Source organism: Sinohyriopsis cumingii, chromosome 7 (assembly GCF_028554795.1).
Source record: "Sinohyriopsis cumingii isolate HCF-2022 chromosome 7, ASM2855479v2, whole genome shotgun sequence".
Lineage (NCBI taxonomy): Eukaryota > Metazoa > Mollusca > Bivalvia > Unionida > Unionidae > Sinohyriopsis > Sinohyriopsis cumingii.
Genome location: NC_142967.1, coordinates 91530391 through 91671256, shown reverse-complemented (window position 1 = coordinate 91671256; position 140866 = coordinate 91530391). Strand labels below are relative to the sequence as shown.

Sequence of the window (140866 nt, the reverse complement as noted above, 5' to 3'; positions counted from 1 at the left end):
ATGATCATCAGACACTTCTTCGTAATAATCAACAAAATCTTTTAACCAATCATGCGGAGATGCGCCGACAAACGGAGGTGGTTGACCGTGATCGGCGCATATAATCACTGCAGTATTTTTCGTTAGCAGCCAATCAAGAAATGTTTTTAACGTTTCCAGCGGCACCGTACATATCTCATCCGAAATTATTTCCCCAGGAATATATTTTGTTCCCATTCGATCTGACGTCCACACACCGCCGCTGTATATGAAAAAGCTGTGATAAGTACAAGAATTGACTCCTCGCTGTTTCATCTCCCTGGCAAGCCTGTGTGTAGGTGTTAGCACAATCATATCCGATTTTCCAAATAATTCAATCGCTCGAGTTGTTTTACCAGACCCACCCGGCCCGTTCAAATAAACGGTTTTGTGTCTAGTGATTGGATCATACACAGATGGTGCGTTCGACATGACATTTCTGATTTACAATAATCATCCTTAATTGCAACATCAGCGGATTCACAATATTCGTGTAACATCTCCGCTTTTATTCTCCACGAACTCCATGATTCGTCGTTGCTTGTAAAACGAGCCAGTGATTCTGAATATTTTTTATTGATATAAAATGAATCAGGTTGCAACTCTAACTGCGGTGTCAGGAAATCGATTTATCATTGATAGTAAATTTATAGAAACATAACCCAGCATTGAAGATCTTAAATGTGTGTACTGAGGAGATTCTCCGTCGATATAACTTACAATTGTGCCCAACTTTCTTCCGTCGGACAAGAACACATCCTCTCGATTACAAAATATATTTCTCGCAACAGCGTCAGCAATTATAAAATCCAATTCAGCATCATCGATAATCAGTCGCGAGTGATGCATTTTATGATCAAATGCTGCACCCTGAGTAAATTTACCGATTATTCTTCGTCCAAGATCTTTGCTGCTTTTTCACTATTGCTATGTTTTATCTTGAGAACTTTAGGAGCCTCACTGATAATGACATCCATCGGGGTATTTGGACTCTCTCGTGCATACTCGCTAATAACTTCATCTACACTGACACGCTCCGGTGTTGGGAACCAAACTGAGGTCTGCGGTTGATATGATATGATTGCTTCACTGACAGTCAACGATACCAGTATTCGGCTGTCAAGCATATATCGCAATAACACTATTGGTACCCAGCGCTTTTCACTGAAGTGTCTCCCAAACCAAACATAGCAGCACGGATGAAGTCCCAGGGAGAATTCAAACGAAGTCACACGAGCAAATCCTGTCAAATCAAAATCGGGTAAAACGCCGTTTATAGCAACTCGTGTCATCGAGTTTGTGGGATGTCCAAATCGCTTAAAGTATTCGCTGCACTCGCCGTTCCCGAGAAAGCTTCCTGGGTAGCAAGCAATCATATCCACGGAAATCATATCCCGGTAGTCATACCGGGTATTCCACAGCCCGCCATGCCCATACTCGACACAACTTAATTGTATATCCGAAAGAAACTGACTTCGGGTTGGTCTCCACGAATTTCTTTCTCTGGCGGCGTGAGCGGCAACACTTGGAACTGTAAAACAATTAACCAATAACTGCTCAATGTCTTCAGAAACACTTTGTGTTTCCACGCTTGCGTTTCTCACATATTTCTCTGCGAGTTTTTTCATTTGTTGTTGCAACGATTTCGTCCGGTATAATTCCCCGTTGGGTTTTACAAATTGATCATACTCGGAATCTTCGGAACTCTTAAATAACCATACTGACACAGGGTCGGTTTTACTCAGCGTGTAAATAGCATCAAATATATTTCCGGAATAAAGTTTGACAACACGATCTCGTGGAAATATTGTAACTGCATCAGTCCAGGCATGAGAGTTATGATCAATAATTTCAATCGGTGATCCTGACTTTTTATAATGCTTCGAACTATATAAAATTTCCCCGGTTAGTGTTTTTACTGTTATTGAAAATTTTAATTTACTTGATAGCACAGCAACATCATTTATTGTTGCCCCAGTATCCTTGACTTGCTCAGCCCTTGCTGTTATTTTTTCACGTCGCAGATCGGTTAAACCGTTTCCTCGTTTTGCGTTTTTAAAATGTTCCATTACTCGCTCGGCTACACAATTCAGCGTAGAAACGCTTGCGTTTCCAGAAAATCCTTCGGATTTTGATGACGTCTTCATCGGGGTGAGTTTATCAATTTTTGGTTTCTTTACCAGATAGATTCCATAAACGACTGCGGTTACAGGATACGCTCGAGCGTAATATGGTTTATCAGTTCCGGTCAGCATTCCTGGTTTGGAATCTCTACTTAACAGAATGGTCTTTCCGTTAGCAAGAACAGGGTCGAGTTTGTCACGGATAATCCATTCATCGGAATCTGTTTGCACAATAAATTTTATTCTGAAAAAATATTTCTTACTGTGTTCATCGCTTTGATGAATATCAAATAGATAATCAATAATTGTTTTTGCTCGGGCATCAGTCATTGTAGCATCGATGACTTCGTCAACATCGATGCTATCATCGATGATTTCGTCAATGTCGCGGATAATTTTAAATGACGACCATACATGTGAAGCGCCGTGGTCGCGGAATTCTTTTTTACCCTCCCTGATAATATTAAATAGATCAGTTAGATTCCGCCGTCGTGAGTCTCTGTTTAGCCTGTCAAGATCGAATCTCCCAGCGCCAAATAAACCCTTCATATTATATTTAAGACAAATATTTAAATAAGAAATGTTATATATATATATATATATATATATACAATGAATAACTGCAAGTGGTTAAAAGTTGGATCCGTAACAGTCTGTAATAAGCCCTGCAGGAAGGAATTCTGCGGTGAACACATACAAAGCATCAAACGAGGAAGAACAGGACCTATCCCATGCCTGCGATGTGGCATTGGCGTCAGGGGTAAAACACAATTATGTGCGGGATGCGGGGGGAAACGATACCGTGAACTCAAGCGATATTACAATAAAAAAAATAATGGAGATGCGCTGAAATCTGAGAGTGATTATATAACTAAGTTCTCAGACAAATTATAAATTAGGCAAATATATTATTATATAAATGAATCAAGAATTTGTCCCACATCCTATCATTAAGAATTATGAAGCATCACGTGAGGGAATAGTGAGACATTGTAGGTCGAGAAAACCAGTTGGTGTTGTTAGTGATGCTGGTTATCTAAGATTTACTGCTGGAGGTAAAAAATATCATAATCACAGGTTTGTGTTTGAGGTATTTAACGGAGAGATCAAAGACGGTCTTGTAATTGATCACAAAGATAATAATAAACTTAATAACTCTCTTCAAAATTTGCAAGCCATCACACGGAGCGAGAATTCTGCACGAGGTGACACTGGTAAATTTGCAAAAATTCCCAGAGCTGTCAGATCTTTCAACAAAAATACAAATGAAGAAATAATATTTCATTCGATGAATGCAGCCAGTAAGTATTTTGGTATTTGTGCACCCTCAGTACAAAAAGTCGCAGAAAAAATATACAAATCCGCGTTGTCAAAAACATAATAAGCAGAAGATTATATTTTCTTATGTAGATAACTCTGCAGTGACTGTGTGAAAATCCGAAGGATTTTTGAAGTCAATGATACAATTATTTCCCCCTTGTCACCTTGACAGCGTCAAGGATGACAGCGCGCTATAACACTTCCGCATTCACAGGTAACACAACGAGCAGACGATTTTCTGCACAAGGAAGTAAATAACCTACCTGTATAAATTTCACAACAGCTAGATCAGTATATAATAATTTTTAAATCCTATATTATCAGATTAGACAGTGGCACAGTGGTAACGCGTTTGACTTTCGTCCCGAGGCTATCAAATGCCACGTTCGAATCCTTGTTACGGACATATTGTCGACGGGCCCATTTGGGTTTTTTTTATAATAGATGGGGGCTCCAGCAGGGGCCTTGTGTGCATATCTCCTCCACGTCGAATCGTGGGGGTACGTTTTACCCCAGGGATTCGATTTGGGGGGTATGCACACAGACAGTTTCACTTTCGCTTGGAGCCCCCAAAAATAAACAGTAGTCATTGGATGCATAAGCTCTACGGTCAAAAACAAAATGGCTAAAAGAACCGATCACGAGGATGCCGAGAAGCTATAATAAAAGCTCTGTAAGACTGAGATAAAAAAAAATCTGAAAAATAAAAAAGTCACCTAAAACACAAAGTGTTTCAATGACAAAATCTAGTCTGAAAGGACGTCGTGGAGACCCATAAGCCAGTATAAGACTAACCGCTCATCAATGACTGCTGTTTATTTTTTTATTTTAAATATATAAAAATATATATATAAATATGAATCACGAAAATATCAATAATGTGATTGATGCTATTAAAAAATTAGAAAAACAAGGATTTAATTTATCACTAAATCCTGAAACAATTCTGTCTGACTTTGAATCATTATATGAATCTAAATGTGCAGGGCGTTATATTCTTCCTGCTCAATATCGATTCATAAAGATGATTCAAAATAATTTGTATAAATCACTGTCCAGCGTAGAAGAAGCACAAATAAATGAATTTGTTCCACTGTCTCGTGCAATCGAAAAGATCAGGCTGGCACTGGCAGCCGAGTATGAAACTAAAAAGATAATAAATAATCGCGTCCGAAAATTGAAACATTGTATGTCCGCTGACGAAGTCATCGCTGACTTTGTCACTGACGAGGAAGTAAATACCTCACCTTGATTTCGTCATTGACGAAGTCAAATACCTTGATTTACTTGGAAGTGAAATCGAAAGTAAAAAAAAATATTACTTTTTTTTACTGTCCAAATTATGCAATTGTCCGATTTCGTTGGTTGCTACTAGCAAATACCCTATCAGGATTAGCAACGTGGTACATTTTCGTTGGTTTTTACTAGCAAATGCCCTGTCAGGATCAGCAACTTGGACAATTTCGTTGGTTTTTACTAGCAACTGCCCTGTCAAAACCAGTGAAATGGACAATTTCGTTGGTTTTTACTAGCAAATGCCCTATCAAAACCGGTGAAATGGTCAGTGGTATAAAAATCATATATAATAAAATCAGCAACTTGGACATTTTCGTTGGTTTTTACTAGCAAATGCCCTGTCAGGATCAGCAACTTGGACAATTTCGTTGGTTTTTACTAGCAAATACCCTATCAAAATTAGCAACTTGGACAGTTTCACTGGTTTTTACTAGCAAATACCCATCAAAATCAGTGAAATTGTCATTTTCTCTGGTTGCTACTAGCAAATACCCTATCAAAATCAGCGAAATTGTCAGTGAAAAATCTTCGATTTTCAAAAAAATATATATAATATTTGAAAATTCTAAAGAATTTCTGGAAATGTCTTTGACATTTCTAACGCTAGATTTAAAAGTGCTTGCACTTTCACTGCAGTATCTTATCAAGATGATCCCGTGAAATACACGAGTGAGCATAATTCATGATTTGGTCTGGAAAACATGTGATCGCTATGATATGATTCTCTTGTAGTTGTTTCAACTGCGATTCTGTCAGTAAAAAATTATCATTGCCGTATTTATCAATAGCTATTTTAACTTCACCTAATTTCATCATTGATGAAATCGACGACGATCCGCTGAATAATTTTTTGATATATTCTTCAAGTGTTTGTTTGTCGTATATGAAACATTTCACGTGCTGATACATGCTATATTTTTTTATCATTTAATATAATTTATTGTGACAGTGCTGTTATTGATGGTGATGTCACCAACAGTGCCATCATCATCGTCACTGTCACTAACAATAAAATCACTGTCAGAGACATCTTCATCACTAACAATAAAATCACTGTCAGAGACATCTTCACCACTAACAATAAAAAATCACTGTCAGAGACATCTTCATCACTAACAATAAAATCACTGTCAGAGAGATTTTTATCATCATCATCATACTTCTGGTAATTCTTCGAATTTCTCGGAAACGCTTTGCATTTCTTGTAAGTCGAAGATTTTTGGGACATTATTATGATATGATATTATTAATTGAAAATCGTTTCACGATTTGAAAGTCCTTAGGACTTTACCAGCAAATTAATGCTAATAGTTTCTCAGGTCCAAAAGTCTACCCTGCTGGTCAGTGACTTTAAAATTCATCTTTGTCAGCATTGGATTTAAACACTGCAGAAATACTGGATTGATTGGCGCTTGTACAATCAAAAACCTAGGTGGTTCTTTAGGAGTAAATGAATATAGTACAAACCCTTGCTGGGCTTGATTTGATACTGTTGTGTCTATGTTGTAACTGCCATCGATTGCGTCACACACAAGATTGACCGCGACGACATCAGTGATATTTACGATTCCCGGAGAAATATGTCTGCCATCGCTCGCTGTGGAATTGTCATATCTGAGGATAGTTGGCGATGGCAATATTCGCTTGTGGTGTTCAAGTATGTCATCGAAGTATTCATTGATGATATCAGTGACGTATTTTCTCAAAATGACCGGGGAAACGTATCCTGGTAATTTAAAATTCGGTAGTTCAGCTTCTTTCAGCGAGAACTTATTTAGAAATCTTTGTTTATCACCGGGTTTACTGTCTGTTACTGTTTGAATTGCTCGCTGGTTAATATATTCCATATCTGCGGCAAGCTGATTTAATATCTCAATTTGTTTAATAATTTCGCTGCGTGAACTTATATCGGAAGTGTATACATTTCCAAGATGTTCTTGAAAGCGTTGCCGTAGATGCGCTAGTTGTGTTTTATGTAATTGATTAATAATTTTAAAATATTCAGTAATTTCGCTCAGGCGAATATTAAATCCTTCATCTGCTGTATGAACAAAAACCCACACAATATCGCTGCCATCTTCATAGAAGTTAATCAAGTTACCCAACGTTGCACTTTTTATATTGTCAAGATGTTGTTTGTATGACGGTGTAATTTCATGATATGACTTATTATCGGTGATATAATCAGACTTTTTAGGTTCAGGTGGTATCGGTGGTGTCGGTGGTGGATTTTTAGGCCATCCTAATACTGTTCTGATTGAACTGTTATAAATGCCTACGTGGTAACCCGCTGAAGCGACTTCGATGATCATTGACAACGTTGGCTCGTAGGCGGTTATTGATATTTTTGCTTCTTTTCCGGTGATACGCTTCATTTGACGCTGTATTTCTTTGTTGATTTCTTCTATCTGATAAGACCCTGTTGGTAAATGAATGACGTTCCAATCTGGTGTGCCGTCGGGGTTATTCTGATACGAAAATACAAATGAATTATCTGGCAACTGTCCGTGAAATGATGTCGACCTGATGTTGGGCCAAATGTGATATACTCGTAATTGTGCCAACGCGATTTCTTTTACTGGAATTGCAGTTGGAAAATTAATATTAAACTCTGGTTGCGTCGAAGATATTGTTATCATTGATGTTTTTACCGGAGCTGTATCTGCGGCTATCTCTTGAAGTATCTCCGTCATTATTTATCTTCATCGTTTTCAAATTAAAATTCTTTGTGTTTTCGTAATCGTTGTATGCGCTGGACATCAATGTGAATTCGGAATCGGATATAACTGTATCGTCAAGGCTGGATGATATCAACGAGGACAATTTCGAGTAGGTGCTTGTGGCCGCGCTGTTTAACTTTTCATATTCGTGTAATTTTGTTAGCGCACACGAGGATATTTTTTTCGCAATTATATTAGCAACTCCTGCAATTGTCGTTGATGTTGAAACTGTAATTGTAATCGCTATTGCAGTTGTCACTGGTGTCAGCGCTGATAATAGGACACCCGTGGATGCAACTACCGCGGATACCGAATACACTATTGTGTCTAATACAGTTACACGCCGTTTGTATCTTTTTATCTTTGTTGCGCATTTGTCAATAGTGTTTTTTAACTCTGACTGCCATTCGCGTACCTGATCATATCTATATTGCTGAGCATCTAATGTTGTCGTTGATGCTGATTTCATTTTATTATTTTACGCGGTAACCAATTGAGGCGTTTCAGCTACAAATTCCAAACACCACCAGTAAGATGTTGCGGTTAATTTCTTGTCTGCGGCTTCCAGTGTAAATGTTTCTTCGGTTTCCTTGTTTAGTATGATAGTCACAACCCCGGAATATTTATCGGTGGAATGTCTCCAGGGATATGTTGTGAAGATCTCAAACTTAGCGGCACTGAATACAGACAGTCTATACACACCAGTGGCTGTTGCTGTATATTTGATAGTATTATTTTGTCGGGACCATGTTGCGAATCCCGATGATACCGTGTATACGATGTTGGTGATATGCCCGGGAGTAACTCCAGTGGGGACTTTAATCAAACTGGTTTTGTTAACGATCTCAGTAATACCCGATACGATATCCTGCTGTGTTTGTTTGATCGTGTTAATGTTATTTTCTATTATCTGGATTTGATCTGAAAAACTTCTATCTGTTCTGACCACACCTAACCGGGTATCAATCTTGTTGATATCGTTGGCGTTATTAGTAAGATTTGGTATGATTTCAGAAAGTTTCATGTCGATGACTGGAGGAGTCCCAAAGAACTTATCCACGGCCTCATCAGTTTTTGAGAAGTTTCTTCGAAGTCTTGTAAACGCGCCCACGTGAACATCATACTCAGCCCGCAACGTGGCTAGTTTACCGTCAACGGTGTCTACATACTGTTTGTTTGCGGCATCTTCCGGGAATGTTGGATCTCTTAAAACGGTTATTTTGTTACCGTTCATGCTGAGTTCACCTGTCATTGTATCACCGGTCTTCGCTAAACGGGCTAGTGCAAGTTTTTGCATATCATCTCGGAGAGCTGCAATTGATATTGACGAATCTCTGATTCTGCCGCTGTCAGTGAATACAACGATGTTGTCCGTGGTAGCTCCAATAACCCTGCGAATTATGTCATTCCACCTAATGTTACTGGTTCTTAGCTTGCCATGTCGATCTTGAAAAATTACAACCTCATCTGGGTCTATCGCGGTCAGATTTAAAAGATCATCAATTTCATCTTTGGTCGCATACTTTGATAAATCGATATCTTTTTTTTCCTTTTTTCTGCTTGATCTTCCGTAAATATCAACCATTATTAGTTATGTGGTTGTTTAAATTTGGAAATCACAACGTGTATTCATGCACGACTTTGTGAGGAGAATTCGCTGATTTCGAGATCGCATCAAGAACATTTAATACTTCACGGCCACATATCGGAGGATCGGTTAATGTTTGTGTTGGTAACGTTGAATACCAAACCTTACCTGTCAGGGGGATGTTTTTTGTATATCGAAGAAACTCAACTGGCGGTGCTAGCCCGTAGGAATCGAAATATATAATTCCACGTGGATCGATTGCGTAAGCAACCCAGTGAGTTCCTGGACCATCGCTGTTATCAAGATTAATAATTCCGGTTTCTGGATTATTCGGTCGTGCTGGTAATTGATCTCGCATAAAGACGCCTCTGAAGTTCTTTATAAGCAATTGTTTAACAGCATCAAGCAAATCAAAATTTGACATCGGTGTGAAAACGCTAGCGTTTTTTAAAACACTTTGTGTTTTTAAAACCTTTTTGGGTACCATGATGGCGGAGTTCCTGGGAGTCTTAGCCCTGATCCGCGAGTCCCCTTTTTTTGTATCCTTTTCCTGTTGCTTTCTTTAGTGCCATTCCAGCAGCTGTTCCAACAGCCCCTAACGCGGCTGCTTTTGCGACTGCGGGAGCAGCAGCAGCTATCAGTGCTGATATCGCGGCGAGAAGAGGAAATATACCACCGGTTTTAACCATATCTTTGACAGCTGCAGGAGAGAAATCAAGTTGAGTTCCAGTCGTTGCTTGCTTTGCTTTATTGAAATGTTTTAGTTGGGTTTTAGTTAATGACAGTTTGTTTGGACCGCCCATTAGCTGATCGTGTTTTAGTGTTATTTTTGTCCCACATGTGCTCGCGTTCTTCGATTGTAATTTCTTCACCTGACCAGGAGTCAGAGTGACATTAACATGACTGTATGACATTTTATTTAACATGAGATTGATCTAATTGTTACATATCTTCGGAAAATGTTACATATTTTCTACTGGTGCATCAACGAGTATCATTCGGCCGCCAGCACCTTCAAGCAACATTGCTTTATCGGAAAGTATGACCGCGATTGCTCTGTAATTAGCTATAACTCCTGCGTCTCTATTCACGGTAGCCCGAAAGTGAATATCAACGACAGACTGTCTGGTTAAATCAAGATGCTCCAGCGAGAAGTAATAGATTGGATAATGAGAGATAAAATCCAACTGTGATATTTGCAAACCAGTGTCGATGTTTAGATCGCGCGCTAGATATTTCGTCAATCGTTGATATGCACGTGCAACATGGTTGTTAGCAAAATTTAGCATTATGTTCTCGGATGGTTCTTGATGTCCGTTTATTCTCAGAGAAACTTCAGTGATACCAAGTTGATCAAATATCATATGCGAATGTGTTTGTGAGTTTACTCGTGCAGTATTTTGAAGAGCAATAAAAATATGTCGCGGCGCGGAAACCCCCTGCTATGATGCTATATGCCATGTAAATAAACCATTGATGTTACTTTGAATACTATCTGTGGTTGTTGTAAGCCACGATAACAACACTTTACCACCTTGATCCATAAAAGAAAGCAGTCGTTGTTCTTCAGTAATTGCAGGAGTCATTACCGGCATCCACAGTGATAGTTTTGTTATTAATACTTTACCAGCATCACCAGCTTCTCGCCATAGCGCATCATTATCGTCATTTTTTCTAATAAGCACGACTGTATGTTTTGCTCTGAAAATTACCTTTCTGACATCTCGGCAAAATCCAAAGATATGCGACAGCGGAATCGCACAAGAAAATTTTCTACTATCTCCGCTCAACATTAATTTACGCGTATGAAAACCTAAATTGTAATTTGCATTAGCACCATGAACCACCGGATTTACATCAGCGTCGGCGTTCTTGGCAAAGTTTCTTGGTCGTCTAATATTGTACTGATCACTGTCAGGATGATTAGAATTGTCCTTGGCAAACATCATTGATGGACCAGCTGATCTTGTATAATCATCAGAATATCTTGCTAGACCAATTATTGTTGTAGCAACATCAACATCATTCTAAATCGATTCGATATTTTTTCCATCAATCATATATATGGCGCTACTAAACAAGGCCATAATTCCATTATTGACTAAACCGATTTTAAACGCACCCCCGTAGTCTGTGTTATCTAATTTTTTAATTTCACCTTCTACTTCAATAAATGCTTCAGCGGGCAGGAAATATCTACTTGTATCCTGAACCTGAAGTTCAATTCGTCCTCGTTTATTTGGTTCTCGTGCGTCATAAGAGTAATACTGATAATCACGCACTGATTCATTTTTAAGAACCGGTTCGTCTATGTCGAATGCTGGGTCGGATTCCCGTTTAAACATTTTATTATAGAAGTTATCGTCTAAAACGAAGACCACTTCCCGCAATCAAACTTGTGTTTATTTGTTCAGGATTTATCAGCGCTGCTAGTTTTTGGTTTGCGGCTTCATTTATTACTTTACTAACATTATTACTTTACTAACATTTGCTGGCATGTCTGCGGTGGCTGGTAATTTTACCGGCGGAGGTTTTCTACGTATCAGTCGTGCTAGTCTGTCCTTGATTGCCAGAAATGCTTTACTGGCAGCGCTACCAACAGCGCCAGTAGCTTTATCTTTAATAACATCAATGGCTTTCATCGATAATTGTTTTGCGATCGGTATTGCTTTAGGTGCCATCCTCGCGAATAAACCCCGAACAACATCGCCTAATCCGTTTCCATAAGTCATCCTGTATACGGGTACTCGTGAATTTACCACCCTGACCATGACTGGTCTACGATGAGAATTGTGTACGATCATTTTATTTAATTGTTATTTCTCTAATCGTCGATGAGCTCATCAATAAGTTCTCGATAGATGTGAGTATCCATGATGCCGCCCTGAAATAATCGCTGACAGATATCAGCCGCTTCATTAATTATTTCTGGTGAGTTATTTCCGGCACGCCTTCCTCCTAAGAGAACTTCTAGCCGTGATACATCATTGATGATATTATCAGGACAGGGAATAAAATCACCCCCCAAACCTTTGCCAGATGTTTTTTTAGTTGGTTGTGTTTTTGATGATGTTGAACTTTTAGGAGGTTGAATAAGCTTAAGATCCACGAGAATATCTTGCTCTTTCTGTTGTCGTTGTTGAACAGGTCTCAGGAGAAAATTGTTTATATCCTTGTTAAAATTGATCCATCTAGGATCGTCTTTTCTAGCCTGAGGAGCACCATGATACCAACGAAATATACCCTTATACCATTCTTCACGACCCATTTTCTTCACATGCTCGGGTTTTAAAAATCTATCTCGCTTATCAAAAAGTGTAAAAGCCGCTGGACCTAACTGATCTTCGGTCAATCCTTTTATACCAACAATATTATCCTTGATAAATTTATCCACCAAATCAACCTTAGCCTTAACTGAAGCTGTTTCTGGTACTACTTCTGGAGCTTCTTCTTCTTCTTCTTCTTTGGGCGGTATTGCCGCAGGTATATCAGTTGGAAGCTCTCGTAAAATCGTTTTTGTTTGTTTAGTTCTCCTAGCAATCTTTTCAGTCTGCTCAGCGGTTTGTTTTAGCACTGGAAGAATACCCGGTTTTGTTATATCACCTGGATCTCCCAGTAAAGCTTTTTCAGTGACCGCCGCAGCTTTCTCAGTAGCTGTTGTAACGGGTTTAAATAATTCTTCTGCACCTGTTGCAAATTCAACTTGTGCTTGCTGCCGTGCTTGTAATTTTTGTCTTACACTATCTCGCACAGGAAGAAATTTTTTTATTGCTTCTAGTCGCTCTCAAGCTAGTCTAGCAGAATGTGCTTCTCGATATTTGCCATTATTATTGATTTTATAATTTTTTAATTCACAGAAATCCTAGGATTTTTAGAATACTTTGTATTTTGAGCAGCAGAGAGACTAGGCCACCAAGTGTTTTGTCTAGTAGACCCCGGAGTCAAGAAGTATTTCTATAGTTAGTTATTTTTCATGAAATAACTCTTCTAGTCAGCAGAGAAGGCTTATTTATCATGGTTTTCTGAATAGAGGGTTTATTTTGTGAAATAAGACCCTCTATCAAGAGTGTTCTCGATAGAGGGTTCTGTTGGACGGAATAGTTGGTGGGCTCAGTCTCTCTGCTGCTAAACTTCCATTTATACATTTTCTTTACTAATATGTGTTTTAATTCTTGCAGCTATAGTTAAAGAATTAAAATTGGAAGACTGTACCCTCGTATCTTCTGCATTCCATCGATAATTGAAAATACTATGCAGACGTAAACCATCTGTACTCTCCATCAAAGATTCTATGAAAATACTTTGAGTGAAACGGAACGATTTGATTTTACCTTTCTTTTTCTTGAAGAATTATATTTTTCCAGCAATACTGACTTCTGTGCAATTTTTGAACAAAAAAATGTTTATTTCGAAAACTTTCAGAGCGAATGTGTTATTTCTTTAAATCAGCAAAATAGTACCATTGACGGTAGCCATCTTTTGATGCGTCTGACGGAACGGCTTGCAAAAGCCATTTTGTTCTTAACTAAATAAATGTTCTTCCAATGATGCATGGAAAATATTTTTTTTTTAAATTCATTCTTCTATTATTAAGCACCTTTACAGTATATTTATGTTGGGATAAACATAACAATGGCATTACAAGCATAAAATCTTCATTACGCAACTTTACACAAATCCCGAAATGTCCTGACACTACATGTATGCGGAGTTTTTATTTTGAACAAATACTCAGCTAACTATTAGACATTCTTTATTTTAAATTCGCCATGGATAGCATATGCTTAAAAATATTGTAATCCTTGAAGGTCAGAACATCAAGAAATAGTTCTTAAATATGAATAACAAAATTTATGTAAAGAGCCCAACACGGCAATGTAATTGCTATGACACGTCTTCTTTTGAATTTTGGCATCTCATCCATTATAATGTTATTGTGTTATTTATATTAACAGCAATTCTATCTGTAATAGTAATGAATACAGAATGGTGTTATCTTGTATGTCATATCACGTAAAAATGGAAAATGATATTTATATGCTTATTTTATCAGCCTTACCGAAGATTTGGCGATGTCCGTATGTCCGTCCGTCCGTAGATATGGTGGTTTCCGCAACATAAGTTAACGGTAGTTTGCTGTTATCTTGTTTTGTAGACATCATGAGTAAAAACAGAAACCTGTTAATCTTGTAACTGGTTGGTTGAAGACAAAGTACCTAAGACTGAAAATGTGATTTTTCCTTTCTGGATGAAAATTAAATTTTCCTAAGCCTAATTTTATCAAGTTGAATAGATAACTACACGTGAGCAGGGACAGTTTCATATTACTTCTGGGACTCTAGAGTTAAAAGATCAAGGTCACTGGAGCCAACATTGTATTTTTTGTTTGTTTCCGGTTGATAAGTTCAGTTTTTTATTACCTAATTTTCGTCAAACTTTGTAGGTAGTCTACACTTGGGAAGGGCATCTTCCTGTCCATGCTTGAGCACAGAAGTCAACGGAAATGACAACTTGACCTAAAATGTAGTTTTAGACTTCCATATAATATGTAAATGTTCCTCAAGTATCACGCACCCAATATCAGTCAACTTCAAAGGCTGCATCATATTTGAGGAAAGGCAGCTTGAGTTTGCATTAGGCAGAATAAAGAAAGGTCACTAGATACGAAAGTGCAAAATTATGTATATTTTATATTTGTAATTCCTACGGTAGATTTGAAGATTGGGTGGTTGAATAAGTCGTCTGATGACTGTTTCCTTTATCATACCTGAACTGCATATCGTCTTGATACGTTTTTAGCCATGATAATGTAAAGACAAGAGAAGGAGAGGCAACAAAGAAAACTGCATTAAGGCATATTTTTAGGCGCATTATGCCACGGTATATTTTGGTCTGTATAGTCTGCAGCTGGACTGAACTTATAAGCGAGTATAGATGGTATTTAGTAATGCGACAAAAATAAAGGTCAGATACAAAGGTTGGTATAACAGGGAGATAAATATATTGGTCATCATAAGAATAAGACACTGGCCACATTAGTTTTCGTTGAAAACATGCACAAAAGTACATGCTTTCTTACTGATGATTCGTGTGAAAGAATAAGTTTGATATGGCGTAAGGATACGTCGACACCATTAATCTGAGAGGTTTTCATTGTCTAAAGCCAAAGGGTTATTTCCCCGATTTGTAACTAAACCTGAATACTGTTTTATATTTATTACATACCCCCCCCCTTTTTTATGCTTTTGAAATGTTTATGCTTAACTCTGAATGAAATTCAAAATATATTGTGATTTATAAAAGCTAAATAAAAAAAATATCGACATAAATTGTTGCAATATTAAAGTTGGTACGGAAATACGGGTTGAACAGCTGTATCGAACACCAGATGAAGCATGTAAGATTGAATTGGTAAGGAATACTTGTATATCTTTGTAAAATACCAGTTTAGATTTGTTGTATTTTTAATTTTTAAAAAATCAAAGATCCAACAAGTAATTTGATTAAATTATGTGTTTCTAAAAATAATCTGAATCTGATTAAAATTCCTCCAACTTTCAGAATACCATCTAAACGTATTGTAAGCTAAAACTTGCAATTTTTTATGCAATGTAGTTTGAGTGAAATATTACTGAATTCCAACTTTGCATGAATTTATCAGTTTGTTTTTGTGTACAAATACATAATAAACCATTGTTACCCTAGCTCTTTCATTCGACCAAACATTAAAAAGAGAGGTGGCAGTAAGTCAGTCTTATGTCAGTTGTTTAGGCTCAGGTAAACAGTAACACAAGAAAGAGTGAAAACAACAAGCTTTGAAAAAATTTAACAAATAGTTTATTTCCCTGGAAAAATACAGCAAAAACGAAAAATAAGAACGTACGGTTTTAAGAATCAAATCCAAAAATAATCAAAGAATAATCCGCGAATAAAATTTCAGAAATCCTAATAATGAAATGTTCTAATGAATTCAAGTTCGAGTTCCGACGAAGAATCCAAGATGGAAGGCGATGACGTATGCTGTATCTTGTACAGTGTCTACAGTTCCTTGTAGAAGCACAAGAAATAACATTCCGGTGTTGGAAATGCGAATAAACATTTTAAGAAATGTCTTTGTTCAAGAATTCTGTATGAGCACTCAAATATTTCCAGAGAAACAAATTAATTTTTTAGAATCCAAATAATCGGAAGAAAAATTAACATATAGCTCAAAAACTGGCTACAACACAAGGAAACGACTTGACATCAAGTGTTTTAAGCCCAAACTGAGATTATTTCTCTAAAACAATGGTTATACACTAATTTTGAGACGCAGACTAGGTACCCGTATGAGGGTCACGTGATCATGTTTACATCACGTACTCTCAACATGGCCCTAACAAAAAACATTCATTTTACTCTAAGAATAAAATTTTAAAAAGTTGTTTACTTCACTAAAACTATTTACAAGCCTAGGGTCACGTATCCACTACAGCCTCGATCTCACCCTTATTATTGCCACAAGAAAAATAAATTTAAAAGAGAACTAATTTTGAATTAAGGTCGGGAACTAGGCCAGTTTTAAGTGTTTACAAATAAACAGTCAAGGTCAAGTTATTATTTGGAAAGTATCGATTTCCTAGTACAAAATACTACATTATTTTGACATATAATGAAATTAAAAATAAAAAAGATTTTTAAACTTGCATACAATTAAATCAGATATAAATTAAATCAAATATACATAAAACTTCCCACATAAAGATAAAGAAAGATTTATATGATAAAGCCTTATTTTTTTACCACAGACTAATTATACATGAGGTTAAAACGAACTGGTATAAATTACACACAGTGTACATGAAATAATACATTTCTACACACGGGAAAACGCATCTGCTATTAAATTATCTTTTCCCTTGACGTCCCTGATGTCAAGATTATATTCCTGTAACAACAAACTCCACCGTAGTAGTCTTTGATTTTTATTTTTCATCTGCCGATGAAAGTAAGGGGGTTGTTGTCACTAAACATAATAATCAAAGAAGGAGCTGAACTAAGGTAAACTTCAAAATGTTGTAATGCCAATATCAAAGCCAAACATTCCTTATCGATTGTTGAATAATTTCTTTGATGCTTATTTAGTTTCTTAGAAAAATAGCACACTGGATGATCAATACCATTTTCATCTTCTTGAATCAAAACTGCTCTAACCCCAACATCACTTGCATCAAACGATAATTTAAAAGATTGCATTAAATTTGGAGCTGTAAGAACTGGCACGCTTTTGAGTATGGCTTTTAACTTGTCAAAAGCCTCCTGACATTTTTCAGTCCAAAGACTTGTTTTTCTTACTCAATAAATTTTTCAGAGGTTCAGCAATTATAGACAAATCGGAACAAAATTTCCGATAGTTTCCAGCCATAGCTAAAATCGCATCAGTTGCTTTTTATTAACAGGCACAGCAAATTCATAGATAGTGTTGATCTTAGCATATATTGCTTTAATTTGTCCATGTCCTACGATATGTCCTAGAAAAGGTACACCAGCACGGCAGAACTCACTTTTAGATAAATTATTTGTCAAACGTGCATCATTGAGTCTGTCAAAGAATTTCCGAATTGTTGCTAAATGTTCTTTCCAGGTGTCTTGTAAATGATGACATCGTCGATGTAAGTAACACAATTGTCTAGATCAGAGGTAATTATATTCATGAGACGTTGAAAAGTACTTGGCGACCCTTTCATCCCAAACGGCATTACTTTATATTGGTAAAGTCTAAATGGAGCCAGGAATGCCAAAATTTCCTTTGCTCTTTCCGTTAGTTGAATTTGTCAAAATCCTTTCAGAAGGTCAACTTTGGTGACATACTTGGCATTTCCGATCTTATCAATACAGTCATCGATTTTAGGTAATGGAAATGAATCTGTTTTGTCACACTATTTACTTTCTTATAATCAGTACACATACGGAAAGTTCTATCTGGTTTTGGAACAAGTATGCATTGTGAACTCCAGTCACTTTTACTGGGCTCTAAAATCATTCTCCAGCAAATGCTGAATCTATTTTTCCAAGTATTCCTGTTTGAGAGGGTTCATCCTGTACGGGTGTTGTTTCACATGTTTGGAATTTACAATATCAACGTCATGAAAATTTTCGTTCTTGTAAGAACATCTGAAAATACGCGCTCACATTCAAATAATAACTTCTTAAGTTAATTCTTTCTTGCTCTTGCAAATGTGAAAGGGTTTGGTCCAGATCTTTCATCATTTCTAAATTCCGAACCTTTGTCCAGTATCAGCAGAATCCTATGATATTCCTTCACTTATAAATCTTCCCTGAGTGGGACAGGTACGACTAAATTAATTGCATGTTTAACCTCTTTGAATATGCTGGTATTCCTATAAAGTATATAGATCACAGGAGCACTAATATTATAATTTAACATATTCATTTTTTTCCTAACTTTGTAAGGGCCGTAATATCTAATCTGATCAAAATTTTGAAGAATGAGCAAGAGACACAGAACTCCATTATTACCAAACTCAAAAGTTCTCTCCATTGTAGCTCTGTGAAACAGTAATTTCACTTCTGACTTGAACTGCTAAATTCCAAATTCAGGCATAATAGGTTGGAAAGTTCCAGACCTACAATTTGACCCCTAACCTTGAACAGATTTGGGAAGGCCAAATTGAGTAAATAAAAGTCTTTATCAAAGCTTTTACTATTATTTTAGATTTTATATTTCTCAAAGGAACTGCCTCTGGAAATCTTGTCGACGCACACATACTGGTCAACAGGTATTGGTTACCTGATTTGGTATTAGGTAAGGGACCAACACAATCTATTATAATTCTTCTAAATGGTTCGTCAAAGGCAGGGATAGGTTGTAGATGAGCCTTAGGTATCTTCTGATTGGGTTTTCCTACCATTTGACAAGTATGACAAGATCTACAGTATTTACCAACATCACTTTTGATTTTTGACCAATAGAAGTGAGTCAAGAATCTTGTGATAAGTTTTATTAATCCCTAAATGACCAACCAAAGTAGTTTCATGGGCCAGACTAAGTATTTCCTGTCTGTAAGGTTTTGGAACTACAGTTTGATAGTTCACTGACCTCTCATCACCAGCAGGTGAAATAACAAACAGGAACTTCAGTGGCTTCAGTTTCATTAATGGCTCTTTGAAACAAACAGGAGATCTCAGGATCTTTTTCCTTTCGAAGACAAGTGATTGTCGTTTGTCACGCTGATTAGAATAAAGAGAATTAGTCGTTAAAAGAGGATCACTGTGATCAATACCTTCTCATTGATCCAAAACAAGGAGTGAGAGTGACCTCATTAAACGACTGACCAATACATGTGTCAGCTAAAGGAATACTTTCCTTATCAACATCATTCTCAAGAGCTTTCTTTGCCATAGCTCTGGAAACTGCACAAGCTGGGAATAAATCAGGGAATTATTTTTCAATTAGATCAACTTTCTGATCCAAACAAGGCTTGTCAGTTACAAGTGGATTAAGCACAACCTTGTCTCCAGCTAGGTCGTTGCCTAGTATTAAATGAATGTCCTCAGCGCGTAAAACAGACTTTGTGCCGACTCTCACGGGTCCTGAGACTGTTTTGATGACAAATTTACACAATGGAGACAAAATTAACAAAGCCGCACTCTACTCCTTGAATTAGAACACTCTCATTAGAGGAAGACTTCTCGGAAAAAGACAGAGTACCTGATAATAAAATACTCTGAGATGCTGCTGTGTCTTTTAAAATTTTCACAGGAATAGGATTGACCGAATCACCCACGAGTGATATAGAACCCTTCGATATGAATGGTTCATAATTCTCCACAATATAATTGCTTTCAATACATGAGCGTGACCTTGACCTCTTAGAGATAAGAGCATTTGGAATAGGTCTGTCTTGATTCTGATGCCTATTTTTCAAATTGTAGCAATCAGAAATAACGTGTCCTTTCATGTTACAATAGGTACACGTAGAAAGAGACAAGGATCTTGAATCAAGTTTATCTAAGTTTGATTTTCAGAAGTTGTGTCAGTTTGAGATTTAGAAGGGCCTGTATTAGGCTGAAATACTTTTCTGCCAGAAGAATGTTGAGTCTTATTTACAAAAGGAACTTTATGAGTTAAAGAGTGCTCATCAGCAGCACGAGCAGCATTTTCCAAGGTTTCGATCTTATGCTCTTCAAGATAATTCTTCATGTCACTTTGGACACAGTTCTTGAGCCCTTAAGTAATACAAGATGTTTGAGACTTTCATAATCTAGTTCAACCTTCATGGCTAAGCACCATCTATTAAATAACTGCTCTTTTCTCTAGCAAATTCGACATGAGTTTGTCCAGCTTCTTTTTTTATCAATCAATATTTTGAATGTGATGATATTGTTATACACAAGAGCATTTCTTTAACGAGCGAATTCAGCACACGTGTGGGTTCGGCTCGAATTCACGGTTTTCCTCTTATTTCCAAGGACATCTGGACGACAGTCGTTGTCAACTGAAGTTATCATAACGTGGCCAAGGCTATAAATGATTTTTCTCTAATCAATCAATGACCACAAAATATTCCAACTTCACATCTGCATCGCAACTTACAGTTGCATGGCAACCCAACAACTGGATGGCTTAACCTTATCAGATTTTCGTAACGTAACGCCAGTACTTAAATACCATAAAATAAAAATCACAACTGAAGTTCAAGGGTAAGTTTTAAAAGTTGCCGTTAGGGGAATGATTCGCTTTTGTGCGAATGACGTCACTCATTAACTACTTAGGCACAGATTTACTAGTTACCGGTCGAATAGTACTGGCTGGCCAATTTAGGCCTGTCAGTAGCGAATGCTGTTTTTTTTGTGCTAAGGTTTTCCGTACATACAAAGCGCATTTGTATGATTTATGGGTAAATTAACGTTTTTCATGCATCCAACTTGAGCGGTGCTGATATAGATACAAATTCGGTCTTCCCAGTTAGGTGTCACTCTACAAATTTAGAGCAGGTACAATTTTCGCAAGTAAAATATCCAAAGAAATTTCAGCCACAATACATGAATGTAACAAAGAGATAACACTCTCTCAGGTGCAAATGCAAACAACTTCACCTTACACCTGTTACTCTCTCGCCCCCTTATCTGGATACAAACTGCAGCCGACATGAATAAATGTAACATATCATGTGACGTTGAACCATCTCCTGTAAAGTACCTATGACATGAAAGACTCCATAACTGACATGTAACATTCAAAGAACTCATTTTTATGGTAATATGAGATGAAAATGGCTATATTGTCACATATACAAACTGTTTTGGGAATCTAACAAGTGTCCAGAAAGCTAAAGATTTACTTGTTGCGCTGTTTTTGCACTAATGAAGGATACTGGGTAATTTAATAATGAAAGATCGATGATCTTCAGCCGCCATCGATTGTGTGTGTGTGTGTGTGTGTGTGTGTGAGAGAGAGAGAGAGAGAGAGAGAGAGCGGTGGGTGGAGTTGGGGTTTTGCGGATAGCATGTGTCGAATGTTGGTTAGAGTGTCCGTTTATCGGTTCAGGGTGGCAATCAACAGATATAGCTGACATCCCATGTGATCACAGATCAAAGTACATTCCAATGGACTGTGTGTAGCTGAGTTTCAGTCGACCACGAAATAATGTCTATACGAGGTCTTCTTTACGTCTTCGTTCTTTTCGTAGGTAAGTATAATGCGTAGTACATATATTTTTTCAACTAATTAAATGACTGTATGCACAATGATACAGGAAATTATACACCAGTTTATCGCAATACCTATTTATTAGTTATAAAATTTTATACCATAAATAAGTTTTCACACATGGTCTACTATGTTCACTTTTCTAAGCCTGATTATATATATATATATATATATATATATATATATATATATATATATATATATATATATATATATATATATATATATGTGTGTGTGTGTGTGTGTGTTGCAAATGCAAACAACTTCACCTTATATCTGTTACTCTCTCACCAACTTATTTGGATACAAACTACAGCCGACATGAATGAATTTATGAAATATTATACCGTAAATAAGTTTTCACACATGGTATATATATATATATATATATATATATATATATATATATATATATATATATATATATATATATATATACTGAAGCAAAATTAAGTGAAATATAAATGGTTGCTACATACACATGCATATGACGAATTCAATCCTTTCTAACAATGATATGATGTTTGTGAAATGTATCTTGTCGCCATTCAACTTTGCTGTACGCGCAAACGAAAACGACATGAAATTATGTAATTTAATAAACATTTGTACACTTCTATTCAGCCGAGTTTTGGTATTGCAGATTGGTTTTGTTGTCCATCATTTGTCAATGTATGTTTTACTATAGCAAGTTCGACAATAAACTGTAGTTTTACACATTCGAAAACAAGTGTTAAAATATCACATGTTATGCCGACAAAATCAGTCTCACCGCAATTCATCTATGCAATACCCAGCATAGGTCGTGTAATAATTGCCATACAAAGCTCGACATTTTCACTAATTTTAACATTTTGCAGTAATTACCAGGATGCTGCAAATGGGCATGCTAAGAACGGATAAGAGCTGGAGTTATTTGTAAACAACGAAAAGAAGAGGAAAAAAAACACAATTTTTATATCTAAAGTTTGTTGTAGATAATGCATGTACGTATGATAGCTTTAAAATTAAAGAAAAATAATTGACAAATTCATAACTGAATTAAGTGTCCTTTTGAAAACTCAGTGCGTGTATGTCTATGCATGTGTTTGTGTAGGACATGACAATACACCACCCAAAGATCAGAATTTTGCGTCAGACACGAAATTATGATCACGATAGTTAAATTTCCTATCCAAGACCGATGCATAATTAAGGATACATTTCATCGCATTCCTTAACAAAAAAAGTGAAGGTTAACATCAAAACGGCGAATTGTGAATACTGACACCGCTTTAAAATAGCAAACCATCTATCGAAATGCTCGTACCGTAAGACGGCGCGTAAAAGTCAGATTTACTTCAAATGACGTTTAAACACAAAGCCTTCAACCTTTAGTGCTGAGAGTTAATAAAGCAGTGTTTGAAAGATGAACTGACGATAGCTTGCGCAATGATACAGGTATAAACAGGTAAATATAAAGTGCACTCTTATCTCTAAGATTAAATGAGAAGGTAAAACGTAATGAAAGAGTCCTAGATTTAACTTTGATCTATAATCGACTTTCCTATCATACATAATAATGATATCATTAAAGAAATTAAGTAAATAAAAGTTGGAACAACGTCTTTTTCGACTCAAAACCAACTTAACAGATGCACGGTTTAGGACGCAAACGTGTTGCAATTAATACTCAAGCGATAAAGAATTTCGGAGAATTTTGCCGTTCTGTGTGAACTTTGATCTCGGTAGAAATTCGTGTGATGATAAGCAGCAGTCACGTGATGAAAGGAACGAACATTCCCCATCTTTGTCTTGGCCGTAAACACATATACACATTAAGGCTGAAAAGTATTTGTCCTTAATCTGGAACACATGCACGTAAACAGCGATGCTGAATTGCAACAAGTATCGTCATGCAATACGTCCTTCTCATCTATATAGTAGTGTGTACCACGAGGTAATTGATAAAGCCTATCTCACTTTGATAATATATCAAGGCACTGCCATCCATAGAGAGGAGAAAAAAATTAACCGACTTTGTATGCAGACATTGGTCCCTATTCCAAATATTATCAAGCAAGTATCAGTTCCACTAAACAACTTAGACGACCTCATTCGCCAAAATTGCCATCTTTGAATAACGTTCACACCGTTTGCTTGGCAGCACGGCATGTTTACTGACCATTCAGTAGGCAAACAGTAATAAGGTACCTGAATTTTATCTTGGATTCACCTGAAAAGAGTATTTTTAGGAATGATCACGATTTTGAGAGGGTAGACTTTGAATAAAATAAAATTTGTTTTCCTTCCTTTTTATACCCTCTTCCTCCGATATTTTCATGGAATTAACAGCAAGATAATGAAAAGCATCTTTTTAAGGAGAAATGCTGATAGATTTAGGGAAACGGGAACCCGAATAAACCTGACACCAGGAGGCAGTAGGGTCATTACCATAGTGTGTCTGGGTCCCAGGTGGACGAGTGGTCAGAAGCGCTCGCCTTTACCTATCATTGCTATCTCACCCATGTCCGCGTGGGTTCGAGTCTTAAGCAAGGCCAATGTGAGTATGTGAGAAAGCTTGCCATTAGCTTCCGTGGGTTGGAGGTGGAGTTTTCCCGGATTCCTCCTCCACCTGTTATCCTGATAGCGATGAGTAACCTATCATGGGTTGAAGAATGGCGTTTAACCGAAACAACAACAATCATATAGTATGATCCGTAGAAAATTCATATGAACGCTTCTCTGGAATAAAAATGTAACGTAGACACATTGTTTAGATTTCAAGTAGAAGGGGATCAGATTCTATAAAAGTAATATTTTTAAACTATACAAGCCGCCGTAGTTTGTGTGCCCTCGGTTGAGACTCTTTGCCACAATTGCACCAGAACTAAATAACCTAATCGTGGTATTGTGCCTGAAAACACCAAAACCAAACTAAACTCAATAATGACTAGTCATGAAATCTTTGTTTTTGCACAGCGGAATAAATTCTACTAGTATTTTAACGGTCATCTTTTCGGTCATATCAGCCACTGAACATTATAATGATTGACATTATTTCAGCGGTACAGACGCCCAAATACATCCGTGTATCTTGCAAACTAGACTGTGGTTACATATAATCTAAGATATATGGCAAACACTGTCTGAAAAATACGCATCACGATATCTAACATTTTGTGCTTCCTACCAGAGCTTTGTTGTTTCGTATACCTCTCCAGCTTCTATCTTCTTCTTCTTCTTCTTCTCCTCTACTTCTTGCTCCTTTTCCTCCTTCTCTCTCGTCTTTCTCTTATTGTTGTTGTTATTGTTATTATTATTATTATTATTATTATTATTATTTCAGTGCTTACCGTTGCCGATTGTGATACGGTTTCGGCATGTGACCAGGGATGGATAAACGCTAATTCGAATTGTTACTTCTTTGAAAACACCCGCCGAGTTACATGGTCGCAGGTTGAAGATGAATGCAGCAACCTTAATGCCATGCGACTCCGATTCGAATCTACAGATGAATTGGTATGTAGGGGTAGCGCTGGTGGTGGTGGTGGTGGTTCTGGCAGCAATAGCAGTAGTATTTGAAGCAACAGTACAATTTGTATCAGTGACAACTTGATTGTATCGACGGTAGGAATAATGGATCTTTTATGTGATAAAAAAGCAAACTTAGTAGAAGAACTAATAATAGTAAGTAGAAGTAGTAGCATGTTTGATTTTTGTGATTTCCTTATCATAATTACTTTAATGTATTTATTGTATATATATCGTCATATCTTAACTGACCTTTCTAAAAAAAAATATTCATCACAAACCATTTTGAAAATCCCCCCACCCTCAATGTCTTTCTTGCAAACGACTAACTGTGGATATAAAAACACTGTGTATTTTAGTTTCACTTCAAATTAAATCAGCAAAAATCCATTTGTTTCTAACGACGCAAGTGCCGTTGACAAAGGCTATTAAGAACAAAGAAACTCTAAATTCTTACTTTTAGAGATATGCCAATAAATTGATCTTTTCCCAAAACAAAAAGACTTGGACAGAAAAGTGTTTGAATCACTTTCAGAATTGGTTCGTCGGGTATGTTCAAACCAACGCCAAATCCGATGGCTACTGGACGGATCTCAATGACCTTCCTGCAGACGGAAGCAGTCTACAAGGCAATGGTCACTGGCATTTCGGAACTGATGAATTTCCCATAGCAAATTTAATGTAAGTAATACACACATTTAATAAATTTTTGTAAATATTAGTGCTTAGACGCTTGCAGAAGATTGTGACTGGGGCGGACAATACAAGAGAGTGCTTTGCGTGAAATGTACGTACAGATAATATATATATTTTCATTTCGATGTTGTAATAATGAGACAGTTGAGAGAATATCGTAATCAAAATGGCGATTTTTCTTTAATTGATTCATATTGACCGTGGACGCTAATCCTCAAAGGGGGGGGGGGGTTATAGTAGTTTTATGAAGATAGGTTTCATTCACATATGATGAACGTTAAATTTAGTCTATATTGTCGCTTTGTGAAATAAAATGCAGTGCTGCTCTTTAGTATGGGTCTTATACGTGTAAGATATCGAAAGATTAGACAATACGAGTACCATAGAATGGAAACCCTTTAACATGTAAAAGACAATTTTGTTTATTCGTTTTGGGTCTTTGTAAATCTTTTGATGTTCTTTTGATAAACTGTATGATTGTATATGAAACATATCATTGTCTTGATGTCGGTTTCTTTATTTGCTTCAGATTGTGGAATATTTCACCCCAGAATGATGGTATTTCCAAATGTGCTGGGGTAAACATTCAGGGAAATATGGAGGACACAAACTGTATCTCCAAACAAAGTTATATTTGCGAAGCCCCTATGGTTGGTAAGTTTTCATTTAAGCAAAGAATCAAACCTAAAATGCTTTATATCTTCAAGAAGTTAGCTATGTGCAGATAGTGTCATCAAGTTTGCAAATTGTATCATAGTAGGCCATGTTTAAGACCTTGGTAACAATAAAACACTGGTATTTATTTTAAACATGCAAAGTGTGCCCATTCTGTGCAGTATTAACGAGGGAGGGGCATACTATTTGCACAATGAAATGAGCGCCAGAATCAAATTAATTAGCGTATTGGTCTACGAGAATTTTTTTCTCTAAACCTAGAAACTTAAGGTAAAAGTACACATAGTGATGAGGTGTTTTTCCCCATTGATCAAGCGGTCACGTTCATGATGTAGCGTTTAAATATAAAGATTTATAACAACGACATAGTCGCAGATGTAAAGTTGATTCACTCGTTAGTATCATGAAAAATAAATCTCTCAGAGAAAAACTTGCTAGCTTCCTGCTAAGATCTGCAATGAAAGGTACATTATTATTATGGGCCGATATTTGATCAACCGATTATTATTATAATGGAATCGATTTTTTGTAGCCCAATAGGATATTGGAGGGGTAGAGCAGCGAGTAGTAAACTTGCTGATGCAGCAAATGTCAAACCTTCTGTTGCTGCAAAATGGTTGGCACGACAGGCAATTTTGCAAATTTTATCTACCACCACGTAAACAAATTCAGCATGCACATTTTGATGTCAGCGCTCCAAATGAAGTTTATCAAGCAGATATTTTATTTTTACCACACGATACTATTAAAATTGGTCGACGTCAATCACGTACATAAAAATACGCGTTGACTGTCGTTGTCATTGCAAGTAGATATAAAGAAGCAGAACCACTATCAACTAAAACAGCAGCTGAAGTTGTATCTGCTTTTGAACGAATTTATCAACGAACACCCTTGCAATGGCCACAGTTGCTACATGTTGACCCTGGCAAGGAATTTCTTGGTGCAGTATCATCTCTAATGAAAGAACATAACGTCAAACTCAGACGAGGACATACTTCAATTCATCGTAACCAGGCAACTGAACGATTTAATCGAACATTTGCTGAGCGGTTATTTGGATATCACAATGCTAAGGAAATACTTCTGAAAGATATGAGATCTCGTAAATGGGTTGGAAGACTACCAAGTTAGATAGTTGCATTAAATAATGAAATTACTCGTGCAGATTATAAAAAACCCATCAATGCAATCACAAAAAACATATATCAATACAACGACATGGCGTTTCAAAACAACCCAGTACTAGGTAATGTGACATTCAGATATTTATATGAACCTTGTGAACTTGAAGGTTGTAAAAAAATGCGATACATTAAATTTTTGCGTGATAAGATCCATGGGTAGACATGCAATCTGAAGACTAGATTCAACTGCTCCTCAACGTGGATTTGTACGCGAACAATTACAAGTAATTCCTGAAGACACACAATTACCACAGCGTTCACTTTTCTGAACTAGCGCCTCTACGTCGATTACATTCAAGACAGGTCAGCATCACATAATCGCGTGTGTGACCAAAATTACTGTTAATTCTGTCTAAGGTAAATTGTCTTGGATTATTGTTTGAATATTGCCACAGCATTACTGTCCTACAGCTCGAACAATTATTCTTTTGTTGTTGTTTCAGCGTCATGATAAAATCCAACATCGAAAGTAAAGTCACGTTTTCTTGTCACATTGTTTATAACTAAAAAGAAATCTTACTACATCATTATCAACAACATTATCGCTATTACCAGCAGTTTATTTAAAGTCTATAATAACCCTACGCAGCTGAGATATTCTTCTGACTCGAGACACTGCGAGATAAACTAAATTTGACCATTCGATACGATCATCAATAATCCAAATATTAATATCCGAAATAGCTAATCCCTGTGATGAATGAATCGTTATAGCATATCCTAGCGTCCATGTAGTTTTGTCCATCGTTAACGCGCTCTCAACAAAACTGACATGAACATTATTATTTAATACAAGATTTTATTTCTCTGATGATCCTGGTATAGCAACTTCAATATTTTTGTCGTCGCGTATCTGCTGGTCGATAACATAATGGTGCAGGTAGATTTGAATTTTTTTCTTTATATAATAAAACTAATTGCTGTTGAAGTGTATCACGAACTATCTTCTACTTGCAACTATTAAATCATCTGGTCTCCATAAATTCCAAAAAATGTTAATAGAAGTTTCAATAGAAGTTTCTGAAATTATCTCACACATTATTTCACACTGAATTTTATTTGGTTTTAGTTTGATTAATTTCTTAAACTCTCTTAATTCTGTATCAAGCGCTCTATGATCATCGGTTATTTCCTCATAATAGTCATTTATGTGAAGACAATCCAACAAAAGGTGGAGGTTGATCATGATCGCCGCACATTATTTCAGCAGTATTTTTGTCAACAACCAATTAAGAAATACTTTTAATGTCTCATAAACTTTGGAATATATTTTTCACCCATTCGTTTAGGAGTCCATGTATCTCCCTTTAATAATAATAATAATAATAATAATAATAATAATAATAATAATAATAATAATAATAATGATGATGATAATAATAATAATAATAATAATAATAATAATGAAGACTTTGCATAGCGCCTAATCTTTAGAAGCTCTAAGCGCTTTACAACATTAGACAACACCTATAACATAAAAACATATATAATTATATGATTACAAAAATCAAACACCATGAAATTAGAAAACATAAAAAACATGCTGAAAATATTTAAGGTAGGAAACATTATTAGTTCTTTAAGTTTGTTCTTGCAGTTTAAATAAGTGAGTTTTAAGAGCACTCTTGAATGTGATCACTATGTCTTTGTGTCTAAGTTCAGTGGGCAATTCATTCCACATTGATGGGCCCTGGTATGCAAAAAAAGTTGTCCATATGACCGTTTTCATAGGGGAGATAATGAGTATACGATTGTCAGAAGAGGAGCGGAAGTGTCTTGCTGGTGTATACACATGGGTGAGCTTGGATAGATATGTTGAACTGGAGCAAGACATTGAAACGTAGCACAGAGAACAAATTTTGTATTTGATTACGGATCGAATGGATAGCCAGTGTAGGGTACAGAGCAGCGGGAGGTGTGCTCTGATCGTGGTACTCTAAGTATGATCCGAGCAGCTGTGTTTTGAACTTTTTGAAATTTCTGGAGTAGATATTGAGATGAACCAGACATAATTGAGTTACAATAGTCCAGTCTTGAAAGTACTAATGAACACACAAGTGTTTTAGTGGCATCAACTGAAAGATATATTTGCAAATGGAACTGATGCGTATCAGCTCAAAATATGCAGTCTTGCATATGTTCATGACATGTTGGTGCAGTGTGAGAGTACTGTCGAGAGTAACAACTCGGTTTCGTACTGACTGTGTGAATTTAATCTTGGTGTTGCTGATATTGTTTGAGGTAAAGGATGTGAATGAGAAAGTCTTTGTGTTGTAATCAGAATGGCCTCAGTTTTATCACCATTCATCTGCAGCTTGTTACATGTCATCCATGATTTCACATCAGAAATGCAACTCTCTACACCTTGGATGGTAGCATCAACTTCAGTTGGGTGGCTAGATTTGTATACTTGGGTGTCGTCAGTGTACAATGGGTGAGACATGATGATCTGTGGTACTTGAGAGCGGCTGAGTGTACAGAATGAAGAGAACAGGTCCAAGACCAGACCCCTGTGGAACACCACAACATAGATTAACTGGGCTAGAGTGTATCCCATTAGCAGACACAGTTTGTGTCCTGTTGACCAAGTAGGAATTGAACCACAGTAAGGCTGTATCATGAATGCCAAATACATGCTGGAGACGGAGAAGCAATATATCATGGTATATTGTGTCAAATGCTGCAGACAAATCAGAGAGGGTGAGGATTAATCTTTTCGCTATCCAAAGCAGAGAGGATGTCATTAACTACTTTTAGAAGAGTAGCTTAAGTACTGTGGCAAGGGCGATATGCAGATTGAACATTGCTAAAAAAAACTGTTTGAATTCAGATGAGATACAAACTGGGATAGAACAACATTTTCTAAGATTTTTTATATGAATGGGAGATTAGAAACTGGGTGGTAGTTCTTTAAATCGTTATGGTCGAGTGTTGGTTTCTTCAGCAGAGGCTTTACAATGGCAGTTTTGAAAAATGATGGGAATTCCCCGGATGAGATAGAGGTATTAATAACATCAGTTAGTGAAGGCAATACTGGATCTAAGCACTCAGGCAGCAGTGATGTTGGAATTGGATCAAGTTCACATGACTTTGGTGCACTCTTCATCACGATTGTACGTACAAAATCCATACAGACAGGTTCAAATGCTGCTAATGGTTGCAGCTCAAATTCTGTATCCCAACTGAATGGTGACGACGAGACAGTTGAAATTGTGGTGTCAAGCTTATCTCTAATGGTTTGTACTTTGTTACGGAAGAAATTCGCAAACAGGTCCGGAAGGTCGACCGGAGAGAAGGTAGTTGGAAGTGGTGTAGATTCGTTCCTTGACATTAGCTTGTTAGTAATCTCGAAGAGCTCTTTGCAGCTGAAACTTTCCGTGATATTAGTACTGTAGAGGGCTGATTTCGCTGCTTGGACTATGTTTGTGACGTTTTTCTTAGGAGCTTCATAGATTTGCTTATGAATAGTGAGTCTGGTGGATAGCCAAAGCCTCTCAGCTTTACGGCGGTCTCTTTTAGCAGAGTGAAGCTGGTCCCTAACACTACTATACCATGAAGAACACCTTATTGATACTCTGCACTTGGTGGCTGAGGCATGTTTGTCGAGCAATGAACGCATGCGGTTATCGAGTTGTTTTGCTGCAGCAGGTAAGCAAGTTGTTAGGTTTGCTTGAATATCATGCATTAGTTTGGTTCTATTTATCATACGGAGGTTTCTCTTAGTAGCAAATAAAGGTGGAGGGTAGGGACTGATACGTCAACATGATGTGATCCAAGTTTGTGGGATACCAGGGAGGACCGTGGAATAGTATCACCAGGTCTATGAAGAATCCAGTCTAAGATGTGACCATGTTTATGAGTGGGTTGGTTACCTAACCGTTTGAGGTTGAAAACATTAGTGGAATCTTTGGAATCTATGAGTTTTGATGTGTTTGGGTTTCCGGGACAGGCAAAGTGAAAGTTGAAATGTCCAAGAATAATCAGGTTGCCACCGATCGAATTTCCATACTCCAGGAGATTCGGAAACTGATCCAAAAAGAGAGATAGTCAGCTTGATTTATATACCAGGAGGAATTCGGTATAGGCAGAAAAAATGGACTGACCTTTGTTTCAGTGTGCGTGTGATTTGAACTAGTTCAAAGAACTGTGTGAAGTATGAGATTTAACTCCTCGTTCGTTCATTTCTCTGGTGAGTCTATTTGTAGGAGTTAAAACAACCATATCAACATAGTTTGAAGAACTCTGACTAAATAACTGAATCACACGTGTTGTTTTACCAGAAACTCCCTGTCCATTAAGATAAACATTCTTATGTCTGACGTCAGGGTCATATACCAATGGTGCTGATAATAATTTTGATATTTTATTATTTTTTTAATAAATATTTTTGATTGCAACGTAGGCAGAGTCAGAATAACTATCTTTTCTTGTTTTATTCTCCATTCGCCCCATGATGCATAAGCGCCTATATGTAATTGTTCTAACAATCCTACATATTTGTTATTGATATAAAATGAATCAGTGGTGACTCTAACCAACTTATCAAAAATATGTTTACCATTGATAATAAATTTATCGAAACATACGCAATCATTGAAGATCTTAAATGAGTAAACTGCGGTGACTCACCATCAATATAACTCACAAGTGTACCTAATTTAGTTCCATTTGGCAAAAAAAAAATGTTTCTCGACTTACAAAAAAAAATATATTTCTCTTCGTTGTGTCAGCAATTATAAAATCTAGTTCAGCATCATCTATAATTAATCTTGTACAGTGTCGTTTATGATCATATGACCCTCCTTGCGTATATTTACAATTATTTTTCCACCGAGATCTTTTATTCTGATAATAATATCTATTTTGATAATATTTTTTAGTATATAATTTTCTGTTTTCAGTAGGATTTTTACAATTACGAGTACCATTCACCCTATCAAATTATAAAATCTGACTGATTTTCACAATTGCGAGTACCCTATACCCTATCAAAATATAAAATCTGAATGATTTTCACAATTACAAGTACCATTCAACCTATCAAATTATAAAATCTGACTAATTTTCATGATTTTAAATACCATATACCCTATCGAATTGTAAAATCTGACTGATTTTTGTGATTTTAAGTATCATTTACCTGAAATCTGGACGAGAATCTGTAAAAAAGAAGTTCTGTTATAATATATTTATTTGCTCCTTGACAAAAACAAATATGTGAAATTATTTTTTTCTTCTTCTGTTTTCGATGATATTTTTATTATTTTGAGTAACATTTTGCTGCATCAATTTGACGAACTTGTCTGATAATCTGGTTAAATTTGGGTAATATACTCATCAATTTGAAGAAATTGTCTGATAATCCGGTTTAATTTGGGTAATGTACTCATCAATTTGATGAAATTGTCTGATAATCTGGTTAAATTTGGGTAATATACTCATCAATTTGACGAAATTTAACTGATGATCATTAGAAAGTAAATTATGTTTTGATATATGTATATGTTCCTTGACAATGTCAAAGGTGAAATTATTATTATGTATTTTTTTTCTTCTTCTGTTTTCAGTAGGATCTTAACAAGTTTGAGTATCTTATACTCCGTCAAGTTATAAAATCTGAATGTTTTTCACCATTTTAGGCAACTTTTACCCCATCAAATTATAAAATCTAAATGTTTTTCACCATTTTAGGTAACTTTTACCCCATCAAATTATAAAATGTAACTGAATTTCGTTATTTTAAGTATCATATCCCTCATCAAATTATAAAATCTGAATGTTTTTCACAATTTTAAGTATCATTTACCCAATGACATTATAAAATCTAAATGATTTTTACAATTTTGAGTAGCATTTACCTCAAAACCGAGCAACAATCAGTTAAAATAAAAACTGTTATAATATATTTATTTGTTCCTTGACAAAGTCAGAAGTGAAATTATTATATTATGTAATGTTTTCTTCAGTAGGGTTTTCATAATTTCGAGTACCATTCACGCCATCAAATTACAAAATCTAACTAATTTTCATAATTTTAAATACTATTTACCTGAAATCTGGACGAGAATTAGAAAAGAATAAATTCTGTTATAATATATTTTATTTCCCCTGGATATGAATCAGGATTAAATATCAATCAGGAACGTGAAGACCTATTATCTGACATACAAATTTATATTCAGAATTTCCGGATTGGTCAGTAAGTTTGAAATGTATCTTTGATAATAGCGGATTATGACATCGCAGATAAACCAAATTAATCGGTTCTGGTACAATCGAATATCCAGGACATACTTGAGGTGTAAATATATCTAAAATATGTCCTTGTTGAGCCTGAGTAGATCCTTCATCATTTGCATCACATACAAGATTAACTGCGATCTTTGACGTTATATTTACAATTCCTGGTGAAATATGCCTGCCGCCACCGTACGGATCATTGTTATGTTTGATAATATTTGCTGGTGAGCTTATTTTTTTCCGTGCTTCAAGTATTTTCGGAAAACAATCATCAATGATATCAATGACTGATTTTTTTAGTTCGTTGGTGTAAAATCCTGGTATTACAAATTTTGGTAATTCGGCTTCGGTTATTTTATAATGACTGAGAAACAATTATTTTAATGTTATCGATTTATCAGATTTATTTAAACAAATATTTTCATCACCACTAGCGACTACTGTTTCAACAATATTTTTATTAACAAATTCGAGATCTGATTCAATTTGGTTTAGATGTTTTATTGTTTTAATAATTTGTTGTTTTATATCATCATTATAATGAGAAGAAAACATGTCATAGATCTATATGCAATTTAAAGTGTTCAGACTTAATGTTTTTTGTCGATGATTGGTTCTCTTTCATGATCAATAATATGTACAGTTGTTATTAATTTAGGAAGCCTCATACCATCAGAGGCAGTGAAATATTGTTCGTCACGATAAAACATCCACGGATAAAATAGATGAGATCAATATTCTGGAGGGTTTTTTTAAATTTCGTTAGTAGAAAATTATCAGCGAGTTTCGGTTATGGTGGACCTTGATAAACAGGTGGAATTTTTGTCCATTCTAACACTGTTCGGATTGACGATTGATATATCTCAACGATATAATCGAGAGACTTTATTTCTATCGCAGCTGATAATGTTGGTTTGTAAACAGTGATAGCTATCTTAGACTCTCTTTATAGATTTAATTCTGCGCTGAAATTCATCATTGATTTGTTCAATCTGATAACTACATGTCGGTATACTCTCAACTTGCCAATCGGGAGATCCATTAGGTTTATTTTTATTTGCAAATATCAGTGAATTATTTGCTGGTAATCCACCGAATGATTTTGATCTGATATTTGGCCAGCTGTAATATACTCGTAATTGTGCTAGCCTATTTCTTTCAATGGAATTGCAGTTGGAAAGTTGACACAAAATTCAGGATTAGTTGAGCTTACTGATATCCTGTTAGTTTTTGACGGAGTCGTATTAACAACAATCTGCTGTAATAACTCGTTCGGGGATGACATTCATTTTCTGTAATTTCTAAATCAATTATTATTATTATTATTATTATTATTATTATTATTATTATTATTATTATTATCTGCAATTTCTAAATCAGTAGTGGATTCTATCACGCTCTAAACATCTTTGCAAATTCCAGTCATTTGTGTAAATTCAAATATGATATTATTCCATCGCCGAGATTTGATGATAACAACGAAGATAACTTATAATATGTCAGCGTCGATGCGTGAAGTTTTACTAAATAATCGTGTAATCTCATGTTTGTAGAAGTGCATATCCTTTTTACAATAACATTAAGAAAACCAGCAATTAAACTCGTGGCTGATAAACAAATTGTTACAACTGCCGGCGATGTCAATGTTATTGTTGATAATACTACGCCAGTTACAGCAATAACAGCAGATGCGGAATAAACAATTGTATCAACAACAACTACACGTCTGTGATATTTTTTTTTTACTTTTGCTGTATATTCATCAACAATATCTTTTAGTACCTTTTTCCATTCACGTGCTTGATTAAATCTAAAACGTTGAACATCTGTTGGCTTGCCCATTATATTTTAATTAAGTAATCAATTGAGGTGTTTCAGCGACAAATTCAAGACACCACCAGTAAGACGCTGCGGTTAACTTTTTATCAGATGATTCGTCTCCTTTATTTAGCACAAAAGACAGTTCCAAAAAAAAATATCGGTTGAATGACACCAAGGTTACGTGGTAAATATACTAAATTTTCGACCGCTGAACACGGACAGCCTACACATACCACTTATTACCGCGGTATGTTTGATAGTGTTATTTTGCTGTGACCATGTTGATGATCCTGATGACACTGTGTATACCACGTTGATGATCTGCTTGTGAGGAAATTTAATCAGATTAAGTTTGTTAACGATATCAGGAATTCCACTGATAACATCTTCTAGTTTTATTTTCTAATATCATCGATATTATTCTGCGCTATCGTGATTAGCTCTGAAAATGATTTAAGATCTCTGATAACACCTAATCGCTTATTAATCGTTTCAATGTCTGACATAGCTGTTTAAATATCGCCGAGTTTTTTGTTACTTTCATAGAGATTAATACTGGTAACTACGTGTTTTCCAAATAAATCATCAGCAATTCCATTTATTCTTTTGCGATAATTCAAAATGTGTTCACATGAGTATTATAATCAGATATAAATGTGGCCATTTCATTATTAATTGAAACTAACGAGTTTCTACTGTCGATGTATTTCTTTGTTACAGCGTCATTGTCTGATTCTGGCTCTCCAAGATCAATAATTTTATTATTAGCCATACTGAGATAACCAGTCATTGTATCACCGGTGGATCGTGAACGATTAGCAACACTTATAATTTCATTTCTGATAGTTGCGATTAATACATTTGAGTCTCTGATTCTACCGCCGTCAGTAAATACTGGAATGTTATACGTGGTAGCACCGAGAACTCTACGAATTATGTCGACCCACTAATGTTACTCGTTTTTAAAAGACCGTATATATCCTGAAAAAAAACAACTTCATCCAGGTCAACTCCAGAGAGGTTCATAAGTTCAGCAAGATCATCTCTAGTAGCCTAATTCGACAAATCAATATCATATATTTTCTTTTTGATAGAAGATCTTCCATAAATATCAACCATTCTATAATTAGCAATTATTTAAAAAAAAGAAATCATTTACGCATGTACAACTTTATGAGGTGAATCGGAAGATTTCGATTTAGCGTCGAGTACAGCAGTTACTTCACGGCCACATATTGGCGGATAGGTTATTTTCTGTGTTGGTAACGTTGAATACCAGACTGGAATATTCTGAAGATGAGTGCTTTGCAATCTGCCGACATATTTTAAAAAACTCTTTTGGAGGTGCCGATCCCACACGAATTGAAATAAAAAATTCCATGTGGATAAATCGCGTATGCAACATAATGAGTACCTGGACCAGAACTTGCATAGAGATTAATGATCCCGGTTTCAATTTTGTTTCGTTGTTTTGGTAATTGATCACACATAAAAACACTTCTGCAATTTTTTACATTTAATTTTTTAGCTGTATCAAGTAAATCAAAATTCGACATAGAAAGAATCAGCGAAGTGTCTTTGGAAGTCTCAGACCTTTTCCGTGCCAGTGAGGGGTTCCTGGTAATCTTAGACCCTTTCCCTTTTTCAGAAGTCTTTATTCCTTTACCTGTTGCTTTCTTTAATGCCATTCCAGCAGCAGTTTCAACAGCACAAAGTGCAGTTTCTTTTGCAACAAATCAATCCTCAGCCTCTGTTAACGATGATATAGCTGCAAGAAATGGAAATACACCGCTAGTCTTGATTTAATCCTTAATGGCACTCACAGACAGATTAAGTTTAACGTCTGTTTTTGGTTGTTTGGTGTCACTCAAATGCCTGAGTTGACGTTCTGACAATGATAGTATATTTTGACTACCTGGATCTGATCTTTTTTAGAGATATTGTTATTCCACATTTCTTTGCTGATTTTGATTGAAGCCTTTTAATCTGACTAGGGGTCAGACTGACACTAAAATGATAATATGACATTATAAATATCATGAGCGATTTAATTACATGTTTTCTACTGGAGCATCAATGATTCTCATTTGTCCACTAACACCTTCAAGTAACATTGTTTAGTCTGAGAGGATAATAGCAATTGCTCTATAACAAAAAGCGGGCAGTCGAGCTACACGAGGTCGGAAGTGTATATCAACGACTAATTGCCTAAACAAATCTAAATGTTCCAATGAAAATAATAGAGCGTTGTGAAATCCCGCTGAGATATTTGCAAACCAGAATCATCATTCTGATTACGCCCCATAAATGTCATCAACCAATGATAAGCACGTGCAATATGATTTTGATAAAACTTTAGCAAAAACTTCTTCAGAAGGTTCTTGATGTCCATTTATCCTCAAAGAAACCTCACTAACCCCAAGCGTGCCAAATAACATTGGATTTCTTTTCTGCGAATCTACTCTGGCATTTTCCTGAAACGCGATGAATATATGTGGTGGTGCTGACACTCCATGCTGTGATGCTATATGCCATGTGGATAACCCAGCGGCATTACTTTGAATACTGTCTGTGGTCATTGTCAACCATGATAATGGTGATTTACCACCTTGACCCATGAAAAATAACAATTGTTGCTCTTCGTCGATCGATGGAGTCATTACTGGCATTCACAGCGACGCTAATGCTGCATGCGTCTTCGATAATAAAGTCGGATGTGTCAAAAAGAACATGGCGTTTTTTAGCAGCGCACTTTATCTCATCGATGGAAACGAAATCGAAGCCTGCTGGGACTAAGTGTCATTGCTACAACAATTCTCGGACTCGGCAGAGAAGGTGCCGATTATGCAAGATCCGCTGGCACGTCTATCATGTTCAATAAAGACAATAAACACACATACAGATCATATCCCGAATATCTTTAGTCTACTAGGCTTCTTTCTTGGACCCATATCCTGCAAGTATGCCTTCCAGACCCGATACTAGCGGCGGCCCTACACTGTTTTGCGCTAACCCGAAATTAAACCTTGTCCTTGTAATGGGACGATGACAGATTAACGACTGAGCGAAGATTTTATGCATATTTCCTCTCTCACAGATATTTTATTATTTATTTTTGTGGTCAAAGGCACAGTCATGTTAACTTGTAAGAACCACGTAAACGATACATTTTGCTAGTGCCACTGCCGACGGTAAAGCTAAGTTATCCAAACTTAAGCTTTGGATACCTTCAACGAGTTCCTAGTCAGCCATAGACGAACTTTTGACAGCACTTATCGGGTCTAGCAGGACATCTTTTTCATTCCTAGCAATGATCACACACTCAAGGCAAAGCAAACGCTTTTGTAGGAGAATTCTAATGGCAAATAAGTACTCAACGAGGTATTAGCGCACCACGGCACACATTTATAGCATATCATTTCCTGGCAAATATAAACATCCAAATGTTAAGTTGGATGCTATTTTCACCACTAGTAGTGACTGAGGTCTCGCTTAGTCTAAAAGGTCACCATGAATCCACCCAAGATATTTTACTTAGTCCCGCGTGTGTATCACCGGTAGTTGAAATATCTGGAGTGAGACCAAAACATTGACATAGACTTGAAGAGTTTCCAACAAGATTTCACTAAAACGCACCCTAGATTTTACTTTTCTTTCGTGCATCTGTACCTGGCAAAGCAGTCCGTGTTGAACATGTACTTCAGAGCATTCGTATGACAACCCGGTAACACTGAGTATATCTGTATTGCATAATTCTCTCAGACAAGACTTTGTTGCTGTAGGGTTTGAGGTGAAGAATTTCGTAATCAAACCTGTAATGTTTTTAAAAAAATGTCAAGTCTGTGTAAACATGTCCCGTTGAGCCGACATCAACTAAAAATATATCAGCCGCTATAAGAAACGACCAAATTTTCATTTGAAACTTTGACGGAACAACTAATCCGGGACCACTGCAATGATGTTGACATCAACGCAGGTGCAACCGTTTGAACAAGCTAAATTTCAACGCCACGGGATAGCTATTAATTTATCAGCGGCCTGAGTTACCACGATAAAACATGACACTGGAATATTGCTGTTCCAGGCAGCCATTCCTCGCAGCTTCTCTCTGCGACACAATGTAGACTCAATACAGTTACTAAGCTGTAATCGCTAAATATTAGTTATCATGACTGAGTTCGAGATCATGTAGGCAGAAATAGAAAGCCACCGGCAACTCCTAGCAGAACCAAAACATCAAAAGTATATAAATGCCATGAAAATAAGCATACCTTAAACTGTAGACTGTTGTACAAAATAGAAAGCCTGCATGGTTTAATTCCTGCAAACGAAATTCAAAAACTATACGGAATCATCTCAATAAAATTATATCAAATATGAAACGCTCTCAAATATTGCCCTGCTCTCAAACAACTGGTATAATCTAGAAAGAACTACAGCCTATTGTTGATTGTATTAAGTGCATAACAATCCGATATTGACAAAACACCATTACTGAATATATCTGAATACTGTTGGCTATATTCAGTGATCTGCACGAGAATATAACATCAGTGGATAAAAAACAATAGTTGAAAATTACAAATATGTTACGAAACCATTACAAAATCTGTTAACATTTGCAATGCTTTCAACTGTAGGCGGAGGCTTAACTACCAAGATCATAAGGCATTTTATGGAAAACGATCAAGGCAAACGATTGACAGAAATTGTTGGGTGAAGTTAAAGATGATATCGAGGAATACTGGATAAGGCAACTCAAGCCAGCTTGTTTGACCGTCTTTGTACTGTGTTATGTTGTATCCGATCGGTTTGTTCACCGCCTGAGAGTAGATGCGGAATATGTAGTACTCACGCCGTATCTGCGTTGCATCCGCACCTGTACCTGGCACATCAACGGACAATCGTAGAGATGTGTATGTTAATCGTGGGCGTATATGAACTTGTGCGTTGTGCTTTTACTTGTGTATTGTACTAGTACTTGCCACAACGACTGACGTGTAAATAACAGTTTTGTTGGCTATTGTTCTAGGCAGAAGTCTTCTACCCCCCTCCCCCAATGACTTTCCTCTTGCAAATGCGCCTGTTGGAAAAACATTCACGCTTGTTCACATTATGTTAGGACAAAGTCATTAAGGGTAGAAGGCTTTAATCCAGATCAGTAAAAAGAAAAATACAAAGTCGCTCTCATCATGCTACTGAAATGGTAGTTGACAGTTATGGGTGGAATTTGTGTGGTTGTTGGAAGTGTGACGCAGCCGTTTGCGAATTTAGAACCTTCATTTATTGATAGTAGTATGGTTTTAATGTAATGATGTAACGAAATAAAGTTCTTGTACAATAGTGAATATTGAAAAGATGTATGCAAGAAAGAGAAGAGCTGATTGCTAGTGTTTGTTGTGGTCAGTATGGTGAAATGCAGTCTGTTTGTATATGGGAACAAAAATAATCATATTGTTATTATTTATATATTTACTAAATGAAATCTCATTGAAATGGAATTTTATATATAAATCTCAGACTGACAATTTCTTTCCTATTTTACTTTCTTATTTATTTATTTTCGCAGGAGGTAATTGTGTTGGTCAGGCGTGGCTGAGCAGCAAAACAAATGCGAAGTGCTACTGGATATCAAATACCACGCTACCCATTCAGATGCTGACGTGGGATCAGGCAAGAACCAAATGTGGCCAGCAAGCCACACAAGACGGATACAGCAAAGGGGACCTTGTCTCTGTCGACGATGACGATGATCAGGTATGTTAGTCTTAGTGTTACATACATTTGATTTAAATTATATTTGATTTAATTCGTGTTTGATTTGATTTGATTGTTTGTGGGTTTTTGAATCTTTTTATATTCTTTTCATGTCAATGTAATGTAATTTTGTTTACTAGAAATTTGATATTTTCTAAAAAATTCAGTTTGACCTGAATCTTACCATAAATATCTAATAATAGAAGCACTGTTTCTATTTTTGACTTAGTTCCATTTCTTGTTTGAGGGTCAAGTAAACAACTTTTATTCTCGGAGTAAAATGATTGATTCTTATCAAGGATATACAGGGGCCACATGATTTTTATATATAAACATGATCACGTGATCCTCTATTTCACAATTAGGCATTTCCAAAATTGCGAAATACTTAGTATTAATGGCGATGTTTAAGAAGAAATCTCGGAATTTTGGGGCTTTTAAACGCTTGATGTCAAGTTGTTATTCTTCTGTTGTGACCAGTCTTGAATTTATGACTTTTTTCAGTTTTCTTTTAATTTTTCCGATTCTAAAAGGTTAATTCTTTTCTCTAGAAATATTTTGTGCTCATACAGAATTCTTGAACAAAGACATTTCTTAAAAATTTTATTTGAATTTCCAAAACCGGAGGATTAATTATTGTGTTTCTACAAGGAACTGTAGACTTCAACACAGTACAGGTTACAGCATACGTCATCGCCTTCCTTCTTGGATTCTTCGTCGGGACTCGAACATTTTTATTAGGACTTCTAAAATATTATTGGTGGATTATTCATGGATTGTTTTGGGATTTGATCCTCGAAACTGTATGTTATTTTTTCTATTTTTTACAATATTTTTCCAGGGAAAGAAATTATTTTATTATATGCTCATTTCTTCTCCGTTAACTTTTCATTGTCAGAATCATTCAATATTTAACGATACTGAACTTGCGCTCAACTTCATATTACACTCATAAAGTAACTACTTTATATTGTAAACAAACAATGGACGCAGACGCTAACACTTTTGATTTGTAAACAAATCATGTACACTCGCGTAGTAGGCGCTTTACATTTTGGTTGATTAAATTTGTTTTTGAATGAAATAAAGCAGATATTTCGTGGACTGCTACATGCCAGCTGCTTTGACACATTCCGCGTTAACGTGTTTTGAAACAATGCTTCGGATTTAGGTTAGCTGTACAGTATACACCAGAAAGGGTCCTTACAAATAACGTGCAAGTGACAAGGCATAAACTTTTTTCAGCTGATAATAAGAATGGCAAAAAATATGCTTACAGTTCTACATCCTGAATTTCCTCAAAATGTACTTTCTAAGTTCTGCAAATCAGAATTACATGAACCATGTCATACGTTCTCAATCTTGATTACACATTTCAAAATTGTACTGTAATTTCGAATATAAGTGCAATTACATCCTCCTTACTGCACTCAAAATGAAATAAGCATTAAATTCCATAGCGTCTTTTTGATAATTTCAATTAAAAGACTTCTTATTTTTCCCACATTATGATTTCAAACATTCAGTGACAGAAACAGAAACACATTTGCAGATGACAACACGCTTCGCACTCGCTTCTTCAATCCGATCTATTTCATGTGGAATTGTCACATATAAATCCAGTCCATAATCACAAAATTTCTTAGAATCGACACAAAAACTAGAATCTATTCATTCCAGATCAAATCGAAAAGTGGTTGTAATGCTCATTCATTCCCAATATGACTCCATTTTTAAATTTTAACTAGACACGCCATTTTGTTTCGAAAGTTATGTCTAGCGCGCGACTAAGTTTAAATTTATCTGGACGGAGTTATGTGCGCAGTAATAATGTTGTTATTGTGCAATGATGAATCTGCGCTTGTATATTTAGTTTGGAGTACGGCATACATTCAATTACTTTGATTCTTGTAGTGTATTTTGTTATTATAATTAAGCATTAGATAGAATACGAAAATGAGCATATAATTAAAAGGTTACTGCATTTGTATGGGAAAATATGAACTGGTTTTGTCGGATGGATGTACTGCACTCGCAGTATTCCATCCGAAAAACTCGTTCATATTTTCACATACAAATGCAGTAACCTATAAATATTTTTCAAATCTTGTTGTTTTCACTCTTTCTTGTGTTACTGTTTATTCGAGCCTAAACACGTAACATAAGACTTTTAGTCGGGTACGCTGGTCCAGAGCACAATCTTCGAGGGCTGGGTTGGAGAACCAGAACACCAGTGCACCAGGCCATAATTACTTTGATGGTTTTTCATCGTAACTTATTTGCAAAAATCTTTTTATTTATAGTGAATGAAGTTCTCGTTATGAAGGCACTGACTCTATTTCTCAGTCTTTCTTCTGTATAAGAGAAAAAAGTAATGAAATCTGTCACAATCATCCTCGTGGCATCTTGAAACACCAGATAAACCCAATTATAAACAATGAGAAAGTCTATGCTTTAACAATTTCTTCGTAAATATTGGGACAAAATTTATTAGCGTGCTTTCGTGTTTCATGTTTAATGCAGTGTTGAAGCAGACAATGAAACATGTACCAGATTACACATAAATATATGATTTTTAGGATAGGGATGAAAGTTAAAGTTTTCGGGTACGAAAGCTTAGTAGAAGTCCAATATGCTTGTTAATGCCATTTTGTTGTTACGTCAGTGTTCAAAACAATTTCATTTTGCACACACACACATACACACAGAGACACACACATTATATATTAATTGAGAGAAAACAATTATTTTAGTCATTTGGGTTTATGACGTTTATATTTTAATTCTTTAAAATTCAGTTACATGCTTGTGTTATAGTAAAAGTATATGTACAATACGAAAACTTTGATTCATAAATCAATGTTGATTACCAAGTTGAAGTCAACAATTAATTTGGTTAAGTACACATGCGTTCATTTTTATAAAGGTCACGAAAATATCACATGATACTAGGAGCGCATTTGTTTGCAGAGATATTATGCACGCCCTAGTTGTTGATTGGCTCATTAATCTGAGAATGTCAGAACATAACTATTAAGTATTCCACAATTTAATGATTTAAATGTTCAAGAATCTTACTGGTGATTCAGACTGTGTTGATTTGGTGCAGACATATAGAAGAGTATTAAATCAGCACATTAAGGAATTTGCAAGTTTTAAAAGAGTCGTAAGAGGAAATCGTGATTTATTTCTGATATGTTCGTTGGGCTAGCAGGGTGAAAAAATTCATTTTAAAACAGACAGTACCCAGAGGATAGTTTACGAATTAACATGAATTTAATAGTACAGTTTAGGATTCAATTCTAGAAATTCATACACTGTAAGCTATTTTCAATTCTTTCACATTATTTGATTTTATATTTTAGAGAAATAAATTTATATTTTGGAATAAATCAATTTTGTCAAAATCTTTTCACTTTTAGTAAATCGATTACAGGATAGGTACTCGACGTTGATCAAAATTCATTTCTGCTGATTTGGACTTAAAGCTATTTGACAAGATCTCATATGGATAAATTAATCGATGTAAATTAATCGATGTAAATCACTCATTGATTGATCAATTAGTTTGATGATCAATAATGTTTATCTGATTCATGTCACTGGCTTGATTTGAATCCCTGAAACATAATATGGAGATTGTGTTATATCCCAAAGGGTGACGCATTAAAAAAAGAAGTAGTGCTAAGGGGTCGAATTGCGTTTCCTAAACAAATTTCATGGAGTCGCTCGATTCACGGGAATGCCGGAATTCCTAAAGACAGTGGATAATATATTACAATATAAAATACTTATTTTTGATATTTTGAAAGACAAAATTCTAAAATCAATACTTCATATATGTTTCTTATTGCAGACGTTCCTTTTGGGAGAATTGCCCTTTTTGACTCAGAGCACAAAGCTATACTGGACAGGCTTATACTATGCGAATTCCCAGTGGAACTGGGTCAACGGACAGCCGGTGAACATGAAATATTTGTGAGTAAACTTAATTTAAACCAGATGTCACTTTATGTATATATTTTTAAAAAAAACAAGCATGCGTGTCTCTTGTACCAAACTTTTATTTTTGTTAAAGCTGCAGTGTCTGTATATTTCATAAATTTAGAAAAACTGGCTGAAATCTATACATTCTATTTGAATAGCCCGAGTCAGTCTGTCATAAAGTTTAAATAACAATGGTTTACAAATAAATGATTTTCAAGCCAATTTAGTCTCACAAAATTTTCAGATTTTTCAATATACATTTATTATGGGATTTCAAAATATGCAAATTGTTCAATGAATAGCGGAAAACAAACGTGAATACATCGGCAGCAACCATAGGCTCTGTGTGTGTGTGTGTGTGTGTGTGTGCGTGAAAAAAACATGATTTCACTTCAAAATGATCGTTTATAGATTTCTTTACTTTTGAAGGTAGAATTGGTGGTGATGCATATTTATGAATTCAGCTAGTTCATGCAAAGATATACAACTTCACTATAAAGGCGGTTCCAGCCTCATTGATAGTAATCAGTCCCATTACAGCGTTATTGTCATCGATCAAAAGTTGTGTAAGTTTCAGTTTATTAGAACTAAAAGAGACTGAGTTAGTTTTATGAAGAAAAATAATAACAAAAAATACGGACATTCCAGAGGATGACACTTTAAAAAGACTTGATCTGTGGACATGAATCAACGACAAATTTTACGCACTTACTATGTTTCTACGTTTCGTCCAAGAACCACAGCTCGACTTGCTATGTCTATCTTGTTTTGCGAGTTGATCGTCAATTTAAATGTTAAACATTACAACAACGAATAAGAAAACCGCATATGCTGCTATGCTATAACTACTAGCGGATCCAGATGTATCAACGGTATGGAGGAGGAGGGCGCAAACGAGTAGGCAAGGGGTCTTCGGGATGCATCCCAATTTTATTCACCCGTGGAAGAATTGTTCATGAAAAATATTTAGGAAGAAAGAAAGACTTATATTATCTTATGCAGAATGTTCAAATAGTTCATTTATCATATTCCGGCCTAGTGTTCCCAGTGCTTGTTGGTCGTATGGGGATCCTGCAATTATTGTTGCAACTATGGAGCTAGCTGTATAAGAAATGTCACCATTGAAGAAAATGACCACAAAGGCTTGAGTTATCATGACAAAGTTTAGTTTATAGACCGTTCTGTTACTTGCAAAAGTGTTTAGTTACACCACTGTGAATTATTTACCTGTTGCAACATTGTAACGAAACCAAAAATACAGCTTTAAGAAAGGATTAATGACTGTTACTCAGTACATAAATACACTGGACAGTTTTTCTATCACTCGCTATGAAATCTGGGAGATTACATGAAAAATGGTTCAATTGCAGCTTTTTGTTTAATTTGAAAAATAATCTTATAGAAATTTAATAATTTCAATAACAGTACCTCAAAAGAAAATAATGAAGCCAATGAAAGGTTTCCAGGCGATTACGACCTGCCTTGAATCGACAACGCACTTTCTGTTGCAGAAAACCCTCGTGGTCTCAATAACTGGGTCAGACTGAATAATTTCACACATCTACATATCCGTTTCATTATGCATTTGGTAAGATGAGTCTGTGATCTTCAATCGGAGCAAATCTACTGAATTTGTCAAACTTGTTCCCATTTTATTTAACGACAGTTGGTGACAGGGTATTTTTTCCTAAACTCTTCTATAAAGTGATGAAAGAATGCACGCCAAACCATAGATGTTTAAGTGATTTTAGACTGCATGAACGATTTTTTCTCTTAATCGTTTTTAAGAATGAAACCGATGCAGTTAGCAGTTCATTGCCTGTCAAATGCAGCAAAGGCTGTCATATGTAGTATATATATATATATATATATATATATATATATATATATATATATATATATATATATATGACAGCCCATAGGCATAACACATCAGGTGGTAAGCAGAACGCCAAAGCAGAGAAAACGTGACAGTAGAATTCGCTTCAAGTAATGTAGGCGAAGCATCTGTGCCATATGTATGTATCACAGGATCAAGGTCAAGGCACCCTTCATTTGATTAAACAAAAATATGCTTTATTTGTGAAGAAAAGTGTAACCCTAAGCAGATGAAGATACAGATTTTATTCCATCTTTAATTTGAAGAGAATTATAGGAATACTTCATTTATTGACATTTCTAAAATGTTTATTAAATATATTAGATACTTAAGACTTGGGTTTCTGTTACACGTCAAATTCACGTGACATTCGGTTGATTTGAAAATAGACCTAATAGCATCTTAATAGCAAATCCCAACAAATAAGGTTATAATGTCTATTGTCTATTGTCACACAATTTGTGTTCAAACTGACATGCCAGTTTTGAAAGTCTGTACGAATTTTCGCACAGGAGGTGTTACGTGACAGTTTTAATGTGCGTATAAATGCTTGAATCACCATATAGGAACACCACCCCCACCCCGAGATATTACAAATCCGAGATGTACGAAGGTTAAAAGAGCTGCTGAGTTGAATGGTAAGCCAGTTGTCTGCTGTACCAGCTTGAATGACAGTGTGTGTATCAGTGCGAAAATGCCGGTTGTTATGTTAGCAGCACGTGCTGAAATAATAAAGTCCTGTATAAAGTAAATATGAAAACCATCCCAGACACACAACTATTGTTTTCTAATTCTTTCAGTTAAAACAAACCAATGATGTTTCTAACTCGAACTCGTACATATTATTCTTTTTTCTTTTAACTTGATATCAATGTCAAGTTAGATGACACATACATGTCATGCATAGATATGGAGAAAATATTTCATTTTTTTTACATCAGACAAGAAAAGCATGCTCTTTTCGACAACTTTTTTTGCATCACATGAAGAAAAGAAGCTTAAAATTGTTTAGATGTGTATTTTGAAGGTATTATGTGAACATAGATAAAGTATACTGGAAGTTTTATAAAAGAAATAACAGAGCATGCATAGTCCTACTCAATTTACTCAATTGCAAAAATAGGTGCATGTGTATATATATGTGTGTGTGTGTGTGTGTGTGTGCTTAGGACTATTAAATTTGGTACAATAACCATCAATTGTCAAACGTTTCCTACTTACAGTTTCTATAATCACTATATTTATCTACATTAAAATTAAAAGCAACCAATTTTTTAAGCTCAGACAAAATGGTCCTGTCTCTTTGAAATCAACTTTTATAGATAGAATTACGAAATAAATTAGATTATGAGCTTTTGTAACTGGAAAAGCTATGACATTAATAGTAATAGAAAATCTTTTCAAACTATCAAACCTATCCTCATATAAAAAAATACATTAAACAAATTTTATGCCTTCCTGAAATCATGTTTTATAATAAACACTTTTTCCTTCGATTGCAATATAATGGTTAAACCATATTTGCGTTTCTAAAATAATGTTCATCTGTGACCATTTTGAATAATCAAGTCAGTTCTAAGCATCCTTCCAAGACGTCTTTCCCAACAAATGATTAGGATCTTTTGCACTGAGTTACAAAATCTGTTCCAAAAAATAAAATTACTAATATTTGATGCAGAAATTTGTAACAAACTGTTTATTTACACTGATCAGACAATATTCTTTTACGATATATTTAATCTTCACTCATAATAATCCTTCACGACTGTATTTCTTTTGATTTTGTCCTTTGATCCATGCTTACAACTTGTAAAAAGAGTGTATTTTGTTCACTAAGAACCTGTTTAGATCGATTTGGCTGCGACAATAAAAGATGGATAATTTTAGAAATAGCTAACCTAAGTGTTTTTTCCAAGCGAGTTGAATGCATTTAACCTAAGATAGCAAATTAAGTACAACTCATTAAGGTGACGCTCTACAGTTTCGTATTTTGCATAGGTTAGAATTTTAAAGAAAAGATTTTTCCCGGCTTTCCTCACTAGTTATACTGGCTTTTTAAAAAGACCTTGTATATCTTAGGTATACTTCAAAGAACCTTTAATTCCCTTTATTTTGGTATATGATTGATGGGTGTAATATGGGTTATAGAGAATACAGTTTGGCCTTACCCCAGATATGCACCTTTCAAAAAGTGCTAGCTCTACTTGGTCATTTTCACTACCTGAACTTCAGAGGTAAATTGATTAAAAAAGAAACGATAACTTTTTTTTAACTTTTTATATATATTTGGTAATTCGTTTATTGCACTTTCAGAAGCTGGTATTGTCTAGTCTGGCAAAATTCATTTTCCCTATTTTAATAGCTGCTATGGATAGTGTACTTAAGACTAATTCAAACTGATTTTTTAGCACAAGGGAGCAGTCATTTTAATTAGCAGTGTGCTTAGATCATGTACAATTCCCAAAAGTGCAATATACAAAGAAATATCATCCACATTACATTAAAGCAGCATAGGGATACGCCAACATTCTCTCCACCATGCATGTCTTAAATGCAAACAACTTCACCTTACATACGGCACTCTCTCAAAAGTACATAATAACTGGTGAGCACCCCCTAAGGTGTATATTCTGGGCTATTTCTCGCTGCTACCTGCTTTACTTCTGATGGACACTATTTTTGTTTAGTACTTACTAAGTCCATAACGTTTGGAATATAAACATAAAAGAAGTTAAGAAAACATTAGAGGTTACTCCAAACCATTAAGAACACGTGACATCTCATCTGAATACTGAACAAGAATATAGGTTATATTATCTGTCATGTTTTTATTTTTTTCGTATCATGCGGGCTAAAATCTCTGCACACAAGTCGAAAATGTATATCAGAGTGGAACCATTTCTTCCGATACAAAACTGGGTAGAGACTTGATCATTACGCAAGATTTGATGTTTCGATAAAAAAAAAAAAAAAACTTTTATCCAAATTGTTATTCTTTCTTACAATATAAAACACACAACTTTAGAAATAAATGACTAACCAAGTGAGTCAAATGCTTTTTCAAACACAATAAAAAAAGGTCTTGGAATATCGTGCATTGTGGTGTAAATTATTCACTCATATCAGTTTCTTTATATTCTCTCCAATGCATCATCCTTTTATAAACATTGTTTGATCTTTAAGTGCAATTGTCGGAAGCACAAATTTAATCGTACTTACAATACATGCAGAAGAAACTTACAGAGTACCTAGTACATACTTATCTTTCGTATATGAATATGCATACTACATGTGTTTAAGTATTAATTGGTTCCTCATACACTTCAGATTTGACATTTTGCTCAATTTCGTCTTCGATATACGTTTCTCAATTAACGTTTTGATTCAATTTCGCATTGACTAATTGAGTTGAATGTATATCAATGACCACGTGTACAGGTATACTAAACGATAGAGTACTAAACGATAGAGTATCATACATGTGTACAGGTGTACTAAACAATAGAGTATCATACATGTGTACAGGTATACAAAACGATAGATTATCATACTTGTGATAATCTACCAATTATATATTCATAATGCAAATTTTGTTATATTTAAATCAGTGCATAATTTTATCAAGGAATCTGAAATATTTTCATAATCTTGATGCTAATGCATGTTTTCAGATGTTTTCGGTCAAATGTCAGACGCCATCTGCTGCCATAATGGGGCATTTATTTATTGCATCTTACATATGGTAAAAGCTTTTGTGGAAGTTTACCTGTGCTAAATTGTAGCTTCCATAATATTTTTATCGGTATGATACTCATTAGCAACAGGCGGCCCGTCTATAGGCAAATTAGGCAACTGTCTAGGGCGCCAAGTTAAATGGGACGAAAATTTCAGGAGAAATTATCGGGGTTGGGAGCGGTTCCCGATTACATGGTTCGTCTAGGGCGCCAGTTGCTGGCATATATTCTATGAAAAGACCTGATTTAGATATTACAAGTCTGTAATACTAAAATATGCATCTCGTAACCCTAATCAAATTTTAGTATTCGCAACTTCGATGTCAGTCCTTCGGATCATAGCTAGAATGCATATGGCGAATTCACATTTAAACTACTTGGCTGTTTACAGCACAAGGATTGACCAATATGTTGCTATTGAACGAACTAATTTTTTCATTTGTAACATCTAGGTCAATCCGACAGTCATTCCAAAATGTAGAAATACACAAGGTGGTCCTAATAGATTGGGGATTTGTTATTTATTTTTTTGCGGATAAACTTCACGCGAACAAGATGTATGAGTTTTCTGTGAATTGCTGTGCCGACACACATGAAGCATTTTTTATTCTCGCAGAACCTGCCGATGTCGTTCTGAATGATCTGTATGAATCACCTGAAAGTTACGAATTGCGCACGTTTGTATTCGAGTCTAATCCTCAGATAGCTTGTATATGTTTGTATTTAATAAATGTATGCACAGTCTCTCTCTTTCTCTCTCTCAGGGCTGTCAGCAGAGGTATCACGGTACCAATTGTTTTTCAATAGACCCAAATGCTAATGTTATGTGAAATAAATATACTTTCTATCTAACCTCAGCATGCATGTCACACACTGTCATAGAGAACAATGTTAGATTGTCAATTTGACAAGGACAGAACCACGTACTCCATTGCACTTAAGAGAGATAACTCGTCTGGAACAAGATAACGGTAAGAGTTATCTAGCCACACCAGACACATTTTCAGTCATGTGTACCACGTTTTTCAAAAAATCATAAAAATATACAAACTATCATCTAGATATGAACTAACATAATCTCACATGTTACCAAGAGGCTCAATTTTGTTTAAGCTTTACAGAAGGTACAACTCTGACAAAATGCACTAATCTCAGCTAGTTTTTGTCGTTTATTTCTGAATACAATGTTCCTAAACCGTAAGCTCCGCCCACCTGGTGTTGTACAATTGGTACCGTTATACCTAGTGCTCACAGCGCTCACATGGCAATAACAGGAAGAGCCCTATATACGTCACATATGCATGTCCCTTTTAAGCCGATAGGCTATCCTCCTGTGTCGGACAAATAGGGAACATGAAGATTGATTTGTCCAACTTTACTCAACTTTTAAAGATGTATAAATAATCTGAACTCTATCGATTGAATACATACTATACCTACACATATATTAACCCGGATTTTATTTACATGAAAATAACTTTTCCGCTTCTGATTCTTTTCTTCTTGTTTACAGCCAGTGGGTTCAAGAGCCAGATAACGTCGGAGGGATAGAAAGCTGTGCTATGATAAGGATGAATGGAAACTTCAGTGACCAAAATTGCAAATCCAACCACAATTTTATCTGCATGAAACCACAGAACGTCGGTATGCCAATCTAGCTCTACATGTAATAGTTCATAATAGCGAAGACAACTTTGATTAACTATTTTCTAAAATAAATTGAAATCATATAGAAGCACAAAAGTCGCCCTTTCCCGTCATCTTATGGAAATTAGGGAACATTTTCCGTCTGATTTCGGAGAAAAGGAAAATTCCACTGATATACCAATTGGCTCTGACTATGGACTGGAAAGATCTTCCCATGTAACGAACCATTTATTTATTGTTACTCTCTGAAGTTTATCGATGGTTCAAAAGGACTCGGCGGCACCGATAGCAGAGTTCATTCATGTATTGAGTATTGCTTTGAAAAAATGAGATTCTTGTCAGTACAAATTCCTGAATACGATATCGTTTGAGATTCACAATATCAAGGTAACTGTTGCACAGCTAATAAACGTGGTATCTTCTGGAAATTGATTCAGTTTAGCATTTACCACTTTATATATGTAAATTGTCATGAAGTTGTTTTAGCATTTGCCAATTTATGTTTGTAAATTTTCATAAAATATGTATAGACTTACGTTTAATCAAATCCCTGTTTCTAGTACAAGTACGTTATGAGTTGTTTGGTTCCAAAATCGATAATTTAATCAGTGTTTTCGTTTTCTTCATCCCAACCTTAAACCTCTCGACTGCTTCTCCGCCATTTTGTTAACGGTAAGATGTGTGCGTCAACAACAATGTATTCGCAGCATGGACAAATAAACAACAAGTACAATTCTATCAGGTCGACGCATATAAAATAAATAAAATATGGGTAGACGGTATTGGGATAAGATGACATATTTCGCCTTCATCTAGAAAAAAATGTAGACCTATATAGTTATATGGGTTTCGACACGATCTTAAACCTAATTTGTGAACAGGGTAAGCATTCAATAAACATTGAATATGAAGTAATGACCTGGAAGACGTTAGCGAAATTTAATCCTTGGCGTATTTTACTATTACGGAATATAAAGCCAGTCATATTTAGAAATCTTGTTGTAGCATCTGTTGTTTCAAACATGGGGTGCGGACAATGGACAAGAGCAGGCAGAAAATGCTACCACTTTTATCTTGGACCTAAGTTGACATGGGTTAACGCCAGGGCAACGTGTCAGTCTTTAGGTGGAGACTTGTTAAAAGTAGAAAACAAAGATGAAAAGGTAAGTAAAATATTTGGAGAGTATATTATTTTTTTATATAAAAAGAAACATAATTTAACAACCAATAAATTAAATTATCTGAAACATAGCAATTTAAATTATGGAAGACAGTAAAGAACACAATACAATTTGACATCCATAGAGAAAGATTGCAATTAGCTATCATTAGTTGTTATTTTTTAAATTATTTCCTTTTAAAGAGGTAGTCTATGCAAACTGTGGTGATAAATTCAATTTTTACGTCAGCGTCCACCATCCAAATAAAAATGTATTTCAGAGATGAACATGATGAAAATGTATTTCAGATGAGATATCAGTAATACTACCAGCTGCTTTCATTTGAAACAAAAACTAATATTTTAGGCAATATAATATATTTCAGTATTCACAGAATAGCCAAATTAACTCAGACACTCACCCAGCAATATATTTGTCATTTCCTCCTGCAATAATACTAACGTTTTGTAACCTTTGTTTTGCAATTTTATTGAGTTTTCAATAAAAGAAATATACATAAACAATTCGTACTTGTTGAGAAATGAGTTCCTTAAGAGGCCTATTTTTTTGAAGATATGGATCACAAATCAGATGTTGCTGACCAGCGATAGTTATTGGACCGGCCTTAATGACAGGGCTCAGGAGGGCATTTACGTCTGGGCAGATGCTGCACCATCTCAGGATCAACTTGTGTAATTTACTATATTGTTCCAGATTCGTTCACTCTGATTTACAGTTAACTTATCATCTGTTGTCATTAGTTAAGTAATTAGAAGAAGTTCTATAACCGAAGATCGATAAAGAAAAGGATCGAATTATTGGCTAAACTATCAATGTTAACAAAGTATGAGTTTTCTATGTCTTCTTGATTTGAGAATTTCTCAAGACAACATTGATTAGAAAAAGATATTCTATGCCATTCTGAAAAATGAAAACAAGCAATACTTAGAATACCTATACTGCAATACATAAAACTGGAAATTTGCATCTACAGAGAGTAAAATCTAACAAGAATGATTTGTTTAAATTCGAAAGGTATGCATACAAAGTTAGCATGAAGACAAACTATTCTCTTTTATACGGTCCAAAAACAGTGTTTTTCTTGAATTAGAAATGAAAATAATTAAAGAAATAAATAACTAAACTGAAAATAAGTAATAAGTGTATTGGGATCAGCTTTCACTTACATTGCAGAATGTGGAATCAGGAACCTAACGATTATATGGGCCAGGAGGACTGTGGAATAATCTTCAGTAACGGAGGGTACAATGATGCAAACTGTGCTGCAAAAGCCGCATTTATATGTGAGATTCAGTATCAAGGTAATGTAATATCAAGGAAACATAATATAAAGGTAACTGCATTCTTTTTGCTCATTAACTATGGCACAATACAGTTAAAAAGCATAGATTCAGCTAAAGCAACAAAAAGAAGTACTTTAAAGGAAAAATTAAAATGGTTGTGACATATATCAGTACAGCCCTTGATTACCGAGGTAGATTACCAGATGATGTGTTCCACATTCATACAACATCTCAATGGAGCAAGTGCTCTTCTAAAAGTGTTGTCCTTCCAAAATAATTTTTACGGATTAATTTTAAATAATCTGGTTTTCACTCAGAAGTGAGAAGATTTATACAAGCAAGGCCATGGATGATGTCCTGATTATTCGTCTTTAATTTTTGTTTTCACAACAAAGGAACAACATGTCCAGCTGGATGGGTGTCCAGGACAACACAGCAGGTGCTCGACTGCTACTTCATCAGCGATTACAAGAATAACACAATGATCATGACGTGGTCAGAGGCTCTAAGTTACTGCGCTAGTCAGGCACCAAGTCAAAGCGCTTTAGCATTACTACTGTCTGTCGATGATGCAGATGAAAAGGTACGATACACAGGTACAACCGCGTTAAGTTGTGTATGTCTTGAAAGTGTGGTTGTAGAAGCAGTTGCTTGGTTTTAAAGGTGCCCCAGACCTTAAGATCATAATACTGAGTGTCAATTTAAAACGAAGTTTTCACTTTCAGGCAATCGAAACGTGGTATTTACAATATGACTTGGAATTCAGAAACATAAGCTGAGACTCTGCTTCAAAACTGTATTATTTCCAGACCAGATCCTAATCTTTGAATATAATTAAGCTCAATGGAAAGAAACTGGTGTTCATCTAAAATAAATTAAGTTAAATGGAAAGAAACTGGTGTTCATCTAAAACAAATTAATTTGAATGGAAAGAAACTGGTGTTCATTTAAAACAAATTAAGTTGAATGGAAAGAAACTGGTGTTCATCTAAACTAAATTAAGTTGAATTTTATTATTTAAACCACTTAATAAGTTCCAGCTAAAATCATGAAATATCTGGAATCATCAAACATTTTTAAAGTTGAAAATTCAGATGGGGGAATGTGAGAGGGAAAAGCAAAGCAACTGCTTTTAGTCGTGATAATTCGAAATATATTGATTCATTTGGTATGCATGAAAATATTATGCAATGGTTATTTCTTTGCTTTCCTATCATGTGCTTAACATTCAGGATCAACCATAAGTTCCAGTGTATTTCAAAATCGATCACTTCCATTTAGACATTATGGGATTGCTTACAGCATGCAAAACTTACTTTCCTCCAAACTTTGAGAGCCTGAAAACATGCAAAAACCACGCACCTCCGAAACTGACAGTGTGGCAAGGAAAATGCCCCAATGAGCATGAGCAATTTAAGTTGTCAAAAGTACATGTTAACACGTGCTTTGCAAAGAATTTTACTTAGTTTAAATTACACTCAAAATGCAAAGTAAAGTGACCTAAGCAGGTCGCCGCAACAAATTCAAGGAGCCAAGTGTTTTGAACCATGTTGTCAGACTCCTAACATGCATACGTTTCCGACGAGCTGGTCGGCGTACGAATATTATCCAAAATTGTTAAGTAAATCGCCAGATAGCAGAGGCGCCTTTTTAGCGATGATGTTAACGGCGATCGTGCAGAGTGTGACAGGTGTACACATGTTATATAAGTTAGAACCTAAAATATATATATTTATTTTTCGTATATTGTTGGTTATTCTTTTGCAGACTTTTTAGGGTGGGGTGGGAATTTCGTTAAGCACACTAGGTACTTGAAACCACTTAAATTAATTAATGGAATCACTTTACCTCATTCATTTGTTATGGGGGAAGAACTCATAAGATGGTGCGCACAGATTTCAAGGATTGTAATTATGGCAAAAGATGACGGGCAGTAATTTCAATGGATTTGATAATGAAAGTGTGACGTCATTGAAATTTATCTATAAACAAACAACATACATTTTATTTGTGCCAGACGTTAGGGCAAAGTAGCTGTTATGACTTAATTTGACTGAAGTCATCAAATTTATATTTTCTTTCTTTATTTGACAGAGGGTAAATTCTTTGTTCCGAGTTTGAGGAATAACGGGCGCCTGATTCAGACGTTGTTGTTGTTGTAGGGTTTAACGCCATTTTTCAGCACAAAATAGACATGGCGGCCAGTGTAAATGGTGAAGAAAGAACCCGGGAAAACCCCAGGAAAGAACCACCGACCCACGAGAAGCTACTGGCAAGCTTTCTCACATACCCACATTGGCCGAGCCTGAGACTCGAACCCACACAGACAGAGGTGAGATGGTAGTGATCTGTGAAGGTGAGCACATTTGACCACTCGGCCACTCGTGCCCCCTGATTCAGACGTAAAATGGTCATAATGGACGTATTTTTATTGGTTATAATAATTCAACACTATATTGGTTTTGAATCAGCGGATGCCTGTTTAGGCTGGGCTGGACATAATGATTCCGTCCAATGGTTGTCTGCTTAAAGAAAGGCTTTAGTTGCATTGGTATATTTCTGTATGAATACTTGCTATGTGAATAAATCCGTGTTTTGTTTTGTTTTGTTTTTTTAAACTGGTTTGGCATGGCAATCAAAAAATGTATTCATATATAATACAGTTAAAATCTCATTAAAAACTATGGGGATTTACATGCAAGTATCCTGTATAAATATTTATGTACAGATCACTAGCGTACTTCTGGTTCTACTAGGTTTTGCGGCGAGAAAGAAATAGACATGGCGACTTTAGAAATAACTATTCAAATTTATGCATTTTGATGTCGATACCTAAAATATGATGAAATTTCACATTTTATCGATCAAATGAAATTAGTTTAACTTCGTATTTAAAGTGAGTTATAAAGAAAGATTATATTCCGTTCAGTAGCATCGGCCGGCTTGTCAAGTTCTCATAGCTCCCTCCATACAAGTAATATATCCGTGTTAATGGTTTCTAAAAGAGTCTGCATTTGATTCACTGCTTGTTTCATAGTATTATTCAGGCTTCAGTGAGCCTGAATAGTGTATTATATTGGTCTGGTATAAAGGACATGTTTTGCTTTCAGGGGCAGGTCACAACGCAAGACCCAACCCTAACCGATACAATCAATCTTGTGATACGTTACAGTCATTCCAATAATTTATAATCAGGACCCTCTCAACGAAGTCTTTTGTCCGTCAGTCCGTTCACAACTTTATTACCACAGCATATGGGTTTCCGTGGGTTGCTTTCAATTTGGTTTTATACGAATGTAATTTGCCGTTTTATATTAAAGGGAGCTCGTAAGAATTTGATTTTCAGTAGTATACCTCATCACTTTATACAGTTATGGCCCGTTAGTGTCCGATTCACCCACGATTTCATTTCCGGACAAACACCCTTTATCATCTTAATACTGGAAGTGGAAATGATGTGCAGCTTTAAATTGGCACGATCTCAGGGGATCTTATTACAAGCATCGTTTGATGAGTTATATATAGTTCATTACTGTCATACGCTTCTATTTTGTTTCTGTACAGTACCTATATTTAGTGAATTGTGCCATTTACGTCAGTAAGCAAGACATTTGGCGGGAACTGTAGCAGATGTCAGCCAGTTTGGAGTAATCTGAGGAATGTTTTTAGAGTATCATTTTAATAATGGTATCACTCGGTGCGAGACTAGCAATGAAAGTCATAAATTCATATTTCATCCAAACAGAAAAAGAATAATAGATTTTCGTCGTTATTTGTATGTATAACACAAGCAAGCAAAAAAATAATACCAGACATAACAACTCAAGCATTGGTGGAAACTGTACTATAATATTTGATTCAACATGTAACAGGCATTCATTGAGCAGCAGCTGTCAACTTTGGACCGGAACTTTGGCGGATGGTGGACCGGACTGAACGATAAAGACAGGGAAGGATACTGGTCATTTTATGGACAAGCAGTGATGGCAAGCACCTCGCTTATGTAAGGTTCCATCGATTTAATGATAAAGTAATGCGCTACGAGTTGTCAGATGCTCCAAATGGGAAGTTAGATTTCATCCTAGTTTAATAAGACAGTGACAATTAAGAAAAACAAATTTCCATGGAAACAGTGACCTCATAATAGAACTATTCATATCTTAAGGTACATCTGTACCTTAATCCACTTAAGTATTATCTTCTCCTTTTTATCATGACCGGAGGATGTGTTTCATTTCATTGCCCCTTTTGTAACTGATTGCTCTATCTTATATCGTTCATAACGCAGTTATTCTAAATGATTTTAAATCTATTCCGTCTTTCTCTTGATGGTATTCTTCATTTACCCATAATGCTATTTTCTTTAAGGTGTCATTTCCTTGTCATATGTGCCTCACAAACACTTTAGAGGATATCAGTTCACTCCATTTTGATGCATATATTACGCATATGCCTATAAATACTTCGCTTCACACACACACACACACACACACACACACACACACTGTTCACGATGAAGACCTATTGAATTAATATGCTGTAACATTTCGAGTATTGAGTTAGTCTTATGTCAAGTTTTACACTCAACCTGTAATGGTTAAACGTCAGAAAGTAAACTAGAATGTTGGAAAGTGATCGACAAGCAAATTAGACTGGAAAACATGAATTTGAAGCTGAGTGCTCTATTTTATGTCATTTGTTTTTCTTCCTTTTTCTCCGGAAAATTATTTTTGCATGTTTGGTGGTCGTCGTCGTGGGAAAGAGGGTAGGGGGCTTTGGTTATAATGAAAAGAAATGGGTTCGGTTGAACAATGGTCTGAGTGCGGACTTTGGCCGAATAATGTTTTTTGTTACAAGAGCAAAAGGGATCGTACATAGTTTTCTGTGTGAATGTTTGCTGGAGCACTATGTAAGACTTTGAGCCTGAGGACTGAAAGCCATGTCCGAGCGCTCCAGCAAACAAGAAGAAAAAAAAGAAAAGAAAAAAAAACTACTGGTACAGAATATGTAAATTCCCACACTGCTGACGTTTACATAAACACTTGGGTGAGTAAAGTGCGAAATAAACGTTATAGAAGGGAAGGTACTAAACACCCGCGATATGATCATGTGACCTTGCAGTAAACATGCTTTTGAGAATGTAAACGTAGCAAGGACATGCTTGCATTATTTTAGTTATAACTTTTACTCCTGTCCACATACTCTCAGCTAAAACATCATGATCATGTTAATGGCATTGGTCCAAAATACTGGTTTAAAATAATATTTCTGCTCTGATATTTAGAAAGAAAATTAACTGATTATATTCAATATATTAACTGAAACACAAAGTTTACTTAAGGTGTGTGTGTGTATGTGTGTGTGTGTGTGTGTGTGCATATATATATATATATATATATATATATATATATATATATATATATATATATATACCCTCCTGGTCGGTCTCTAATTCATGCGTAAACAAATACACGTAACTATGTGTACAATACAATGGCTGCACACCAAAAAATACTCAAACGTTTTCTTTATTTCTTCAGACCCTGGACTTCAGAACCGGATAACAGGTTCAAAGATGAAGACTGTACCATAATCAATTGGAGCGGTCATTATCTGACCCTTCCCTGTGACGATCAAAACGGTTACATCTGTGAGCGACATGTGCCTGGTTACAAAGGCAAGTTCTGCTGATGAAACGCTATCTCGATTAAAGTTCACATTTCAGTTTTATTGTCATTATGCCGTATAATCGGACTATATGACTGCAAATCAGGACAGCAAAAATTATATACATTGTATTTGATTCTAACTATAACTAATTGGAAAATAACAATCAAAAATAATTAAATAACTTGTTCTCGTGGCATTTGATGAAATATGTGTACATGTATGTAATCCTAATATTGTAATGTAGCTTCTCCTCTCAGTTTTGTTTAATTACAATATATACTTTCTGATCTGCAAATTTTAAGTCATATGACCCATGTAGATGATGTAATGACGAAAACGGGCACATTGTGTGTGTGTGTGTGTGTGTGTGACTTGGATTTTTGACGTAGCTTTAACAATTTTTCAGTCATGTCGCAACGATGTGTGCAATGTGGCAGTTTATAGTGTTGTCTGGCACTGAGACATCATGCCGTTTACATGTAGCATGATGTCCCACTCAGTCACATTATCCCGACACCAGGCCGACCAGTCCTAACACTAACCTTTTAATACTGAGCGCCAAGTGAGGTAGCTGTTAGTACCATTTTTTAAGTCTTTGGTACGACTCGGCCGGGGATCGAATCCACTACCTCTCGCATCCGAGACTGACGCTCTAACCTCTAGGCAACCGGAGCGGTTCCATATAATCTTTAATTGATCATTTGTTGTTTACAGTTTTGTAAAGATCTATCGACCAGGAAAGGGTAGAAATGTCTTATAAAGAGCGATTGAATTAAATTGTTTTATTTTAAACACTATACAAAATGTGCCTCATATATATTTTTATTTCGTCAAACGCAAGTAGCTTGTTCTTCAGTTTTACTTTCTGTTCAAGACATTCACTTTTTACCAGCCGTTATTATTATTATTATTATTGCAGGAGCAGCTAATGGTCGGTCGTATACATGGACGAACGTCTTGATTTGTTTCATCATTCTTGTTATAAATGGTCTGTTCTAGGAGACTGAGCAGAACAATATCAGATTAAACCACGCCTACAAATACCACGTGACTTCATAGAACACTCCATCGTGCAAGTGCTTGTTCAGTGATAGCCTCTGGAATACTTGTTGTGTAGGAATATGTGGTTCCCGTTTCATCATTAAAATGAGAAGACTTGTCAAGGTTCTGCAGTTAATATTTTTTATTGTTTCAAAATCATACTCGTGACAAACACACTACTTTCAATAGTTTCATGTTCAGTCTCACCTGTGAGACTTTCAATCTGTTCTGTGAGATCAACAAAAGTGTGTGTGTGTGTGTGTGTGTGTGTGCTCATTAACCATTGCTTTTTTATGATAATAATGTCAAATATCTTTGGAAAATCTGACGGACTGAGTGGAAATATTACTTGTATGTTACAATAGCAAATCATATGTACGCCGATTAGAATATGTACTTCTGTTAAAATAGCACGTATTGGGTTGGATGTTTGTCAATGAAAATATTGTCTCTTAAAGAGAACTACATGGTCATATCAGACAACAATTATAGCGAATTTACCAGAATTGTTTTTAATAATTATCTTTCACGTTTCAATGTTTTGTGTTTAAATGTGAAAAACACGACGGGTAATATTAATCTATGATAACATTATTAACAATTACAGCGTTATGAAATTATATATATTGCGTTTAAATATTGGAAGATATATACATTTTGCGTTTTGTCTTAACTCACCTATTGCGTCTAAAATATTGTCATACAGTATCATAACAGTAGATCATTCTTTTTCAATACAAGATCGTTTATGTATAATATCCAATAACTCTGGGGAGTTGGGGAGTTATCAACTTTTTTAACACCATTATTTATAGGGACCATTAGTTTTAATAAGTTTTTTATTCAGGTTGCACAGTGAACATAATTATACAATAACATGATACCATCCTGTATTTTGCCACTTAAATCAAGTTTCTTAAGTTTCTTGCTTACTACAAAGGTTATTTTATGCCCAATGTTTCAATTACCAAAGCAGGCAAAGAAAGATGAGCCCATACGTCTTCGGATATTCACGATATTATACGTTCTAGACATCATCGTTTTTTTCCAATAACTATTTTGCCTCACGAAACGTTGCAAGATAGACAATTATATGCATCAGCCTTTAAACTTCGATTTAGGAACGAAATGTCTCTATGTATAAAATTGGATTAATTATCATAGAATAGAATTACACTGATTGCATCATAACGCAGAGAGAGAGAGAGAGAGAGAGAGCAATGGGAAGGGTATATAAGGTGTTAAGATGAAGCTGATACTTCGTGCCACAACATGCTTCCTCGCTAGGCCATGCCGGCACGGACCGGTCATGTTTATTACATCATATAGATTAGGTACTGCACGTTATCTGAGGCAGGGTAGAGCGTGTATATAGAACAAAGGGAACATTTGGGGTGGTAAACGTTCGATAACCGTAATGTATATAATGTTTAGTGAGTCGCTGGATACTTGTTATACACGGATTATGCAGACGAGCACACATTGTATGCGCATGTCTCACGCCTCATTTATTTATAAAATAAATTATTACAAATTACCAGCAAGTGGTTTTTCTCAATATTTCGCACACCCGATCCGTCATGTCTTCTATCGCATCCGATCGATAATGAAAACAATACATAAACCAACATCCAGGGCCGGTCTTAGGCCGAATTGACCGATTTGACCCAATCGGGCCCCACGCTCACAGGGGCCCCACGCGTTATTAATTTTAATAATATATCTATGGAGAGAAAGTCATTTTAATGCGATGTAAAATTGGAAGTTCAATATCATAAAAAACTTGTTTTAAAGTTTATTTCCAAATCCCGTGCTTGCGGAGGGGGTGTGGAGGGGCGTCGTGCAAAATCCAGGGGGCCCCGCCAAAACGATCCAAATCGGGCCCTGCGTTTGCTAAGACCGTTCCTGCCAGCATCTTCGCGAGCCTAGAGTTTTCGATACACTTTGTTCCACGCCAAACTTTGGCATCTTTAGCTAGCGGAAACAGTGTTTGAATAAGTGCCCTCTTGCGGATGAACAAGCCCCTGCCCATAGCAAGCGAAATCAAATAACCAGTGGCATGTTAGGTGTCCAGACGCAAGACAGCGAATTGGGTCAGTTTGTTTTTGTTCTTTTTTTTTCTTCTTTCAAATTCAACCTATCAGATGACAGTTGTTCAGTAGATACCATTTCCAATAGTTAAATTTGTCAACGGTTGATGTTAGACAACGTGGATTGCGAAGATCATATGACAATAGTACATCTTGAAATATCTTTTTTGTTGTTGTTGTTTTAGGATGGGGGTTAGTTAATAATTTAACCATATAACTGTGAAGAAGATTTTCTCTAGGAAACGTTCCAGTTTTATTCCTATTAATCTCACTTATTCAGATGATGTTGTGATAATGCGAAATAATCCAATGATGCTTTCTTGTAATTAAAAAATGGATATGCGTGCACTATATACATATTTACAAATCAGAATCAAAGGAAACCCCTTTTTGGCGGGCTTAATTTTTTATTTGACTTTACTGGCAAAACAAGACAAAATCCAGCGAATGTATCAATGTTAGTGATTTTTTGATCAAATCAATATCGATTTCAGTCTTATTATAAACATATGGAAATATGAAGAAAACATTACGTAAAAATTATATGATCTTACTGATTATCATAATGGCTGTAGCTCCAAGTGTTTTGTGTTTCGATCCAGATATCCTGAAAATACCAGCCAAATGTAAATATCGGACAGTATTATTGGTTTGTTTGTGGCCTGACCAATTTTCTCAAGTTTAATACATATGTTCCGTGGGTTTCAGTTCTGACATGCCTTTATCGTAATTCAGACAGACGGGAATTACAGAAACGAAATATTAATTACATATCACATTTGACGGAAGCTATCCTAACACCATGCAACGGTTGCATGCAAGACGAGATGTAAATTGCCTCCTCCCCCCCCCCCCTTAGTCGGACAAGGTCCATCCCCATCCTTATCTAATTATAAATGGTATTTTTCTATTACAAATTTACGTTTAAATTTTCAAACTGGTCTCAACGGAGTTAATGCGATTTCAGAACCGGGCCACATCAAACTTTTGAGACAAGTTAGTTTAGCCGTACAGAATGGGGAACACATGAAAATAGCTATGAATTCTATAATAATAATAATAATAATAATAATATCAATAATAATGAGGACTTTGTATAGCGCCTAATTTTTAGAGGCTCTAAGCGCTTTACAACATTAGACAACACCTATAAGATAAAAAAAAAACATCTAATGATATGATTACAAAAAAAAAACACCATGAAACTAGAAAACATTAAAATACAATAGAAAACTTTAATGTTGAAAGTCAAGTTGGAGAACATAACTCACGTTTATTTTATTCAGACTCCATTCGGGTTTTTCTTTGCACAAAATACACATACGTGACCATCGAAATTATGTACAGAGTGATGACTGCAGTTTCAGTCATACAAATTTTGCTAAACACGTAGGGGATGCCATAGTCTTAAAAACTTACCTTTGAAATAACTTCTGTGCGACGTCATCGTGGGTAGAGAGCACTCCTAATAAATCTTAAATATGTTGCAAATCATTCGATACTATCTACTGTTTATCTCCATGGTGACATATACATCCATATCAAACCGATCACCTGAGAGTATGGCGTGATTTTATCAAGTTAAATTGATAAAAACAATGAGGTGAGCATGTACAGTCGGACCATATCGGCTTTCTCCATATGACGATAGAAAGATGGCCAGCAGGAAACTAGCTCTGATATTTTCTATATGTTCGGGTAAGTGCAAACTTTATAAATTAAATATTATAAGTTTTTATGTAGCAATGGGATATTCGACAATACGTTGATGTTTCAATCTTTTTATATGTAATACTTTCTTTTACAGTCGAATACAATAACGTATCTCATTAGGACAAAAATTTCTCATACAAGGGACGATTGTCACTGGCATTGGCATTTTCTGTTAAAATCCGGGTATATTTATCTTTACTAAACTCGTATCATCACTAGTAAATAATTGATCATGTAGGGATGAGTAAACAACATAATTCAAAGTGCTATTCTGTGTTGTACGTTTCTTCTATACGAATAAAAATATGAGCAAAGAAAATAAAATTACAAATTGGTCAATACTGACAGCGCTAAAGAATCATGAAATTTGGGGCCCGGGGATTTTAAATGAGACGAGACTATTATATCAAACTTTATCAAGTTTTGTGAAAGCATGTTCAGGTAAATCAGATATGAGTGTTCGCTATGCTGGTTAATTCAAAATCACTATCTGCCTTTGATATTCACAAATGGTATTGAAAAGTTTAGTCTCTAAGAGATCATGTGACCAATCATTGGAATCCCATTCGTGTATTTAGATCACGTGTTCTGAATTCTAGTTGTCATATTATTGCTTTATTCTTAAGCCTCCTTTGCGCAGACCTCAGTGTATACCAAGCTAGACTCTAATATTAGAATGGTAATTGGTAATAATACTGTATAGTGAAGTTTAGTAAGCGTACTGATGCATTATTTCAGCCATTATCAGTGTATACGGTGACAATTCAGACGGGGTGCCATTAGGATGTGACTTAGGATGGGTGAATGATGACAATAATAATTGCTACAACATCCAGAACACCAAAAGAGTTACATGGTCAGAGGCAAATGAGGAGTGCAACAGAATGAACTCCATCCGGCTTAGGATTGAGGATTCTAATGAACTGGTATATAAATCTTGTATTTTAATATAAAATTCATACAGTTGGTCTAAAATGTGTGTGTGGCATCCGGTTCTGCATCTGAAACTGCATTAACTGCAGATAGGCTGAAAGCATGTGGATAAAAAGAGTTTCTTTTAAATGGGCTTATTGCATATCATTCCTTCCGGTAACACGATCAGTGTAGTGTGCACGTGGTTCACCGTTGTATGTTCAAGGATCAGGCAATATTTTGGCACCAGGAAAGACTGGCCTAAAGTTGGAATAACCGTAGAGGGGTTGAGCCTTTAAACGATCATACGTTACTGTCGCTGCATTTTCGTTTTCATTTGCAGTCATAATTTATTCTTTAAACAAATAGTTAGTTGAATATTATTTTGTAAAAGTAAGAACTTAAAATGTTTAAAACTTAAAACAAAGTTCTGAAAAAGTAAGTAATCGGAATTAGCTGCAAAAGTGGAGCTGCGTACCACTGCAAGAGGAAACCATGAGGCAAAACCATGGCGCAACTTATAACATTACGAGTGACTTGATTTTTAAAGACTCGCGTGATTGCAGACTGTTCGTATCATCAGAGGAAACAATGGTAACACTGGACAACAAATTTTTACAAAAGTCATGTTACTGAAATAAAATTAGTCAATTCTTATCAATTTTTATGTGCTGAACACGAATATGACAGTCAAATTGCAAAATTGGCTCTAGTTTTTTTGTAATCTGCAAGAAATTAATGTTTACATAACGAAATGCATCCCAATAGTAAAAGGTCAACTGTAATAGCCTACCTATAAAAAATCAAGTCATTGACTACATCTTAGATTTCTTCGCCTGTCTCTTGTACAGCTGTTCGGGAGCATCTCTGAGGAGTGTCCAGCAGTAGTCAGCCAGCATTGTAGTGGACCATTTTCCCTGGTATCTTTGTTCCATTGTTGCGATATCTTGATGAAAACGTTCGCCGTGTTCATCACTAACAATACCACAGTTGCTAGGAAAGAAATCCAAATGGGAATGAAGGAAGTGAATCTTTAGAGACATATTGCAGCCAAGTTTCTTATACTTCATCAACATGTCTTCTACTAGTTCCTTATAGTTTTCTGCCCTAACATTTCCGAGGAAGTTTGTAGAAACTAGGCGAAAAGCATTCCATGCTTGTTTCGCGTCACCTTCCAGCAAGTTGTTGAACCGGTCATCTTTGAAAAGCTCTCGAATCTGAGGACCCACAAAAACTCCCTCTTTAATCTTTGCTTCGCTGAGTCGAGGGAATTTTTCATGCAGGTATCGGAATGCTGGCAAAGTCCGGTCAATGGCTTTCACGAAGTTCTTCATCAAACCTAGTTTGATGTGAAGGGGTGGTAGCAAGATTTTCTGAGCCTCAACCAGAGCTGGGTGTTGGATATTCTTCTCTCCAATGGCTACATTCTGCCTGTGAGTCCATTCCTTCCTCATGTAGTGCATTTCCCTTGCTCGGCTATCCCACTCGCATAAGAAACACATGTATTTTGTATATCCTTGCTGCAGTCCCATTAAAAGGGCAACTACCTTCAAATCACCACAGAGGTGCCAGCTGTACTTGTTATACTCAATGGAATTCAGTAGCTGCCTTAAGTTATCGTATGTCTCTTTCATGTGGACAGCATACGCTACTGGAATAGATGGAAAAATGTTTCCATTGTGCAAAAGCACAGCCTTGAGACTCAGTTTCGAAGAGTCCACAAATAGTCTCCATTCTTGTGGGTCATGAGTGATTTTTAAAGCATTCATGAGGCCCTCAATATCGGAACAGAATATCAGATTACTTTCCTTTCTGAAGAAAGGCTCCAATTGCTGGTGGCGCTTTCGATATGCAGTAATTGTGACATCTTCTTCTAGAAGATTCCATTGTTGGAGTCTTGATCCTAGCAATTCTGCCTTGTTCTTTGATAAGTCCAAATCACGAATCAGGTCATTTAGTTCTTCCTGTGTTATTCTGTGTGGGGTTGATGATGCACCACAGTGAAAATCTGGATCACTGCATGCTGATGGACCAGGAGAAGAACAGGTCGACTCACCTTTGTCTTCGTCAGATGAATCAAGAGAATATTCTGCAGGAGGTTCTGGAATAGGAAGTCCCTCACCATGTGGAACTGGTCTCAATGCAGACGGAATGTTTGGGTAGACTATTCTCGACTTCTTTCGCTTCGTTATTCCGCCGGAAAGAGGAGGAACCAAGCAGAAGTAACAGTCATTTAGGTGGTTGCTTGGCTCTCTCCACACCATTGGGACTGCAAACGGCATTGATGACCTTTTGCAATTCAACCACTGTGAAAGCTGTGTTGTACATGTAGCACAGCATATATGCGGAGCCCAAGGCTTGTCTTGGTCACCAACCTTGCATCCGAAGTAAAGATGATATGCCTTCTTCACTTGAGAATTGATACTTTTCTTCTGGTTGGCAAATGTCACTTCCCCACAAATATAGCAAAAATTGTCCGCGGTATTAACACACTTTCGAGGCATTACTGTTCTTTATTGTACGTAAATGGATAAAATAATAAGTTTTATGTAACAGTAGCTTGAACTGTCTCGCACAACGTCTAAAATATTTTAAATGCTGAACCTATCTGATTGGGCTTTATATAGTACACTGCTTACGTCAGCTTCAGCAGCCGCCTGGCATTAGTATAATAGGCCTACACATGTATAGTACACTGCTGACGTCAACTTACTTCAGCAGCCGCATGGCATTAGTATTGCATTGCATCAGAAAATGATGCAATCAACTGTGGATGATGTGAGCATGATGGTATTATGCAATGTTACATCATTATTCCGGATGTTGCTGCAGTCCTACTGGAGAAATTTACACAGTGAAACATAGAAAATGAGGTATATGAATATCTTCAAAACGAGAGCCAATACAAATTTTTCACGGTTATATTCGTGTTCGGCACACCAAAATACTACAGATTAGGGCCTTTTCAAGTCAGTAATGATTTCACTGTTGACCAGTGTAATAAAGCTCGTGCAACAGGAACTTTGTTCCATTTTTTTCAAGCAGTCTGCACTGATATATTTTAGATGCAGTATCAGACACCGTTCACGATATTACCGAATACAACGATAGTTATCAGTTTCACAAAAAATGTATTGTTTGTATTCGATTCATTACTTTCAAGAAAAAATTCAAAGTTATTCTGACGAAGTTATTTTTTTATTAAATATTTATCATTTACATATACCTTCATATGCACAGAAATAATCAAATCTTAAACACAGTCTTTCCTGACCCACAAATGTAATTTGTGAAGAAGTTAGTTCCCTTCCTCGTGGTAAATTGTGACGTACTCTCTGCAGCGTTCTGATAGTCGTTGAACATTATCCGAAACTGCGTTTACTTACATGAGGTGAATTATATTTCAAAATAATTAGTCCATTATGACGTTATTTAAACATTTTTTTAATATGCATTGGAGCATAACGACTTTCTCTAGGAAGCGTTCAAAATTGTGCTAAGAGAAGAGATGGATACCGTGAAGAATTCAGTTAATGACAAAACCTGTTGTTTTTGGCAGAGTAGGGTGCAATATATATATATATATATATATATATATATATATATATATATATATATATATATATATATATATATATATATATATACATATATATACACCCTGTATCATTGATATATCACGAGATTTATAAAACTGTTATTGAAAGGAAACTAGGCTCCACTTTTTTATATTGAAACCGTCTTTCATTCTTAAATCATAAATGTCTTTTATATTTGTTTAATCAGTAAGATTGAAAATATAAGTCAACAAATAAAGAAACAATGTGTCAATTCGCAAAGAAGATTGTGATTAGCTGCGCAAGGTAAAAGAACTACATTTTTTAGCGGACGGATTGGGCAGGGAAGTGCAGAGTTTATTGTCTCTGTCAATACACAGTTGCCTCTAGTCAATCGTAACTGATTGGAAATGTAAGTATGTGTATTTGTATGTGATATAAATAAAATATATGTATAGTATGTACACTATATCGCTGATATGCTACTCGCTGTATACATTGTTTATTAAAATAAACTCTTCAAACCTCTTTTTCCTTTCAAAATGTATACATTTCGTGGTATATCAAGGGATGCAGAGTATATATATATATATATATATATATATATATATATATATATATATATATATATATATATATGCGTGCGTATGTGTGTGAATGTGTGTAAATGTGCGTATGTGTGTGTTAGATTGTATTTGCCTAGAAAAGTAATGTAAGTCATGCGGAATTTATAATCCGCCTTAATCGTCTTTAACTCTTTGTCGCAGAAGTGGTTTCTGAGCTATGTAAGCAATATGCCGTCTGACGGTTACTGGACAGATTTAAATGATCTCCCGCCAGATGGAAGCAGCATGCAAGGAAATTCTCACTGGAGATGGGGGAGTAACGAGTTCCCAGCAGATAATTTAATGTAAGCAGACCACTTCCAACCCGACATCCCCAATGATCATTGCACTTGCTTGCACCATGATGTAACAAGCAATATATGAATACTGCAATATCCAAGCCATATATGAATACTGCAATATCCAAGCTGAAACTGACCAAAAGACTGTGATAGAAATAGAAACTGGAAAGTCTCGTCGAATGCGCCGACCAAATATAGAATTTACCTATTTTGTTTAGGAAACTAAATGTGGAAGTAAAAAACCGAAAACTCATTTCCGGTCTTATTAAATGATGAGGCTTTATTGTTTTAGAAACATGGAATATCTTTCTTTCTTCGCTCGCTTTTGAATGAAATTTACACAGATTTATTAAAGATGTCAAATTAAAAAATATTACCTCACTAAGGTTCATTATAAGCTCTTACTTTCAAAAAGTCAAACACTTCGTCGTGTGCATAAAACTCCTCGCTTGTTATAAAAGAGACTGAAAAGACTCATAAATATTCACAATAAAACCCTTTAAGTGTCATTTAGTATACGAAAACGAGTATTAATGTTATTATTCGCTTACCCTCTTCTTATTTTTGAACTCCTATACCGATTTTAAAAACTCAAAGTATCGATGATATAAACATACACAAAACTTTTTTATTCTTCAGTTTATAATTTCTAATTCGTTTTTGTCGCCAGGTGACTACTAATATTGTCATCGTCACCAGAGACTCCTAACATTGTCATCTTGTTTGCGTTTCAAATCAGATGGATGCAATCGATGCAAACAACCAGACACTGTTCATTGTCCTTTACCTGTATTTAGAAGAGTCAGTTCTCAGTCAAAATAAAATGTATCGTCTTCATCCATTATGTGTAATGTTTAATTTTAATATTTTGAAATAATACTTCTAAGCAAGTATTGAACAAATTAAAATGTGTAACTCTTGTATGCATGTGTTTAAGCTGATGTAACTCTCGAAGTCACCTAAATTAGCGGAATTACTCAGAGCTTATCGAAGACGGAGAACTACATCACCACTGTTTTTAAAAAAAATAGACTTGTCCACGCAAATTAGTTTTATATGTAGCGATGTTAATTATTTATTTATTTAGATTCTGGAACACGTCACCTCAGAATGACGGTATATCTAATTGTGCAGGAGTTAACATACAGGGTAAAATAGAGGACACCAACTGTAATTCTAGACAGAGTTACATCTGTGAGGCACCTATGGCTGGTAAGTCACTTTTGTGAAAAATATTGGGCAAACGGGTGGCAACGGGGGAAAGGCATCTAGATTCCGATTTTAATGCATCCACGAGTCACACACCAATTACATACATTATTCCAAAGCTCATAAACTATACATTAAGATGAATTTTGTTGTAGAATTTAGAAGTAACAAGGTTTAGTTATAAGTTAACGTTTCGTCTAGCGGCATAAATTGGTATCGGTAACAAATACAAAATGTTTTGGTTAAACAAGATGGCCTTGTTATTTTATGAAAGCCGGATTCATTTAGAATCTAATTTTTGTTTATGATCTGAGCAAAGCGCACATTTCACTGGGAAGATTTTAATTATATCTTTTGTATATACAATTTCGTTCATAATTGTCATTTTCTTCCTTCAAATTATAATTTTTTGTTGTTGCTAAGTAACATTTTATTAATATCAGTCATATACATTAGTCTCGATACGTGAAGCATTCTGTAATAAACGTTATCAACTGTGCTTCAACAAAATACACAACCTTATAGCTGGATTAAAACAAATACACCTTAACTTTAAAAAATAGCAACATATTAAAGTTTAATATTCACGTAGCGGTGGAACAATGTCTTAAAAACAACTGGTGCTAATCCAAGCGACAAGGTCACGGAGTTCCACTAGCGTGAAGAAATAGAAAATGAGTTGTAGATCGGATTATCTCGGATTTGCAGTTTCGTCCCATCCTTTAACATGTATGATGCGCATCACTGAATGAGTTCCACTAGCGTGAAAAAAATAGAAAATGTGTTGTAGATCGGAATATCTCGGATTTGCAGTCTCGTCCCATCCTTTAACATGTATGATGCGCATCACTGATGAGATCTAGACTCGTCGGATTACCCCAATAGGAGTTTGTGCGATCTGCTGTTGTTACATGACATCGACAGGAAATCTGTTTGAAGATGGTGCTCAGATGGACCTTCATGTGGATTCAGATGCAAATGACCTGATTACCAGGAAGCAATTTAATCGAAGTGTTCGTGGGGTTCAAGTTACAAGCTGGATGAGTTAGCAAACATACATACTGTGCTTCCAGATTTTGAAAAGGCTGAGAATGTTAATATAATGCAACACAATCACTAGACATAAAAGGTAATACTCTTTTGGTGCTCTTCCTGGTGACTTCTTGGAGGATCTTTTAAAATGGGTTGACTTTGCATACCCTGAAGTAGTACTTTTGACCGATAATATAACCCACGATTCTGAAAAATGGGGGAGAAAAAAGAGCACATAGGTAAGTATGGGATTAGGATGCAAGAAAGATTAAGTCACATCTGGTCGCGAGGCGAAACACCCGAAGATGTTTATTTATTTTCCGCAAACAAAGTATTTCAAGTTCTTTGTGTTTAAAAAACTACTCATTTCTGAACAATTAAATATACATTTCTGAAACTTTTGTAAAGCAAGAACATGTCAACATACCTAAAATAAATTAAGAACACAGAAGACCTTAGCAGACCCTCAGATTCAACTTTACGCAGAGCGTGGAGATGAGAGAAGGCTGAATTTCATAGTTCTCTGATCCTGACATTTTAGTGCCTCCGTTAAAATACTTTCTATAATGGCTTACACAAACGAATTACGAATACCTACTGGAACGCTCATGAATGTATTAGACCTGCAGGGTTACATACCCTAGTTTATACCATATGCCAGTCACTACCACCATTGTTATGTCAGTAACTTCCCTCTGCAGATACTTTGTTGGCTTGTGACTCAGCCTCTGTACCGTTTTGCATCCCTATTTACAATTGTATTTAAAGTAGTTAAAATTAAACGATTTTTCTTCACTTGGTAATTATGATGAAGATACAGACATTGCAGTCACACAAAATGTTAAAAGTGGAACATTAGGATCCAAAGGGTATAATCAGAAAAGGTTCTAAAAGTTTCATACATGTAAAGATACCTTTAGAGCTGCAGAACATACAAAGACTTTGCTTAATTCTCATATTTCAACGCATAATATTGATTTTACATTGGATAATGGATTGAGACAAGAAGGTTCACACTTAACGAATGTCTATTATGAAAGGTCAACGGCAACGTAAGTCTTCGGGGATCCAATATGTCTCTATAAAGGCTAACGTTGTGCAGTAAGAATCGTGCACGTGATTTGCAATTTTGTCATGCGCAGAACTTTGATTATGTGAAGGAAACGAAGATTGGTTTAATAACTGAGAGACCAATTATGACGATTGCACTATTTTGAAGCACCTTTAAGTGTAACTTGTTTTGTCAGATAGAAGACATAACAATTAATCTGATGTAGTACAGGTTTTTGAGGCCATATGCAATTACTTTGTCATATATTGCTGCATAACAGATTTCGAGGTCATATGCAGTAGTACTGTCATATAATACTGCGTAACAGATTTCGAGGTCATATGCAATAGTACTGTCATATAATACTGCGTAACAGATTTCGAGGTCATATGCAATAGTACTATCATATATTGCTGCATAACAGATTTCGAGGTCATATGCAATAGTACTGTCATATAATACTGCACGATATAATGACAATAAATAGTTCCAGAAGAATGAAGCATAATGTATAAAGCTTTACGCAATTACTGAAGCTTTATAGTAGGTCACATTGACCTAGTAATTATTTAACTCTTTTACACAAATACAGCTATCAAGTATAATGACTTTACGTAGAGTTGCTTGGAATAAATTGAGCTAAAAGCAATAATAATAATAACAATAATAATAATAATAATAATAATAATAATAATAATAATTCCGCAACGAATAACGCCCTAAAATATGTGATATCAAAGCCTAGCCATTTTTTGTAGGTCGTACAAATACATCCATCATCAGATTTACTAGAAAATCAGGTTAGACTGGTTTCTTTGCAACCATCGAAAAGTAATTACCGTATAAAATTTCAATACCGCTTTATGGGACTGACACTGTAAACTCTTGGTAGAAAGAATAGGTAATAGATACAGGGTTTACATGATCGCCATAGAGCACAACAACAAACGTTTTCTTAACGTAGACAAAAATGCCTTCAAATGATATGTATTACACGTCTGTGACTGATGTGTACAACCTGGTCTCCGCCAAACACCTACAAGTAGAACTTAAAATCCTAGGATAGTCAAGGGATTTCAGTGTTTAGCATGTGTCTGTCAACTTAGTGAAGTCATACAAATATATCTCATAACGTTTTCCATAGATCTGAGATGTGTAGTGTAATTTCACCGCATTTATAAAATGAAATAATGATGTATGCAATTTATTTGTATGCTTATGTATATTTTATTGCCCTATTGTGTTTACCTTCACACTTGTACAAATATTTTGTATTTTCAGGTCAAAACTTTTCACACAAAGAAAGTGTTCATAACGAGTCCTTCATTTGAAATTTCACCCCCTTTTTGCAGCTGGATCGTGATTTTAGAAACATTGTTGTAAGCAGGTGTAGCTTTCATACTAGAAGACATGTTAGCGTATTTGTACGTGTTTTTCTTATTTCCGGTCCCAAAAAATCTCCAGATCAAGTGCTCAAGATAACAACAATGTTCAAATGCCTACCTACATACTCGTACAGGCGTTTTGTGTTTGTGTTTAGCGCTGAGAGATCAGATAGTACTTATGAGTTTTATTCCAAACTTTTCCAGATGGTGGATGTGTTGGAAGAGGCTGGCTAAATAGTGACATAAAATGCTATTGGATCGCCAACGTGACACAGCCGCAAGAGACGATCACGTGGGATCAAGCCAGACAAAGATGCAACACGTTGGCCATGGCCGCTGGTTTTACTGGAGGGGATCTGATCTCCATCAATGGCAATAACGACACAGTATGTTCATCGTATCGTGAATCATTGATAAACTTTCCGATCAGCACCGATAAATTTACCAATGTGAATGCTTTTTGTTACCCGCATTAAGTGAACGCGGCGGACAATATTCGCATTTTCGTCCATCTATCACACTTCCATTTCCGCTATATAATTTTCAAGCAGTTTGTGATTAAGAAATTAAACTTTGTACACGTATACATCATGATCACAATGTGTGTCGTGTACCAACTGGGGGTTGGGGCTACCTTCAAAGTCATCACTCAGTATTTTACGTTTTCATCACACTTTACGTTTCGCCTTATAATGTTAGAGCTATCTGAGTTAATATTTGAAACCTGGTAAAACTATATTTCACCGCTTGATGGTGTTGCGCACAAAACTAGTGTCCTATCCTCAAGGTCAAAATTAAAAGCAATTTTTTTTTAGATTTTGGTTACAATTGTTTCCATTCTGCCTTCCTACTTATGAGCTGTTTGAGGAAAATTGGTGAAATTTTTGCGTACTATTATATTGTAACTAAAGCATATTTTTGCATACCAAAGACTTTTTGTATTTAAAAAAATGGTACTAACAGCTGCTTCGCTTGGCGCTCAGCATTAAGAGGTTACTGTTATGACTGGTTAGCCTTTGTCAAGAAAGTGTGACTGGATGGGACATTATGCTACATGTCTGCGGCATGATACCCCAGAGCTAGACATCACTATAAACGGCCATACTGCAGTCAATGTTGCGATATGACTGAATTTTGTTTTAACGCTACTTTAAAAATCCAAATAACACATAAAACACATTCCACGTTCGGAATCCTGTCCTCAAGGCAAAAGTCACCATAAATATTGTATGGTTTTGTTTGTTGCTGCTTTACATCATAAACTATTTGAAGTTAATAGCTTAACCGTGCAACACACTAACTTGTGATAGGGCCATGAAACTTTGAAACTTTTCGTCTCTGGCCAGTAGACTTACAGCTCCGTTTTAAACCTCACTTTCCGATTTCATTACAGTTAACTTTTGTGACATCAACATTACAGCCGTGGGACAAACAGTCACTGAAATTACTTTTCTAATATACATTTTTAAATGTACAGTTTTCTTTGCAAATATTATGTTGCTGCACTTTTTGACTGTTACGCGGTATTTTGCAGTAATGTATCCAAGAAAGGACAGCGGTGTGGTAAGCTACTACGCAGCATAGCGTACCAGGGTTTGAGCACTGGTTACAATATGTTTGTATTTAAAAAACAGACCTTCCTCAAATTTAGATTTTTTAATACAAATTTCATTTTCTTGTATGGCTGGCAGAGAGGAATTTGTCTCTGAACATTCAGCAAGCATCATAGATGGAAATGCAAATGCAGCCATGTAAGAATTGCACATAATATTTTACAGAATTCACGAAAATCACGAAGCCTGTTAATGGGCTATACCCTGCATTAACGGCCGTAGTGAAACGAATGGCATTCATCCATAGCGTTTAATCAAGTTTCAACTTCATGACTCCATGGATCTTGTTAAATATGAGGTACATTAACGAGTCTCGAGAAATACATTACAGGGCACTTTTAACTATTGTTGCAAAATATTGTCAAAGCATGCAAGAAAGGCACATGGTGTTACGATATCATAACGTCTAGTCTTCTGTGGCATATGATGTGGTTGTAAGAAATCAAAATGATTATTCTAAAAGCTTGGTTAAACATTTCTAATTATAATTGTTTTAGTTCCCACCAATGAACAGCATTGTTTTCCCTTATTATTTCCAGCGTTAAAAAGACATGATCCAGGTGAATGATTTTCAAACCAAATATTTGTTTTTGTCCTTTCTTCCATTTCTAACTCTGATGAAAGATCTATTAATTTGAGAAGTGTCATAAATAAAATAATTTCAAATTAAGGAACAGCCAAAGCCCATGGGATCATCCACAATACAGTAACAAGCGATCATTGTCCATCAATATGTGCACAATTGGTAGCTTTCTACGAATTGTTACCCACCAACCTACCATCCCCAATTATGTATTGCTTAAATTGAAATTTCTCAGAAGAAATTAGACTGCATTATATAAAGGTTTGTTCCAATAGGTCAGTGTTAATGACTTTACCCCCGTAACCTTTTTTAATTTATATCTTTCATTCAATTTAACAGATAATTACAACAAGTAGAACTCTTCGAAATATCTACAAAATAGTATTTAGACTTTTTATTTTTTTAATTTTAGACCTTTCTCACCGGAGAGTTACCATATCTAACAGTCAGCAGCAAGTTACACTGGGTAGGCCTGAAATACATGCAGAATACATGGCAATGGGTTAATGGACAACCTATTAATAATAATTATATGTAAGTACAAAATAAAACCCATGCATTAGCTTTTGAACACTTTCAACGTTTGTATTTATTTATTTATTATCAAGCACAGGAATGCTGATACAAATATGTTGCAAAAAACATATTTAAGTACTAAAACTGACTCGAGATATTGTGGGGAAAAAAAACACCTTCGCAGTTAGTATTTTACTCCTAGCGCACAATCGAATAAGACCTGCATCTTTATAATATAAGCAATAACTCACAATATTCTTCATCTATTTATCTTTTGAAAGAGAGAGAGATGTGTATAAAACGAGAGTTATCGTAACGTTTAAATTTAATTTTCAACGCGACGACTTTAGGTTCTACTACTTAATTTCGCATTTTAAACAAGGGCGAATTTTTCTATGTAAAAAAAAAAATGTTAATCCCGAAATTTCAACAAAGAGTTCGTGTGCTATTTAAGTAGAATCCAGAAAAGCATATACTGGCATGAATCATTTTTATCTAAGCATCTAGTTTGTACCAGATGATGCGGGTATCTCGCTCAGTGTGATTGCAATCAGGTTTGAATGCGAAATTATGCGCTTAGAGTGAATGCCCGGTATTAAAAAGCAACAATGTGTATCAAATTTTAAAATGAATTTTAAAATGATTAGCCGGTCATATTTTCTTTTAATATCATCTTTAGAACGGAAATTCATTTACTTAAATCTCTATATAAGTGTAGTTAAAGAAAAATTCATTATTAAAACAGGTATATGACAAAATACCAATCTTTTGCTATTTTCTAAGCACTTTCCCTGGTTCACTAGCTGGATTTTGACTGGTGCGGATAAATGTCAGCGGAAAATACAATCAAATTAAAACACCATAAGCTAGACAGACAATTTTATTTTTAGCTCCTACAAGATGAAAAGGATTCGAATATTTGGACAGTTTATACTGAAAGGGTTTAATCTCGTGCAGACAACCTCTTTGTTGAATTTTTAATCTTTCTTTTCATTTTTATTTCATAAAACAGAGAGGTTTAATCCTGTTTGTAGAAGACAAGTATCTATTTGTCAATGAAATAATTTTATATGGGAAAGCAATTCAAAGTTATAAGAACATTTTTCCAGTTTCACTGTTTGCAATGAAATATGTTTAAACCACTAATATATTCTTCAGTTCATGGGTGACAGAACCAGACAATGTCGGCGGAATTGAGAGCTGTGCCATGATAAGGATGAATGGGAATTTTAGTGATCAGAATTGTAACTCGAACCACAATTTTATCTGCAAAAAGCCTCAGAATGTAGGTATGTTGTTGCCATAATGGATTTATCTGAATTATTCCTGCAGAAGTTATTGTTTAAAATCTCTAAGAGACTTTTGTCTTATTCTCTTGTTCTTCGGAGCATTTTGCAAAACTAATGATTATTTTTAATTAATTTATTGATCCCTATGCTCAGGACGCTACTACTACTACTACTACTACTACTACTACTACTGCTAGTGTAATAGTGATTATCGTATTGGCGATGTCAAAGAAGGCAGAGAGGTGGCTAAGTAAAAACGTTCGCCAGGCCAAGATTTTGGGAAAGTTTACAATGAATCTGAATTTTGTTCGCGAACAAAAGCTTTTTTCCTTTTCTTTTTTCCTTCAACTATATATCGAAAGTATTATATAGCTGCAGTCAAACAAAATATTGATTGCAATATGCCTTCTTTCCTAAACTCACAAATCTGAATATATTAACCCAAGAATGTTAACATTTTAGCCTACGAGATAACCAACATGGGTTGTGGATTGTGGAACAGGGCAGGAAAGAAATGCTACAAGTTTTTCGATGCGCCTCCAAACTCATGGTCTGACGCTAGAGCCTACTGCCAAGCCGTTGATGGAGATTTGATGAAGGTGGAAAACAAAGACGAGAAAGTAATTAATAGTCTTCCAAACATATTTATAAATTCTGGAAACAAATAATCTTCATTTATCTTATACACGTGTTGAACCACATTTTCTTACTAACAAAGAAAACTTGTTTAATGTAAAAATTGCCATTCCAAGCAAATATCCTATTATAGTTCAGTTTAAAGGTGATAAGGTCAAATAAAAATATGTACGGTTCTGGTTACACTGATAACAAATTACGGAAAGCAATTCGGTACAAACTGTATGGGTCTGGACGGATTTAAACAAAGCATAATCTAGAAAATACTTCCTGAACTTATTGAGTTGTTTTTTTTCAAATCCCACTCGCCCCACACCAAAAATATGTACGGTCCGCAGGAAAAGAATATGGCCGGTTGGGAATCAGTACCATACAAACGTTTTTATTGGGCCTCAGTGGTGTTCGTAGCACCATATTACAAGAAGTTGATCAATCATATGGCCACGGTTGCATTAGAAATGGTATAAACTCCAGTACGTTTTACAGAGAATTTTACTAAGGTAATTTGCACCAACATACTAGTTTTCATGTACATTAATAAAATATATTTCGAATCTATCTAAAGACAACATATACGAATATATATATATATATATATATATATATATATATATATATATATATATATATATATATATATATATATAATACTGACACAGATATTGCCAATGGAGTAGGTACTAACAATAGTCCAGTATTTCGAGCTAGACCAGCTCTTCTTAAGGTGTACAAATGACACTGATATGGACGAAGGAAAGAGAGAAAAGGTACTTTACATGGTGGAATAGAAACAAACAGGCATATAAATATTAAAGAAAAAGGTATTTACCTTATATTGTAAAAAAATAAACTGATATATGAAATGAATTTAAAAAATAATTGCCCCAAATTGCTCAGGAAAACTACTCGTTCAAACCAGGTAAAAATGTACTAGACCCAGTAAAACTTTACTATGTGCTTGTCCCTGGGTCGAGTAGATGCATGATTGTATCTCAAGAGTAAATCTAAGTTCATTCTATATCCCTAGCGTCCCTCGAAATTTCAACATTGTTTAACATATATTGTGTATCAAATTTACCAGTTTGTTACCAGTCTATAACTTGTCGCAAATAAGTCCTCTTCGTTTTTTGGTTACCGGATGTAAGGTTTATATTAAAATGGGTAAAAATCCTGAAAATATTATAATGCAATTTCACACCTAGGCATCAGTTTCTTAATGGTGTTTGCATTTTACAGAGACAATTTTCAGCAATTTAGGCATCATTTGCATATGGAGAAAGTTTTCCTTTCAACGAACTATTACACTTCTTTATGAGTCAAATTTCTGAGACGGTGAATGTCACAGTTTTTTGATTTTCATATGGTCAGACAATTTAACAATTACCGCAAACAGCAGCAGATTGGTTGAAATATTTAACTGGAGTCGTAACCTAGAAAAGTTTTAGTCTTTCCTTTTAGGTACCTTTTAAAATGGAATTTGACTAAAATTTACCATTTTGGTATAAATGTTGGTGAAAATTGAAACTGATAGAATTCTTTCAAAAGCAAGTTACTGACATTTGTATTGTAAAAAGTAAGTACGTACTTACACATATCTACTGGTGTCTTTTCTTGGGCTTCGCAACGTATTTACAGAGCTCAACTGTCTTGAAAATGACGGTGATGTGAGGCAACGGTAACAATGACTGGATGAAACTCCTAAAAGTTGGATATTTTCTTTCTCTTAACTGCTCACGTATCTAACTATAACATATTAAAGTACACTTAGATTACTAAAAAACGTCAATGTAAACGCGAATTTCACTAACAAATCAAGGGTATGTGTGTCACTGCAGCTTTCCAAGTTATAAATTTTGTCTTTTAGTATATGTTCATTTAAAAATAGATCTTTTTGTAGTGAAAGTGTAAACAGCGTAGTGAGGAAGTGTATTATGTTGAAGTCAGAGAGGCAGGGACGAATAATTGCTGTAACACAATCTTTCCAACGAGTTATTGGACAAACTTGCTGATGATATTTAAACAAACTACGACATAAAATTAATTCTTAAAAAAAAGATGAGGATAAAAGACAAAATCTACGAAAACGGAAACTACATCACTTCTCTGGATAGATCAGTAGAGAGCATCAGGTTTTGATGATAAAAGTATAAATAAATCCAGGTATGCAAAGAAAACATCCATAATATTCGTACGTATGTATATTATATATATGTCAATAGCTTAACATTAAAACAATAATTTATTTCAACAGCTTAAAATACAACTTTGAGATAAATATAACTGTGTATTTTTCTGAGCAAGTTAGTTTCTCTAATCTAGAAGTTTCTAAAATCGACAAAGTTTAGTCTAAAATGCAGGAGAGAAAAAGAAGGCAAGCAAGCAAATAAGTGTTATGCAAACAAATGCTAAATTTTAAATGTTAGGTCGTAAAATAATCAAACCAGTCAAAAAAGTACGATGTATGAATCTATAACGAGTATGGTTACACATTTGTAGATGAACATATTTCTTTCATCAATAGAAACTTATAGCTGTCAATAATTAACAATATGTTTCTTCTGGTAACCAAATTAAAACAACGTTGCTTAAGATAAAGGAGTCCAACAAAACAATGTACTGTACAATATTATTATAAGCACCACTTTACATATTGATTATCCTTCAGCAGGAGTCCACCAAACAATGTACTGTACAATATTATTATAAGCACCACTTTACATATTGATTATCCTTCAGCAGGAGTCCACCAAACAATGTACGGTACAATATTATTATAAGCACCACTTTACATATTGATTATCCTTCAGCAGGAGTCCACCAAACAATGTACGGTACAATATTATTATAAGCACCACTTTACATATTGATTATCCTTCAGCAGGAGTCCACCAAACAATGTACGGTACAATATTATTATAAGCACCACTTTACATATTGATTATCCTTCAGCAGGAGTCCACCAAACAATGTATTGTACAGTATTATTATTAGCATCACTTTACATATTGATTATCCTTCAGCAGGAGTCCACCAAACAATGTATTGTACAGTATTATTATTAGCATCACTTTACATATTGATTATCCTTCTGGAGGTTAGTTGAAAGTAAGCAAGAAATCGTGACGAAATACTGAGCAGTATATGTACTTTCAAATCAAACATGAACTTACAAAAAAGATAGATAAGAAAACAAACGAAGGAAAACAAAATAATTCATAGATCCAATAATCACTTCAGGCATGGATTACAACCCAGATGATGGCGAAAACACAGCAATACTGGGTGGGGTTGAATGACATAGCTGTTGAAGGTACTTATGTTTGGGCTGATGGAAATTCCTCACAGTCAATTCTCATGTAAGTATACTCTCTCTCTCTCTCTCTCTCTCTCTCTCTCACGCTCTCTCTAAAATTACATTGATATATCGGCATGAAAAGATTAGAATGAGAAAAGACTGATAATTTAGAGCAATATGTCTCTGTTCAGATCAGCTTTCAATACTGATGAATGGTGCCATAAATTTCTCTTTATGTCCTCCATAGCAAATAGAAGTAGGAAGATCATAATATTTTGACACAGGTTTAGCTGGAGTGAGCCTGGTGTTTGTTCATTTATTCCTGCGATCACATCACTTGCCATACCGAGACGTGTTGTGGTTTTGTTTGTTTTGTTTTGGTTTGGGGGGGGGGTGCGGGGGGGGGGGTGCGGGGTTGGGTTTTTTGGTTGTTGTTTGGGGTGGGTTTGGAACGGGTTATAGATTTGCCTTATACTTTATCATATGCTGCTTCACAGATTATAGGATATTTTATTGCCAAATTACCAACACTTTTTGGCACGTTTTCTCTAAGATTTTGGTCCAAACCGTACTAGTTGGTTGTTTTCTTCCTCGCACACTACATGATTACCATCTTGTATCGCTACCATATATATCTGAAACGAACAACTGAACATTCGAATCAGAATATTCTTTCGCGAATGTTGATAAAGAAGAGGTACTCGAATATTCTCTTATCTAGTAAGTAGCGACACCTAAAACCAGACTCAGGGGTCGACCATTGTGACCACAGGTACTTCTCTCTAGGAAAGTTGTCTGTATCTTCTAATCGTTTTATCCCAAGGTACTTTGCGCGGTTCAGAATATGACCCCTCACCTATTCCGTGATAATTGTCTTATACTGTTGGGGTGTACAGCTACTCATTACTTGCATCATGGTAAAGGAGATATTTCAAACACACTCACACACACACACGTGTATTGCTTACGTATTTTGCTGATCACTTAATGGTTACACTTACGCGACATTAATCCAATGCATGCTTTTGTCTCTATTGGTCCATTTTGGGGGTATCCAGTTCAGGTATTTCACGCAGTGAATATGCTAATTTCAATTATTATTTGCGGTTATTGTTTACCCTAGACTAGAATAAGTTAATATTAACTCTTACAGCCAATTAAAACTGGAAATGGCATACTCACAGCATGACATCAAAAAGATTGGTATAGAACAGGAATCATATCAAAATCAACAAATCCATTCAGCACCATAACTAGTACTAATATTAGTAAACTTACTCGTACCTCGTGGACAGGGTACTAACATGAGCATATACGTGTTAATGGAGCAAGCCGGGTGTGATTCACACCTGGCGCTCTTTTAACCTAATAATAACACTTTAAACATATTCCTTGCATATAATCCAATAAATTGAGTAGTCATCTTATTTAATACCGGAAGTATCGAAAATCTTTGTAGAAATAGTTGTAAAATCTCGTTTACCTTTTTTAGCCGATATTTTCGGTTAGATCGTCCGCCATGTTATTTGAAATAATGATTACTTCCGTTCTCAGCCTCGTTTGTTTGTGTGCCATATAAGGACATTGACGCCTTATTTGGAAATGTAAACAAATCGTAGTAAAATTTTGGCGCCGTTTGGGTCAGAAATTCTGCGCATTAAAAGTAAATACGGTTTATCGGCAACTTTGAAATTCCACCAAAAAGCGATTATTCGCACTTGATTGATATATAATAATATAGCGTAGAATATCAAAAATATGTTCTGGCAAGCTTTACGTAGAAAAGGGGTCACGGCGAGAGTCTCGCGTTATCTGTCATGGAGGACAGGATAAGGTTAGAGTAACCATGCCAATTTATTTTATCGTGTAAGGGCTTAATAAATTCAAAATAAGCCAAACTTCTTTCACAGCATGATTATACTTATGTTGTTGATTTGTACACTGTTTGTTTTTCTGACTTTAGTGATGATTTTTTTTTTTTTGCTCCATTACATGATATTGGATCAGTTCGTAGCTTCAACCACAACAAATCAAGTTGAGGCTACGACATCGTAGCTACACTATAACGTGATGGGGAATGTGAGTGTTGCTTTGTATCCAAAACTTACAATGTTGTAATTCAGTTCAAATTGGATTTTTAAGCACAGAAATTAAGAACTAATTGTCACAGTTGTCATGGATTGTGAATCTTGAATGTCTTGTACTATTGTGGAAAAATGATTTCATATAGGATCAATAGGAATTCATCTCAGCTACGTATGTGTTTCAAGTCAGGTTCCTCACTTTGCCTATGGTACAATATCTAATCTTCTGTGTGTTTTTCCTGTTTTGTATATGAATCAAATCCCAACGGTAACTTAGTCCAGCTGTTCTCAGCCATCCAGCTGTTCTCAGCCATTTTCATTGTTACACGCATACTGCTAATCCGTTCTTTTGTCTTGTTATTCTGATATAATTTCCATTTTCTCTCTTAGGCTACCTTCATAATATTGGACAATTCTCTGTTACAAGATAAACAAGCATACACTCCTTTCGTCTAAAAGGCAAAAGAAGCAGTGCACCGTGAGTTCAACACAGTGCACTGAAGTTGTCATTGTTTTCAAATTTTCAGTTAAACCTAATTGCTCATTTTGTAACTTTTCTTCTCTATCTGATTATTCTGTTGAATATTTTGCATTTTCTTAAAAATTCCAACATTGATAGTTTGTCTTGTGTTATTTTTTTTATTTTTTTTTTGAAGCCACTCCAGCATTAACTTAATCGAGCTAGCTGTCTGTCATATCCTAATACAATTTACGGTGAAGCGGCATCTTGATCTTGTATACCATGCATCTCTTACCGACGAGCGCCTGGTCTCGTACAACCATCAGTAGTCTCTCCTTTAATTCTTCTCGCCAGGTTAAGTTGGCAGGGGACAGTTTCGCATATTGGCCCCTGGTAAGTTTCTTAACTTAAGGGTACGGTGTGACTTTTTGAGCTATTATTGTGTAATAATTAAAGATATGGACATATTTGTGACCTTGGTCTTTCCGGCTTGTGTTTTCTTGAAACTGATATGTAAGGCATGTATACCTCATTTAGTCACTGCACAGTAAGCAGCCAGTGAAATACCAATAGTCGGCTAGGAAGCAAAGCTAGCTAATTACAGCCAGCAGTAGACGCGTTGGTTTAAGGCAAGTAGAATATCTCAAAAACTGATTGGATGACAATTATTTGGAATAGCATCAAAATATTAAGTGCATAATGTTTTTCAAAATCATCACCCAGGGAAAGGACTTGTGTGTGCACTGTGAGCAACGTGTTCTCAAAAATGTCCATCGGACACGAAAGATGCCTGTCTAAATTTTGGGATGAGGTGCATCAATTTTTTATTCTATGAATTTACATTGACTTGTCAGATCAAGTGAATGATATTTTTATGTGTTGCTTTATTATACCTATCCAAAAATATGGATCTTTATGACCTCACACATGTATTTTATTTTGTATGATTTTTTATATTAGACACGTGTATGCAATAGTATCTGTGTGCGTATAAACAGTGCCCTGCCCGCTTAAGGCCACCTCTCACTATCTGCACAGTAATATTCATTCCGGTCATACTGATAAAACTAACAACGTAGCTATGACTCGTTTGGGTGGCTGTAATTAAGTGAATGTGGTTATCCCTCTATCGTTAGAAATCAGTCACATCAGCGTACCGGTTTTGTTTGCTGTTTGGAAAATTGGTATTTAGTCTTATGTTATGAACCACTACATCAACGTGCCGTTCTTGTCTGCTGTTAAAATCATTACATCAGGGTACCGATTTTACTTGCTTTTCAAAATCAGTACATAAGAGTACTGTTTGTGTTTTCTGTTTGGAATCAGAAACTCGGCGTACTGTTTGTGTCTCTATTTTCAATAGGAATACAGGTTTTGTCTACTTACAGGAGTAAGTACATCAGCGTACAGTTTTTATATGCCCCCAAAGTTCCCGCGCGTCGCCTTGCTTCGTGAGGATATTCTTTCTATATCTCTCCGTAATTAGCATTCCAATTATTTTCATTGTCATGACACCTAAGAAAGGTTACTTGATTAAGGCCAGGAAGAATATCGTTCCTGTTCACTTCTCTACATGAGCACATTTTTCTGTACAAATGTCTCGTTGTGTTGCTATCAGGGGTGTAGTGCTGTGGGAACGGCGTTCCCTAACGTTCTTGCGCGTTCTCTTACATTTTGCGCTCGCCATTTCCCACTGCATCTGAGTAACATTCTTCCATCATTTCTTGATTGCGTTCTCTTACTTCTTTATTTAGCACTACACCAATGGTTGCTATTATTATTATTATTATTACGGTTGCTATTGTTTGACACTATCTTTTTAAAAAATTTCCTTACTATATGCAGCCCTTGGAACCAGGAACCCAATGATTACTTTGGACAAGAAGATTGTGGTGTCATCTATCACAATGGTGGCTATAACGATGCAAACTGTGCCTCCCAAGCTGCCTTCATCTGTGAACTAGGCAATCAAGGTAGCGTGCTATATTTAAACGTAACTACCATGCAACATATTTTTACGCATCGTAAAGGCAATGAATATTTTGCAAAACCATATCAACTTTCTCTAGAATCAACTATGATCCAAGTAGACTTTACTGACAAATTGTCTTGTCCCCCACAATAAATTTAAAATTGGTGACATGGCTAAGTATTATAGTGTACTGACCTTGTGACCCAGTAAAGTAAGCGCATTCAATGGCAAAATAGAAAGTTAACACTCCAATTTTTCCCCGGTAAATACGACTGTGGGAACGTTCAATGCTCAGCTTCCAGCTCAAAGGTCTAACAAATCGATTCATGTATATAACAAAGTTATAGATAAAATCAAAGATCTACATCTTTTTCAAGTTCATCTTCATCTTCAGTGGTCATTCAAAATATACAATTTTTAGCCATCTTCTCTGAGGGTTGATTTCAGAGATTTTAATCAAGGAAAAGACAGAAAAGACAGAACACTGCGCAATTTTAGTTTGATTGAGTACTTCGATGTTCCTTCGAGGTAGCAAGTCCATTAAACCTGATAAATATCACGGATGATTTTATACATTTGTTAACAGTATAAAGTGAAAATCGACTTTCCATAATGATCACTGCAATCAACAACAAATTATTGTATCCAGTCAGTCTACTTTTTAATTTACACTTTCCTCATTGTTTTTACCTCGATTTACAGCTAGCTCTGAGGTCCCATTTAGAAAAAAAGATCAGAAAGAAATTGAGCATCCGTGCATTTGAGGAGTATTTGTAAATATGTTGACTGATAGCTGAAGCTATCTTTCATAAGAAATTATTTCACTTGAAATTGTAAATGCAAAGAACAAATATTTGTAAGTTGTTATTATTTCAAGCTACGTGCCCGGTGTCTTGGATTTCGCGCACAACACCTAACGGGCTTGATTGTTACTACATCAGTGACTACAAAAACTCCAGTATGTTGAGGACCTGGTCCGAAGCGTTAGACTATTGTGTTTCACAAGCTCCCGATCAGACGGCTTTACCATCACTCCTGGCGGTCAATGATGCAGATGAGAAAGTAAGTTTACTGATTACTTCCTAGTATTTGTATATGTGGCCTTATTGTTTTCTGCATCGTCCTTATTTTCCGTGGATATTAAGAGACCGTCAAAAGAGAACTTAAAATACGTAAGCTTCCCAGTGTCCGCTGAAAAAAATGGCATCGTCTCAAATGATTTTCAGTACTGACAATACATCAGATCTGGGATTGAAAATTAAAACCCAACCATTTTCTCAAATAAACATTGTATTGATTACATCGATTAGTAAAACGAGTTAATAATAATAAAAAAATATAAATAAATTTCAAATAAATAAAATAATACGTCATATGAACACAAAAACTTGCTTAGAGGACATACAGTAATTTGTAAACATTGATCCTCATTCGAACGTTCCTAAATGTTCGCAGACATGATATAAAATATGAACTACAAATAAATAGTTATCTCGAAAGATTTTCTTCCTTCCTTATATTTTATTTCGTTATTTTCTTATAGGATATGTGGATACACAATAAGCTTATCAGACAAAATAGTCAAGATAAGTACAAGCTTGAAAGAATCCAGGAAGAAATGATTTAAAGATAAAAGAAAGTCCGTAAGAAAGAAAACTGAACGAATAAAGTAATGAAAGTGATTGGATAACGCTTTTATTGGTTTTTTGGTTTGCCTCGCGCCTCGTCTTTATTTTCCAAAGACATAAAAGAAACGGTGAAAGAATCCTAAGTGTCCATAAATTACTTAATTGCGGCATACCATTTCATTTCGTAACATGTGTTTCGTTGCTTTATTGATCACACACCCCCCCCCCCTTCCATATACACATCTTTTTAAGAAACTGCAGGGATTATGTAATCCAACCAATCAGTGCGTGCGTGTGTTTGTAATGCGCCATTCCTTCAGCACGGTTCAAGATAGAGACATGGGACATAATTTGGATGGTATTTCTTAAATTAAAAGGGGCAACGGTTTTATAATATTTATATCGAAGTAGGTCTTCGGGATGACGTTGGTTTTGCAAAATTTTAAATAATTCCCAAATTATAAAACCAATGGTATGTGTCATCACCGGCCAAAGTGCTAACATACGTCAAATAAGGAGTAGTGTTGGGTGTGAAAAGACGAACTTAGACATGAAACTGAAGCTATTTTCCCCCTATAAATGTAACCCATGGGTTATAACAGACAACCTATTTGATGAGATGATTGTATACATGCGACTAACAATCGCTCCAAGGTCGATCTCTGGCCATTGAGAATTTAGCCCGCTGTCGTAACTTAAAACTACCAAGATCTCCACGCAATAATCGTATATTCACTTGTGAGCATGACAAGGAACAGTCATACGTGTAACTGACATTTTGGAGTGGGGGTGAGAACAAAGCATGGGAGCATGGTGATATTGTTTTTTTTTTACAAGCAATATTGTGATCAACTGATTGATTACTCCGTATTTTGAATCAGCTATTCGATAAATGCAACTAATACTCTACCAACTCTAGATGAATAATTCCAAATTATCAAACACTTTTCTCCCATATATATGTTAATTTTGAAGACAACCCCCTTTTTGGTCTGCGGATATTGAGCCTCCTTGTACTTAATGTTAGCGGACATTAAGGACGTGGCGGACAGTAAGGTCTCTTATAGTTAACCAAACTTGGAGATTGTTCAGTATGTTGTAGAGTTTCCAATGTTTTGTGGATATTGGGTCAATTGGTAATTCTGGGGATTTTTAAAAAAAATGAAATTCGAAGACATATAATCAAAACTGTCTTGATGTTGTTTCGTTTTGTTTCTTTTTGTTTTGTTTTGTTGACAGATTTGAGGTTTGATTGTATAAATACTTAGTTATTTATAGGTCATCCCACGAGCACATAATGATTCATATCACACGACTATGAATAGTGTGTGTGTGTGTGTGACTGTGTGTGATTAGGATTTTTAACGTAGCTTTAAACAATTTTTCAGTCATATCGCTACGATGTCTGCAGTGTGGTAGTTCATATTGATGTCTAGCACTGGGGCATCATGCCGCAGACACGTAGCATGATGTCCCACCCAGTCACATTAACCTGACACCAGGCCGACCAGTCCTAACACTAACCTCTTAATGCTGAGCGCCAAGCGAGGCAGCTGTCAGTACCAATTTGTGTACGACTAAGAAGAACCAATACTTTAGTGTCTGACAATGATCCTCGTCTTCTCGACCTTCGACCCGAGTCCTTCGGGTAACATTTTTGCAATGCATGTAGAATGTTAGCCTAGTAGAATGTATTCTAACATATTTAATAATTAGTTTATGTTTTATCATCACATTTAGGCATTCATTGAGCAGCAGCTCTCCAAGAAGGAAAGAAACCCACAAGGATGGTGGACGGGATTGACAGACAAAAGCAGAGAAGGATATTGGAGCTTTATTGGGCAATCCGACCTTGCTGATATTTCATTAATGTACGCACGCACGCAAGCAACAACACATATATACGATACAAACAATAACATAAGTAATGTACGCATGCATACAACCAGCCACGAACACCCCTTATATATATAACAAACAATTACAACTAGAGTCCACATTTTTTTTAAAGTTCACTGGTTCCAATGTGTTAACTGTGGTAAAGTTTGCAATACCGGGGGCATGGAATGACATTAGTCCTACACTGTAGCTTGTACTGCATCCATTTCTTGAATAGTAACAACCTCTATCATAACCAAACTTAAAAATGGCGACAGGACGAAGCATCTTAATGTACTAGCCTAAAGATCCACTAGACACAACAGCTCAAATTATGGAGCAAATATGTTCAAAATTGAATAGTGAACCTAACTTGTTTTGTTCCAGTAAATATGACTGAATAAAAATTCATTGGTTAACTTCCAGCTCACAAATCTATTATAACGAGTGGAGAACTCCATGTATGAATCAGAGTTGCAGAAAATTACAGTTTCCATTTGTGTTCCAAACTTTAGCACTGTATCTCAGTGGGTGCTGAAGTTATGTCAGTTTTCAGTCTTTACTCGCAGCCTTAATTTGCAAGGCTGAACCTGTGGAATATATATATATATATATATATATATATATATATATATATATATATATATATATTTACCCTATTTGATCGCAAAACCAAGTCCAATTGGGCGATGAAGATCATCGGATTTGTTAAATTGTTACCATTGTTAAAGAGACTTAATTTCGTAAAAAAGCAAACGGTGGAGTTTCTAATATCTTCCGCAAAAGAAAACAAATTATACCTGAAAGGTAAAGAAGTTTACAATTTATTGCCCAGACTCACAATATCCTCAGTTTTCTTGATGCGAGTATAATTTCTAGAAGCACACACAATCAAGCGTCGAATGGCATGATGGTAAATCGGATATTTTTAAGCGTATATTTTTCACGTTTGAAAATTTAGGAATAAAAAGATTGAAAAATATTTCAATAGCGTTATATATTTCACACCCAAGTATATAATGAATTAATATATTAAATAGTTATTCACATATTGTCATAAATATCATGGAATCATGGAGATAAAAATGCGAAAACCCCGACACCTTGGACTTGCCGACGTCTGCCTGATAAGAGTTTTGTTCTTGTTTTTAAACTTATCAGTTCACTCATGAGCTGCTGTCGGAGACAGTAGGAGTTAAAATAAAACCAAGAAAATCATGTAGCATAATCATTCTCTGTGCATGGCATTTTGAAAGTGAAAAGTTTACATTTTTGATTGAGTAAATAATATAAATGAGAATTTATTTCACCCAAGATAGGTCACTAACCGAAGGGTAAAAACATGGCAAATGCAAAACAAAACAAAACAACAACACACACACAAAAAAGGTGGGGGGATAAGTCACTTCAGACTAAAAGAGGTAAACGTAGGAGATGTAGTTTATTAATGAGCTAAACCAAAAGAGATATTTCTAGACAAAACTTTAAAAGTGTCGTTGATCTTATATATTAGATATATTAGCATGGATTATACTGGAAATATTCAAAGAACGTGATTACATACATATCATATTTACCTGCCTGCAAGTGCACATATAGAAGATCCAAATCTGCCGTTGCATAACGAATGGACAGATCGGAGCCTATTCTGTTTGCTCGACATTATAGGCAATCTCGTTCAGACGTACTCACTCATTACTCGTTAAGGGGTCTGGTTGAACGAGACTATATCACAAGTAGAACAAAAATCCTCACCGTGGGTTACCTCGCTTCGATGGGATAACTGCGAAATATTTCAGCTGCGAGGACCGTGAAGCACAACATAAAGAGTATACCCCGAACCGTTGGCGTATTATACATTATGCTACGGCAGATCTGGGTTCCCCAAACAAGATGTTCCTTTGTGACTCAAGCAACTTAAAGCAATACAATGTTTAATCTAAACAATAGGCTAATAATACAACATGCTTTTCAATGAATTCCTCCTAATCACGTTTAGTAATTTACATTCAAAATGTTATTTTAAGATTTTCTTTTGAGATAGGGACTTATTTTCCAAACCATGTAACACTGTTTTTCAAAATATATAAGAATAATTTTAGCGCATAATTAGCAAGAATATCAAATAAGCAATTATGATAGTATATTTAGAAGATACCAAAACAGTAAATATTGACAAAATTGGAAAAATATTAATCTCAAATAAATTGTTTAAGTTGTCAATAAGAATCCGTGTACCCACGAAAAGATTAATTTTTAGATTTTCCCGAATGCCTTGTGTTCATCCAGATAAATGCAATCAAAGATGCACGCTCATGCATTCACTTGACTATTCAATTTCAGTCCCTGGAACTCGGAACCAGATAATTTGAACGGCGATGAAGACTGCGTCATGATCAACTGGGGAGGCCACTACCTGACACAGCCCTGTGATCAAACGTCTGGGTTCCTCTGCGAAAAACCAGTCCCACAAATTGTTCTAAAATCAACATCAAATGGTATAATTGCTTTTTATTATTTTTTAAACTGTTTAATTAGCATCACATTATACCTTCATCACCAATAACAAACGTTAAATCAAAGACATAAAAAAATAACTGAAAATAAAACAAGCAAAAAAATTCAAAAAGATTAATAAAAGCACAAATTTAAATAAAGGTTTGTGTGGTTGATCGAACGATAGGTATGTAATTCAACTGTATTATGTAATAGCATGGAAATGATCAAGTGCGATTGGATGAAACTGAGATATGTCACTTTATAGGGTAAAACAGTTTATAAATCAAGATAAATTAAGAGTGCGAGTGCATACTTCTTTACTGCAGTGATTTATTTCTTGATTTATTTATTTATTCTACTTTGAAAATACCTTTTTATCTTTTCTACTTCCAGGAACTGATGGGAATGTTTCACATACTATGATTGAAATGGTTGCCTTTGCCTTTGTATTTTTCGTTTTTGTACATTTTTATTAATAATGAAATCTCAGTTCCCTCAACTTCACTTTGCTATCTAAATATGTAGGTCATCTGCTTTATTTTCTATATAAAAAAATACACCCAAAGCTTGTATAAACACATCCATTAAGAATAAAACGTACATATATTGCAGGCACTTCTGCTGAAATTCTTAATAGGATAAATCTGTTCTGTCTTGGCTTTCATTTTTATTTTGTCAACAATTAAAAAAGAATCGAAAAGTTGTCGAAAATCGCTGTGTTTCTGTGTGCAATGTATATATATATATATATATATATATATATATATATATATATATATTCTACTTGTGTTCCATTTAAATCGGGTTGTGTGCTTGTATTTGTTACATGTGTGGTGCAAGCTGTACTATTTATTTATTTATTTATTTTTTTAAAGGCATGCCTCCTTCATAAATATTTATTTGATTTTCACATTTGAGATACAGTATATATCAGTATAATTCAAGGTTTGTAAAGGTTTTAATTTGTACTGCTTTTGAAAAGTGGTATATAACACAAGTTTGTGCAATGAATTTAGGGCAAGAACAAATTCAACAAATAAATAAACTTGATTTATTGGTGTTGTTTTTATTTTATAATTTAAGATTTAGTTTCTGTGACCGCTACAGAATACGATTTCCATATAATGGTCCCATGGTGTGACTAGAAATCGTGTGTGTGTGTGTGTGTGTGTGTGTGTTAAAACAAATGGGGACACGTTTGTTTATTGAATCTAATTTGCTTATGTAAGCATTTCGTGTTGACCAATTATCAAATAAGTAAAATCCAAGATGGTTCAGCAAATTAAGCATAACCATCATTTTATTCTAAAATCCATTATTCTATGATGTTGCAAACAACTTAGATTTCATTAATATTCTGTTATGTATGTAAATTTGTTCTGAAATCAGGCAGTTACAGAGATTCAGGAACCAAATATTTTGATTCATAGTGAAAAAGCTGACCTTCATTTTGATAAATGATGGTGTTAACTCATTGAATGTGTTAATTAACGTAAAGAGAAATTGTATCTGACCACCTTTCATTTGTACAATAATTTAAGACTCAAATTAAACATCTGTGGTATAACCAAATACAGTATATAAAGCTGCACCCAGTAATGGTAGTGCCGGTAGGAAAATCATCACAAACTGTATGAAAGTCTTTACTTTGTATTTTATAATTCGTGCATCTGATAAATCAAACTGAAACGTTGATCGAATTCATGTAAAGCTTACTGGGTTACTTTGTTTCGATCATTGGCAGTTCTTCGTGCTAGAATGAAATAGAGGTCATCAGAACAGGTCATACTTCATTAAAAAAAGTCTTCAAATTATATTAAAAAAACAAAGTTTCAAAAGCAACACATCTTTGTTGTCGATAAATGTCCATCTATTTATCCTTGTATAACATGACATTATTTCATCAATAAAGAATAAGAAAAATTAATTTTGGACAAATCATAAAAATGATGGTTCCTGTGAATATTTGTCAGTGTTGTGAAGGGCAAATCAGTTCATACATATTTGTCAGTTGTGAAGGGTATGGGGGCGCTCACCAGTTATTATGTACTTTTGAGAAAGGGACGTATATAAGGTAAGTTGTTCGCATTTAAAACATGCACAATGGAGAGAATGTTGGCATACCTCTATGCTACATTAATGTAATGTGGATGATATTTCTTTGGATATTGTACTTTTGGAAATTGTATATGATTTAAGCACACTGATAACTAAACTGACTGCTCCCTTGTGCTAAAAAAAAATCAGCCTGAATTAGTCTAAAGTACACTATCCATAGCAGCTATTAAAATAGGGAGAATAAATTTTGCCAGACTAGACGATACCAGCTTCTGAAAGTGCAATGAATGAATTACCAAATATATAAAATGTAAAAAAAGTTATCGGCTCTTTTTTTTATACAATTTACCTCTGAAGTTCAGGAAGTGAAAATGACCAAGTGGAGCTAGCACTCCTTTGAAAGGTGTACATCTGGAGTAAGACCAAGCTGTATACTCTATAACCCATATTACATCCATCAATCAAACAGAAAATAAAGGGAATTAAAGGTTCTTTGAATTATACCTAAGATATACAAGGTCTTTTTTAAATAGCCAGTATAACCATTGAGGAAAGCCAGGGAAATTCTTTTTCTTTAAAATTCTAACCTGTAGAGCGCCACCTATATCAGTTCATACATATTTGTCAATGTTGTGAAGGGCATATCAGTTAATACATATTTGTCAATGTTGTGAAGGGAATATCGGTTAATACATATTTGTCAGTGTTGTGAAGGGTATATCAGCTCTTACATATTTGTCAGTTGTGAAGGACACACGGTACTAATTCAACTCCAATAGTAAACATATGGAAACACCATCATATTCAAAATTCAATAACTTAAAATTTCTGGGTGCTGATGATGAGACCTATAATTCTCCATGCACATCTAACCTTGGTGCAAGCTTATGTGTGGAGAAGACCATATGACCCGCAGCATTTTGTTTACATACATGTGCATGAAACACGTTATTGATTCTGCACCAAATGAATCAGGTGCTACTTTCATTACTGAGTACTCCTGAGTCAAGCCAGTAAGAATGCTAAAATTGCATCAGTAGAAATTTGTCTATATTTTTTATTAATTACATATAGGATAAGCTCTCAAAAGATATTTTGTCTAAAATTTTAATTTTCATTATTAACCAATTATGGACCACCAAACCCATAAATACTCTATTATTTCTTCACCCATTTCTAGACTGGTTCACAGTTCTTCTGTATAATTAGTACCGTGTGTCCTGAAGGACATATCAGTTTATACATATTTGTCAGTGTTGTGAAGGGTATACCAGTTCAAACATATTTGTCAGTGTTGTGAAGGGTATACCAGTTCATACATATTTGTCAATGTTTTGAGAGTATCTCATATTTTATAGCATATCTATATCTTTGGGGAAAAAAACTGAATGGTCTTCAAGCCAGAACACTTTCTATCAAGTTGTGTCAAATTCTACTACATGGTGTTGCAGAAGTCTTAAAGAAATTTTTACTCTAGTAATGGCAGCAGTATTTGATGGCGGATATTTGAAGGGTCTTCATACCAGGATGCTATCATATTTGGTCAAATTCTGTTTAACAAATTTGATGGCAGATTGACTCAATTTGTAAAACCTGCAAAGGGCATCATGCTGGGATGATCTCAAATATTATCAATTTATGCTTAATAATTTGGATTAGAATTTTTTTTTCTATTTTAGTAATGGTGGCCACATTTTATGGCAGATCAGCATCAGTTATATAGATCCAAAAGCTTCTATGCCAGAATATTTTCTGCCAAATTTTGTAAAATTCTGTAAAAGGTCTACTTTAGTAATGGCTGCAAATTTTGATAATGGATCAGCAATATTTGTATGTATATGAAAGGTCTTCATGTAAAGATGCTTTCTGTCAAGTTTGTTCAGCCATATTTAAGATCGTGTAATTTTTATTTTATTTTCAGTAATGGCAATCACTCTCGATGGTAGATCAGCATCACATGTAGAAATTTTATAGGTCTTCTTTAAATGATGATCTCCCTGTTCAGTATTTTTTACAAGCTGCTTAAAGGGTTTTTACTGTACAGATCTGAAAGCCCTTCACACTGGGTGGTCAAACCTTGTCCAGTTGTTTTTATTTTAGAAGTTTCATATAGCAATTGCAAACAGATGCACACCAAACACAGGGACATACCAGAATCTCACTTGCCCTTATGGGATGGTGAGCTAAAAATTTGGGTTAATTGTTTTTTGCTTTTTGGGAGTGGGGTGGTAATATATCCACATTCCTCTGAAACAATAAATAATTATTCAGTTTTATTATCATTAATTTAACAACATTAAACAACTACTGAATATCAATTAGTCAGATGAAAGTTTCTATCACATACTTTTAACTCATGCAACCATTTTTATTTAGTTTATCTGTGTCTTAAACTATGTTAAAGAAAGTGAAACCAACACTATAAGTAAAATCAACAAGCAATTTATTTCTCTGCAATACAAAGTTAAAATTCAAGAGCATTAATTCTGATTTACTGTCTTGGCAGATCTGTAGTACGTATTCCCTAAACATTTTATCGCCAGTTCAGGATCATAATTCCCAAAATAAATATGAAACTTGGCATACATATAGTGAAATTTAGCAGTCTTAACAGAATGACTTGATAAGAAAATAATGAAAATTTCAAAACATTTTAGCATATGATACTTTAATGTTAGCTGTTTAAGAAAGGGACTTGATAAGAAATAATGAAAATTCCATGATTCTAACTTTGTTTAAGTTACAGATATGGATTCAGAGTTTTAGCACTTTGAATTTGAGATCGCGTTCTTAGAAAGTTTAGAGAATACGAGGACTGACATTGAGAACATAAAACTCTTGAGATTGAATTTCCACTAACAGCCAGTCAGAAACCAGCTTGTGGTGAGATTTCACTAAAATTTTGATCATTATTTAGTATTTTACTGAAGTTTCAGTAGTTGTTCAGACATTTCAGATGGTTTCAAATTATTAATGGATGTGAATTAAACAGGACTTTATTAACCGATGTGATATTAAGTATGCATGAAAAAAATATACAGATGTTGTAATTATATGACATCCAAGGCAAGAGATATGGGAGTCAATAATAATAATAAAGAAGGTAACTTAATGCGTTACAGAACTAATCTACCTTGAGGCCTTCTATCTGTTATGTACAATATATACAGTATATACAACTTGATGTGAAGAATCTGGTTTGACACTTAATAATTGATTTTAAAAATCAAAGTATCAAGCCTGGAATATAAGCACAGGCATCTTTGAACACATAAACATATAGAATATTAATCTGCATTGAAAAATTCAACTGTGAAAATAATGCAAAATTACAGAAAAGCATCCATTTGAGACATGAAAAGAAGAAATGCTAGGAGCCTGTCATATGTCACTTGTACTGCAGACTTGATTTTTGATTAATGTACAAACTATGATGCTGTTGTGGTCTTTTGAATTAGTCCTTGTTCCATAAGCAGCTGTGACAAATGTTTATCATGATATATTTACTATTATTTTACACTGAATTCCAACACACCTAGAGGCTAGAATATTTTGATACTATACACAATAATGCCTCACAATACTGAAAGATGATTCTACGTGTGGGCCAAGAAAATTCCGCAAAGATATGACGATCTTTGATAGACATGGGTATTTTGCAACAATTCCCACCAGTGATCTATACATTGTCTTCCTTAAATTCATTCTGGAAGTTAATCAGTTTTGACTTATATAACTTCGAAATCATCCTGGTTCAATTCCTTGTCCTATTTAGCATGATAGCTGCTACTGTGACACTCTTTATGGCACAAAAAGCGAAATGCTAGTCCTGGCGTTCAGTTTACATACAGACTGACCAATTACGTTCCCATCAACTTTGCATTCAAGCTATTCTCATTGCCGCACATTTTTCAATTGGTTATTCAAATTCGTATCCTGCTCGAATTGCCATGTTTAGCATTCCCTTCAGTTTCCGTTAAGCAATGATTCATTGGGCAAGTACAAAGCTCTTTACAGCGATCATCCTTTAAACAATAAACGGAACAAATACTTATTAGAAAGTTTGTTGCAGAATGGGACCAGATAGAGTATTATTTTAAAAAAAGTTTCGGAGATGATATTAAAAAAAGGGTCCGTATTGAGGGAAATCCGATTCAGGTCAGGAGAAAAGCAAAATTCTGATTTAAAACAAAAAACAAGAAAACTTGTTTGGGGGTAGTTAAATCCAGTTTAAGTTAAACAAAAATACAACAACCCAAAATAAACAATACAATTACAGCTATCAGAAACAGGAAATATAAATGCTGCTGAAAATCATTCAAATTGTACAAGAAACAAAAAATACATTTTATTATACCTTTTTGATATTTTTTACTGAAATGTCAGTGATATTACAACCACAAAATATCGCTATATTTTTAGAATTTTTGAAAAACTCTCAGTGAATTTTCAATCACAAATTCCCACTGATATTTTCAGAAATGTTGGCAGAGTCAGTCAAATTTCAATCACAAAATTTCACTGATATTTTCAGAAATTTTGGTAAAATCTAAAATACCATAATTTTTAGTGAAAAAGGACATTTGAGTGAATGCCAAGAAATGTTCAGTGATTCTGGTGAAATTTCAGTCACATTTTCACAAGGGTTTGATTTTTGTAGAGCATATTTTAATAGGAAGCCAAAAAAATTACCTTTCAGAATAAGCATCAAATCAAGCCCAAAATCCACCTTGCACCAAATTTTCTATGTCCAAAGATTCATCTATGCTTGTACTACCAGATATTAATTTTCTGATCATGTTTACATTTTCTCTACTCTTTTGGTCATGTCTTTGTCTGATTTTAAACATATGTGGAAATAAATTAAAGAAAACTGACATACATCTGTTTCTTCAAATTTATATGAGTATATATTCATCCTTCCACATCAGCTACACTGAAATATACATGTACTCTAACTCCCTCCAATATTTCTATTTGAATCAGATAGTTTAGGTTATTAAATCTTCAGAGACTATTTTCCATGCTATAATGCATAAGCCTGCTTTCCATATGGAAAAAAGTTGCTTATGGATTAAAGTTGCAACTTTATTCCATATGGAATTTTCACTTGCTGTGAAGTACTTATGGAACTGATATGGAATAAATTGTCTGATTCCATAAGTTTTTCAGTCCTTATCTCTTCCATATGGATTCCTTAAGTATTCCATATGGAATCCATAAGAAATTTCTGTACTGGTTTGGAGGACCTTCTCATAACAATAAACATCTCAGGAATCCATTCCTTGTTCTTTTAAGTAGCATTCAGTATAATTAAGATTAGAAATGCACAATGTTAATTACATAATTAGAAATTTATCAAAGAGTAATTAGGAACTTCATACATTCTCAACACAAATAATTTATCTCCTTTGATAAGATCAAAAAATATAACTTCTCAGTAATTCCAACTTATTCCAAAATTATTTCACTGAATAAAAAATAACTGATCTTGAGAATAATTAGCAGAAATGTATTATGTTCAAAACTGTATATTTATAACTTTCATAGTACATATTTGTTTATATTAAAATCTATTTAGAACATTAAGCAATTTATTTTATCATTTTACTCATGAATATCGTGGCTATGTAATGTTAGATTAATACTAAATGGTGTACTCTAAATATGTTGGTTTAAAAGGGGGAGGAGTAGAAATTCCACAGGGTAGATAGGAATACTTTAATATCCAAATTACCCCTGGGTACCTTTACTATATAGTAAAGTTATGGTTTTTTTTTTTTTACCACCGAGTACAAATAATATACCACACAGATTTAAATTGGCCATTCAGACAGATGATGCTCTGCCGACTCATTTGCATATGCATTTCCACAAAACTGGCATTTGGAACTTTCCCAGTGATTGAAATAAGATTCATAATAATACTGTAAAAATGTTCAGAAAATTAAATGAAAAATGAAAAAGTTATAATAATAATAATATTCAGTGCATGGTTTTTGTTCCAAAACCAATTCTGAAGGGTGAACATGTGTACAAAGACCAGTTTTGCCTTTTCCCAAGGGTGGCTGTTATTGAGAGATTTAATTGTGTCAGTTCCTTGTATCTGGTCAATAAAACACACAAAATCTGCTTATATGTTTTTATCATCATTACCTCTCCAGCAAATCAGTCTACATTCTTTGCAGTTGGACTCAACTTTCAAGTGAGTATATACTGTATTAATTATTTGAATAAACAGGTATGTCTGTCAATATGACTGTCTTTCATTTCCTCTACAAATGCATTTTCAACCAATCTATTATGCTGACTAACTGACCATATCGGATCAGGCCTATTGTCGCCTGATCAGCGTATGTACTGACTTTCCCAAAATTTTCTAAACATAGGAAATATAAAATTTCAAAGAATATCTCACATGAATAAATGGAAGTTTTTAAAAATAATCAAGAATGATTTAGAATTAACAATATCATGATACAATGGATATGACTAGATACAAATATACAACAGTATGATTTAGAATCCACAATATCATGATACAATGGATATGACAAGATACAAATATACAACAGTATGATTTAGAATCCACAATATCATGAAACAATGGATATGACAAGATACAAATATACAACAGTATGATTTAGAATCCACAACAACACAAGACAATGGATATGACAAGATACAAATATACAGCAGTATGATTTAGAATCCACAATATCATGAAACAATGGATATGACAAGATACAAATATACAGCAGTATGAATTAGAATCCACAAAAACATGACACATTGGATATGACAAGATACAAATATATCACAGTATGATTTAGAATCCACAAAAACATGATACATTGGATATGACAAGATACAAATATACAACAGTATGATTTAGAACCCACAACAACATGAGACAATGGATATGACAAGATACATATATACAGCAGTATGATTTAGAATCCACAAAAACATGAGACAATGGATATGACGAGATAAAAATATACAGATGAACCTTGATGACCTTACCTGATAAAAATACAAAAACTAGAAATGTGCCAATATGAAGCAAAGGAATGGCTAAATTTTAACTCTGACAAGGTTCAGAACTCCACTAAATTTTGTTGGAAAATGGTGAAAATCAAATTTGATCTCAGTCTCCTTTGGGACTGTCCATTTAATTTCCAACAGTTTGGAGATGGAGAAAGGGGCATTTTGGCAAAGAAAATTTCAGGACATTAAGTAGCTTGACAAAAAATACTGTTGCTTGGATTTATAACTAAAACCCCAATTTTTCCATTATAAATTGTATTAGTTGAAAAATGATTACCTTGAGGTATGAGAAAGAAATATAAAATCAAGCTCAAAAGAACATCCTAGCCCCCTCCCCCCCCATTTAAATGGTCAGGCCCTTGGTGAAGATCTTCATATCAAATCTGGTTTAAATCAATGGACATGGGTAACACTGTTAACTTTCTACTTCTGGGTTACAGGCATGTACATTAGGTTTGAATGAAATAATCATCTTGAAAGAATTAGCTAATTAGACCATGATCAGCACCAATTAGTGGTCTCATATCAATGCCATATACAATCATTTTGTGGCATGTACAGAAAAAGGAGCTAAAGGAAGACAAAAGTAATTGTAAATAATATGCAAAATTTTCAATTGTATGCTTATTATTGAAGAGCCAGAAGCACAAGGGTGACTGGATGTCTCCTTTTTCCATATATATCATGCATATAGCAGAATTCAACTGACAATTCTCAACTAAAAGAAAGCATCACTAATTTTTTTCATATGGACTCATCAAGTGCACTCCATTGCAATTATTTATATGACACTCATTCCAAAGTCAAGTCCAACTGCAAACAACATAGACCCTGATATATTGTTTGTTCTACTGATTACACCCAACAAACTGCATAGACCCAGATCTGCTGCACATCACACAATGGCAGATCTGGGTCTGTGCAGTTTGTGTGTGTGTGCGTGTGTATGATTTGGAATTTTAACATAACTTTAAAAAATTTCAGTCATATTGCTATGATGTCTGCAGTGTAGCAGTTAACTGTGATGTCTAGCACTGGGACATCATTCCTCAGACATGTAGCATCATGTCCCACCCAGTCACATTATCCTGACACCAGGCCGACCAGTCCTAACACTAACCTCTTAATGCTCACCACCAATCAAGGCAGCTGTTAGTACAAATTTTATAAGTCTCTGGTATGACTCGGCCAGGGTTCAAACCCATGACCTGCATCTGAGGCAGACGCTCTAAGCACTTGGCCACTGGAGCAGTCCTGTGCAGTCTGCAGTTGGACTTGACTTATACTTGAGTATACATAGTATGTGCATTAGACAATTTGTCAAATTTTACTTTAAATATCTACCATTATGACATCTCTTCTCTGAAAGAGTCAGTGGAATGTAAGTTTACAGCAAATCAGCAATACAGTGTAGGTCCAAACTGAGTAGAATCGCATTCCTTCAACTGTCATTTATTGATTACTTTTATCATTTAGGGCCACCAAGGATTGAGGTTCAGCAAACTAGTTCTAAATTCAATGTAAAAGAGCAATTTTCTTCCTAAATCTTGCTAAAACATTGATTACCTAGCACTTGTATCAAAAATGTTTTTTAACATTAATATCAAACAATTAATTGCACAAGCCTGAAATATGAAGTATTGAGATTTGGAAAACAAGGTTCTACTGTATGTCTCGGTCAAATGTAATACAAATACTATGCTACAAGCTAAACCATTACAGCAATGGTTTAGTATTAGACTGCAGTGTAGCAGTTACCATGTATCACCTAGGAAATACCAAATAATAGGGAAGCCTCAAGAGGATGGTGGGGCAAAAATGTTCATTTCAGAATTGGACACAGTGACTTTCTTTTTAGTTGCCCAGTCCACAATTGATGACATCATGGTTGTAGGAGGGGTGTTTTTCTTTAAACCAGTCTTGTTAATATGGATAGGCGTGTTATTTTCCTCCTTGCAGTGGTCAGTATTTCCAGACTGGCTTGGAGAGAGAGTGCCAGTTGTCTGAAGATCAAGACAATACTTTCCTTCAGCTTTTTCAACTCCTTCTCCAAGAACTGCCAAAGCTTTTCGCTGGCTTTTTGGTGAAGACATTGGAGAAGCTGGCACAGATTTTGATTTACCACCACTTGCATTGGAGCTGACATTAAAAATACTGCCCACCAAAGCCTTTAAATCGGATGCACTGAGGTTTCTCCTGTGTCCAAATGAAGTACTCTCAACTTCATGACTTCTCAGGTCTGTGCTGCTTTGTGCCCTTCTGGCTCCAAGATCACTTTCTATAGTGGTGCTGGCAAGTAAGGCATTCATTTCGCTGCAAGTCATTTGTCCTTGAGTCTTGGAAAGAAACTCGTTGATTTTGATTGTTTGGTTCTCTGAACATGTTTGTTGTTTTCTTACCTCAGAGGAAAAGTTTCTGAATCCTTGGTACTTCCAATTGAATGGAGAAATTGTTAAAGCTTGATAGGGATGCATCATCGCTGGATCTGTGCAGTTAATTCCTGATGCTGCTGCCATATGTGCTGTTGCTGTCATAATTGAAAAAGTATAGATCATAATCATTAAAAAAATGTACACTATATCTGATACATCAAAACGTGTTATCATCCAGACTAACAAAAAAACAAGTACATGTATTTGGTTATATGTCAACAAATTTTATGTACATTCCAATCATCTGGATAAGATTTTCCTAAGTTTTGATTCTGCAAAAAAATACAATATTATAGATCCAAAGAATCATTTCAAAGTTCAACAAAATAAACATTAATGTTGGATTGTCACAAAAATAATGCTTCATCATCTTTCAAGCACTTTAGTGACATTTTACTTTCAGTCATTCTGCTGAAGAAGGGTTGGAGGATGAAAATTGTAATTAATAATAAAGAAATACAAAATAAATGCTTTCAGATATTTATCTTCCATTATATTAGGCACACATTTACACGTTTACATCAACATAGATCATTAATCAAAATTCCATCTCATGAACAGATTAGAACTTCAAAGTTAGTATATACAACAGTATACTTCTGAACAGCAACTATTTACGCTTTTGTGATATATTTTTCATTCATCTGCCTCTAACACAATAAACAAAATTCAGTTAAAATTAATAATGACTGTATACTAAATACATAACATTTTTTGAGTGCTATAAATAGAACACCTGTTACCTATTTGACTTCATACGCATAGGCCTGCCTGTTAACTGATAAGCAATGTAGTGTATGTTACATTAAACAGCAATTTTAACCATTTTACATTTTTGGTACACATCTATTATGTGTCGAAAAATTTAAGAGTAAAGTCCAATTGTTATAGCTATGTAATTATTTTTCATGGAAGAATTTTTTATGTGCTTTAAAATCTTGAGAGAACTTGTTTGCCATCATGTCAGTGAGGCCGCGTGACCAACCGTAGCTGCCATTTCTCATACTCAAAATTTACAAGTTTTTTGTCTGCGTCTACATCACCAAGTCATCAGAATTTGATAATTTATAAAAACTAATTGCTGCCTGTATCAATATCAGAGCCTTTACCTAAGTTAATGAATCTTTCATAGTTGTGATTCTAATCGTGAAAACTTTGTAGGTATGAAATCGTGAATGAAATCCGTGACCTCCAGTTTGGAGAGTGGATATTATGACCCAGTTACTTTAAATAGCAGATATCGACCAAAGCATAAACAGTGACCACGTGATCTGACGTAATTGTCATTCGCAGAAATGAATGCAGTATCTAATCGGGGGTTTACCCGAAGGTGGCGCTATGAAACTGGCTTAAAATGGCATATGTTTACAGTAGGCGTCAAAAGGCGCTTCCATGCGAATGGAGAAGAGGCATCAAAAGGCACTTCCATGAGAATGGAGTAGAGGCGTCCAAAGGAGCTTGCATGAGGCAAAGGGTTAATATTAAAAGTTTAGCCCATGGAGAATCATACAAAAGTGATAAGTGCTAACCTTAAACGTGTATGTCTTGCTCCTATTCAAAATTTATTTTATTCCATGTGAAACTTTTTGGTGTACAGACCATGAAAATTGTGTCCCTTCCTGCTTTTATTCAGAACAATCCGAATATTCCTTTTTATTTTTTTGAAGATTATAAAAACTTTTTAAGAGGCTTATTTTTTCCTATCATCTTTAACATGTATCAGTAGCTGGACACCATTTTATTTTATTTTTTTAATTAACAGTCTGATCATGCACTTCCATGAGAATGGAGTAGAGGCGTCCAAAGGAGCTTGCATGAGGCAATGGGTTAATATTAAAAGTTTAGCCCATGGAGAATCATACAAAAGTGATAAGTGCTAACCTTAAACGTGTATGTCTTGCTCCTATTCAAAATTTATTTTATTCCATGTGAAACTTTTTGGTGTACAGACCATGAAAATTGTGCCCCTTCCTGCTTTTATTCAGAACAATCCGAATATTCCTTTTTATTTTTTTGAAGATTATAAAAACTTTTTAAGAGGCTTATTTTTTCCTATCATCTTTAACATGTATCAGTAGCTGGACACCATTTTATTTTATTTTTTTAATTAACAGTCTGATCATGCAATGTTAGTCTGGTTCACTAATTTTACTAAACTAATATGAAACCAAGACCCAAATCAAACATAGATGAGCCAATTATTTGGATTTTACCTCAACAATCATATTTCCATAGTTTTTCCTTTTATTTCGTAAGTTCCCATTTTAAGGGTCATTTTCAAAAGACTTATGACAAAATCGTAAGGGTTGGTAGGTCTGATAATAGCATCCTCAATATAAATACATGGTATTTACCTCAATCAGGCCCCTTCAATTTCTACCCACAATTTATCAATTAGTGTCAAACAAAACCATTTATCTTCTTAAAACAATAGATCAAAACTGACATCGTCATCAAATATGCAACAATCCATTTGACTTACAACTTCTAATAATAATAATAATAATAAAACTAATAATAATAATAATAATAATAATAACAATAATAATAATAATAATAATGCTTTATTTATAGAGGGTGACTCATTAGTCAAGGACTATTCTCCCTTGAGGCCCTCTTAAGGAGAGTATAACAATGCACATTATATGAAGATAGCAATAATTACTGTTTAACATGAAGGTATAAACTAATTGTGAACATTCTCCTAGTTGCACTGAGAACAATGCTAACTGATGAGTGGGTCATGCATTATGCATAGATATGGCCATTCAAAACAAAAAAACAAGACTGGTTAAAAGTTATTATATGGTACTGATTATAGTGTTTTGGTGCTTAATGCAAAACTTGTGAAAATCAAACTGATACATTAGGGTGGAATGCACATAGGACCATTTTAGGTCAAATATAAAATCCATTTGATGAAACCCAAAATGTTAGGTCAAAAGAAATCCTGCCATGTGTAAGCTAAACAAAAATGTTTTGTGAAGGTATAAACTAAAATAACTGTGCAGATTCCCCTTCTAGCTGCACTGACCTTGACCCCAAAATCAATAGGCAAATCAGCTGTTCTAACTGCAATCCCAAACATTTCCTAAAGTGGGCTCAAGTTAATGTGCAGAAACAAGTTTTCTTCTTTCATTACGACCTTGATCTTTGACCTCAAACTCAACTGAATTTTTCCTAACTCTAACAGCAAATCATAGATAAAGTTCAGAAATGGTAAATGGTCTACAATTAAAGATATTTGTGCAGAACATGTTTTTTCTTCCCTCTGTGGTCTTGACCTCTGACACTTTGAAATCAAAATCTACAGACTTCCTCCTTACCCAAAATATAAGTCACTCACAAAGTCTGGTCAAGATTAAAGATCTAAAACAAAGTTACTGCACAAGAGGGACAAATGCACAGATGGACATCACATCACAATACACTCCTCCTTATAGTCAGCTTATAAAAATCAATTTTCTTTTGACAACTCACCATTTGGAGAAGAAACCTTTTCATCTACCTCATATAGAGTATAACAGTTTCTCTTCCAGTTACTGAATGGATATGGCATTTCTATCGTGGACTGTGGATTGTCCATGTCTGCATCTTTGTTGCCATTTTGTACACCAGGAGCAGATTCCAACAGACTCTTTGGTATTGACAGAGAAAGTTTCAAACTTGGCAGAGGTTGGCTGGTAAATTCAGCTGAAGGTTGCACTGGCATCTTGCTTAACAATTCGGTGGGTGTAGGAACACTGGCACCACTGCTTGCTGGTGGCAGCTCTTGGCAGTTACTCATGGTTAATGAATGTAGAGCATACAAACAGATTATGTTGTCTGTAGAGAAAACACTATACAAACTGTCAGGTCTGGATGATGCTCGAACTGCACAAAAATAGACTGGTTTGGTGAACTCTGTAAAGAACATTAAAATTTTCCATTATTTATGATACTATCTGAAAACAATATTACACCTGAATCAGCTTTTCATTGTTTGAATTTCATATAATGAAATAACATTTTCACTGTTTGAATTTCATACACACTGAAATCTTTATTTTTCACCATTTGAATTGAATACACGGGGAATGAAAAGTTTTCACTGTCTGAATTTTAGAAGTAAATTCACTGTATTTTTTTGGGGTACCAATTTTTGGTGGTCATTGTAACAAATGATGAACTCATTTATTAGGACATCTTTACACAATGGTGGGCAATATGGGTGATGGCCAGAGGTGCCAAGCCGGGGGTGGGGGATCACGTTCGTTTATTTTGTTTTACATGTATTTATATCTACAGCTTTTTTTCATTAAAAATACCTAAGTTTAGTTATTATTCCCTTGACCTATAACACAATGTAACAAATAAACAGTTTGCAATTGTTCCAAGGATGGGGGGTTCCGAAAATAATGCTCACCTTGGGTACTGTTATGTACTGTACAAACTTGCAATGGCCCTGTCTTCTCATATAAGTAGGTTGCCATATGTCCTCATTTTCCCAGACATGTCCTCCTTTTCAGTCCTTAAATCTCTATACAGATACTGAAAGACCTATTCTCTGAAGTGTTCTCTTTTTTGAAAGTTCAAATATGGTTATGGTATCCCTACATATAATTCCAAAAATGCAACATCAAGGGAATCCGATACAGTATAAAGCTGGAATGTTATTAAAAACTGTCACCCCTATTACATTCTTTAGAAAAATGTAAGAGACCTACAGGGGTCACATTATGGGACAAAAATTTGCTTCATTTAAATGTCTATGATATTCTGGAGGGCACATCAAGTTTATTCTGTCATATATATGATAGATATGTAAAAAGCAAGAAATGGGTGTGCCCCAGGTTAGCATTTTATCGATGACACTTTTTAACATGAAAAAAAATAATAATATTGCCAAAATGTTTGGCTCCTGGCATGGATTGCTCCTAAAATGTTGATGAGTTCCTAATATGTTATCAACCAAAACACATGCATACAACTGAAGGACAACTGTAGTTAAATATAAACAAGATTCAAAATTGGTTCACTTATAATGGTTTCAAATTCTCAACATCAAAACCAGCATGCATGCATTTCTGTCGGTTACAAAGACATCATGATGATCTTAAACTCAAGCTGGACAGAACACATACTGGTTTTTGAGGAAACAATTTTTAAGTTTTGTTTTGACCAAAATCTCACCTTCATTCCACACATTAAGAAATTGAAAGCTAAATGCTTGAAAACCCCTGATTTCCTCAAAGTAGTATTACTCACTGATGGGAGTGCAAACAGAAAAGTTGTTCTCAACCTATACTGAACCTTTATTACGTTGTTTATGATTCTGCCAGAAAGTCATATTTAAAGATGTTTGACCCATTTCAACATCATGCAACTGATTCATTCAGGGAGCATTTTGGACATCCCCATGCGAAAGCCTTTTGGCTGTGAGCATTTTGACATCCCCATGGGAAAGCCTTTTTGCTGGGAGAATTTGGGACATCCCCATGTGAAAGCCTTTTGGCTGGGAGCCTTTAGGACATCCCCATGTGAAAGCCTTTTTGTTGGGAGCATTTTGGACATCCCCATGTGAAAGCCTTTTGGCTGGGAGCATTTTGGACATCCCCATGTGAAAGCCTTTTTGATGGGAGCATTTTGGACATCCCCATGTGAAAGCCTTTTGCCTGGGAGCATTTTTGGACATCCCCATGTGAAAGCCTTTTGGCTGGGAGCATTTTGGACATCCCCATGTGAAAGCCTTTTAGCTGGGAGCATTTAGGGCATTCCCATGAGAAAGCCTTTTGGCTGAAGCAAATGAACCACCTCTATCAAACTGTACAGAAATATTATCTTAACACTATGGCATAAAATTAAAATCCAACCCCAGTAGTAAGTTGGAAAACAAATTATCAACCAATATTCTCATCCAATGAAACCAAGCTGTGTACCTGTCACAATAGAGTATAATGCTGGTAACGAAAATAGCCCCTATCTCAACAACTATCTGATTATAAAACATCATTCACTGTTTTAAAACCTGGTATAAAACGCCACCTTATTTATTAAATGGCAGGCATCATGGAATGATGCTGTCAATAACAAGCTCTGTGTGATCAAACCTACCTTAGGCAAATAGCCTCCTTTCTACAGAACCATCCAAAGGGACTGTGTTGTCCTTGCAAGAATAAGAATTAATCTACCTCTGTTCACTCTTTCGAGTCACACCTTTATCATCTATGTATGTGACCAAATGAACTCGAATTCAAACCAGCTTGTCCCAAACTGTATTGTATTTTGAATATATCAAAACATCCCAATTATGCACAGAGTTCATGAATGGGGTGAGGAAATGTGTATACACTGTAAGCAAATAGAAAACTTCAACCATAGCAAGATGTTCACACCTCTGCTGTTAGAAAATAAGACTGCCATGCCTCACATTTCCAGGAATTCCAGAGAAATAAATATATGCAGTAAACAGAGATGAAATACTATACCCAGGACCACAGCACTGAACCTGTTTTTAGAAAATTTTATCCTACTATGACCTTGAACACTTGTTTTTCTGTACTTAACTATCATGTAGGGTATACTTGTTTACCTTGCACAATTTGAACTGAAAGATTTGGAAACAGTAAGAGGGGCCAATAAGTCCCAATACCTGTTCTGATCCTGGTAAACCACCAACGTAAATATCTGGTGACTAATTTATCAGACTTCGAGTGAAATGTATATTAGCAGAGGTAATTGCATTTCTAAGTCTGATAAATTAGTCCCAGATATGTATTGGTACATTGGTGGTTTGAAAGGAACTGAGAGGTTATTTATTGCCATATAGCAGGTACAATGGTCAAATCATTGTTTCTTTATGCACAAGATAAGGCATACACAAATTGATAAAAAAAAAATGATGGTTCATCAATTTGTGATAGAGTCAAACCTGGAATAATGGAACACCACAACAGTACTAGTTTTTGAACTAACTCCAAACCGCAGGTAAATCCCTACACAAAAATCAGCTGATTATATTATACACACACACAAGTAGGTTATATTATAGTAAAATCAGCTGATCACATTATACACACCCACTAGCAGGCCATAATATAGTAAAATCAGCTGACTGGCTTATCTGTAGGCGATCAACATGTATGTTAAAGAAACATTAACTGTGGTACATTGCATCTTGAACATAATAAAATTTCAAATAATTTTATGTTAAGGTTATTCTCATGAGTAACAGTTTCACTCCTTGTAGAACCAGCTTATAAATAATGACTGTCCCAAGTTAACTCAACTTGTACAAATGTATTTGCAAGCTGTTAAACATACATTTCATGTATATTTTTACTGCCTTGAGGCCAGAAGCTTCTAAAAATAAATGAATGTTACTTTATAACTAGACATAAAACTGCTAAACCGCAACTTCTGAGCTGTTGCAAATTTGTTAAAATTAAATCATTGCATGACAGTGATGACGAAAGCTGGTTGGTTTTTAATTGCACTTTTACCAAATTATACACTTTATATAGTCATTAAAAAATGTACTGTTTGGCAGAAATCCTATTAACAATATTATACTGTGGAATAACAACCATCTTGATCAAATGTGACAACACAATGATAGCATTTTAAACCATACTGATTTCAGAAACTTTGTCACATGGAAAGTACAAACAGGATTTGGGGTATGCAGTACTAGAAACCATCAGCTTATTATTGCACTTTCTCCCCAACAGTAACAACATATATATCATAAACAAGGTGATATGAAAATAAGTCTAAACTAATCCAACAGCCCCCACCCACCCCAATCAAGCTTTTAAATGAGGTATCCCAAGCAGAATTCACAAATTTCTATAAGTCTGTGATTTAAGGGACTGACCATTAAAAAATGGTGGTGGTGGTGGTGATTGGGTTGGGAATTGGAAGGGGCTTAAGATTCATTGGGCTCTCAAATAACCTGAAAAAATATTCTTGCTTTGATTTATTGCAAACTAACATTGTTTCAACCTTCAAGGTGTCAAGTGAGGTATCCCAAGCAGACTTCACACATTTCTAACAGTCTGCAACTAAGTGACTGAACATTCAAGATTTTTAAGGGAATGGAGAGGAGCCCAGCTGGCGTACAAAAGTATCAAACTTGCAACCCTGAAATTACGAGTTACATACTCTTTCAAAATGAACTGTCATGGCTCCTGTAATATCTCAATAAGCCCTCATTAGAGTGTACCAACAATTTGTGTGATTAATAAAAATATTCTGTCAAGTTTATCTGCCTGTAACTTGAAGTTATACAACAGAAAAGTATGGTATAACTTCCCAGTTGTCACACAGTAACATATATACTTGTTTAAAGGTAAATTCCAAAACAAACAATACAGGCCATGATCTACCATTGCATCAACCGATCAGGGTCAATGTTCTTGTGATAACTGCTTAATGTTCTATTGATTACTTCTAACTGCACTGCACAGACTCGGATCTGCTGATGCATAACGTGATGACAGATCTGGGTCTGTGCAGGCTTGCAGTTGGATCCGACAGGTAGTTATAACAGCACTAATGACAATTAAGTTTAATCCAATGTAAAAGTTTAAAAGATGGACAGACACAGAAATTATGTGACTTTTTTTATTTATTAGAAAATACAGAGGCAGATTTGCTTGATACTTGGTGATAATCTAGTCCGGACAAAATGAGTATGGGTACAAGTGTGTGTCCAATTTATACTGTTATAAAGAAATTTGGTGGGGATAGGGGTCTGATGGACTCATCCAAACTGTTGAAATACAGTTTTCTCATTATAGTACACCTGGGAAACTTACAAACCCAACCTATAATGTGGGTGTAGATGTGGATCCCATTTTTCTTGCTATTTAAAAATAACCCAAAACAGACCCCTATTAGCTGAACGAGAATAAAATTGCAATCAACACAAAACCTTGGCATAATGCTCATTGTATTACTGAAAACAGTTTAGTGCAAATAAATCTGATTGGAAATCATTAAATTCATAACTTTTAATAAGTCATATTTTTGCTACATTTTCTCTATATAAAAAAAATTTCAGTACCTTGTAATTAACAACATATCATGAAAATATTCATTAAAATACCATAAATATTGATCAATGAAAATGGCGCTAATGCCTACTAGTGGCAATACTTTACGAAATATGATTAAATACATCTTGTCAAGTTAAATTTGTGTTTCAGTTTTAACTTTTAATTCAGTTTAGATGTAATGACCAGAAATGTGACACTGTATGCCCCTTTGTATTCCAACATTAAGAGTTTAAATCAACCATCACAGTGATATAAATGTGCATCTATATGAAAGCTTAATTACATGCAGACCTACTTGTGGATATGTTGGTTGCCTTTGTTACACTCAATTAAAAGTTTACCTGCACTGTACTACCATGCTAATTAGTCTTTTGTATCAAATCAAGTAAAGGTGGTAGAATAAATATCAAGGCATGCAGATCTACCCATGTAAGAGCTAGTGGTTGGTGTTGGGTGTTAAATCAACTAATTTCACTGACTATTTGAACATGGAGAATACTATAAGTCGATACAACATAATTAAAGTACCTAAAATTAATCAATGGTTTGTCAATGATAACAAAGGAACCAAACAAAGATGTCCAGGGGTACATGAAAAGCATAGTTTAAAGTTCCAAAGTTTACAGTGAACTTAAAAGACATGAATGTGCACTCTGGGGTTTGCTAAAAGATGAACAGAAATTTAACTTGAACTTGTAATGAAATCACAGCATTAATAGTATTTTACTAATATTTCAATAAACAAAAGGTAGTTTCATTGTTCTTTATCCTCTAAATAAATCAGTGGTTACCCTATAAACTTTGCCTTTTTCTGTTATGAAAGTGAAAATGACTTCGCTCTGTTATTTTTTACAGGTACATTTAATGACTGTCCTTTTTGAGATGCTCCCTTGCCTTAGCCTGGTTAGTTCCGGTATTGTAATATAGCTCTAGGCAAAATGTAGCCATCAAATTGTATACCCTTACACCTACCCAGAAATTCTAAATAAGAACAACCCAAATATAAACTTAACATTCAAAAACATCCTAAACTTCCAAGACACAACTGGACTAAAAGAGAAAATATAACCACCCCAACCAACCCTGCCAGTCCTGGGAGAAAACAGATCATACGTAAACCTAAATCTTAACCCTAATATACAGGACCTTTGACATGTCTCAAAAGGGACCTGAATATTCAACAAAGAGTCCTATCTTCACAAATTATTCCTAAATTATTAAACAAATATACCCCCCTTTGAGAATTTTTTTTATTATAAATTATTATTACCCACCCCCAATTCATTACGTCCCATATAAAGCTCACGAGACTTAAACACTCAGCAAAGGTGTCTGTCTTCCTAAATCATTCCTAAAACCTTAAATAAATATACCCTTAACTTTTTTTTTTAATTTCTCTTTTTCTCAACCCCCTACTCCTACCACCCTCTAACAATCTCCCTATACACACTCCTCAACCTCTCCATCAATAACAAATACAAACAGCACAGAGTAGTCTTTCCAAATTCAGAACATTTTTAGAGCTTTTCAGAAACAAAGAACCAAAATTCAAAATTCATACGAGACGAAAACTTTAGGCCAGTACCCGGAGTCAACGGACACTGTCCTGTGGATGGGCACCTGCCTTTCTGCCCACTTCCTCCCATGCCTCGGTGGGGCACCTGTCTTTCTGCCCACTTCCTCCCATGCCTCAGTTGGACAACAAAATGCATGCAATGCATGCATAAATACCTCCCACAAAAAACCAGAATGGGTGAGTGATGGTTCTATTCTCACTCATCCACTAAATTGGTACAGAGGACTCAAACATGAGTGTGTGCTGGGTCTACTCCCACTCACAACAGCCTATCACTCAGGTGGCATGAAACTTTATGTTTTGCTATCTGACGGCTCAATTAACAGCACTCTTTGAGTGCATAAATGCCTGAGGGATGTGGCTCTGATTCCTTTCCCCAGGAACAATTAGTATCCAGCTATGCAGGAATAAACCAGTGGCACATGCACAATTGTGTGCACGCCACTTAAATCCAAGAAATCAATCAATCAAAAGCCATCAGATAGCTGGAGTTGATATCAATTTTGCTGACAAACTCCTGCACATTCACATACGTGTTTTTATAACTGACTGACCATTAATCCTTTCTTGAGTATGTTAGCAAACTATTACTACCTGACTTCCACAAGTTATCTTTTGAAGATAAATACATACAAACTTGTGTTTTGAACTTAAACTTATGTAAACAGCAGTTTGTGTTTTAAGAATAAAATCAGTAACAAGAATATTTTAACTGCCACATGCACATTATTTTCTCCATAAAAATCAGTTTGGAACCATTTGTGAACCTGTCAATGGGAAATAATGGAGGATACCGCTGTGTCCAGTAAGTACCACTTCATAATATCTTCTCTTCTGGGCAAATATATACAGGAAAATATACAACCAACTCATAGAAAGCAGAATCTAAATATTTCTTTATTGAAGATTTAGCTTTAAAATGCAATAATGTAGGTCAGAAACGTATATGGGTCTATGCTAAGTTGTGAAATTTGTGAGACACTGTAAGGTCAAGGTTGTATTCAAAGTTCACTCATTGTTGCGAAAATACAAATAAAACGGCAAAGCAAACACTATTTAACCAATTGCTAATGTTACACCAAATATGTAGACAAATAATAAAACCTTACATTTACAATCCTATCAATATACTGGTGTAACAAAGCTATAAAGTGAGTGGTTACATTAAGAAAACCGCTCTTTCTAAAGACAGATGCGCTTTCATGTTGGCTGTATCGATTCGGCTAAAACAAAGGGTTTAGTTCATTCATATACTGACTTAAATTCTTAAGTGTGTTGTCTATGAACAAGTATGATAAAGTTTTATTTGCAAAAAAGAAATTAAGATGAACAGCATGATCTGAACGACATGTGCATTTGCTCTCATGTAGAGGAGTTGTTTCAAACAAGTTTAGAAATCTTTTAAACTGCCATTTTATAGTGAACTTACAAAAAGTAAAAAGAAAAATTCTTGATTAAGGGTAGTTGATTAAGCATTTGTACTAACTTGCAATTACAATAATGTAATCTGGTTACTCAGTTAAAATTCATTACAATGTACAATGTATAGCTTCTGCTGTTCTCTTTTTAAGTCATATTGCCAAAATACACTGCATATAATATGATAGTTTTTAAACATGCACCAAATGTGTTTATAATATAGACAGCACTCAGAAAATGTTCTACTTAAAATAAAGTATTGCTTAAAACCAACGTCAAATGCAAATATGCATAATGGGAAACAGAGGGCATAATTCAAATAAGAATGAAAACAACACATACACATACACATGGATATTATATATATATATATATATATATATATATATATATATATATATATATATATATATATAGATATATATTGCGTGTCTTGCTTTGCTCCCACTTCTCCCTGTTCAACTCTCACTTCTCCCGATCCAACAATTTACTAGAACAACCCGGAACAAACTTAAAATTCTGGAACAAAAATGAAAATGCCCAAACAAAATAAATAGTAACAAATGCTCACTATTTGTTTTCTGATACATATAATAATTATAATTAATCTCTTTGGAAAGATATTTTATGATTTATTCAAAACAGGTGTGGTGTATGTGTATTTATTATACACATGCCGAACTGTCCACCGTTCCATGAGATTTTTTCATGGTGAATAGAATTTTCTAAATGAAAATGGGTAAATTATTCCTATAACAATTCCAAGTAAGTGATCCTTCTAATATATTCTGAATCAAACATATACCATATACAGACTAACGGACAGTCACAAGCATTTCCTGATATCTAAAACTGTGTGAATAGCGAAAACAAACAATGAACGTGCAAAACATTGTGCAAAGTTTTGCAAATTTACTTAAAATGATCCAAAAATGTGATATAATCCAAGGAGACAACTAAAACTGAGGCACCTAAGAGCTGGGGAAAGAAACCTGGTCAAAGAAAAAGACAATGAATGATTATCTTCCCCCATCAAATATACTGTCTGTTATGAATAGTCTACCGTCTGCTGAAAAATGGCATTAAACCCACTAAAATCAAACAAACTAACCAACATGGCTGAAAGCTGATATAATATTTAAAACTTAAAGAAGGTATCACAGGCAGATTGATAGACAATTCCTCACCACTATATATGCCATACCATTGATGTAGCTGGTATACAAAAATCATTTACTTACATTTAAATCCAAAACTGTGAATACCAGACAAAGGCAATAAATATTTGCCAACAGAGTGAACAGTATAGTTCTTTAAACTTCAATGTGTCAGACTTGCAACTGAGAATGTGCAGGTCTGAATTCCTACTACAACTTTGCTAAAGTGGTGTGTCATTTGGCAAGATTTACTCAACTGCTTTGCACTAACTATATAAGTTATTGTGTCTTTCTCATGTGAATCAGTAGTGATCCAAACATAGCTTATACTGAGCTGTCACAAGTGATAATATACAACTGACAGTTGATACGTGTAATACTATGCAACTAATAGTGGACACGAGTAATACTATGTGACTTACAGTGAAAGCAGAGCTGGAAACTAGCATGTTGACAGAGAGAGGTTAAAGTTTAATTTGGATCCTTTGGTTGTTACAACATATATTTGTGCCATTTTACTTCTGATGAGCACAGCAGAAACAATACTGTAAAATGTCAATTATTTGGACACTACCTGCTAAGGCAAAAACAACTGCGTTTCTGGTTGGCTCACTGTCCCTGATTTCTATTGCTGACCCTAGTACTTTTTTTTCCCCGGGGAAAAAAAATAATTTTAAAAACAATTCAGCTACTTTAGCCCAGTACTTGAAGCACTTAGTACATTATATATACTAATCCCTATAATATATATGTTTTAAAAAAAATATCTACCCTAATTATAAAAATGGTGCAATAGGAAACACAGCATTTTGGGGGGACTTACACAAACTACAACTGTATCAATTTTGATACAGACCGAGTGCATTGTGTGGACACTGTCTGCATAGACTACAACTATATCATTCAGTGCACTGTGGCGACCTCTGCAAACACAGAAGTATTTGCAACGTGTTCAACCACAACAGAAATGGATGGAATGAGATGACAAGAGTTCTTGCAAACATATTCAGGAGAAGGTACTAAGAAATTACCTGAAATAAAGGGAAAATTAATACAAATGGTTAATTATAACAAATGAAAGGCTGTGACATTATTCACTTTATACATCAGAGAAATATTAAAGTTCACAACACTTCATCTGTAATTGTTGGTGGTGAAATTCAGTTGTTAGTTTTGAGTTGATGCTAATGGCTAATACATTTTGAATTAAACACTTAAATGGCTTCTGATTTAAGCAGGATCAGTGAAATGTAGGCAGGATCAGTTCAAAGGAGGGCAAAAATGGAAATACAAAGATAGTTCGCAATTAGTCATGTATTCCATTCTATAAAAAGAAAATTCATACAGGTCATGTTGGCATTTCAGTAACAGCTGTAATTTTTTTAAGAATTTGATTCACTATACCTTTTAATGGCAGTTATTGACTTTATTTTGATCCCCATCAATATATATTCCTAAGGAAGGTTATTCGTTACACATCCCAAGAATTAAGACAACGGCTAAATCAACGTTCATGTATTTGGAGGTTTTTAGACTAGACCAATTTACGGGTGTGATCAGTGCAATCCGGACTGAATGTCGCGCGCTGTGATATCACAATGAAAGCTACACACGTCGATTGTCGTACTACCCTAAATTGTGACGGTTAAACTCGACGTGTTTATTTTTCTTTGACCTAGTTTATTACCTTCACACCGATATAAACGTTTAGTCCATAGCGATCTATACTTTTCGTCTGGAAGTTTATTGATGACAGCTAAAGTGCAGACCATTAAATAACCAGGATTGAATAGGCTTTGATTAAACATAATAAGTATTAAATTTTGAAACAATTTATATTTAATTTAAGATGAGTAAATGCGCATACATGACCTACTGGCCTAATGCGGACACCAAATGTTACGGCATATTCGCTAGCCACGGTTCTGATAAGATGTGGCCAACATAATTAACGGAACCTTTGCTAGCGAAGATGATGTTTACGGGTGAGCAGCTTAATTTTTCAACTATGTTTGAAGAACCACTTCAGTAATAAATACGAATGTTTTTGACACAAAAACTTTTGGACAAGTTTATAAACTGAAAAAATGGTCTATGATAACCATGTCAGTCTACTCACTGAAGGTGTGAATATGTAAATATTGGTACAGAGAACAGCAAGAGGTTGATAAAATCCTGATGAGGATGGCGCTCATAGAAAGAGTGATTCGTCACATCAGCCACGGTAGCTCGCTAAAAACTTACCTACAATGTGAATTACTCCTTAAGTTAACCTTAATTAGTAATAGGAAAATTATGTTGCCTGCAAATTTTAGAATGTACTGCCGATACAGAAATTAGGTCAACCCCGTTTTACGTCGCAACTCTAGACTGGTCCACAAAAGTATATTTCGTTGGGATAAGTTCAACTTACAGACTCGAAAGTGTCTCTGTTGCTTTATTTAATGTTTTTAAAAGCAATTTTCTTCAACGAAAGTCATTATTGCCTTCTTGTTTTGTTTTTCCTTTTTTTACATATTCTTAATCGCATTCGTTATATTTAACAGCAAAAAATGAAAAGCGATGAGCAAATTTCTGTTTATAATGCACGGATACAAAATCACGTGATCTGCATATAATCAACAATAGACCCACGTGGCTGGCGTAACAACCGCTCATCAAATCATGGGGGGTATAAAGGATTTCATGGACACTAAGGAATTCTACTTTGCCGCAGGTGCCGCAACTATTGCACTTGCATACGGGGTTTATAAATTTGCAGAGTATCTTGACTATCAAGATGAATATTTCCAGACCGTCAATAATTGGTGCTGGGTAAAGGTAACAACATCTCTCTCTCTCTCTCTCTCTTTGATCGGTGCTACACCAATAATGATAAGTTTGCACGCGCACGATCAACCTTTGCAAGAACAACTTAATTTAGAAAATAAAATGTGTCTATAAATTTTTAGAAGTTTTCAATTTGAGTTTCTGAGGAATCGGCAGTTGGTAATAATATTTGTGGTAATGAATTCCAGTCTTTAGTTGTTTTTGGAGAAAAAGCTAACTTTGTAACTATCAGTTCGTGCGTACGGTATCATATAAATATATTTATGTTTGTTATATTGACTCGTTTTGGTTTTATTAAGTTGTTGCACGGTAATTTACTTTGTTTCTTGAGACTTTTTTCATAAAAGTATTCATCTATTTTCATCTGAAGCAAATACTCGTACAAGCACGCATATTGTTGTTTAACATTGACTTGAACGGTATTTATTTGCAGAAGTCATCGCGTACAGTAAATTCGAGCGAAAGATATGGAGGATTTAGTAACAAGCATAAGCTTATTTAAGCTCTGTCCTCATTAACAATGATATTTGCTTTTATAATGTGGCTGATATCCTTTAAAAGGGATACTGTTGCAAACACGGAAGTATGCTAACGAGGTACTGAAATAACATTGTGCATGCAATATTGTAGATTGGTACACATACCACACACACACACACACACACACACACACACACACACACATATATATATATATATATATATATATATATATATATATATATATATATATATATATATATATATATATATATATATATACATATATGTATGTATGTATGTATGTATGTATGTATGTATGTATGCAATAAACTGACAACGAACAGTGCAAAACTAGTATCTATCTAGCCTAAGCGCTTTCGACTTTTTTAATGAGTCTTTTTCAAAGGTAAATACAAAACATAGACAAGACAAACAAATAAAACGGAAAAACAGTTGTTTGCAAAACTTTACATGTTTCTACAGCAGGAATTAAATTTTTAACTTTATTATGTTTCAACTAGTTTCTTGCGGTTGGCAAAATATGTCTTAGCAAAATTATTAAACGTTAGGGGCCGTCCATTTAGTACGTACGCATGGAGGGGGGAGAGGGGTAACCAAATGCATACTCTTGCGTATGAGTGTGTGTGTCTACTGATAATGTACGTACGCATAGTAAACGGGGGTGGGAACCTCGGTAATAATTTGTCTAATATGTAACCTGTTCGACTGGGTTCAGCCGGCGTTTGAATTTTAGCGGACACTAGGTAAACTGTTTAAAGTTACGCAGCTTATTTCTTTGATACAGCCAGATTCAACTTCGGTGGACACGTTAATATTATTAATCCTTTATGGTTTCTGCGTGGATTAAATATAACCCGTTCTATAGAATGGGGGGGGGGTGCGTCAAGAGTACGTACGCAGGTGCGGTTGGGTGTAAAAAATTACGCATGTGTACAGGGAGGTGGGGAGGGGTCAAGCTTTGCCAGATGTTTGCGTAAGTACTAAATGGATGATAAGAATGTTGAGAAGTATCTTCCATAGATTTATCAATTTATGCCCGAAAATGCTATTTCGAGATCAGATGGTCAAGTCGTTAACTTTGCATCGAGACTGGTCGACATGATTGTGTGACTACTTCTTATCGTTTGTGTAAAAACATTTTCGCAGTGCTTCGGCTTTCGTAGAATATGGATATCATGCATTTTTCATTTATAAACATTATCAGGATCTAAGAGAAAAGTATTTAGACAAACCTTGGTGTAATAATCCATCTCTAGAAACATTTTATTACTTTTATATCAACACAAAATCATTTTGCCATTCACCGAGTTGCGTTATTTATATACCATTTGCTGCGTCGACTAGAAACTTACGTACAATATCTAATATAAAAGTAGTAAGTGTATGTGCGCTTCAGGTGATAGACTTTGTCTTGGTATATATTATTGCGGCATGGGCTGGTGAATCTTGAATCTTGTAAAACAACAGAGTGGAAAACAGAAACATTAAGCTTGAGTGGTATATAATAACAAATATCTACTAGATATACAACAGTTTAGAGTGAAGACCATGTTATTTGCATGAAAAGTCAAAAGGAAAACTGCGTTCATATTTTTTGAAATACTGGCATATTCAATCCACTGAAAACTATGTCCGTGAACGATTATTTTTTTTATTTTATACCGCGAGTGGTATGAGTGTGCCAACATATGTTCGAACTTTGGAGAAAAGAGTAAGCAAAATACAAAGACCCGCCTTGGATGCGGGAGATCACAGATTCGAGCCTCAGTCACGTCGTACCATATACTTATAAAAATGGTACAAGCAGCTGCCTCGCTTGTCGCTCAGCATTAAGAGGTTAGTGTTAGGACTGGTCGACCTGGCATCAGAATAATGTGACGGGATGGGACATGATGCTACATGTCTGCGGCACGATGCCCAAGTGCTAGACATTATTATACAACTTGCTACACTGCAGACATTGTAGCGATATGACTGAAAATTTGTCAAAGCTACGTCAAAGATATGGTACAAGCGCAGTTACAATAATAATGCGTTGTTTTGCTGTTGTTGTTTTTTTTTTTAAATATCCTGGGAGCTCCTCCTATAATAAAACCTAGGAATATATAGGCCTAAGAAAATTAAAGCATGCATAATTTGTATAAATAAAAAAGAATCAGGAACAAAATATGGCTAATAATTTTCAGATACAGCCAGACAAATTAATAAACATCGCTATTAATCTAGGAAGAAGCTATGACTATGTCACCTATTATAATCAAAACTATGAATTACCGCGGGCATTCGCAGCGTCGTCTAATTGAGGAAAAAGCAGGACATGGACTATAATTAAATGGAGGTGAGTCTTACTCGTACAATTGAATTAAGAAAACGCGTGCCAAGTCACTGTTTGACTTCAAACTTTGGACTTTAAAGAGAAAACAAGCAGGGAAATCAGCCCAGTGGGATTATATGCCTGAAGGGAAAGAGTATTATAAAAAAAAAAACAAGTAAATGTGGACATTTTAAAAAATTAAAGCAGAAATCTGAACTAAAATTATTAGATCTTTTTTGTTTGTTTTTGTAGGGAAAATAAATACACATACAAAAGATAGGACGGTGAATGACATAAATCAAAGCCTTTATATTTAATAAAACGACGGATCATCCCTAAACTCCCAATCATGTTCATTGCGCTAGAAAGGGGCTGCGGGGTATCCACAAATAAACTAATTGCATGAAAAGTTCAAGGTAATGTATGAAACAGTTGTTTAGGATGTTGTTGTTGTTGTTGTTGTTGTTGTTTTGGGCTTAAGGCCATTTTTCAGCACACTATAGGCTATACATGGCGGCCAGTATTAATGGTGGAGGAAGAACCCGGGAAAACCCCGGAAAGAACCACCGACCCACGAGAAGCTACTGGCAAGCTTTCTCACATACCCACATTGGCTGAATCCTAGGCTCGAACCGCCGCAGACAGAGGTGAGATGGCAGTGATCCGTAACGGAGAGCGCTTTAGACCGCTCGGCCACTCGGTGTTTAGGATGTATGTGAAAATATACATTCACAAAAACAACATATACGCATTCACGTATACTTACATACCTACATATTCGCGTGCATGCATATTTCTTTCATAAGAAAGACGTAACCTTTGATATGACTGAATAAATATACCCATTTGAATGAATAAACTAACCATACCGTTAACTATTAAGGATATTAACGTAGATAGTGCGTAGCTTCAGGTTATTTCACACGAACAGCTTTTGTACAAATAATGCCATAAACATTTACATTTGATAGGTTGAGGTAATTGCCAACGTGTGACTTGTTTAAATCGTACAGGTTCTGAAATACCAACTTTTAGACTCAGTAGATTTAAATTTATGAAGTATTAAATCAGCAGATCTTGGTGTAAGAGACATTAATTAGTACAGTGTTCAAGGGAGGTTTGCATACTAAACATCAGCATGAAAATAGTAAAGACAAGTCATGCAAAGTTAAATGTGTATCGCTGCAACTATGTGCAGGAGAAACAAAATGATAAAATTAAACTAGGACAAGAAAAATACATAAACTTATAAATTCAGACTTTGCCTGATACCAAAATGCGTAAATAAATAAGATATTTCAAATAGAATGTGCACCATGAAGTGCAAATAACGATATAAATTTAGCATGGAAAGGAAAACAATTACCTATAAAGCACACAAAAATTTAAAAAAAATAAAGAAAAATCGTGGCTCTTTTTCATTAACGAACTTATTACACATAACGTTATAAGACTAATCTCGGAGTCATAGTAACAGGCAAAACAATCAATTTTTTTAATAAAATTTTTTGAGCATTTTGGGAGGTTGTGCAGAATTTAATATAAATCATGAGGATTTTTTAAATCCTGAAAATGCCAAAAAATACATTTAATACCAGTGAAATTCACAATACCATCATCAACGCATTGGTTGTTATTTCGTGTACATATATATATTCGTTTACCAGTACATTCAATAAGAATCACTTAACAGCTCTCATATTCAATAATTATGCACATATTCAGAGTTAAGAAAAACCAGAAACTAATACGAACGAGTACGAATATAAATTACAGGTGTGTGTGTGTGTGTGTGTGTGTGTGTGTGTGTGTGAGAGAGAGAGAGAGAGAGAGAGAGAGAGAGAGAGCAAGCGAATGCACCCACCCCTATTATAAGCCAAGATAAGGTAAAGAATAGGCAGATTGGTAGCCTACTAAGTGCACTCATAGCTGAACAACATGCATTAAATCCATTGGAATATATGAACAGTCATTAGGCAAACTTCTTCACAAGTTGCTACCCTGTAGTTAGCAAGATCACCAAAATATCACGAGTAGCAATTTAAAGTGGTCATACATTTCATCCATAATAAAATATAACTTAATCTGACAATAATCTAAAATGAGAAAAATGTACACAGTACAAAGAAAACATCAACACTGGCAGAATAATAAATGCAGAAATAAAAGTTATAACCTCACTGCTATTTATACCGCCAAATATCCACTGTCGTTGGAAACAGCCTGCCAAAGAAAAAAGCCCACAAACAGAACACGTCAGAAAATAATCTATTAGACTGGCTCTGATGTTTATATCACAAGAATGCATCGACAAAGTATAATGACTTTTTCTTCAACCTGACCAGTTGGAAAGCTGTTTATTGCTTGTCATATAATTAAGACAAAACAGCATGAACAGTAATTAGGGTAACCTAATTGAACAGAGGAAAAACAAAAACAACTGGAACAGGTAATCTGGATCAAGGTAGACAAAATAAAAATTAATAATTGCAACTGACGATTTTATTGTAAATAGAAATGAAAATTATATAAATTAATAATAGTATCTAATTATACCAAATGAAGACATGACTAATAATTAAAATGATATATTTTCAAATCCTGCTACATCGATACACCCAATGCCTGCTTAAAAACATAATTAAAAAAAACATCATGATTGCAATAGTCTTAATGGACTGTGGGCATAAATCATTTACTACTGAGATGAATTTTTGATAGAGACCTTATATTAATTATAAAACTTTTTAGAAGATATATTCCATTTTCCCCCAGTGGCGTCACTCGGGTTGGTGTCACACAGTGCGGTAGCTCATGGTGTCACCCCCATGGTCCTCCTTCCGTAACAGACCATACAGAATCCTTAGTAATGTCATTTTGGTGCCACCCCCTCTGATGGTGTCACCCGGTGCAGTCCGCACCCCCTCCCCCCGCATCCCCCTAGCGACGCCACTGCTGTGCCTGCTAGTCATGTATTTAACTATGATCGGTTATCCACTTACGAAATCCGACTAGACCGAGCAGTGTGTGCTCTGTAAAATTTGCAGTTTTTAATTTTGGTGTCACCCCTCTGAGATGGTGTCACCCGGTGCGGTCCGCACCCCCCGCACCCCCCTAGCGACGCCACTGTTTCCCCCCCCCCCTTCCTGTTTGAATACACACTCGACCGTGTCATCTAGACGTGTAATGAAAATTGAACCGTCTCTTGTGTCAGGGGTTCAGCAGTTATGGAAAAATTGGAACAAAATTTCCGATAATGTCCATCCATTCCCAAACATTGTGTCGGTTACTTTTTACTGATATGCACAGGGAATTAAGAGATAGCCTTGACCTAAGCAGTCATAAGTTTAACTTGTCCATGTCCTGCGATATGTCCTAGAAATGTTATACAAGCACGGCAAATTCACTTCTGGATACATTAATTGTCAAGTTTGTATCACTGAGCCTATAAAAATAAATGTCCGAATCATCTCCAAGTGATATTTCCAAGTGTCATTGTAGATGATGACATCATCGATATGAGCATCGCCATTATCGAGACCAGATGTAATCATGTTCATTAAACGTTGAAAAGTACAAGGCACCACTTACATTGATAAAGTCCATCTGGAGTTACGAATGCAGAAATTTCCTTTGCCTTTTCCGTCAGTGGAATTTGCCAGAATCCTTTCAAAAGGTAAATTTGGTGACATATGGCGCACTTCCAATTTTATCAATGCAGTCATCGTTTCTTGGCAATAGAAATGAGCCCGTTTTAGTCACACTATTCACTGTTTTGTAGCCAGTGCACGTGATGAAAGTATTATCTTTTTTGGTACAAGAATACATAGTGAACTCAGTCACTTTTTTATATTGTCCCCTTAATAGGTTGACCATTGGAGAACCATCTCCAGGTTGCTTTACAATAGGAGCAATACATGTAGTGTAGGAAAAAATAATGCACACACATGCAAGCACACATTCGTAAAGTACACATCTCTTTTTAGATAGACAGATACGAATATGCAGTCTAGGTGACACAGACTTTATAATATCATAGTCCTTTGTTCTTGTTTACCATCAAATCAGACTCAATGAAATAGTGTTTTGGTTAGCTATTAGCTTATAATACAAACACAATAATACATTGTACACTATAACATGATGCTATTAAACAAGCGTTTGAAGTATAACATATCATTGTTAGTTACTGGTGGAATAATGATTTCCACTGTTCCTAAATCAACATACATGCTTGTTACTTTTTAAATTTGATTTCAATACACTGTTTCCAAACTATAATGGTCTTTAAGAAAAACTTTTTCCCCCATCTAATCCAGGCATATCCCATTTAATTTAACATATATTGATATAGTATTTGGATAGAAGAAAACAAAAATAAAAATGTTATTCATATATTCAGTCTCTACGTGTATCTCCCAATGTAAGTTTTTGCATTTGGCACAATGTCTACGTTCACTTTATTCTGAATCCAAGGGACACAGGACTCCAAGGCCTGATTATCACTTTACATTCCCAAAACAAAATGTATTGTTTTCGGGAAACTTTTTAAAAATATACATGTATTAATATCAGAAAATTTTATTTTATACAGATATGAATTAATTGATAAAATATTATGAATGATATGAAACTGAAACCATTCTAATTTTGAGTTTCTTACCTATTGTAAAAATTTAGCATGTATGTCAGGCCATATCTCCATATTTTCACAAGTTGGTTTAACATTCTTTTTAAAAATGATTTGTTATGGTCTTTACATCCTTTATTCTTATAAAATACAATTTCTAAATGGCAAGGGGTTGATGATCTGACAGGTGTTGTGATAGCTAACTGCAATTTTTTACATAAGGACTTTTTACATTTATTTCTACCTTAAAAGCCACCACCGCTTCGGTGACCTAAGTGGTTAGAGCGTCCACCACAGATGCGGGAGGTCGCGGGTTCGAACCTCTGTCGAATCATACCAAAGACTTATAAAAATGATGCTAACAGCTTGCTCGCTTGGGAGTCATGATTAAGATTTGATCTTAGGCAAGGGACTGACACAGTCTCCCATTATTCTGTTAAATGGTTCGTCAAATGCAGGAATAGATTGCAAATGAGCCTTATGTATCTTTTGAATGGGTTTTCCTACTATTTGACAAGTATGACAAGATCTACAGTATTTATACACACCACTTTTATTTTTTGTCGAATAAAAAATATTCAGGATCTTGTCATAAGTCTTATTGATCCATAAATTACCAGCCGAAGGTGTTTCGTGGACTAGAATAAGAATTTTCTGTTTATACGACCACTCGTCACCAGCGGATACCTCATATTCTCATAAGGACCAATTTTTAGCAAAATAACAAGCAGGTACTTCTCTGGCTTCAGTTTCGCTAATAGCCCTCTGAAATGAAACAGATGTCATGATCTTTCTCGTGTTCAAAGAGAATATTTGGCATAAAGAGGATCACTGTATCAATCTAATTGACCCTTACCAGGAACAAACGGGACCTCATCGAAAGCCTGACCAATACAAGTGCCAGGTAAAGGAATACTTTCCGGTCAACAAGAGCTTTCTTTGCCATCGCTCTAGTAACTGTACAAGCTGGGTATAAATCATTGATTTTTTTTCTGATCCACACAAGGCCTGTCAGTTAAAATTGGTTTAACCACAACCTTATCTCCAGCTAGGTCAGTGCCTAGTAATTAATGATTACCCTCAGAATAGACAAAGACGCCATGGTTCTGACTGTCATGGGTCCCGAGGCTAAGTCTAATGCCAAAGCTACACATTAGACAGGATCATAATCAAAGCTGCACTCTACTCCCTGAATAAAAGAAAAAGACTTCTCAGAAAAAGGCAAAGTACCTGATAATAAAAGACCATGAGAAGTTCATGTGTCCCTTAAAATTTTAATAGGGATATAATTGGCAGAATCACCCAGGAGTTGGACATTAATGGCTCATAATTCTCCGTAATAAATCAGACTGTGGTTTGTGTGACCCAAGAAATGTATTACTTTCAATACATGACCGTGACCTTTACCTCTTAGAAATAAGAGCATTTGGAATATGTCTGTCTTCATTCTGTTGCTTAATTTTGTAATCTGTAGCAATCAGAAATAACGTGCCCTTTCTTCTTGCAATCAATAGGTGCATATTGGACGAGATAAGAATTTCTGATCAGTCTTATTAGAAACTTGAATCCTAAAATTTGTGCCAGAATGAAATTCGAAAGTGTTTGTATTCAATGAAATATCTTGTACCAGACGACAGCTGAGTAGAAGACTTACTGACAAAAGAACCTTGTAAGTTAAGGAATACTTTTCAGCCGTACGAGCAGCATTTTCTAATGTTTCCACCTTGTCATCATCAGTGTGGACGCAATTCTTGAACTCTTCAATTAATGTGAGTTGTTTGAGACTTTTGTAATCTTGACCAACATTCTTGGCTGAGCACAACCTGTCAAAATAATTGCTCTTTTTTCTCATGCAAATTCAACATGGGTTTGTCCAGCTTCTTTTTTATAGTTCATAAACCTTTGTCGATATGCATCAGGTGCCAACTCATAATCCTTTAAGATAATGTGTTAAGCAGATCATAATCAGCACTTTGCTACACTGACAGGGAGGTATATATGTCATGAGCTTTACCAAAAAGTGTACTTTGTAATAACAGAATCCAAAACTCTCTAGACCACTTAAAATTTTCTGCTTTTTTTCAAAATGAGGATAATATTTATCTACTTATTTTTCCTTAAAAGGGGGTAACAATCTAATATTCTTAGTAACAGCAAACCTGGATTTATGTGTAATGTTGGGGTGGTGGAGTTACTTTCCCTTTACCAACTCTAATTCTTTTAATATAATTTGAAATTCTCTCTCTCTCTCTCTCTCTCTCTCTCTGTCTCTCTTCTTTTTCACTTTGCATTTGCATTAATGCCGCCCCCATCTCTCTCTCTCTCTCTCTCTCTCTCTCTCTCTCTCTCACACACACACACACACACACACACACACACACACATGGTCTAGTGGTAAGAGCGTCCGTCTCGGATGCCAGAGGTCGCGGGTTTCAACCCCGGCCAAGTTATAACAAAGACCTATACAAATGGTACTAACAGCTGCCTTGTTAGGCGCTCAGTATTAAGAGGCTTGTGCTATGACTGGTCGGCCTGGTGTCAGGATGTGACTAGGTGGGACATCGTGCACATGTCTGCTACATTAAAACTCCAAATCGCACGCGCACACCCCCCCCGCCCCGCAACTGCAGTTGTATTTTAATTTCAATCCATAACTTGCAATTTAGAGCCAGATGGAGACTTACTAATCAAACCTAAAGCACTTTACCCAAAAATTCTTTTCTATCAAATATTAAACCAAAATATTATTTACTTCTTGATTCGTTAAAGAAGCCTTCGCCTAAGAAAGATCATTTTGTCTGAGAAGCTGGAGCAATTCATCCATTTTCAAGTAGTCTAACCTTTAAAATAAAATTCTACACTTTGGGTGACAATGTCAAAGTTTGGTGGTTTCACCACTGATTTCTCAAAAAAGTAAGATAATACCTTAGGAAATTCCGAAACAAAGTGAATTTAAATTTCAAAAAAAGTTTTCTGAAATATTTTAGAGAAATTTGTATCCCGTACAGTAGCCTCCAATTTTCTGTTACGACTCCATGGTCTTAAAATAAGCAATATAAAAGAGCGAAACCAGCAAGTTTTGTAAAATTCAACACATTATTTATTTCTTAGAACATAAAGTGAAAAAGTAAAAAGAGAACTTATGGTATTTCGAATTAAATCCCAAATAATCTTAGAATTACTAGCACGAGTCCTAATGAATAAAGTTCTGAATATTCTTTAATTGTATTCCAAATAATTTCCAACGCTGAAGGTGTTGATGTGCCTATAGTGGCCGGTAGTCTCTAATGTACTAATGTGCTAATGGCCTAAATTTTAATGATATGCTAACATTCTTTTTGTTGAATCACAGTAATATAATCCAAGGTTTCATTGTTTGAATTCAGTACAATTCCCAGTTAATGTCGCTTCCCACAAATATTATTGAGCACGTTGTATTTCCAAAGAATAATAAATAATTTTACCCAGATCAAAATCTGAATACAAGAAATCAGTTATTTCTGCCCAGATGTTATCGCAGGAATAAATAATGTTCCAGTAAACAAGATTATATTTAAAAGAAACTAAGACACGAAAGAATAACCCGAGTGAGGGCCAACAGTTCAATTCAAGAAAAATCTTAGCTAGAATTAGAAGGTCTGGTACTAAAATTACAATATGAAATGTGGTAAACATCGGGTACATCTGGCATTTCATGGGGAATTTCCAATGTTCTGGACTCAGATTGAGATAAAAAGGTTGTTTACAAAACCAAAGTCAAATCATTCTGGTCAGGTAGACAATGATATTAATTCTGGACAAGGTCAACTATGAAGTAAAATTGTACATAACCCATATCATATAATGAAATTTAAAAAAAAAACTGACTAACAAACAATGCATAATAAATATTAATAACACGATTTATAATTAAAACTTAAACACTGAAACAGTCTGATGCAAAACTTAAATCAACCAACTAAGCGATGAACAGGTAGGCTTCGCAGATCCAGTTTCCATTTTTTACAAGACGTTATCCGCCGTCACCCCTCCCCCATCCCGAAGACATCATATGTCACTCGACTGCTTCTAAGTCTTATTATAATGGAACTGTCTTAGTTTTCAACTGTTCGTGTGTATGTGTCTGTGTGTTGTAGCACTGCAATATTTTCAGTTGTCATCTTTTTTTCTCTTTGTCTTTTGACATCTTCATGCGTATTTTAACGAAAACATTGAACGTAATTGAGCTTCATCATGTACCTTAAAAATAATTTTTAAACATTTTCAAAATTCATTAAAAAAATTTGCCCGACAAATTGCCAACCGGGAATAGCAAAACAATGAAAGTATAGAAGAAAAGGAATTTCCTAAATGAAAATAGGATAAATAATCGAGCCTACAACTAATTCATTGGTTTCAACCTCTCAGAGAGAAAAATCCAGTATTTAAAATTCACTTTTGCAATCTATGGATGACTGTCATTGAACACAACTGCTAAAAATATCCATGCATACTGCTGTGGGGGCCCAAAAGTCTCATCAAACAACTTATTTATTTCGGAGTGGGGCTATATTAGTGTCTGGGCTATTTTGGAGGGTGGTGGCAGAGAATGTCTTGCTACGCTACTACTGACTACTTGTTGACAGCAGGATGAGGCACCAGTTAACTTTGTAGGAGTTAGTCATGAGGCACAAAGCTGACCGTTGGTCAGTATTGTCAGCTTTAATTATATGGATAGAGAAACTTGCAATTCCTTTATCTGTTTGACGTGCAACTTAAAACTAAGATTGTTCTGGAATATCATGACAGCAGTGCGGGTAAAGATGCGCTCATGATGAATGAATTCCGATAGAACTGCAATTACTTTTTGTTTAGCTTTCGTCTCTTCTCTTTGCAGCAAAAATGTTCTTCTAATAGAAGAGTCCTTGTCTTAGGTTTGGATGGGGCCGGGAAAACTAAATTTGTTAGCTGCTTTCACCCAAACGCACATCCCAGAGACACTGTAATGGATCCTGCACCCACCGTGGGGTTTTGCGTTAAATCTGTCCCAATCGGAGATACCTGCTTTGACATATGGGATGGTAAGCTGAAGTATTTATTTATGTATGCATTTATTTTGTCTTGATTAATGATATTTTGTAAATTCTGTAAATTAAAACAGGACGACCAGTCTCTGAAATTTCAAACCATATTTTTCATTCATTAAACAGTGAGAGGGACATTGAATGTTATGCATTAGTGGGATTGCTAATGCAGACAAATCAGTGCACGATCCAATTGAGAAGGAGATTTATCTTGATACATATCAAGTTTACTTATTATTTGTTATTGCAACTCCTTTTTTAATCTCTGACAAATGTTTCACATGTGAAGATTTTGAAGCGTGATTTGTTGTGAAGAAAAAGTAATTTTAATCGATGTACGCAATCGTTTAAACGTTATATATAAGCACTGTCCCATGCCGTGCATATTATGTTAGGTATGACATATTACAAGAAACAGCAGCCGAATTTTCATATTTAGAAACAGTTTCATAGATACTCAGTAAAAGTAATAATGAGTCGATTCACATCGTTCGATTTCTTTCAACAACTGTCCTCGTAAGAACAGAAATATCCGTTTAGTCTAAGAACCCCACTGTGGAAGCATTCCTGTCTGTCTGTCTATCAGTATGTATGTAATGTATGTATGTATGTATGCATGTGTGTGTGTGTGTGTGTGTGTGTGTGTGTGTGTGTTAACGGTACATCAACATAATGCTGGCACTATAGGCCTGATTAAAGCAAAAAATTTAAATGTAAAAAAATTGTCTAAACACCATTGGGAGATAAACTCTAACAAATAAAACGCTACGTTTACTCCTATTATATAAAAGATGAACGGTAAAGATGTTAAAACATTTTGAAATATTGTGAAATTAAAGAATGTACAAAAATGTAAAATTCCTAACATACACAGAAATGCGTTATTAAGGGGGCGCTCTGTTCTAAGAGAGGGATAGGTGTAAGGTGAAATTGTTTACATTTGCAACATGCACAATGGAGATAATGTTGGAATACCTCTAGGTTACTTTCATGTACCGTGGATCTAATTTCTTTGGATACTTTACTTGTGGAAATTGTGCATGATCTAAGTACACATCTAACCAAAATGAATGTTCCCATGTGCTCAAAAATGGGCCTGAATTAGTCTAAAGTGTACCAAGTGGAGCTATCAGTTGTTTTTTCCCCCAAAGGTGCACATATGAAGTAAGGCCAAGCTGCATACTCTATAACCCATACTACACCAATCAATCATACACCAAAATAAAGGGAATTAAATGTTCTTTTAACAGTACCTAAGATATACAAGGTCTTTTATTTTAAAAAACCAGTATAACCAGTGAGGAAAATCGTGTAAATTCTTTTTATTTAAAAGTATAATGTATAATACGAAACTGAAGAGCGCCACCTAAGGAGGTGTTTTCGAATGTAATGAACATTTCGTTAATTAGATGTGACTTCCGCTTCGCGCATTTGAAAGTTTCACTTGCTGTGGTCATTTGAATCGAACTGAGCGTCGCTGTATTTTGTTGACCGAAAAGATTCACATCAGTGAGTGGGAATCGATTCTGATTGACATTAGTGATTACGAGTTGTCAACCATAGTGTTTACTGCATTCGAGTTAAGTGAGATACTAGGCTCGAGTTAAGCGATGCTGTTGTTGTTGTGGGGTTTAACGCCATTTTTCAGCACACGATAGGCTATACATGGCGGCCAGTATTAATGGTGGAGGAAGAACACGGGAAAACCCCGGAAAGAACCACCGACCCACGAGAAGCTACTGGCAAGCTTTCTCACATACCAACATTGGCCGAATCCAAGACTCGAACCCACGCAGACAGAGGTGAGATGGCAGTGATCCGTAACGGAGAGCGCTTTAGACCACTCGGCCACGTTAAGCGATGCATTAAGGTCGAGTTTCTATTTGTTTGAAGAATATGGGGTCATCTATTTGGTTAACTGACATACCTTCTGAACTTTCTACAGTTGGTGGCGCCGTAGATGGTCGGAGCTATTGGAGAGAATTTTTGCTGGACATTGATGTTGTGGTATGGGTGGTGGACTCCAGCGCAGCTGAGCGCTTCTTTGAATCTCGATGTGCCCTTCACCGCTTTTTACGTCACCCGGAAACGAGAGGTTTACCTGTCATGATCATTGCCAGCAAGCAGGTAACGGTTGCAGATCTACATAATTAATTTAGCCTTTCTTTCTTTGTTTCTTGTTCCTTTGTGTGGAGAGTACAATCTTCATAAAAATTTATTCACATAGAGAAACTAATTCTTTCGTTATAAGCTTTATTTTATTTGGCAGCGAAAAAGTTTAATTTATTAACGAAAAATAACTTTCGTTGAGTAATTGCAAAATCTTCATCATTCATGCGAGGAAGGTAATCTAAAAGTGTAATATCTTTTAAAGAATGTGATTTTTTGCGAAGATGGATAAAAGTTACATTTTCTATTAGAAAGAATTAACTTTATTTAGGAAGATAGCAGATATTTTCTTGAAAAGTTACTCGTTTGTGGGAAAGGTCACATTATCCCTATCTTTCCATTGATGGTTATATTCTTCAAAAGGATCATTCAGTTCTTTAACATAGTGGTTTCCTCACACAAGTAGTCCGGTTGTCAAGGAATTTTTTTTTTAAAATGCTTTAAGTTGACCGAAAGTAAATTTGTAATAATTTATCTTCAAAATTAGTTGTATATGAAGGGAAAAGATCTTGAAAATGCTTGTAAAATTTTAAACTGTTTTTAGCCCTGATGCTAAATGGTGTTAGAGTTACTAACTAAAGACCAGCTGCTCACAAAATGTTATGTTTTGCATTATGGAATTGTTAAGTATAACCTTTCTTGTTTTTCAAATAGGATTGTCGCTCAGCAATGCCACCAGAAGAGGTTTTTAAGGCCATGGGAGTCGACATTCACAAACACAACGAATTTAGTATTATCGGTACAAGTCTGCCCTCAACCGGCGAGAGGAAGGGAATCTGGCAGGCCTACAAAATGATTATAAGCATGACACCGAACTATATGAATAGAATACACCATATCAGAGCTGTTGAGAACAAAGTGAACAAGGCAAAACAGGAAAAATTCAAGAAGGGTGATAGAACCCTCATGTGTTAATTAATCTCTTTCGACCCTTTCTCAGATATATTAACATCTACATTTTTGGTTCTTAGTACCACAGTTAGTTGCTATATTCAGTTTGTTTTGACTTTGCGAATAAACACGAAATATAATAAGCCGACAATTCTCTCTCTTGAATCAGTATCCATAATTTCGCTACTTCCATCGACTTAATGGAGTAGGAAAATGCCAATTGTTTCCACTGACGATTTAAATGGAGTTTTGGGTGGGTAGGGAGAGAAGGAAGAGTGGCAGCATGCTGTGACATTTACTTTTTTACTTTTTCATTTTCAGTTCAGGCTCCTAAATACTTTCAACAATTTTCCTGCTCTGATTTGTAAAAAAATAACCCAGTATATCCGTTATATTAGTTATAATTATCTCGGGACAAAAAGAAGAAGAAAAAAATCTCTGTTTTAAAAGCAAATACTGACACCTCCGAAAATTAAATAATTAGGCCCTTAGGTATTCCATCTGCATGACCTTGGCTTATTACAATCTGCCCCACAGATTATCAGGAATATTCTATGGCAGCTTGCATAGTTATGCACTGTTTTAAAGTAATCATTTGTTTATAATAGACCAAGACCAGGAAGGGACCCGGGACGACACGATGATGAGAGTCGATGATGAGAGTGTATATGCAAGTCCTCTGTTAAGCAATACACAACTGATACAGCGAGGAATTACAAAAATATGCGATACAAAAATAAATACCATATAATCGGTCTCAAAAGCAAACCTTATTCGTTCAGTACCTTTATTTGTGTATTTGTGTATTTTATTTTTTTCCTTCTGCTTTTTAACCAAAGTCGAAATAGTGTGTGTGTGTGTGTGTGTGTGTGTGATTTGGATTTTTAACGTAGCTTTAAAAGAAATTCAGTCATATCGCTACGATGTCTGTAGTGTGTCAGTTTATAGTGATGTCTATAGTCTACATCCCCGTTTGTTTGTACCCCCAAACCGATTTCAAAAACGAGAACGTTTAATGTGATAAAAAGTGCACAGAACTAAGTTAATTGAATCATTGATTTATAATTTCTAACTGACTGTGATCAGAATGGCTCTAATGCTGGCATCCCCTCACCATTTCAAGCTTAACGGACTTTTCATACTAACACGGCGCCATATTGCGTACACTATAGGCTAGTTTATTTCCATTAGACAACATAATGACGTATTCATCCTGTTCGTCAAATGCTGAATAATTGCGTAAAGTACATAACGTTGAGAGTTTGGAATTATATCCCCCTGCATACATGAACATTTAAATTAAACCGCTTGTTAAATCCACATGAAAAGCGTAGTTGTCATTTTCCTTTGCTTGATTCGACATTGTAAATATGGGAAGCAGACGACTTATGTATGTACACCTGCAGCAGTGATACACCCCTTTGGTGAAAATGGACTTGTCCATAAACTGGAAATGGATCCGAGCATGTCCGTCTATTGCACTGAAAACTTCCGTTAAGCATCAAACGCGCATAAGATGACCGTGTTATGGCCACTCTACTCAGAGTCAGGTTAGAAACTATAAATCAATGAATGAATTGACTAAGTTCCTTGCACTCTTTATCACAATAAAGGTTTCCATTATTTAAATCGGTAGGGGGGTACAAACAAACGGGTTTGTATTATCAGACTATAGTACTGGGGCATCATGCCCCAGACATGTAGCACGATGTCCCACCCAGTCACATTATCCTGACACCAGGCCGACCAGTCTTAACACTAACCTCTTAATGCTGAGCGCCAAGCGAGGCAGCTGTTGGTATCATTTTTTGTAAGTCTTTGGTATGACTAGGCCGGGGATCGAACCCACGACCTCCCACATCCAAGGCGGACGCTCTAACCACTAGGCCACCGGAGCGGTCAAAGTCGAAATAGTTTTTGTACGTCGACTCAGTGTATATATTTCAGAACAGACGTTCCATCACCACCACCAAGAAAACCCCTTAACGGACAAGAAAAGAAATTGACTTCTATGTCTCAAAGTTAGAAGTGGCACTTGTCTTTTCGACTAAGTAAGAAACATGTTAGTTTCTTTTCACTGAAATAGTGTTTCTGTTAAAGTTAGCTTTCAACAAATTTTACATCACGTTTACGTAAAAGATGAATATTGGTAAATACCTGCATCAAATATGATCATGCCATGAACACAAACACTTTCTAGTTATACAAAAGAAGCTCTTTCTAGACCTGGCGACATTATTGTCTTTTACCTGAAATCTTACGTCTACATCAGAAGCAAGTTTACCGCGATTACGTGACAATCAAACATAGCCATCGAAGGCAATTATATCACAGATTATTTTCATGATATAAAAAAGACAAATGTAATTTGCTCTGTCTCTTGGACCCGCTTCGAACTATAAGACCATCAAGCATTTGGAAAAAAATTGACCCATAATATTTTAAAAGAATGTTCCACCTTCTAAACATAGCTATTTATTTCAAATATGTCTTTCAAAGCCACTAACAAAATAAATGGACAAAGTTTTTAACTGCAAAAGATTTTAAATTTTACGTGACCCACTCGACTGGGAAAAAAAAATTTTGTTCCACAAAAAGTTTACTTGCAAAAAATGCGATCAGGTAAGTGTTTGCACATGTATTGCTATATGGTATAACGGTACCAATTGCGCAAGTCCAGGTGGGTGGAGCTTAAGGTGTATGGAACATTGTATTCAGAATTAAAGAACAACACTAGCTGTGATTGGTGCATTATGTAAGAGTTGTACTTTCTGTTTGGCTTAAAAAAATGTTGAACCTCTTGGCAACATGTGAGTTTGTGTTAATTTCTATCTAGATCATATTTTGTATTTTTTATGATTTTTTTAAATTATGGTACACATGGCTGAAAATGTGCTTGTTGTGACTAGATAACTCTTACCCCTGTCTAGTTCCAGTAGAGTTATCTCTCTTAAATGCAATGGAGTACCTGGTTATGTTATTGTCAAATTGACAATCTAGCATTGTTCTATATGACAGTGTGTGACATGCATTCCCAAGTAGGACAGAAAGTATATTTATTTCACAAAACATTAGCATTGAGGTATATGGAAAAACAATTGGTACCGTGATACCATATGAGGCGCCGTAGCGGACAAAATCTGGCCCAATCAGAAAGTTGCAGTTGAAATTTCGATGTCGTATGTCGAGAAATCCAATATCACGTGCTGGATCAAACTGCATGTCCTTAAAGTTCTATTTTCTAGATCGAGATTTTAGATTTTATATGTTGAATTATACAGTGGTAGTTCAAAGTTCAGTTTCCTGTATATTTTGAATTACACAGCGGTGGTGGAAATT

General features: G+C 35.3%; 4 protein-coding genes across 6 annotated transcripts; 3 read left to right on the top strand and 1 right to left on the bottom strand.

The window, feature by feature from the left end:
• The first annotated feature begins 21605 nt into the window (after window positions 1–21605).
• Window positions 21606–63603, top strand: LOC149795708 (macrophage mannose receptor 1-like). The gene is made up of 14 exons (XM_089965593.1): window positions 21606–21757; window positions 25106–25278; window positions 25826–25971; window positions 26516–26640; window positions 41479–41666; window positions 45523–45644; window positions 52780–52910; window positions 53919–54076; window positions 54647–54765; window positions 55268–55395; window positions 55773–55960; window positions 59250–59380; window positions 60918–61054; window positions 61967–63603. Exons 1-14 carry the CDS (start codon window positions 21715–21717, stop codon window positions 62044–62046), a joined length of 1869 nt encoding a protein of 622 aa, XP_089821719.1. The 5' UTR covers window positions 21606–21714; the 3' UTR covers window positions 62047–63603.
• A 2117-nt stretch (window positions 63604–65720) lies between these two features.
• Window positions 65721–95451, top strand: LOC149795707 (macrophage mannose receptor 1-like). Of its 2 annotated transcripts, none has more exons than XM_089965592.1 (14): window positions 65721–65876; window positions 66630–66817; window positions 71128–71270; window positions 72355–72479; window positions 76149–76330; window positions 78553–78674; window positions 79815–79945; window positions 80408–80565; window positions 83819–83937; window positions 88266–88393; window positions 89270–89454; window positions 91776–91891; window positions 94242–94396; window positions 94791–95451. In XM_089965592.1, exons 1-14 carry the CDS (start codon window positions 65834–65836, stop codon window positions 94871–94873), a joined length of 1878 nt encoding a protein of 625 aa, XP_089821718.1. In that variant the 5' UTR covers window positions 65721–65833; the 3' UTR covers window positions 94874–95451. The 2 variants fall into 2 exon arrangements, with proteins under 2 accessions (XP_089821718.1, XP_089821717.1); XM_089965591.1 differs by having other exon boundaries at window positions 91761–91891.
• A 3430-nt stretch (window positions 95452–98881) lies between these two features.
• On the bottom strand, window positions 98882–121484 carry LOC149795706 (uncharacterized). Of its 2 annotated transcripts, none has more exons than XM_089965589.1 (3): window positions 121372–121484; window positions 109418–109840; window positions 98882–106032 (listed from the first exon to the last, which is right to left on the bottom strand). In XM_089965589.1, the coding sequence occupies exons 2-3, from the start codon at window positions 109722–109724 to the stop codon at window positions 105302–105304; spliced, it is 1038 nt and encodes a 345-aa protein (XP_089821715.1). In that variant the 5' UTR covers window positions 109725–109840; window positions 121372–121484; the 3' UTR covers window positions 98882–105301. The 2 variants fall into 2 exon arrangements, with proteins under 2 accessions (XP_089821715.1, XP_089821716.1); XM_089965590.1 differs by lacking the exon at window positions 121372–121484 and adding an exon at window positions 112031–112402.
• Window positions 121485–121767: 283 nt separating this feature from the next.
• LOC149795705 (ADP-ribosylation factor-like protein 1) lies at window positions 121768–137640 on the top strand. The gene is made up of 4 exons (XM_089964124.1): window positions 121768–121947; window positions 134281–134464; window positions 136413–136594; window positions 137291–137640. Exons 1-4 carry the CDS (start codon window positions 121792–121794, stop codon window positions 137549–137551), a joined length of 783 nt encoding a protein of 260 aa, XP_089820250.1. The 5' UTR covers window positions 121768–121791; the 3' UTR covers window positions 137552–137640.
• Window positions 137641–140866: the final 3226 nt, after the last annotated feature.

Coding starts and splice junctions, on each gene's coding strand:
- LOC149795706 (XM_089965589.1), bottom strand. CDS start 109,724: ATGAGTAACTGCCAAGAGCTGCCACCAGCAAGCAGTGGTGCCAGTGTT. Junction 106,033..109,417: donor AAAGGTTTCTTCTCCAAATG/GTGAGTTGTCAA, acceptor CAATTATGACAG/CAACAGCACATATGGCAGCA.
- LOC149795705 (XM_089964124.1), top strand. CDS start 121,792: ATGGGGGGTATAAAGGATTTCATGGACACTAAGGAATTCTACTTTGCC. Junction 121,948..134,280: donor ATAATTGGTGCTGGGTAAAG/GTAACAACATCT, acceptor TTCTCTTTGCAG/CAAAAATGTTCTTCTAATAG. Junction 136,595..137,290: donor TGATCATTGCCAGCAAGCAG/GTAACGGTTGCA, acceptor TTTTTCAAATAG/GATTGTCGCTCAGCAATGCC.
- LOC149795707 (XM_089965591.1), top strand. CDS start 65,834: ATGGCCAGCAGGAAACTAGCTCTGATATTTTCTATATGTTCGG. Junction 71,271..72,354: donor TTCCCAGCAGATAATTTAAT/GTAAGCAGACCA, acceptor TTATTTATTTAG/ATTCTGGAACACGTCACCTC. Junction 91,892..94,241: donor CTTGCTGATATTTCATTAAT/GTACGCACGCAC, acceptor ATTCAATTTCAG/TCCCTGGAACTCGGAACCAG.
- LOC149795708 (XM_089965593.1), top strand. CDS start 21,715: ATGTCTATACGAGGTCTTCTTTACGTCTTCGTTCTTTTCGTAG. Junction 25,279..25,825: donor TCGAATCTACAGATGAATTG/GTATGTAGGGGT, acceptor AATCACTTTCAG/AATTGGTTCGTCGGGTATGT. Junction 54,077..54,646: donor TAGAAAACAAAGATGAAAAG/GTAAGTAAAATA, acceptor ATTTTTTTGAAG/ATATGGATCACAAATCAGAT.